The following is a 131631-nucleotide window of genomic DNA, read 5'->3' as shown; positions in this document are numbered from 1 at the left end:
GTGAAGGTGTTGATCCTGGAGTTACAGACAGTTGTGAACTGCCATGTGAGTGCTGGGAATTGAACCCAGGTCCTTTGGAAGAGCAGTCAGTGCTCTTAACTACTGAGGCATCTTTCCAGGACCAAGGCTGGGTCTTTTCATCCTATTTTCTACAGTGGCACTTGTTGGAGGCTGCAAGGACACGGAGGGGTGGAGGTAGAGGGTGACATGGCTAGGCATCAGCTAAGTAAATGACACTCATGGTCACTTCAAAGAGAAGTCAGTGGCAAGCCTGTGCATTGCAGTGTGCTTGGCTGGAATGTTCAGGGCTGGGGTGTGGCTGGGGATGTGGTTTGAAGATAGACAGGTGTGGTAAGGGCTGAAGGATGATGGCAGGCTGGGCATTCTGAGCTTGTACCATCAACTCAGAGTCCAGAAAGTAGCAGAACTGATGGTGTGAGGCTGGCTAGAAGCCAGCAGACATTCGGGAGAAGCTGTGGACTGGAACTGGGGAGAAGCTGTGGACTGGAACTAGGGGAGAAGCTGTGGACTGGAACTGGGGGAAAGGGCAGAAGGAATCCGTGCTGATGTGCAACAGCCCTGGGATGGACTCGAGGGCTCCTGAGTGTGATCTGTTTTTGACTGTCCCTCCAAAGCAGACACACTGGGCCCCAGCAGCACACACACATACTCCCAGTATCTGGGAAGCAGAAACCAGAGAGGTTAAGGTTTTGAAATCATTCTCAGCTACACAGGGAGTTGTAGGCCAGCTTGGGTTACAGGAGACCCATCTCAAAAACCCATCATTTGACTCTGAGATAGCTCAGTACCTAGAGGCACTTGCCACCAACCCTGACCTGAGTTTGGTCCCCAGGTCCACATTGTGGAAGGAGAGACCCTCCACTCCTGTGGCATGGGACATGTGGTGCACCTATGCACACACCATAGTACATGTTATTTTTTTAAAAGTTAGGCCAGGCAGTGGTGGCCCACACCTTTAATCCCAGCACTCAGGAAGCAGAGGCAGGTGGATCTCTGTGAGTTCGAGGCCAGCCTGGTCTACAAAGTGAGTTCCAGGACAGGCTCCAAAGCTACACAGAGAAACCTTGTCTTGAAAAACTAAATAAAAAAAAAAAAAATAGAAAGGATGAAATATAAATCAAACACACACATAGCACATGCACGGGTTTACGCCCACACTTGCCCAGTTTGCCTGGAAATGTTCGTTTCCACCCTGTTACCGCAGGTGCCCCTGTTCCCCTTCTCCCATCCCCCCATCCCCACTGACTCTACTTACTGGTGGAGGAAGAGGCATTGGTGCTGCCTTGGTCTCCACAGCTTCACTTCTAAACAGAGAAGAACACCCCCCGGGGGGTGGGAGCAGGGTTTCAGGTCAGGGCTTGCCCCTTACACTGACCCCCAACCCTCAGCACACTCACCCCTCTGTCTTCACCTCAGTGTCCTCTCATTGTCTTACCTGAGCGCAGACAGACCCCCAGATCAAAGAGGGGGAACACTGAGGCCTATCAGCATGTGACTTAACCACCGTGTTTCAGTGGACCAGAAACATGAAAAACCACCACACTGTTTTATACTTGTAGTTTTTTAAAATTACATTTGTTTGGGGCCAGAGAGATGGCGCAGTGGTTAAGAGCACTGGCTGCTCTTCCAGAGGATCGGGGTTCAATTCCCAACAACTATATGGCAGCTCACAGCAGTCTGTAACTCTAGTTCCAGGGGACCCAACACCCTCACACAGACAAATGTGCAAATAAAATTAAAAGAAAGCCAGGTGGTGGTGGTGCATGCCCTCAACCCCAGCATTCAGCTGGGGTGAGGGGGCAGAGGCAGGCAGATCTCTGAGTAATTACATTTGTTTATTCATCTTATGTTAGCACAAATGTGGAAATCAGGACAATCCACGGGAATCTGTCTGTGGGGTATCAAATTCAGGTCACCAGGGTTAGTAGCAAGCACCTTTACCTGCTGAGCCATCTCACTGACCCAGTTATTTGTTATTGTGTGTATGTGAGTGTGTGTGTATGTGCATTCCACAGCACAAGTGTGGAGGTCAGAGGACAACAGAGTCCCTGGGGATTGAACTTAAGTCTTCAGGTTAGCAGCAAGCACTTTACCCACTGAACCATCCCCTCAGCCTCCATGTTGTTTTGAGACATGGTCTCTCATTGGCCTAGACCTGGCTAGGCTAGCTGGTCAGTCATGGTCCCAGGATCCACGTGTCACCATCTCTTTAGAGTTGGGATTACAAGCATGTGCCTCTGTGCCCAGTTTTTTTTACTGGGAAATCTATCTCAGGTCCTCATGCTTGCAGACTCTTTACCAACTGAGCTGGCTCCCTGGCCCCATCTCCAGTGTTCCTTAGCTGAAGAGCCACCCATAGGTAGATGGAGCAGCGAGCAGGGCAGAGGTGGTCCCAGGTGATGACTTACCCCTCTTTGTGTGTTCGAGGTCCTGGTGCAGATCGCAAGATGAGAGGGGCCTTCTTTTCTTCTGCAGTCGCCATGGGTTTGGGGGGCACTGCCTCCTGGGAGTTGTTCTTGCATGTCCCTGAGCTGGGTGTTGGCATGGGCTCCTGCAACCTGACCTCTGAGAGGCCTGCTTCACTGAGGGGGTCATCCTCCTGTGGCTGACTCCTGCTGTCTGAGGTACATGGCCTTTCCAGATGATGATCTGTGTTGTCCTGAGTGGGGAGATTCAGAGCCTAAGAAATTAAGAAGATGGCCTTAGAAGAGCTACTTCTGACTTCCTAAGGGGAGTTTCAAAGGACAGAACTCCACACACTTCTTCTATTATTATATAGTATATATTTTTTTCTAAAGATTTTTGAGGGGAGGTGGTTCGAGACAGTGTAACCCTGACTGTCCTGGAACTTGCTCTGTAGACCAGGCTGGCCTCAAACTCACAGAGATCCTCCTGCCTCTGCCTCCTAAGTGCTGGGATTAAAGGTGTGCTCCACCACCACCTGGCCTAAAGATTTATTTTTATTTATGTGTATATGCCTGTGTGAATGTATGTATGTGTACTTGGAGGCCAGAAGATGACACCTAGAGTTACAGGTGATTATGAGTCATCTGGAAGAGCAGCTAGTGCTCCTCCTCCTCCTCCTCCTCCTCCTCCTCTTCTTCTTCTTCTTCTTCTTCTTCTTCTTCTTCTTCTTCTTCTTCTTCTCCTTCTTCTTCTTCTTCTTCTTCTTCTTCTTTTGAGACAGGGTTTCTCTGTGTAGCTTTGTGCCTTTCCTGGAATTCATTCTGTATACCAGGCTGGCCTTGAACTCACAGAGATCCTCCTGCCTCTGCCTCCTGAGTGCTGGGATTACAGGCATGTGTTCATGGTTTTTCTTCATGTTGAAGCCTAGCCCCAATCCCAAGTCACCATCATCTTTCTTCTTCTTCTTCTTCTTCTTCTTCTTCTTCTTCTTCTTCTTCTTCTTCTTCTTCTTCTTCTTCTTCTTCTTCTTCTTTTCTTCTTCTTCTTCTTCTTCTTCTTCTTCTTCTTCTTTTCTTCTTCTTCTTCTTCTTCTTCTTTTCTTCTTCCTTCTTCTTCTTCTTCTTCTTCTTCTTCTTCTTCTTCTTCTTCTTCTTCTTCTTCTTCTTCTTCTTCTTCTTCTTCTTTTTTAAAGATAGGGTCCAACCGGGTGGCGGCGGCACACACCTTCAATCCCAGCACTTGGGAGGTAGAGACGGGGATCTCTGAGTTTGAGGCTAAATTGATCTACATGGTGAGTTCTAGGATAGCCAGGGTTACATAGAGAGACTATAGAAGTGAGAAAAATAAATAAAATGAAAAATCTGTTGCAGTAAAAATTTTGGAAAAGCCAGTACATCTTGCAAAGGTTCAGTGACCATGGGGTGGGAGGTGTTACAGCAATCTCTGAAACTCAGCACCTCCCATCATCTGTCACACAATCCTCATTGTCTCCCATACTGTCTCCAAGACACCCAGAGGGCCTCTCTGTAAAGACCTGAAGAAACACTTTGATATCAACTCCTAGAACTACCAGTGACCCACAGAGACTAAGTGACTGCCAGCTCCTATAAACAGCCTCTACCAAGACAGCCACATTTGTGTTGGGAGCACAGGGGACCCCTTTGCCCACCCCCCACCCCCCGCTGCCACATGGTGCCTGTGCCCTTCTTCCCGATCTCGCAGGGTTACCTGGCAGCTCTCAGTGGGATGAATCTCTTTGGCCTCGGTGCTCTGCCATCTCTCCTGCTGGTCCTTGGTTTGCATGGTTGGCTGTGGCTGCTCTTCAGAGGTCACACACTCCCCGTCAGGCTGGGCTTGTTCCTGGCCAGCTTGCAGATCCCTCAGCCCTTCCTTGGTTGCCCAAGATGACTGATTCCTTGTGGAAAGAATAAACAACAGACACTTCATTCCAACCTGGGTGCTGCTCTCCTAGGACACCTATCCAGGACTAGGCATCTTAAGGGTGCATACTTATTGCCTGGGAGAATAAATGAAGGACTGGTACACACCCCAAGTCCCAGACACCTTGACGTGAATTTTGAAATGGTTAGAGTCTAACCCGTTAGTGCTGATTGTTTTTCCAGAAAGAGAAGGGGGTGCTGGTGGTGCACACCTGTAACCCCAGTACTAAGGAGGTGCAGAGGGAAGTGTCAGGAGTTGAAGATCAGTCTCAGCCGCACAGTAAGTTTAAAACCTAGTCTGGGCTGCATGGGACCCTGTGTTGGCTTTCTCACTACCAACGAGAGAGGGAGGGAAAGGACTTTATGTTGGGCTGGGGATCTAGTTCATTGGTATAATACTTGCTGGCACACACAAGGCCCTGGGTTCAATTGCTAGTAACACACACCACCACCACCACAACCACAACAATCAGAAAGAACTGGGATTCAGAAAGGTTGAGAGACTTGAGCCCAGAGTCATAAAGCTAAAGGTATTGTCAGGATTGGAATCTGTCTCTAGACTCTTTAATCTGAGTTTCTCTTCTTCACCCCCCTTTCTTCTCCTTTCTTCCTTCCCTTCCTTACACAGGGTTTTGCTCTGTCACCTAGGCCGGCTTCAAACCGATAGGCCCCCTGCCTTACCCCACTCTGCTGGGGTCACAGGTGCGTGCCACTGCTTGGGGCTTTCTTGAGGCTTTTTCTTATGGATGACCCCCTGTCACATGACTTCATATCCTACATATTCATGGTGCATAATTAACATGCTAAAAAGCCTTCATATGCATACTTTCCTTATGTTTCCATTAGTGTATGTTTGTTATAATGGGTTTCATTATGATATTTATACATGGATATAAAATATTTTGATGATCTAGCCAGGCATTGGTGGTGCACACCTTTAGTCCCAGCACTCAGGAGGCAGAGGCAGGCAGATCTCAGTGAGTTCAAGACCAGTCTGGTCTACAAAGTGAGTTCCAAGATAGCCAGGGCTTTACACAGAGAAACCCTGTCTCAAAAAAAAAAATTATGTGTATGAGTGTTTGGGCTGCATGTATGTATATGCAAACATGTATGTGCAGAGCTCAAAGAGGCCTGAAGGGGGTGTTGAACCCCTGGAGATGGAGCTATATGTGATTGTGATCTGCCATATGGATGCTGGGATCATCTTTAACAAAATTTTGTAGGACCGTGAAGATGACTCAGCAGCTGAAGGTGCTTCCTACTGACTTTGACATCCTCAGCCTAAGTTCAAACCCTAGGCCTTCCTCCTGTTAGCTGACCTCTGATTGCCATAGGAGCATGACATATATAAATAAATATAACTTTTTTTTTTTTTTTTTTGAGACAAGGTTTCTCTGTGTAGCTCTGGCTGTCCTGGAACTTGCTCTGTAGACCAGGCTGGCCTCAAATTTGCAGAGATCCACCTGCCTCTGCCTCCTGAGTGTTGGAACTTAAAGGTGTGTACACTACCACCTGGTGAATGTAACACTTTTTAAAATTAACATTTATTTATTTTGTGTGGGGAGGGTGGTAGGTTCATAAGCCACAGTGCACATTAGAGGTTAGAGGACAACTTTTAGAGATTGGGTCTCTCTGTCTATCCTGGGGATCAAACCTTTACCCACTGGCACATCTCACTGGTCCAATGGTTTAAGTTTTGTCTATGTTATTTTATTTATTTATTGAGGCATTGTCTTGTGTGGTCGAAGCTGAGGCTAGGCTTGGATTACCAGTCCTCTGTCTCTACCTGCCTAGTGGAGGGATTATAGGAGGCATATGCCTCTAAGCCCAGCCCATTGATTTCCCCCCCTTCGTTCCTTCTTCTGTTGATTTAGTAAATCAGTGTTTATTGAGCATCTACTATCCATGTGCCCCGGCTGGTACTAGGAGGCAGGATCTGGAGCTGAGCAACAGTCATAAACTCCCTTTGAGTAAGTCGTGTAGAAAAAGGCTGTGGCCTAGTAGGAGCGAGTAGACAAAGGGTGAATAGAAATAATTTAGAGGCAGGCGGTGGTGGCTCACGCCTTTGATCCCAGCACTCGGGAGGCAGAGGCAGGCAGATCTCTGTGAGTTCAAAGTCATCCTGGTCTACAGAGTAAGTTCCAGGACAGCCAGGGCTACACAGAGAAATCCTGTCTCAGAAAACAAACAAACAAACCTGCAGAAAAGAATTTAGTCTGATTGGTGCGCTAAACTGAGTGGAGGGGACACTTACCAAGTTAGCATCTGCAAGGTTCTGGGTTTGACCCTCAGCAGGGGGTGGGAGGGGGAGAGGGGGAGAAGTAGGAAGCAGGGGAGGAGCATGGTGTGCTTCAGTCCCTAGATCTGCCTTAGCCTGGAAGTTCTCTGTTCTCTCCAGACTCCCTTTTCTGGGAAGTCCCCCACAACTCACTCTGGTCTTGCTGAGGGCCTCTGCTCCTGGGTTTCAAGTTCCCCTGGCTCCTCTTGGGATGATCCTGTGTGTTGGAGCTCCCTCTTTGGTTCTCTGGGAGCTACAGGCTGTGTTTTGTTGTCCTTTTCCTCGGCATCCGCAAGCCCAGCCTGAAATAGAGGTGTGTCTGAACTGGCTCAAAGGCCAACCTAGAGCCAGGTGCTGGGGCCCTTCTCTGGCTCCTCCTTGCCCATCTTCCCATGTTTGCCTGTGTCGGTGTGTGTGTGTGTATGTGTGTGTGTGTGTGTGTGTGTGTGTGTGTGTGTGTGTGTATGCGAGAGCACTGGAGAGAGGCGAAAAGAAAGAGCAAGCGGTGGCCTGGAGATAGGTGGTGGGCCTGGCCCTGCTGCTTAGCATTATAAATTCTGGCATAAGACTGGAGATCAACCAGAATATGAGCCAATTATGTTGAGGACTGCCTGGGCGATCACTTTTCTCCTGACCCTTCTCCTTAAGCAGATATCAAAATATCTTTAATAACTTTTCAACTTGGCTTCAATATACCAGCTGGTCCTGAAACTCCTTCCCGTGTTGAAGTTACAAATCCTGATTTGGGCTGAGCTGAGGTCCCTAAAAGATTAGGGGAACTCCTAGGAGAGCAGAGGGTGACAGTATGGAGCTTCATTTCTGTCCCCTCTCAACTGCTGACAAGGATGTTGAGAACATGCAGCCATCCTCTTGCCTCTGCGTCCCCCTCCTGGGATTACAGGTATGCTCTACCACGTCCAACTGGGACTTTTAAAAAAATTTACTTATTATGTATACCATATTCTCCAGAAGAGGGCGCCAGATCTCATTATAGATAGCTGTGAGCCACCATGTGGTTCCTGGGAACTGAACTCCGGTCCTCTGGAAGAGCAGCCAGTGCTCTTAACCTTTGAGCCATCTCTCCAGCCCCTGGGACTTCTTTTAAATGACTCATTTTTTACTAAACTTCACTTTGTCTTATCCTCGATCAGAATAAGAGATTGCTTTGGAGCCAAATATGAGTGACCATGACCCAGGAACACAGATTCATGTTACCCAAATACATGAAAATTTTATGGTGACTGTCTTTTTTTATTTTGTTTTGTTTTTCAAGACAAGGTTTATGTAGCCCTGGCTGTCCATGAACTCACTATGTAGACCAGGCCGCCCTTGAACTCAGTAGTCTGCCTGCCTCTACCTCCTGAGTGCTGGGATGTTGTGGAATATTACTTTAACTAGGCAAAGATGTGTTCCATTTGTTTTGTTGCAGAATATATGTTAACTATGTAACGGTGTGGTACATTTGTTTATGTTGCATTTGTTTAATTATGTAAAGACGTGTTGCTGTTTTTTATCCCCTGATACCTTCATACAGACATACATGCAGGCAAAACACCAATGCACATGAAATAAAAATAAATAAATTATTTAAAAAAACAGGATGAAAGGTAAAAAGGCCTGAGGCAAAACATAGATGAAAAGAAACAGGTTAAATTAAATTATAAGAGCTAGTGGCTGGGTTGGGGATTTAGCTCAGTGGTAGAGCTCTTGCCTAGCAAGTGCAAGGCCCTGGGTTCGATCCTCAGCTCAAAAAAAAAAAAGAGCTAGTGGCACAAGCATAAGATAAGACTGAGCATTCATGACTAATATTAAGTCTCCATGTCTTTATTTAGGAGCTGGTTGGTGGCCCCAAAGGAAGTATGATACACTGGATTAAGGTGTGCCACGGCCGGGTTTTGGTGACTGTATTAGTCAGTGTTCTATTGCTGTGAAGAGACGCCATGGCCACAGCAACTCTTATAAAGAGAACATTTAGTTGGGGCTTGCTTATTGTTTCAGAGGTTTAGTCTGTTTTGATCAAGGTGGAGTGCATGGTGGCATGCATGCAGACATGGTGCTGGAGAAGTAGTCGAAAGTTACACATCCAGGTCTGCAGGCTGCAGGAAGAGAGAGCCACTTACACTGACTTTGGCTTTTGAAACCCCAGAGCCCATCCCCAGTGACTTACTTCCTCCATCCTCCAACAAGGCCACGCCTCCTGATCCCTGTCAAGTGGTGCCACTCCCTAAAGACCAAGCATCCAAATACAGGAGCCTATGGGGGCCATTCCCATTCAAACCACCACAGTGGTGAAAAAGTAGTTATGAATCAAGGCATTTTTCAAGCCTTTGATGGAGACATCAGGCAGGTCACTGCAAAGCAGGGAAGTGTCAGTTATTGGCCTCAGACACTATCCGATGACTTTCTTAGCCTTTTCATTGGTGGAAGCTAGGGGTTTGCGCATTCCAAAAGGATTTACCTAATAGTCACAAGGATGTTAGGTCACAAGTGGGCAATCAATAGCTATTTAGAGGGTCAAGATAGCTCCAAAGCTCCTAACCTGTAATAATTCAGGTTTTCACAATCCATCAGTATGTACAATGTTTCACACAGGCATGGCTTTTCTCCCAATACGGTGATTTGAATGAGAATACCCGCTAAGGGCTAATAGTCTCCTGGTGATGAACTGTTTGGAAGGATTAGGAGGTGTGTTCTTGTTAGGTAATAGGAAGAGGCTTTGAAGTCCCTCACCTCCTGTGGTCCACCCTCCCCCCTCTCCCCAGATCATGATGTAAAGCTGCTTCTCCACCCCCAAAACTAAACCTTCGAAACTGTAAGCAAGCCCCCAATTAAATGCTTTCTTTTATAAGTTTCCATGGTCACGGCGGCGTCTCTTCACAGCAATAGAGCAGTGACTAAAACACCCAGGAACTTCTAGTTCGCAATTTGATTTCCACTCCTGTTGAGCTGGGGCCTTGGACACACAGCAGGTTATAAAAAGTACAAAGGGTGGTGTTGCGAGGTTTCCCCAGAAGCTTCTGAGAACGTGCACGTACGAGGGCTGGAGGAGGGAGAAGCTGCAGAGAAGGCACAGTTTAGCCTATCAGACCGCCCGGCCCAGGGTACAGGAGTTTGAACCACAACCAGGTTTCCGGGTTAGGCCCTAGTCTGCACCGCTTGCTTTTCCGGGCTGCGGCCGTCAGGGATCCCTCGCCTCTTGTTCTGATCCAAGGCGTCCGGCAGAGGGCACTCCGCAACGAGGAGCGACCAAGGGCCGGGAGCCGCTGCTCTAGACAGCGCGGGTCATAGAGCCACGTCACTTCCGGTCCCAAGGGGGCGGGGAAGAAGCCGGAAGTCGGGTGCGCTCTGGCGGTCGGAGATGGAGGAGAGCGAGTACGAGTCGGTTCTCTGTGTCAAGCCAGAGGTCCATGTCTACCGCATCCCGCCGCGGGCGACCAACCGTGGCTACAGGTGACCGTTCCTGGCTTAACCTTTCCCCGCCTCCCCGGCATGCACTGCGGGGGGTCAAGGACGGGCTGTCGCGTTTAGGGAAGGAAGGAACGGAGCCCAGTGGCTGCTTCCTGTCGGGGCCAGACCCAGGAGGGGTCGCCGGTCGGGAGCTGTCAGCGGGATGCGGGCAACGCGTCACAGCCAGCTCCTGGGGACCCGAGTGGGCTGCGGGGTCTACGGGTCGCTAACCGACAGCCTCGCAGGGATCCTTGGAAGCCCTGCCACTCGCGGAAATCCCCACCGGGAGGGAACCCGACTCCATCTGAGGGACCCGACCCTATCTCGGGGCCCAGTTTCATCCCTGATCACAATAAGCTGCAGCTGGGAGTCCCCCACTGCCCTTGTCACCTGAGGCAAATAAACACAAATGCTTGTAAACCCAGGACTCCGAGAGGAGAACCCAAGTTGGACAGGCATTGTTATATACCTCCCGCACTGTTTGCATATCCCTATCCAAACAAGATGAAAAATACTTTTTAAAAAAGATGTTGCTGATATAAATGATGTGGCCTGTGCCCTGTGATGGGTGGGGTGTGGCTACTTAGGAAGGATAGCTCTTTCGGTTTTTTGAGACAGGGTTTCTCTGTATAGCCCTGTCTGTCCTGGAACTCTGTGTAGACGAGGCTGGCCTTGAAATCGCTGCCGTTGCCTTCTAAATGCTGGAATTAAAGGTGTGCACCACCACTGCCTGGCATGGGTGGCCTTTGAAGACCATGTGTGTCTTAGTTATTTGGAAATAGGAGGTAGTCTGGACCACAAGTGTCTTGGAGTGTTGACTTATCTGCCCTTCGCACTTGTGAAACACAGGCACACAGCAAAGTTTCTGAACGGGTATCTTTCTGAACACTTACTGTGTCGGTGGGATGGTTTTAAAATAGTGTGAAAATAACAAGAACGGAGGTCAGCAAGCAACAACCGTCTGTGCTTTGTGTGTGTGTGTTGGCATGATAGGTATGCCTGTGCGCCTGCCCATGTGCACACGTGCAGAAGCCACAGGATGACCATGAAGTGTCTTACTTTCTCACTGTATTATTCCCTTGAGATGGTCTCTCACTGAACCTAGAATTTGCTGTTTCATCTAGACCAGCTGTTCGGCAGATGCCCAGTGATCCTTCTTTCTCTGCCCTACCCCCACAGAGTGGGGGGTTTACAGGAACCTGCAGCCACACCTGGCTCTTAGATTCTGGAGATCCAAACTCAAGTCCTCAGGTTTGCTCAGCACATGTTCACCCCCACTGAGCCATCTCCCCAGCCAGAACCCTTCTCTTTCTGTCATTAAACTGGAGACCGGCTACCAAAGCAGAGATGGCTGTCTATCCAGATGTGTTGGGTCTTGGTTCAGTAGCTGAGGGTTGGCTCCTCTTGGTCCTCCAGAGGGCAGGGTCACTAAGTATCCAGCCAGGCTGGTTTGATAGAGAAGAAACTGCCGGCCTTCACTTAACCTTTGGGGCTCTCCTTAGCCTGGATCTAAAGCCCGCTGCGCCAGTAAGAGGAACAGAAACTGAGTCTGCTGTGTTGTTAGCTGTAAATCTGCATTTGTGTGGCCCTCAACAGCTGCCATTGAGACTTCTAGAGAGCTGACATTTGCTTAGGCACTTCCCAGAAAAGCCTTCTGGAAAAACCCATGGTGCTTGCTGCTTAGGGGTTTTTCTGTGCTGCTGCTGCAAACTAAAATGTGATGCTATTGTTTTTCTTTGGTTTGTTTTTTTGGCTTTCGAGACAGGGTTTCTCTGTGCAGCCCAGGCTGTCCTGGAACTCACCCTGTAGAACAGGCTGGCCTTGAATTTGAGCTCTGCCTGCCCCTGCCTCCCGAGTGCTGTGTTTAAATGTGTGTGCCACCACCGCCCGGCTACACTACTGCTTTGTGTGTGTGTGTGGTTTTTGAGTCTGGGTTTCTCTGTGTAACAGTCCTGGCTGTCCCGGCATGTGCTCTGTAGACCAGGCTGGCTTCGAACTCACAGGTATCGCCTGCCTTTGCCTCCTAAGTACTGGGATTAAAGGCGTTTGCTGTGCCTGGCTACACTGTTGCTTTTTCTTTTTCTTTTTTCTTTTGGAGCTGAGGATCAAACCCAGGCCTTGCGCTTGCTGGGCAAGCGCTCTACCACTGAGCTGAATCCCCAAACCCACTGTTGCTTTTTAAAGGAGCCAAAGAGGGTATCAGTGAGGGTCCTTGTTTCCTTATGTTTCTTCCTGCCTGGAATACAATTGTGAATGTGTTTCCTAGCCACCCCGTCTCTCCCCTGTATACTCATGTACTTGTCAGCTCTTCCTACCAAAGATGGTACTCCTTTGTACTTCTTCCAACGTGGTCTGAGCGTCCCAACTGGTCAGTTTCGCCAGCTTGGTATCACCGTGTCTTTCCAGAAACAATAGGGCCTAGCTGCTTCCTCTGCAGAAGGAAGCTGGGAAGGAAATCCCACTTGGGAGAAGGTCTGTGGTCTTTAGAATGGGGGCCAGCAAGCTACAGCTGCCTGTGGTTTTGTATGCCCACAAGCTAAGAATATTTTTTACAATTTCAAATGATTTGAGATTTTGAATACTGTTTCATAATGTAAAAATTTTGAGTTTGAGATTTTAGTGTCTGTGTACTTACTGAGATGCAGCCATATTCAGAAGATATTTGCTAAAAATAGCTTTTGTTTTGTTTTGTTTTTTCGAGACAGGATTTCTCTGTGTAGCCCTGGCTGTTTGGAACTCACTCTGTAGACCAGGCTAGTCTCCAACTCAGAGATCTGCCCGCCTTTGCCTCCCGAGTGCTGGGATAAAGGCATGTTCCACCACCCCCTGGCTGCTTTTTAGCTTTTTATATAGCTATTATAGTTTTTATTTTTAAATTTACTTTTTGTATGTTTATGGGTGTTCTGTCTGCATGTATGTGTGGGTACCACATGAGTGACTGGTGCCTGAGGAGGCCAGAAGCAATCCCCTAGGACTCAGGTTATAGACTCTTTGAGCTGCCATGTGGGTGCTAGGAATTGGACTTGGGTCTTCAAGTAGAGTAGCTAGTACTCTTAACCACTGAGCCATCTTTCAAGCCCCTGTAATAAGTTGTTTGGTTTTTGTTTTGTTTTTAAAATTTATTTACTTTTTTATTGTGTGTATGTGTGTGGTCACAGCATGTATGTAGAGGTTCTCTTTATCTACCATGTGGGTCTGTGATGGCACACACCTACAATCCCAGCACTCAGGAAGCAGAGGCAAGCAGATCTCTGAGTTTAAGGCCAGCCTGGTCTACAAAGGGAGTTCCGGACAGCCAGGGCTACGCATTGAGACCCCCCATCTCAGAAAATAGTGTTTTAATCCCATTTATTCGTGTGTCTCTGACTGTGCACATATGTTGTTATACAAAGTGGCAATCAAAGGAGTTGGTTCTCTCATGCCATGGGGAGTCCCAGGGGTCACAAGCAGGTTGTCAGGGTTAACAGTGGTTGCCTTTACCTGCTGAGCCATCTCAGCATCCCTGGTGTGTGACACAGCATCAGCTTGCACATACATTGTTTGGCTGTTTCCCACTACATCATCAGAATAGTCCAGTTGCCCAGGAGAAGTTGTGTGACCTTTGAAGACATTAGTTACCATCCTGGCCAGCTGTGTTCTTGAACAAGCAGCCCTTCCCATTCTCTTCTCCATCTCTGGAGGGATGGAGCAAGAGGCTTAGTGGTTTTTTGTCCTCACAGGGCCTCAGAATGGCAGCTGGACCAGCCATCATGGAGTGGCCGGCTGCGGATCACTGCAAAAGGGAAGATGGCCTACATCAAGCTGGAGGACAGGACCTCAGGTAAAGGCACAGGACATGGGTTGGGTTAAGGTGCTGGAGCTTCCAGCTGTGCAAGAGAGAGGCTGCCCTACCATTGCTGCAAGGTAAAGGCCTTTAGGTACATCTACATGCCCAAGTGCTAAAGTAAGTGGATTAAGTTGACAAGAAGCTGCAGGCTGCAGAGCCATCAGTTTTCATCTAGGTCATTGTTGGTGACCCAGCTGTTTCTTTTCTTTTTTTTTTTTTCGAGACAAGGTTTTTCTCTGTGTAGCTTTGCGCCTTTCCTGGAACTCGCTTTGTAGGCCAGGCTGGCCTCAAACTCACAGAGATCTGCCTGGCTCTGCTTCCTGAGTGCTGGGATTAAAGGTGTGCTGTAGTAGGTAGCTGTTCCAGCTTTGACCTGGAAGTACCATCCCCTTTGAGGCTTCGGTTACTGTCATGCCTACAAGGCGGAGCCGAGAGGATCCCTGAAGACCTGGGATCTGGATGGGGGAGCTCTCTTGGTTCCTGGACCCTGGATACTGGAGGTAGACCAAGCAGAGTTCTCTAGAGAACACTGCTGGACTGTGCTACACCTTTCCCAGACCCTGTAACCTATCCCTTCACTTGTAAGTTGCACCACAAAATAAACCTCCCTTTTAACTATGTGGAATTGCCTTAATATTTTAACCAATATCTGGCGCCCAATGTGGGGCACGAACCCACAACCCTGAGATTAAGAGTCTCATGCTCTACCGACAGAGCTAGCTGGGTGCCACCACTGCCTGACCCAGCTGTTTCTAATGCACTGGACTTAGCCAATGTAATCCCAGAACACAGGAGATCCTTCTTGGACAACAAAACAAGGGACTGTTTGATCAGACACTGAGGGCATCTTTGAGCCTGGAGCTCAACATAAAGGCTCCTGGATTTGTGGTCTTTGCTGCAGCTGCGGGAGCCCGGCGTTCACAAGGGAACACTACATAAGGATGCCTTTTCTTTCTCCTTGAGACAATCTCATGTAGCCCAGGCTAGTAAGGAACTCACTGTGTAGCAAAGGATGACCTTGAACTTCTGATCCTCATACCTCTATCTCCAGGGTATAGAGATTACAGGCATACCCTGCCATGCCTGCTTTATGCCCTGCTGGAAACAAACCCATGCATGCTAATGGAGCACTTACACTGAGCTATATAGATCCAGCCAGGAGTGCAGTTTAAGGCCTGCCATCCCTTTGCCTAGTCTCTGAGACTGAACTGAGTTGGTGTGTTTTAGACTCTTCTGTGGGATCATAACTTCCCTGATGCCTGCAGGGCTCGCTGGCTTCTCTTACAGTCCTTCCTTTCTGAGGTATGACACACCTGCACTGGGCCCATCACTTTGAGCCTTTACGAAGGCCATACAAGTAGAATAAGCTGCTAGGCTGGGTGATAGCAGCCCCATCTTGGAGGTACTGTGTGGGGAGAACTTCTAATCTTTAAGAAAAGTCAAGGCCAGGCACGGTGTACATGCCTTTAAGCCCCTCTGGAGGCAAAAGCAGGTAAATCTCTGAGTTTGAGGTCAGCTTGGTCTATGTAAGTGAGTTCTGGGACAGCCAGAGCTACACAGTGAGACCCTATCTTCCCCCCACTACCTCCAGGCCCCAGAAATGGGGGATAGTTTAAAGCAGTCTGAATTTGAAATGCTTGTCACTGAAGTAAAAACCATTGACACTCTGGGCATTGACACTCTGGGCAGATATGACCAGTGAGCCACTTGTAATTCTGCTTTTCTCTTAATTTCATGGTGACATTGTCCCTTCAGCAAGAATGGATTTGATTGAATCCCGGAGTGTGCCATCTGTCCAGCTCTCCTGGTGTGGCTCGAAACAGGAAAGCCCAAATAATGCATAGCAACCCCAGGCTAGAGGGCCCCCAGGCTCATCTCCTTCACCCTGTCCTTACAGGGGAGCTCTTTGCACAGGCCCCAGTGGACCAGTTTCCCGGCACGGCTGTGGAGAGCGTAACTGACTCCAGCAGGTACTTCGTTGTCCGAATTGAAGATGGGAACGGTATGTATGGGTCTGGGGGGCTCTTCTGAGCTTCAGAAGCCTTGCCTCCAGAAACACGAGATTAATGGCTTCTCCCCCTCCCCCAGGGCGACATGCTTTTATTGGGATTGGCTTTGGGGACCGAGGGGACGCCTTTGACTTCAACGTGGCATTACAAGACCATTTCAAGTGAGTACCTCTTGGGACAGTCTCCTCCTCCTTCTCCCTTCTTTCCGGGACAGAACTGTTCTTCCTGGTTACAGAGTGGGGCGACTGCTTTGTCTGTTAGCAGCCTGGCAGTCCTCCTCCAGGTTGCCTTCTGTGCTCTGCTGGTCCCCAAGGCTGTGTGCCCGTGTCAGCTGGCCTGTCCTTTTCAGTGTCCCAACTCTTCCTCAGCAGCCCCTGAGCTGCCAGAGTCCTTGTCAGGCTCCTGTGGCTCTCAGGGTCTGCTCCTTTATAATGCCGTAAGTGAGACTAACATCTCCAGGTCACCTCAAAGATGCTGTGGTGTCCTTTGTGAAAGGACGGGGCATCCTCAGGGCTCTCCCTCTGACTGATGGTAGCTGGGTAGTGCCTGGCCATTTGTGTGGACTCCCGTCCCAGGTGGCTGCTAGTAGCATTGTAGGAGGGTACGCAGCATTGTGCTGCCCTTTGCTTTTAGGCGTCTGTCCTGTCTCAGAATATAGAAGTGTCCAGGTGGAGCCAGAGCCACAGAGGGAAAGTGCAGGTTCTCACTCCTCCTGGGTACCGTGTGTGAACAGTTTATTCAGTTCTCAGAGCAGTGGTAAGACCTTAGAGTCTAAACCAGTGGTTTTCAACCTTCCTAATGCTGCAACTGCAACCCTTTAATACAGTTCCTCATGTTGTGGTGACCACAACCATAAAATTACTTTTGTTGCTACTTCATAACTAAATTGGCTACTGTTATGATCATTATATAAATATCTGCTGGGTGGTGGTGGCACACGCCTTTAATCCCAGCACTCGGGAGGCAGAGCCAGGAGGATCTCTGAATTCTAGGCCAGCCTGGTCTACAGAGCGAGATCCAGGAAAGGCACCAAAACTGCACAGAGAAACCCTGTCTTGAAAAAAAAAAAAAAAACCAAACCAACCAACCAAACAAACAAAGAAATAAGTATCTGCTATGCAGCATACCTGGTATGTGACCCCTGTGAAAGGGTCATTCAACATTGAGAACCACTAGTCTAAACCATCGTGCTGATCAGGGAGCTGATAGCTGTGCAGCTGCTTAAGAGTTCCAGATTTGGGACTTGAACTACTGGTTGGGAAGTTGGCCACAGCATGGGCCTCCTAAACTGAAGGCATTGTGGATGAATGCAGGGCAGCTGCTGCTCCAGCCTCACCACTCTTTTCCTGGTCCTCCCCAGGTGGGTGAAACAGCAGTGTGAGTTTGCAAAACAAGCCCAGAACCCAGACGAAGGCCCCCGATTGGACCTGGGCTTCAAGGAGGGACAGACCATCAAGATCAACATCGCAGTGAGTCCCACCTCACTTGACTTTGTGGGCCATGGTTTTGTGACTCTTGAAGCCACCCAGCCCAAAGCTCCCCAACCTAAACCGGTTACAGTTCAGTTCCATCCTGGTAGCCATAGTTGATCCAGCAGCTTGGCCTTGTGCCAGGTTCACCCCAGGGTACCAGCCTCTGCTTCTATGGCATTCTAAGTTGAGCTGACCATGTGCAGATGTGACTGCACAATGGCAGGAGAGACTCTAGGACTGGAACAGCCCTGGAGGGCTTCTGGAGGAAAAATACAAGGCCCATAACACTGGAAGCCATGGAAGGCTTCCTGGAAAGAGCGGCCTGTGGGTGGGCAGGAGGGATGGATCAGAGGGTAGCTACTCAACACCAGTGCTGGTGTGTCTGTCCGCCTGTTAGAGTGGATCAGGAGGTTCAGTGTGCTTATCTCAAGCTGTATCTTGGCCTCATGCCTGAGTGAGGAAGGTTTGGGAGCAGCACCCTGGGCTGGAAGGCATTGAGGAGGGTGCTGGAATCATGGGCAGCTTCTGCTGGTGGTACTGTCCTGGCTCCTCCAGTCTTCTTGCTGTGTGGCTTTGCGTCCAGCATCCCCTGCCAGCTCTTGTTGAATAGAAACAAGTCATGGTATACTGGGTGCCCAGGCATGGGCTCTCCCTGGCTGCTGGAGTGGAGGGGTGATGGATTTGGGAGGCATTTGGGGGAACCAAGGACCAAATGGGTCTGTGTAGAGAAAGCGTGTGACTCTGAAATAATGCTTTTCCTCTTTACTTACCATTTCTTTCTCTTTCCTGCTTCATGCTGGTGATGCTTTGGGACCTTGAAGTTGGCCAGCTGGCCCTTGAGAGGAAATGCAGGTCCAATCCAGTGGACTGGTGGCACTGGGATTCTTTCTCTTGCTTGGAAGAACTAACATTTAATGAGCGTCAGCTGTGGGCCAGGTAGTGTTTTCAGGCGTTTCCCATATGACTTCAGGACCTCCCTCTGTAAAAGATAGAAGGTTAAGGCACAGAGACAGGGGCTGGGGGTGGGGGGCTTAGCCAGGATAGGAGAACTAGAAACAGCTGGCCCAACTGGGTGCATGGGGAGGATGCTGGGCCTTCTATCTCTGCTGCTGCTGTGCTAACACAGAGACTGCTTCTTTATCAATGTGGCTTGTGCTGGTTTCTGGCTCACACTTGGTGCTCACTGCTATTATGTTGTACTGAAGTGTTGCATATAGAAAAGTGCCTGGATTATAAATGTGCAACAGAGTGAGTTTTTGAAACCATACAAGGGCTGAGAAGACAGATGACTTGATAGAGTGCTTGCCTTGCAAGCATGAGAACCTGAATTCAAGACCCAAGACCAACAACAACAACAAAAATGCTGGGTGTGGGTAGCACATGCTTGTAACCCAGAGAGAGCTAGGCAGACAGGAGGATCCCTGGTGCTCACTGGCCAGCCAGCCTCATCTAAGTGTTGAGTTCCAGGTCAGTAAGGGATCTGAACTCAAGGAGGTGGGTGGTGTTTCTGAAGATGGCACTCAGGATTGACCTCTGGCCTGCATACTCAAATGCACGCTCAGTCACATGTATGAACACACACACACACACACACACACACACACACTTAAGCATGGGACTGCCCTAGGTCAAGAAGTAGAAGACTGAGCCCTTTGGGAGCCCTAGTCCTGCCCACTTATAATAGCTTCCCGCCCTGACTTCAAATACCCTGGATTGGGTCTGTGCTTTGCTGTTGTGAGTTGTGTGGGAGACCTCTCTCTTTCAGTATGCTCCCCTCATTCAGTGTCCTGTTGTAAGAGTTACTCATATTGTCACTTGTGGTTGGTTGTCCTCTGAGATGGCACATGCCATTGTGCGTGTGCTTCTCCTAGCTCATCTGTTTCAGAGGATGGACACTGGGGTTCCATCTGGGTTAGCTCCACATGGTGCTGCTCTGAATGTCCAAGCTCATGTCTTTGTTGCGCACACGTGTCTAAGGATGGGACTGCAGAATCCTGTGATGCGCTTAGTGGATGGATGCCTTTGGATGCTTTGGCAGATCATTCTGACCGGCTTCCCTTGCCTCACTGTGCATGAATGTTCTGGCTGCTCTGTGCTCATCACTACACTGCAGTCAGTGTTCAGGCTGTTTCTTTGGGGCAGCATGGTGTATGGCTGTGACTGGTGTGTACTGTCCTGATGCGAAGTGAGATTAGGTGCTGGGTTTTAACATTGACTGCATTGATGCTAGATGGAGATGGCTTGGCTCTAGCTCATGCTGCTGCTGGAGGGGACTGTTGTTTGCTGTACAGATGTTGAGGACTAGAGCTCTCCATGGGGTTTTCCAGTACACGATGGCTCTGGCATGATGGCTGACTTTCATTCTTCTCTTCTCTTGAGAACATGAGAAAGAAGGAAGGAGCAGCTGGGACGTCAAGAACCAGGCCTGCCAGCACAGGAGGCCTGAGCCTGCTTCCTCCCCCTCCAGGGGGCAAGACCTCCACCCTCATCCCTCCCTCTGGGGAGCAGTTGTCTGTCAGGGGCTCTCCAGTCCAGCCAGCAGTTGTTTCTGGTTCAGGTGAGTGCTGGGGTGACTGTTGTATCCCAACCTGGCAGCTTTGCCCTCAGAAGGGATCCTGTCGCTCCCCTTCTCACACTCACTCTGTGGCTGTGTGTGGCTAGACGGTGGCACCAGAGTGTCTTGCTTGAGGTTCTTCATTCCCTGGCCTTTCTTGTAACCCTTCAGGGTACCTGTCCTGTCCTGGTAGGCAGTGACTGAAGTCATCACTATGCAGGTGGCTGGGCCTCAGTTGTTGTCAAGTGGTCTGTGCTCAGATGTCGTGGGAGAGGTGAACCACAGGTGCACAGGCCAAATGTATCGGGCCCACGTCACTAGGGTCAGCAACATACCTCTTGGGGGAACTTTCCAGAGGAGCCTGGGCTACGAAGGAAGGCCACTGGGGCAGGAGTTGGCATTCTAGGTAGAAACGCAAGACCAAGGCCGAGATTTTGAAAAGCGCTGTTCTCAGAGAGGTGGATACAGCTGTAGTGTGCTGCTGTGAGCAGGAGATACCACGGGGGCATGGTGGGGTGTGTGTGTGTGGTGTGGGCTCCTTGGTGCACGTCAGAAGCTGGGAAGCTGAGAGGCTGCTCTCCCTCCATCTCCCCTCCAGGCTGGGATTGTCACCAGCCCTTTGCCACAGTGCTGTCAGCAGGTTTGGAGTGATGCACCTAGGAAGGGAGCCTTCCTGTGCTCCTGGTTCTTAGTCTCTGACATTGGCTCCTCTGGAGGTCAGGCTCCAACCCAACAGTTTGAGGTTGGTCAGGAGAGTGCCATAGGTGAAACCAGCTTCTGCCTAGCATCAGGAAATCGTTCTTCTGACATTATGTTTAGAGTGTGCTCACAGGAGACTGGCTGTGGCATCGCCAGGGACAGGAGCAGCAGTCTGAATGCTTAGGACATTCTTGTGTATGTCTTGGCCTTCCCTGGTTTCTGGGCCCTGTCTGAGTGCATGTGGAGGATTAGGTCCTTGACTTGGGATGGATGGAGTAACATTCTGATAAACAGGTAGAAATGCATTTAACACCTTCCTAAACCATAATAAAGCTGAAAAACCAAATCCAGCACCATTAAGTTGGGACCCTTTGAACAGTATGGTGTCTGCTCTCTGTGGCTTCCATCCTAGTGCTCACAGCCTGCAGTAAGCATGTTCACACAAGATGGTGTCAGACAGTAGGCCAGCTGCCAGCTGCTGATGCTGTCTGCTCTGGAGCCACTGTGACAGAATTTAGACCAGTTTTTGAGCTCCTAGTGGCCTGCATCTCTGTGCCTCTGCTTTCCTGTCTGTAGAATGAGGTAGTGATGGTGCCTATAGTGAAGACCACCTGAGCTAAGCCATGTGCCACATGGAGTAGTATGCTGACCACCGTGAGCTCTCACTGGGTGCCAGCCTGGGTTTACTCATTGGCATTTTAGCGACACTGTGCTGGGCCTGTACTGAGCATGCCAGATCTGTGCACTCACTCTGCCCTGTGAAATTATCCTGTCAGCTGAATGAGAGATGAGAGAACTGAAACTCAGATGTCCTGCACGGTTAGACGGCTAATCCTGGCCTGACCTCCTCTAAGCGTGCGGATAATGCATGCTTAGCACTCAGTGACCTGCAAAGTGCCCCACTCTGGGCCTTGGTGTTATCTGCTCTTCCAGCCCAGGGCAGATGAGAAACGGCAGTGTGGCTGTCGGCAGCACAGGAAAGGTGCCAGGGAACCAGGAGTAGACCTGCCCCGAGGAGAGGTGCAGGCCAGCGGCCAGCTTCTGTGCGGCCTCCACTGGAAGGCCCCCTGGCAGTGTTTGACCTGAGGTTCTAGCCAGTTGATGCACACAGCACCGCAGGCTTTCTGGAAGGTGCTCTGGGTTTGTGAGGCGTTCCCGCTCCAGAAGCCAGGACAGGACAGGTGTGACTCCTGGTCCCTGGCACTGTTCCTTCCACCTTGTGTGTGGCTCCTGCTTTCTCTGTAGGGACCACCAAGGATCCATGAAAAGGTGGTGGAAATGTGACTCTCTGGAGTCGTTTGTCTCCCTGTGTCTTAGCTGCCTGGGGTCATGAGACTGGCCACCAGATTTCAAAATTTAGTAACTGAAACCACCAGAAAGAGATCTCTGACTTCCCTGTCTCTCTTCTCCCTCACTGGCCTTGGGGACATCACTAGGAGGTGCAACAGAACCCTGGCCACAGTCTAAACCTGCTGCCGCTGCCACTGCTGACATCTGGGGCGACTTCACCAAATCCACAGGGTAAGGCAGGTAGCTTTCTGGGCTGGGTGGGGCCAGAGCTGTCCTCTGAGGTCCCTGGAATTGCTGGTTCGACCTGCTCTGGTTACATTTTCATGGTAAACATGGGTCAGAGCCCCTAGCTTGGGTGACATACTGCCCTCCTTACCTCTATAAAGGTTTTTCACTGTTCCCTACTGTCTGAAACCTCCTTCTGCAAACTAGTCACCAAGTGCTGCCCTGGGTCAGGAGTCAAGACCCAAATTTTAGGCCTGGACCATCTTTACAGGACCTCTGAGGCATCTCCTGAGCTTTATGGCCTGCCCTTGGGATCAGTGTGGAAAGATGCCAGATTGCTGCATCAGGGTATATGGGAGGCTCTGGAGCTCTCAGTACAGGTCTGTCTCTGTAAACGAACGGACAGCTAAAACCCACACATGGGCCAGATGTGCTGCCTGCTGCTCTAGGCCCTTTGGGGATTGCCTGCTCAGAGCTCCTTCTGCCCAAAAAGATGCCCACCGTGGCTGCTCTCCAACAGCTTGATAATGCCACCCTCCCTGTCTTCCCTTCACAGGCCGCCGTCCAGCCAGTCTCAGCCAGGCACCGGCTGGGTCCAGTTTTGATGCACAACTTTTTCTTCATGACTTCTGGGAAGGAGCTGCCTCATCCAGGCCCACAGAAGGAGGCAAAGCACTCTCTAGCTGGCCTCTGGAACATCACTGTCCTCTCCTTGCCCGGCTCTCTCACAGCCTGAGCACAAGAAGCAGTAAATGGGCATCGTGCCACAGTTGCTAGGGTTCAGGGGCTGCATAGCCAGAAGACAGGAGCAAACACTCCAGGGTCCCCCGCCCATCCTTCTTCCTCATGGGAGGAACCCAGACCTGCCCTCTTCTGTGAAGTGATCCTTATTAAACACAGCCCCTAAAGCACAGAATGGGTTGAGTTTGTGGCCTGGTTCAGCTCTGCCCTTCGAGTTGGCAGGTGTCCCAGATTCACTGTTGGGCTGGGAACTCTGCACTCTGTCCATAGTAGCCATGGTCGGGTACCTTCCCGAGGAGACCATCCTGGTTGCTAGCAAGTCTTTGAGCTGTAGCTTGAGTGGTCTGCCAGGGGACACTGGAAGGATTAAGTAGCTTTTTGAAAATGTTAAAACATTGCTCTGCTAATATGCTGACCAGCACTAACGTGCCCTTGCAAGGGAGCCGCCATGGCGAGGGCCTTTCACACCCTTCTCCCTGCCCTGAGCCCCAGAGGCAGCAGTGGGAGGCAGCCTGCATACCTGCTTTCCCTGTCTTCAGCCAGTCCCCCCTCAGCTGGGGCAGGCTCTGGAATCCTGCTGGGTAATGTGGGGAAGTTGCGGCATCACAGACTGGGCCAGCCTGCCTGTCTTCTGGTTCTGCTCTGGGCTCAGAGGTTCATGGTATAGCTGGTCCTTCCCTGGTGGCTTTTGGAGGGAATGTCTGTAGATAGCCTCTTTTTTCCCTTCAGAGACTGTGACAGAAGGAGGCCTGTTCGCTGGAAATCCGGGCCATCAGTAGTGATTTGTAAGAAATCATTGTCTCCTCATTGCATCTCTAAAGTTTCTTTACAGACTTAACCTTCAGTTGAAACGTTTCTCATTTGAAAGGTCAAGAACATGAACTGAAAGAGGTTTTGACCTTGTGGGACCAGAGTTTTAAAGATGGGAAATAAATGTTTTTACTTCTGTAGTTTATGTCGGATGGGTGTGTTTTTGGCAGCATGGCTGCTCAGCTCTCAGGTTCCAGGTCTCCTGTCATCCAGAAGAGAACTTGATCTTTTACTCTGAGGATAGCACATCCCTTAACATGTCTCGAGGAGTCTTTTCTCATCATGTGGCAGTTGGAGACTGCTTATGTCATAGACCTTCAGTGGACAAAGCTGTGGAGAACCCACTACACAAGCCTAAGTGTGAAAGGGTGCATGTACACAGAGGCCAGGCAGAAAAAAGTTAAAAAATCCCGCCCACTGAAAACAGAAGAGGGCTGTGTCAAAAGGGCCTCACTTCTGCATCATATTGCTGCCCACTAAGTGAATGCCCTTTGTGTACATGGAGGCTGAACATCGGACTGCGTAGACCTGTAGGGTTCCCTTAAAGTCTTCCAGGTGTGATGGTACCTACCTGTAGTTCCAGTACTCAGAAGTGGAGGTGGGAAGATGGTGAATTACAAGCCAGCCCTGGCTACATAGTGAGACTTGGTATCACAAATATTATAGGAGGTAGAGAGAGAGCTCAGCATTTAAGTGTGTGTACTGCTCTTGCAAAAGACCCAAGTTTGGTTTTATTGCTGTGAAAAGACACTATGACCATGGCAACTCTTATATAAAGAAAACCATGCCTCTTTCCACCATGCCCCTTTCCGCAAACCATCACCATGTTGTGTAAGAATGTCCTGGCTGATGCCCTCAAGAGCATCAACAAATGCTGAGAAGAAAGGCAAACGCCAGGTTCTCATTAGGCCTGCTCCAGAGTCATTGTTTGGTTCCTAACTGTGATGATGAAGCATGGTTACATTGGTGAGTTTGAAATCACTGATGACCACAGAGCTGAGAAAATCATCGTGACCTTACAAGCAGATTGAACAAGTGTGGAGTGGTAAGCCCTAGGTTTGATGTGCAACTCAAAGACCTAGAAAAATGGCAGCAGAATCTGCTCCCATCATGTTGGTTTGGCTTCATTGTACTGACAACCTCAACTGGCATCATGGGACCATGAAGAAGCAAGATGAAAACACACAGGAGGGAAAATCCTGGGATTCTTTTCCTAGAGAAGTGAAACACATAAATAAAAAGCCTCCATGGACCAAAAAGAAAAAAGAAAAAAAGGTTTATTTAACTGGGGCTGGCTTACAGTTTCAGCGGTTTTGTCCATTATTGTCATGGCAGGAAGTATGGCGGTGTGCAGGCAGACATAGTATTGGAGAAGGAGCTAAGAGTTCTACATCTTGATCCTCAGGCAGCAGAGAGAGACCATGTGTTACACTAGGCATAGCCTTTCTCCACCACTGGGAGCTTTGCCTCGAGTCAGACTCGTCCCTTCGCTACGCCACGCCCCTTTGGCAGGGAGCCTTTCCCCACCGGTAAGCGCATGCTCTGTCTGAGCCTCGCCCCTGTTTCACCAAGCAGCGTCTTTCTCCACCAGGAGGCGCTCACTCCGCCTCGGCCCCGCCCCCGCCTGTGGGGCCACCCCCTAAGACCCCGCCTCTTCCTCCACTCCGCGCCTCGAAGGCCTTTCTCTTTGGTCGGTCCCTCCCGCCGTTCTAGCCCCACCCCTACGTCGCCACGCCTTCTCCACGCCCCCGAAGCGCACGCCCCGCCCCTCGGCTGTGTCCGCTCGGCCTCGGCGGCGGCCCGCGAAGGTAGGAGCCCGCGCCGCGCGTGCGCGGGGCGGGGACGGGGCGGGTGCGCCGGGCTAAGGAGGCGGGCTGGAGCAGTGTGGGTGTCCTGGGGTCTCTAAGCACCCCGGGCGACCCCGCCGGGCTGGACGGGAACGCACGGGTGGTGCGTACCCACTGGAGTCTTCCCGCCAGGGGCCCGGGGCCTGAGGCCCAGCAGGCTCTCACGGGATGCTCTCACTCTGCTGGGCGCAGCCGTCGAGGACGACGGTCACCCAAAGCCGCATGTCGCTGCTCACGGCCTCCCGAGTGCCAGGCCGGGCCCCACGTCCCTCACTGGGAGCTCTTTCTCTTTCCTTTAGCCGATCTCGGGGGGGGGGGAGGCTCTCCACAGTGCACACGAGCAAACTGGGGGGCCCAGTGCGGTCACCAAGCGGTCTAGCATCGTGAGGACGCAGAAATCTGTGCGGAGAGATTTGGGTTTCCAACCCAAAGGTTCTCAGGGTGGGTCCAGCCAGTAGCTCTGGAACTGGCATTTGGAGAGACCTTGCAAACCCAAGCCTGAAGGAATGTCTGTTCCCCCACTCCACAACTGCCCAACCCCCTGGGGACGGGACTTGCCTGGAGAGTTAGGACCCTTTGGGAGGGACCTTGGAAATAACCACTGTCTACTTCAGATTTCCTGTTTTCCTGTTGAGCTCACAAATAACTCCAAGAGGCTATGGTTCCCAAACGCGCGTTCTCTTCATTTGCCCCCCACCTACCAGGCGCAAGTCCTGCGGATTGAGTGGGTCTTCGGACTATAGGGACTCTTAACCCTTCTAGGGGCACTGTCTGGCCTGGACTCCTGGTGCTAGTGTCTTGTGGTCCCTGGCTGTGTGGCATGGCTGAGATTTATGCAACCCCCACCCAAAGTTAAGGGGATTATTCACCCCACCCCCCATTTAATTTCCTGTTCAGGTTAAATATCCCCCAAATCCGTCATTAAAAAATTTATTTTGTTTGTTTTGTTTTTCGAGACTGTAGCTTTGGAGCCTGTCCTGGACCTCACTCTGTAGCCCAGGCTGGACTTGAACTCACAGAGATCCCCCTGCCTCTGCCTCCCGACTGCTGGGATTAAAGGTGTGTACCACTACTGCCTGGTCCATTTAAAACAATTTTTTAGAGCCAGGTGGTGGTGGCACACGCCTTTAATCCCAGCACTCGGGAGGCAGAGGCAGGTGGATCTCTGTGAGTTCGAGGCCAGCCTGGGCAACAGAGTGAGTTCCAGGATAGCTAAGTCTACACAGGGAAACTCTGTCTCAAAATCCAAAAAACAAAACAAATAAATCAAAAACCAAGTTTTCAGATATTTACATATACATAAAAAGATTTGGGGGAACAGGACCCAAATCAAAACAAATGCACTCGTGCTTCCTACTTCAATATGCATATAGTCTGCGGTAATTTTACACGTATTTGGTGTACTGTGGTTAGTACTGAAGTTAGTCACTGAAGGTTAGTCATACCTGAAGTTAGGTATGGACCACTTGCGGCATTGACTCAGAAGTTTCAGGTTTTCAGATTAGAGATGCTCAGCCTGTTTAGTTGCTTATCTAGGTGTTCATTCATTCATTCCTTTAAACAACTGTTTGTAGAGCTTTGGGTCCTGGGCACTGTGGAAGTGCTCATGCACGATGCTCTGTGTAGAGATGGCAATGTAAGCAGTGAATCACTACCAGCAAGGACCACTTTAGCTGGGGGGGTCCAAGCTAGCTCTCTCAGAAGCTGACGCTGCTGAGCCGAGATCTGATCTCCCAGCAGCACTTACTTCACCCTGTACAAAGGAGGAGGAAGAGACTTTCAGACAGAGGATGGCAAGAGCAAAGGCTTGAGGTGGGAGCATGGCTTGTGTGCATAAAGAATCAAGAAGAGGAGGGAGGGCTGGAGAGATGGCTCAGAGGTTAAGAGCACTGACTGCTCATCTAGAGGCCCTGAGTTCAATTCCCAGCAACCACATGGTGGCTCACAACCATCTGTAATGAGATCTGGTGCCCTCTTCTGGCCTGTAGCTATATATGCTGTATGCAATATATCTTAAAAAAAAAAAATATCGAGAAGAGGGGTTGGGGATTTAGCTCAGTGGTAGAGTGCTTGCCTAGCAAGTGCAAGGCCCTGGGTTCGAACCCCAGCTCTGGGGAAAAAAAAGAAAAGAATGGAGAAGGTGAGGGTGACTGAGTAGTGGGGAAAGAGGAGGAGTTGAAGGGGACAGGTAGGCTGGGGCCAGACTCAGTAGGCCTCTAAGGCTAGGATAAGACTCTGAACTTGATTTGAGCTGAAAAGGATGGGATCACACTGTATGGAGCGAAGTTGGGAGACCAGAGACAGAGACCAGAAGCAGACGACCCTGGAGAGCCACCTTAGCAGTTCACCTGAAGCAGTGGCTTGGATAATATACGTCAGAGGCCAGGATGTGCCTGGCACATAGCAAGGACTACATAATGGTAGCTGTTGCTGTTCCTGTTTAAAACTTTGAAATAGCAGGGGATGTGGCTCAGTTGGTAGCGTGCTTGCCTGACGTGCACAAAGCCCTGGGTTGGATCCCCAGCACTGAATAAACTGGGTGGTGTACGCCTGTGTCCCAGCACTGGGAAGGCAGAGGTAGTAGGATGGTCAGAAGCTCAGGCATCCTACATAGTGAATTGACAGCCAGCCTGGGATACTTAAGACCCTGTCTTGAAAATCCAAACTAAAACAAAAGCTGTGGCTTCAACTCCTCGTAGCCGGTGAGTTTGAACAAATTATTTGCCTTCACTGAGTCATAGGTCACCATCTGTGAGGTGGGTAGAATGGTACCTCCTAATGGGGCATTTGGGGCACAGTGCCTGGATCACGGTTGGTTCAATATTTTTGTTATAATTTCTAGTCAGCGACCAGAGAAACTGAGGGGTAAGTGGTAGGAAAAGCTGGTATGTGTTGGCACTCCTGAGTAATTGTTGAGGAGCTTTGTGGCAAGGTGTGGCCAAAATAGGTTTGGAGCTTGAGCAAGTGTGGGTAAGGGATGAGTGCAAAGGTTCTGCTTATCCTCTGGGCAGCGGCTGAGGGTCAGGAAGTAAGGCACAAAGACTAGCTGGCACCGGGGAGGACCAGTGACCACGGAGAAGAACGAGACGGATGGTACAACAGCAGCCAGACTAGGGGCCACCTGTCCCTGCTTAGCTGCAGCAGTGATGAAGGTTACACTAGCTCAGGGAATCATCTGACCCTGACGCCTCAGAAGCTAACTCAAGAGAGGTCTACAAATGATGCCCTGCTCAGTGTTTGGCAGGTGGCTTTCTGTGGAGTGAGCGAAGGACCCAAAGCTTTCCATCTGTGGTTCTGGCATCCTCTGGGACCCTGGAGTTATTTCCTCCCAGTTGGCAGACAGGGAAGGAGAGAAGCAGTTCCTCAGGGAAGATTTTACAGGTCACTTCAAAGTGATGCATTCTCTATGTCTTAATTCGGTTGGGTAGAACTAGACCATATGGCCAAATCTGGCCCGGTTTCTGGCATATGTATCCAGGTACACAGCCTATTTCACCCTCCTGGTAGAAACAAGCACCATTAGCAACCCATTCTGCAGAAAAGAAAACAGACTCAGGATGAAGAGGGGTGATGTCACTGGTACAAGGTGACCAAACCTATGAGGAGGCCTGGCCAAGATTAGCGTTAAGGTAGTCACTTGCTGTCAGAGTTCATTTCTGTTGCTATATAGAAATCACAAGACTGCATAGTTTTTTTTTTCTTTTTAAGTTTATTTGTATTTTATGTGTATGAGAGTTTGCCTGCATTTATGTATGTGTACTTTGTGTGTGCCTGGTGACCACAGAATCCAGAAAAGGGTGTCAGATCCCCTGGAACTAGAGTTACAGACAGAGCTACCACATGGGTGCTGGAAACAGAGCCCAGGTTCCCTTCAAGAGCAGCAAGTGCTCTTAACTACTGAGCCACATCCCCAGCCCTAAGACTAGGTAATTTATAAATGAAAAAGCTCATTAATTCATGCTGAAGGATAGGAGTTCCATGGGTGTCATATCTGACAAGGAACTCATGCTAACAACGGGGTGGGAAGACAGAATTTGGGGGCAAAGGGGGGCAGAAGGGAGGTGCTGAGCTCATCCTACAACAGCTTTATAATATAAAAAATTTACGGGCTGGAGAGATGGCTCAGCTGTTGAAGGCTAGGCTCACAAAAATATAAGAGTTTAGTTTCCAGCACCCACAGCTGTTTCTCCAGACACACACACACACACACACACACACACACACACACACACATTTACATATATGTGTGCCTCTGCAGTGCATATATGTGTGCATGTATATTCATATATGTGTGGGTGCACCAGAATTTGGTGTCAGATGCCTTTCCCAGTCACTTTTCACTTAATATAATTGAGGCAGGGTCTCCTGTTGAAGCAAAGCTCAGAGATTTGGCTGGTCTAGCTATCCAGCTTGGTCTGAGGATTCCCTGTCTCTGCCTCCTGAGTGCTTGGATTAGAGGTGGGCACACAAACTCACTGTCTTAGTTGGAGTTGTTATTGCTGTGATGATACACCATGACCAAAGCAGCTTGGGGAAGGAAGGGTTTATTTGGCTTACACTTCCACATCCACAGTCCATCACTGAAGGAAGCCAGGACAGGAACTCAAACAGGACGGGAACCTGCAGGCAGGAGCTGGTGCCGAGGCCACAGAGGGGTGCTGCTTACTAGCTTGCTCAACCTGCTTTCCTATAGAACCCAGGACCACCAGGCCAGCGATAGCCCCACCCACAGTGGGCTGGGCTCTCCCCCATCAATCACTAATAGAGAAGATGCCCTATAGATCTTATGGGTATTTTCTCAATTGAGGTTCTCTTCTTTCAGATAACTCTAGCTTGTGTCAAGTTGCCATAAAACTAGTCAGTACAACCACCATGTATTTATAGAGGTGCCAGGGGGCAGAAGTCATGCTTTTGTGGTGGGTGCTTTGCCTACTGAAGCACTCCCCCTTCAGATTTTTTAAATTTTATTTCATGTGTATGAGCGTTTTGTTTGCATGCATGCCTGCATACCATATGCATACCATATGCATACCTGGTGCCTGCAGAGACCAGAAGGCATCAGAGTACTCTGGAACTGTAGTTAGGTGGGTTCTGGGAATTGAACCTAGATCCTCTGGAAGATCAGTCAGTGTTCTTAACCACTGCACCATCTCTTAATGTAGCCCAATTTGGGTCAAACACAAGATTCTTTTGCCTTTACTTCCAAAGTGCTGGGATGACAGACCTGAACCACCACACCTGGCTTTAACCCACACTTGTGATATAAGTAAACTACAGTGTTGAGAAAGATATTAATCCCTCTGACCTAATCCCCCTCTGACCTAATCCCCCCTTAAAGGTCCCATCACCTTTCAACTCTTATTTTGGGGACCAGATTTCACCATGAGTTTGGGAAGGGACAAACCACATTAGAAACCCAGCAGGTGATACTGTAGCAATCAGATTCCTGTGATAAATTTGGCCGGCCTTCCTTCCTTCCTTCCCTTCCATTTTCCTCCCTCCCTTCCTCCCTCCCTCCCTTCCTTCCTTCCCTCTCTCCCTCCCTCCCTCCCTCCCTTCCTCCCTCCCTCCCTCCCTTCCTTCCCTCTCTCCCTCCCTCCCTCCCTCCCTCCTCCCCGCTCCCTGCATCCCTTCCCTTCATCCCTCCCTCCCTTCCCTACCTACCTACCTGAGACTTGGAAGGAAGCTGCAGATAGCGGGGCAGTGCACACCCACAGTTTTTCAATGCTGTCTCAGGATCCATGGGGAGAATTTTTGGTAGAGCCAAGGGTTGGTATTACCCAGTGTCCAGGGTCTAGCATCCTGCCCCTTTCAATATCTTAGGACACTGTGGGAGACACAGAATAATTCTGTTCCATTCTTGAAGCACATCTATGATCTCATCCGTGCTGAATTGAGCATCCTGGCCCAGGGTGATAGAGGTTCTCCTTGGCCAGGTTATGGGTATTGCAGCCTGGAGGAGTTCTGTGGAGGCTCTTTGGAAGCAGGGCAGGGCTGAGTGGCAGCTCTCTGCTCATGGGTTTAGTTTTGCTGAAATTTGGATATTTGCCATAGCAGCTTGGTGGCACTTACCTTCTTGGTGTGGTGTACCTTGTTTCCTGCATTTCCGTTTGCAGGACAGATTCCTTATTGGGAAGGAGAGATCAGTCTGGATTGATGACATTTATGTAACAACTGCTGCATGCCTGGGTCTGACCTGGATACAGCCTTGCCCTTCAGGCATTTTGGGAGGCTGCATGGTTAAGTGGGGTGAGCTTCAGACTCACACTTCTGCACAGCGGGCCACCTTGAATAGGTGAGACCTCCCACCCCACCCCTCTGAGCCTTGTTTTGCTCATCTGGAACTGAGCTGATGTGAGGATTTGATGAGTTCAAGTGGACCTGTCCTAGAACTGAGGGACCTGGAGAGCAGGAGATGGCAGGTCGTGTTCATGTGAGCTGAGGGCTCTCCTTCCTTGCTTTGTGTGTTCTGAAGCGCTCCCTGCTTTGAGAGCTCTTTAATCCCTACAGCGCCCCCTTCCTGTTTATAGAGGAGGAAACAGTCTAGAAGAGGTGATTTGTCCAGGGCCATACTGCTAACCTGTGGCGCCAGCGACTCGAGGCTCTAACTGGTGTGCCACACAGCCTCCTTCCTGTGGGGGAGGGAAACTGTCTCGGACTTAGGCCCAGGGACTGTGCGTGTTGAATTTTCCAATGGGTGAAAACAGTGTTTACCCAATTTACCAGTGTTAATGGTGTGAACTGGCGCCCTGCTGTGTGCTGCTGGTGGGCAGACTTTCTGCTCCAGACAGCTCAAGAGGCGAGCACCAATAGTATCAACTGTTACCCAGGAGGATGCTGGGACACAGCGGGGGGGGGGGGGGCGCGGGGGGGGGACTCAGTTCCTAGTGTTGTCTGAGCCCCTGGTCTCTTTGCTTCTAGCCTGTAGTGCACAAACATCTGCCCAGCAGGCTGTGAATGTGTTCCGGGTCACGGGAGATGCTCTATAGACTGGGGACTCTGGCCTTTCCCGCCTCTAGCAGCTGGTCTTGGAAGGCTCCAGGACCACAGCCTGGGGAGGGTGGAGGGTGTGGGGAATGCTGCTCCCTCTCTTCCCATCTCCAGTTCACGTTTCCCTCTTTACGCTCCTCCTTTGCCTCTTCTTGCGTCTGTGCTGGCTGGTCCCAGGGCTGCTTCTGCCTACTTCTCAGGTATCTCTGCTTCCCTCTGCCCTTCCTCCTCCTATCCCATCTGAGCACCTCCCCACCCTCTGCATGGTCACGTGAGGGCACCGCCGGATTTAAGCTTAATCTGCTGGGCTCTCAGCCCAGCAGCCTGGCGTTGTTAGTGTGTTAGCGTGTTGGTGCGTGTAGCTGATCTGATCTTGGTACTTTGGGGAGGGGGGCTGTGGGATGCCCACAGACCCCCCTCCATGAACCTAGGGCTGGCAGAATCCTTGCAGCCCCAGCTGGCTTTGGAGATTGTGATTCAGGTGGGTCCTGTGAGGGCTGTGTCTACCCTGTCCAGGGCAGGGCAGAGAATAACCTACTTAATAGGAGCTGTGAGGTCGGGGAGCGGAGGGAGGTGTGGGGCTGGCATACAGGAGCTGCAACTTGCAGCTCTTGGGGCCACACTGGCCAACTGCTAGGACTCCCTAATTCCAGTAGTGGGGGAAGGGCCTCTCGTGGACTTTAGGGATTACTGGCTTCTGGCACAGCAAAATCCTCCTTACCTACATTGGGAGCTGGACTGGAGCCCCCACAGCCCATGCTGCCTCCAGTGTGGTGCCTGAGTTTCCGTGGGCTTGGTTTCTTTCTCTAGCCTTCAGGTCCTGTCTGTAGCACAGACCTAGAGAGACTCCTAGGGAGTCTTTGTACTTTACCCTTCAGGCATCAGCTTCATCTCCTGAGTTCTCTAGACTCCGGGCCTCAGGACTTGCCCAACCCTCAGGCCCAGGAAGCCAGGGGCCTAGGGTCCCTGAAAAGCTCTCCTTCCACAGACACTGGAGAGCTGTGTCCTGAGACCAGACCAAGAGAAGAGCCTGAGTGTGCAGAGCCCAGCCCAGGACTCCCAGGGTGCCAGCCTGCCAGTTTGTATCAGGGAGGTCATCACCCGCAACCTCTCTCAGTCTGAGAGCTCAGGTGCCACCTCCCATCCTGCCAAGAGTCCTTTCTCCTCACTAGCAATAGATACAGATAATGGTGTGTGTGTGTGTGTGTGTGTGTGAGAGAGAGAGAGAGAGAGAGCGCTATACACATGTGTGCAGATGTGTGTCCTGTGAGCACAAGGACATAAAGGAGGACAAGGGGTCCTGCAATATTGTTGTCCACCAATTCCATTACAGCAGGGCCTCTCACTCACTCATCCTTGAGCTGGGCTGGCAGCCAGCAAGTCCTGCTGATCCTCCTGTCTCTTCCCTGAATAACTCGTGGGTTACACGTACCTGAGGGGCTATGCCCAGCTTTGTACATGGGTGCTGGGATTTGAACTTAGATGCTCAATCTTGTGTAGCAAGTGCTCTTATGCACTGAGCCGGATCCCCAGCCCCACCTCTATTTCTTGAATACACATAAGGAGACAGGCACAGCTCTGTGATGCGTGGGTCTACTTCACGGAGGAGGAAATGGAGGCTGAGATCCAAGTTGCCCAAACTTACTTTATTTATTCCCCGTGTGGCACAGCCAGAGCAAGCCCTCTCTGCTCCCTGCTTCCGATTTGAGCACCAAATACGGCATTTCCTCCCAGGGGTGGTGTGAGCTGTCTGAGACTGAGATTACCTGGGGAGGTTGAGACCAGGCTCCTACAAAGGCCTGATGGCCGCAGTGCCTCCTGGTAGGTGGCATGCATGACCAGGTTATGCAGCCTGCCTGAGTGCCTGGTCATGAGGTCAGCTGGTTAGTTGGTGGTGTGGGGTGCTGGCAGCCGTTCTGCCGGTGTTTTTTGAATCGCTGCTACAACCTGGTTCAGTTTCCAGATCAGGGCTGGGCGGTCTCTGGGTGGACCATGGATGCTGGGACTCTGCAGAGTCGGGGAGACTTTACGAACCCCCTCTCCAAGGCTAGAAGCCTGCAGTGTGTGTCCATGTTTTTCAAGGTCAGAGTAGAGCCCACAGGGGAGGGGGAGGGGTTTCTCCTCTGGCCTTTCCTCTCCTCTCCTTCCTCTTCCCAAGCTAACCTCTGCTATCTTAAGCCCTGGTTATGAGAGAACTGGTCATGATGGTGCTTGTCTAAAATCTCAGCACTAGAGGGGCAGAGGGAGAGGATCATGGGTTCTGTGCCAGCCTAGGCTACCTTACCTCACAGAAAACAAGGGAACAAAGCAAAGTTATGAGAAGCCTGATTTTGAGTAAGGCTTGATCGCTTTCCTGGCATGGTCTGATTACTGTTCCATCCATTTAACAGATGAGTAAAATTGAGGCCCGAAGGAGACTAGTCCTCAGAAAAGGAGGGAGTAAGAATTCAGAGCTTCAGGCTGGAGAGATGGCTTAGAGGTTAAGAGCACTGACTGCTCTTCCAGAGGCCCTGAGTTCAATTCCCAGCAATCACATGGTGGCTCACAACCATCTGTAATGAGATTTGGTGCCCTCTTCTGACCTGTAGTCATACATGCTGTATGCAAAATAAACAAATCTTCAAAAAAAAAAAAGAATTCAGAGCTTCATGTCCGCGGGGTGGGTGGGTACAGAAAGATGTTCTCTTGACTCCTAGCTAGAGCCTTCCCCCTGCATGTTCTGGGGATGTGGCCACACTGGCTGTAGTTGTTTCTACACAACTCTAGTTCTTGGCCTCTTTTGCCAGCCCTCTTGTTCCTCGGCTCTCTCGGCCCTCAGGTGCTGCAGCCACACACACCCAGGGTCCTCCCAGGGCCCCGGCTCATCATCTTGTCCCAGGAACGAGTAGGACACCTGTTTGGGTTGGTGCCCTTCTGCACTAGCCAGAAATCAACCTCAGCTCCTTGTCCCTTGTCAGCCCCTCCCCAGGCCCCAGAGATGGCTTCGCTGCTGTCACTGAAGGAGGAGAACAAGCTGCTACAGCAGGAGCTGTCCCGTGTGGAGGACCTGCTGGCCCAGAGCCGTGCCGAGCGCGATGAGCTTGCCATCAAGTACAATGCCGTCAGGGAGAGGGTGGGTGCTGCTGGGGCCCGGCTTGGGTTGGTTAGGGAGAGGTCCTGACCAGGCCCACTGACTGTGTGAGGATGGGCACCTGGTTCAGACTGCAGCTCTGCCAGCTGGAATGCCCTTGAGCTCGTGTGACCTTGGGGAGTTGCTGGTGGTGGAAGATTGGGAAGAGTTGGTGAAGATGGAGTGTGTACGCAGATAATGATTATAATAGTAGCTACTATTGGCCGAGCGTGGTGGTGCACGCTTTTAGTCCCAGCACTCGGGAGGCAGAGATCTCTGTGAGTTTGAGGCCAGCCTGGTCTAGTAGAGCAAGTTCCAGGACAGCCAGGGCTACACAGAGAAACCCTTTCTTGAAAAACAAAAAGCAAAAAGGCAGCTACCATTTATGAAATGCATATTACATGCCAGAAGTATCCTGAGTCGTTTCTATTTACTGTACCAAAGTCTGTACCCATTTAACCAAGGGGAAAATAGAGGCTCAGAGAGAGAAAGCACCATGCCTTGTGTCACACAGCCAGTTAAGACAAGACTCCTGGTGTCCTGGCTCCCAGGCCAGGACTATCTATTGCCTTTGTTTTGGGGGTGTGCAGAGAGCCTGCTGGCTCCCATAGCGTCCACTGTGTGCTAATGGGAGGCCCTGTGTGTGTGGAGCCCTGTGTATTGTCTTGTGTGTGTTTCTTATACCCTCTGGTTGTGCAGCATGTCCTGGTACTGCCTGCTCAGACAAGCCCCTGACTTGTTGGGGCTTGCCAAGGAGCAGAGCGGGGACCCCCTAGTAGTTCCCTAGCTTTGAGGACACTAAAGAATTCATTTCTCCCAAGATGCAGGGGTGCAGAGACAGGGTGGCAGGAGTCCTGGGTTGGTACTGTTGATGGGCCAGAATCAGCCTCCTGCTGGTTAGACCCTTCTTGGCCCAGAGCACAGTGCCAGTCCCCTGGGGCCTACTTCTTAGGTGCCAACTTTAGCAACTGAAGCTCACACTGCCCCTGACTGACAAGGAAGGGAAAGAGAGGTGTGGGGTGGCAGGTCCCTTCTCTTCTGGGACATGGCTGCTGGGGGGGTCTGCAGTGAGGGCTGAGGGGCTGTTCCCATCTAGACCTTCCCCTCATATATTGGCATAAATTGCCTGGGCTTTTAATTGTTCTGTGTCTGAGAGAGTTTGGGTGAGACCCCACATGGAGGCAGAAATTGGATGAAAATGACCTTGAAGGCCTTTCCTGGAGGGGGAGGGTCCACAGAGAGCATAAGAACCCAGTGATCACCTTACTACAGATGGAGAAACTGAGGTATACAGAAAAGCATGCTGGGCCCACGGTCAGTGGTGAAGCTGGACAGGGACCACTGGTCCAGGGCTGTGGTTGTATTGATACATTGGCTGATACTCTCTTTGACCTGTGCCTGCCGGTGACAGGTGCCCTGTGGCCACACTGTCATGGTGGACTAGGTCGGGGCAGCTAGTGAAGTTGTTCTCATCCTTCAAATCCCACATCCCCCTGAAATAGGGAGTGGGACAAGAGTTAGGATTCATGCTCTGCTCATTGAATGTCCTGTGGAGAAACTGAGGCAGGTCTTCCAGAGGCCACCTCCCAAGTAATAGTGTACCTCAGTATCCCCAAGGAACAGGGATAGGGTGAGGTAGGTGGGCAAGAGGCAGTGGTATTATTATTCCTTGGCTCTAGGGAACAGATTCCCTGGGTCCCCCCAGTGTCCATGGCAACCTGGGCTTAGAGAGTTTAATGGGGCAGCAGAGCAGCAGCAGTTGCTGAGGAGACAACAAACTACTTCCATCCATTCTGTGGCAGCCTCCTTTCCATTGGAATTGCAAGTCACATTGAAAGGCTCTTCTTTTGTAAAGGGCAGAGTCTGTGGAGAGAAGTGAGGTACGGCCTGCAGTAACCTGGCACTGAGCACCAGGGAAACGGGTGGAGTCCCTAGTAACTGGCCCAAACCCTTCCCCACCTCAGAAGCCAGTAGCACTGGGGTCACACGGATGTGCAAAGCACACAGAGTGCAGGCCACAAATAGACCTCACCTAGAACACAACACAGAAACAAACCCACCCTGTGGATGCACTCAGACTCACAGACTGCATGTAGCCAGACACCACACAGCCCTGCCCTGGCTCAGAGCAACACTCTGGTGAACAGTCACAGTACTCTGCATACAGTAACCCACTGCACAGTGCACTATATGCATCTCCTGGCTGGACACAGACAGCAGAAGGACAGAAGCCAGCAGGAGCCATCATCTGTCAGCCCACAGAGGCGCTCACACATGCACAGTGCAGTCATTACTGTTAACCGTGACCCAAGGAGCCCAGACTCTCTTCCCCAGACCCCCAGTTTACATCATGCCACACCTCCCTGGCATACACACACAAGCACATGTCCTGGTACATACATATGGACATAACGTCTGCACCACCCCTATTGTCCATATCCACCTCATCCTGGATCATGAGAAGGCCGGGACACCAAATGTCAGCATGCACCCAGTGCGTCCAAGGCATGCAGGGTCCCATGTGGAGACATGGCTAACCAGCCCCCACTCTCTGAGGCACACTCACTGATGCACGATGCACACGTATCTCAGGGCTGTGTGGCAGATGTGGACCTTGTCCACTTCTCTACTTGCTTGGGCTCTATGTGGACACTTGCCACAGACTCAGAAAGTTCCTCTTGCCACCCCCTTAGCAGCCTGTGCTGTGTTCTTCAACCCTCCTTGTCGGTGTCATCCCAATCAGCACAGGTCACCCTACCCACCAGCACTGCTGAGGGAGGTTCTCAGAGCGTCTACCAGGTACACTGGGCTAGCACAGGCCTGGAGAGCCGCTGACCTGGCCTGAACCCTAGGTTAGTGTGGGTAAGGAAAGCCTCCCCTCCCGTTGGCTTCCTTGTGACTGGTGGTCCTACAGTTGTGTGTATGTTTGAGGGTCCTGGTAGTCAGCCTGGGTGCTTGGGAGATGGATAGTAAGTGTGGGTTGCTATCAGTCAGCTAGGCTGGGCATCATCCATTGTCTGTCCTCAGTCCCCTGTGTGTGCTCATGACCCCAAATCTGTTCATCTTCAGTCCTTTCTCCCTCAACCCCTTCCCTGACAGCCAGAAGCTGAGGGGAGAGTACCCAGGAAGAGTAGCCAGGACTATCCAGCACCTGAACAGGGGGGTTGAGAGGGCTGTGGAAGGCCTCCTCTGTGTGCCCATGGGGTCTGAGGGTGGCACACTGCACAATACTTGGAGTAGAGGAAGCTGGACAGGGTCCTGTGAGGTGAGGGAGAGGTGGGGGAGGGGGGCAAAGCAGTGCTAGATGCAGTGCATACATATCTTAAGGTGTGTTTATTGGGAGCTCATGTGTCACCCTGGGACATTGGAGATTGCCTTTGTGCATTATCTGTGCTCTCTGTGAGCTCAGATCTTATGCATACTGACACCTCTGTTCTGAGTCGATTCACTATGCACTCACGTTAGTTCACTGGTCTCAAATATTCCCTGAGTATGAACCAGGGCACCCCACTGCCAGTGTCCTAGGTGTTCAAATCCAAGGGGAACACAAATCCAGCCTTTCCAGAGCTTGCCTTGGGGAAGAAAGAGGGGTGGGGAGACACGGCAGCAGACTGAGGCATAAACCATAGTGGGGTGGACTCTGTGTTCTGAAGGAGTGGCAGAGAATGCATGCAGCAGACTGGTACTTCTGCAGTCTGCCTCCAGGGCATGCGTTTGCAGACATGTGGTGGAGGCTTACCTGCACATGCCTGGCTCTTCTGTGTGCCCATACCTGCTCTATCTGCATGCCCATGCCCACCCCACATATATTCCCATGTTTGCATTGTGTGCCTGTGCCTGTCCTGTGTGTCCAAGCATGTCCCATCTGTGTGCCCATGCCTTTCCTGTGTGTTCAAGCATGTCCCATTTGTGCCCACACCAGCCCATGCCTGCCTTGTGTGCCCAAGCATGTCCTATCTGAGTGCCCATGCCCACCCCACATGTATTCCCAGGCATTGTGTGCCTGTGCCTGTCCCGTGTGTCCAAGAATGTCCCATCTGTGTGCCCACACCAGCCCATACCTGTCCTATATGTCCAAGCATGTCCTATCTGTGTGCCATGCTCTGTATGCCTGTGCATTGCCCTGTCTGTGTGTCCATGCCTGCTCCATCTATATGCTCATGTATCATACACATGTGCATTGCATCCTGGGCCTACCTGCCTGTGACTGCTCCTTGGAGTGCTGTCAGCTTGCAAGGCATTGTGGGTCTGAGCCCAGGCTGATGTCTCCTGAAGAGGCCTGGGCCTGCTTGAAGCACAGGACTCTCCCTGCAGCTGGAGCAGGCTGTGCGGCTGGAGACTGGGGAGCTGGAGGCGCTGGAGCCCAAGGGGCTGGTGCGGCAGAGCGTGGAGCTGCGGAGGCAGCTGCAGGAGGAGCAGGCTTCCTACCGACGCAAGCTGCAGGCCTACCAGGAGGGCCAGCAGCGGCAAGCCCAGCTAGTGCAGCGGCTGCAGGCCAAGGTCAGGGCTGCCCACCCCACCCCTGCCTCACTCTGCTTCATTCGGCCCTCACTCCTGGGCTCACACCACTCCCTGCACATTGCCAGATTCTGCAGTACAAGAAACAGTGCTCAGAGCTGGAGCAGCAGCTGCTGGAGAAGTCCACTGAGCTGGAGCAGCAGCGCCTGAGGGTGGGTGCCAAGGTGGGGCAGGCACAGGCCTCCCTCCTCCTGCCTGTCCTGACTCCCCTCTTCCTCGCCTAGGACACAGAACACAGCCAGGACCTGGACAGCGCCCTTCTGCGTCTAGAGGAGGAGCAGCAGAGGTGAGGGTGGGGAACAGCCAGTGGGTGGCCTCCTGGACAAGTGAACAAGTGCTCACCCACCCCCATCTGGCTCTCCCAGAAGTGCCAGCCTGGCCCAGGTGAATGCCATGCTGAGAGAGCAGCTGGACCAGGCAAGCTCAGCCAACCAGACTCTGAGCGAGGACATTCGCAAGGTGACCAGTGACTGGACCCGCAGCTGCAAGGAGCTGGAACAGAGGGAGGCAGCATGGAGGCGGGAGGAAGAGGTAAGCGGGGTGCCAGTGGGTAGCATGACAGTGGGGGGACCCTGCAGAGGGTTGGATCAAAGCTGGCAAGGGATAGGGAACCTGACCATGTGAGCACAGTGGTCACGGTCATCAAGAGAGAACTGGCCTTGGATACGTAAGCCCTGGGCCAGGTTCTCAGTTTCTTCTATTCCTCATGACGAGGTGCTGACATTGTGTCCTGTAGACAGTTAAGTGACCAGTCCATGGTCATGGTCACACCCTGCTGGCTGGGAGGACAACCAGGTCCATTGGGGAAACACAGACCCTTCCGTAGGTCAGCTGGCGGGGCACTGGGGCGGGAAAGCAGCCGTGTCCCCAGAGCCCTGTGTGTCTCTCTCCACAGTCCTTCAACACCTACTTCAGCAAAGAGCACAGCCGTCTGCTCCTCCTCTGGCGGCAGGTCATGGGGCTCCGACGGCTGGTCGGTGAGGTGAAGATGGGCACGGAGAGGTGAGGCCTGGCTGCCGGGGGTCATGGGGTGCACCCTTCCATGGGCTGCCTCTGGGGATGGGGAGGCAGCTTGCAGGAAGAGAGGCAGTCAGCTTTGCTGGGGCTCAGCTGGACTGTGCTCCTCCTACAATATTTAATCTAGCATTCAGTGCCCCTCTGAGGCATCAAAGATCAGAGAGGCAGAGTGAGCGTCTCAGATCACACAGCAGAGAGCGGTCTGTGTAGTTGGACTTTCCTCTGCCTGCCAGCTCACAAATAATGACACAAGACTTACTATTAATTATGAAAGTGCGGCCTTAGCTTAGGCTTGTCCCACTAGCTCTCTTAATTTAACCTGTTTCTTCTAATCTACATTCTGCTAAGTGGCTCAGGTGCCTCTCCTCTATACTGTATATCCAACTTCTTCAGTGTCTAGCTGGTGCCTTTCTCGCGCCTAGATTCATCCCGAGCTCCTTTCTGCCCTTTTCTCTCCTGCCTAGCTATTGGCCATTCAGCTGTTTACTAAACCAACTACAGCGATACATCTTCACACAGTGTAAACAAATATTCTGCAACATAGCTGAGTTTGGGTTTGAAGCCTGACTCCCTTTTTGTCTTTACAGTTTGTTTGAATCAGGAGCTGTAGGTATTCATAAAATGTGATTAAAATTTTTTTTGAGACAGCATCTCACTCTGTAGCTCTGGCTAGTCTCCAGTTCAGAGATCCACCTGTTCTGCTTCCTGAATGCTGGGATTAAAGGTGTGCATTACCATGCTCAGCAGATTTTTAAAGTTTTGAATCTTTTTTCTTTCTTGGAGTCGTTTGTGTTCCAGGCTGTCCTGGAACTCACTGTACAGGATGATGGCTTTGAATTTTGTCCTGTTTCCATTGGTGTGCTGGAGTTATAGGCGTGTAACTCCCCATGCCAAGTTTATGTGTTGCTGGGGACTGAACCTAGGACTTGGCATTTGTTAGGCAAGCCCTCAATCTACAGAGCGATGGTCCCAGCCCAGGACTTGGATCTTTTCTTCCAAGTGCTGGGAATATGGGTCTGCGTCACACACCACACCTGTCAACATCTTTCTTCCCTTAAGCCTCTTACCTGTCCAGGGAACAGCCAGCTGTCCTGGGGATTCCTGAAGTCTAGCCTTTGCTGCCTCCTGCCTGTGTGCATGAGCCTGCACAGATCCACGGCTAGAGCTGCAGATTGCTTTTTCCTTGGCAAGACTCGGACCCCAGCAGTGCAGTGTTCCCCCACAGGAGGCCTCTGGGCCTGGGGCAGGTATCTGCAGCCTGTGATGGTGTTTCTGGCTCAATGCCAGGCTGAAAACTACATCGGAAGTGTTTGATAGTATGCTTGACCTACTGTGTGTTATCTAGAATCTATGAGGCACTCCCCTGCCTCCTGCTGTTGGAAGCTCAGCACTGCACTTCAGAGTGAGTGAGCGTACATTGGGGTTTTAAAGTGGGCCTTGTTTTTAATTTGAGAAAGGATCTCATTGTATAGCCTTGTGTCACCTTGAGCTTGAACTGTAGACTAGGCTCGTCTCACACTCACAGAGAATCCTTCTGCCTCCACCTCCCAAATTCTGTGATTAAAGGCATGTACCACTGGCCGAGTGGTGGTGGTGGTGTGGTGGGGGGGGCGCGGTAGCGGCGGCAGCACAGACCTTTAGTCTCAGGAGGCAGAGTCTTTTGGCATATACTCTTGTGTATAAATCTTATCTTTGCTTCTTCTTCATTTTGCTTTTACAGTGTGTGTGTGTGTGTGTGTGTGTGTGTGTGTGTGTGTGTGTGTGTGTGTGTGTATGTACATGTGTGGTAGCCAAGAACAACTTTTGGGGAGTCAGCTCTCTCCTTCCACCATGTAGGTCATCAAGATCAAACCCAGGTCATCAGGCTTTGCAGCAGGCACCTTTATCCCTAAGCCATTTCAGTCCCTAATACCTGTTTTTGGAGATGAGATCTCAGCCTGGATACTATCTTACTTTGGTCTCCTGAGAACTTTGTACTTCCATCTGACTCAACTTTGCTGTTTTTTGTTGTTGTTGTTTTTGTTATTGCTGTTCAAGACAGGGTTTCTCTGTACATCCCTGTCTTTCATGGAACTCACTCTGTAAACCAGGCTGGTCTTGAACTCACAGAGATCTGCCTGCCTTGATCTCCTGGGTGCTGGGATTAAAGGTGTGCACCACCACTGCTCAGCTAACTTTGCTGTTCTTGAAGAATCCTTCCTCATGTGATCATTTTCCTGGGAGGTGCACACATCAGGAGTAGCTTCCCCATTGGTTTTTCTTGGCTGTAGGATCCACTGACTGGACCATTTATTTCCTTTTCATGGATGTTTTGGTATCTCCAGGATTGCCACACATGCTATGCTACCGTTGTCATCTGTGACCGCCTTGTGCTGAGCCTATCTGAAGATGCATTCTTAGATGCAAAGGGCCCAGGTGTTCATACCTTTCAGGGATTTTCCTAATTGCCCTCCCCTGTGGCTCTGCCCACTTGTCCTTCATCAGCGGTATAGGGGACAGCCAGTTTCTCCACAGCCTCACCCATGTTGGGCATAATGTGATTTTATTTCCATAATCTGATAGTGACAGATAATGTTACAGTGTAGTTTTGATTTTTACTTAGGGAGTACCCCTATACCCCCGTATTCTGCTTTCTCTCAGAGACCTACTGCAGCTGGGAGGGGAGCTAGTCCAGACATCCCGGGCTGTCCAGGAGGTGGGCCTGGAACTGAGTGCCAGCCTGCAGCGGGCTGAGAGCCGGGCTGAGGCGGCTCTGGAGAAGCAAACACTGCTGCAGGCCCAGCTAGAGGAGCAGCTACGGGCCAAGCTGCTCCGGGAGAAGGACCTGGCCCAGCTGCAGGTGCAGAGTGACCTGGACAAGGCTGACCTTAGTGCCAGGTGGGTGGCAGCAGGCCCATCTGTGGCCAACTCCCCTGCAGAGGGGTCACCTGGGGACTCAGAGGGGAGTGTGTACACCAGGGCTGGGCCCTTCCCCAGGCACCGGGTTTGAGGTTCAGAGGACTGGGGTCTAGACGTACTGCAGGCAGTTCAACCTCTAATGACATGTATGACCTCAACTCCTGCCTCCCGGGTGAGCCCCCACTGCTCTGTCATGAGACTCAGCCAGCAGTAACCTCACTCCCATTTTGCAGCTGAGAAATCAGAGGCCCTCAGGTGATGAGTGACTTACTCCAGGTCCCATACCTGGGGAGGTGGATCCTAGGGTCCTTGTTCAGTTTTGGGAAACACAGAGGACATATGCTGGATTGAGAAGTGGAGGCAGCCCCCCATTCACCTCTTTGCTCCTTCCTTCAGAGTGACAGAGCTGGCCCTGTCCGTGGAGCACCTTCAGAACCAGAACACAGAGAAGGATCAGGTCAACAGGACCCTTTCTGACAAGTTGGAGGCCCTGGTGAGATGTGGCAACATGATGTGGCACCGGCCAAATCCATGGCTACTGGCTGAGGGCCAGGCTGCCTGGGCTGTGTTGAATGTGCCACCCAGGGTGGGTGCTGTCCTCACAGTGCATGTCAGGCTTTCCACAGTGACATTCACCTCCTCTGTGCCCTCCCACCCCCCTGCAGCAGGCCATTACACGGCTGAGGAAACCAAAGCCCAGGGTCTCCAATCCAGTATGGGGAGTCAGGACTTGGACCCCCTCTTGAGCTCCCAGGGGACCGCCACTGCCTCCCCCCAGATACATACCTCCAGGGCACTGCCTGGGCTCTACACCTCCTTTTGGGGCAGGGCTTGGGTTCTTCTTCACTAGGTCATGTGACTGGAACAGGGCACTGTACTTTTCTGGGCTTCATGTGTTCGGTGAGGGCAGCTGGCCTGTGGGTATAGCCATAAATGCCACTGCAGAGGGAAGGAAGAAGTGACTTCATACTTTGGCAGGACTGTGACCAACCTTTCTTGTCACTAGGAGTCTCTGCGGCTCCAGGAGCAGGCAGCTCTGGACTCTGAGGATGGAGAGGGGCTGCAGCAGATGCTGAGGGACCTAGCACAGGTATGGTTACAGCCCACACAGGGCTGGCCAAACAGTTCTGAGCCTCTGCCACACCCTTGGGAGCCTTGGGATGAACTAGAAGTGGGTGGGGCCTATGCACTGTGGCTGCTGTCTGCTGTCTGCTGTGAACCTCTGCTGGCTCACCCAGCCTTGCCCCATGGAACCCCTATGAGGCTGCGAGGACAGTGAAGGACAGTGAATGGTAGGCCTTTCCTGGAGGCCTACATTCTGCCAGAGATGGACTCAGGAAGGCTTCTTGGGAGAAGGGGCATGTGGGAAGTGTCAAGTTGCCTCGCTTATGCCTGTGACCAGCTAACCCCGACTCCCCTTTTCTCCTTCCCCCCAAGGCTGCCCTATCGGACACAGAGAGTGGTGTCCAGCTCAGCAGCTCCGGGCGCACTGGGGACACCTCTGATGGCAGCCTGCGGGGCCTCTCTGGGCCGCGGACCCCGACCCCACCACGGCACTCCTCTCCGGGTCGAGGTCGTTCTCCGCGCCGAGGCCTGTCCCCAGCCTGCTCCGACTCCTCCACGCTCACGCTGATCCACTCCGCCCTGCACAAGCGCCAGCTGCAGGTCCAGGTATTAACGGTCCTAAGCATCCCGCAACCAGGGACCCTGGGGGCGGGACTGGGGCCCTGAAAAAAAAACGGCTGCTGATCGAGAGTTACAGATAGAATCTGAGCCCGGAGTGCCTGGATGGTTGGGAGCGCCTCAGAAAAGGGACTGGAGCCCTCAGAAAAGGAGATAAAGCTTGGGGCCAGGACCCTAACACAAGTCTGGGAGGAAGAATCTGAGCCTAGGACAAAGGGAGCTTGGGAACCAGGGTTGCTGGGAGGGAGCGAGGGGGCGGGGCCTGGGCTCTCGGTGGGTGGAGTCAGCATCTAGGGGCCGGTGTTCCTGGGCGGTTTTCCATACCGGACCCTGGGGGCGCTAGTTGGAGTTGCCGGGTTGGCAGGGAGGTGAGGACACAGGAGTGGAGGGGTGCCCTCCGCTGCCTTAGGCATGTCCAATGCTATGGAGTTGTTGGGAGAGAGTGAGTGGGCTCTTCCAGACCCCGTCACCCCCATACTCCAGGACATGCGTGGGCGCTACGAAGCCAGCCAAGACCTGCTGGGCACTGTGCGCAAGCAGCTCAGTGACAGCGAGAGTGAGCGGCGCGGCCTAGAGGAGCAGCTGCAGCGCCTGCAGGACCAGACAGCGGTCACAGCCCGGGCCCAAGAGGATGCGCTGCGTGAGGCCCAGCGCCTGCGCAGTGCCAACGAGCTCCTGAGCAGGTGCGAGGCCTACGGGTCAGCAGGAGGCCTTGGGCCTAGCCAGCCAGGCCTTTCAGCCGGAGGGTCCCTACCATCCAGGTGAAAAAAATTGACAGTTTTCAAGGAAGTAAAAACAGTTCTTGTTACCGTAGCCACATTGCAAGTGCCTTCATTGCCAAATGTGACTATGGAACATTCTAGAATTTCGCTGTCAAGTGCTGTTCTGAACTGTTTCCTGTTGGTTGGTTGCTTCCTGCTGGGAATTGAACCGAAGCCTGGTGCATGCCAGGGAAGTACTCTATCACTGAGCTACATCCCAGCCAAACTAGAGACAGCTTTTTGTTTGTTACTATTTGTCTGAGTTTTATTATTTTTTTTGAGACAGAGCCTTGCTTTGTAGCCCTGGCTGGCTTAGAACTGCTATATAACCTGGGCTGACCTCAAACTGGGGGCAGTCCTCTTAAGTGCTGGATTTCGGATGTGAGCTACTAGTTCCTTCTTTTCTTAGGGACTTATTTGTTTTTGAGACAGGGTCTCACTATGTAGCCCTGGCTGGCCTGGAACTCCCTATATAGACCAGGTTGGGCTTGCACTGCCGGAGATCCGCCTGCCTCTGCCTCCCTAATGCTGGGACTAAAGGTGTGCACCACTATGCCCAGCCCTGGTAGAGACAGTTTAAAAGAAGAAGAAGAAGGTGATGATGATGATGATGATGTGGATATGTGCACTCCTAGAAGCAGAGCTGTCAGCTAGATCCCTGTGGATCTGAGGTTTGAGGTGACTGTGAGCCACCCTGGGTGGATGCTGAGAGATGAGCTAGTCCTACAAGAGCAGCTTGTGCTCAAGAGGAGTGTTATCCTTGATTTTCACTCATATGCCATCACACACACAGAGAGAGAGAGAGAGAAAGAACAAAAAACAAACAAACAAAAACCCTGGTGGAGTTCTGGTTTTGCCTTCCATAGACCTGGCAGTATGGAAGCACAGTAGGTGTGCATGTGTGCATTTGTATACCCACTGTGTTCCAGGCTGTGTGGCACTGCTGTGCCCATGTTATCTCAGGTTTATGTGACTCTGTCAGAGCTGTCATCAGCTGGAAAAAGACACCCCAGATTCACGCTCTGAGTGTGGATGAAGTGGCAGTGTGGCTCAGCTGGGACCAAGCCTTTGATTTCCTTGTGTGGGAGGGAACTGGGTCTTTTAAAGGTTGTGTCCTTGGTGAGAAACCCATTTTGCATTCTGCTGTCTTAATATCATGCCACAAGCTGTTTTTCACCTTGGTATTTAGTATATTTGGAGGTGGCCACCCTGTAATAAAGAGGTGGGCAGCCCTTAGCCTGATCTCCAAACCCTGGCTGACAAGGGAGCCCCAGCCTCTGCACTGGACCACTGGAGCTGGGGAAGGTGGCAACTCCCTGGCACACTGGCACATGCTGCTGCTCTGTGCTGTGTGAAGCTCTGGGATCCAGACAGAGCCAGCTCTGTCCAGCTTGCCAGGATTGAGGGTGATAGATGACGCTGGCCATACAGCTTAGAACTGGCATCCAAGATGCCTGTGTGTCCTAGGAGCCTGGCTCTGGCCTGTCCCCCTGCTGGGGTACTTGCAGGCGACACCAGTATCTTCTCCAATTCCTCTGGGTCTATAGGGATGCAAACTTGGGAGGAAAGCCATTCTCAGTGCCAGGTGATGTGAGTGAGATGAGTTAGCTGTGAGAAGCACCAGGGAAGGCTTCCTGGAGGCAGTGTCCTGGAGGACAGAGGATGTGGTCAGAGGAGTCAGTCCAACCACCTTCCCTGGTGGAGAGCAGCCTCAGAAAAGCCCTCCTTTCTCCTTGCTTGTCCCATAGGGAGAAGGGCAGCCTGGCCCACAGCCTGCAGGTGACCCAGCAGCAGGCTGAGGAGCTGCGCCAGGAGCTGGAAAAGCTGCAGGCTGCCCAGGAGGAGCTGAGGCGTCAGCACACACAGTTGGAGGATGAGCAAGAGGACTCGGTGCAGGAGGGCGCCCGGGCCCGAAGAGAACTGGAGCGCAGGTGGGTCCCTGCTTACCTAGGCTCTTTCCATTGCACCTCTTGGGACTGTGGGCATCATATTCTCTAGACTGCTTCCTGTTGTCTGGGGGCAACAACATCTTTAGGGGACCCTGAGAAAACCAAGATAATGGTCAATCCTGAGAGAGTTAGCTGTTGTCCGGTTTTGGTGTGATGGGAAAATGTAGGGCTTATCTGTAGTTGTGGCTGGAGTAGTCTCTGAGACTGGACCATCTCAGTCAGCAGCCTTGAAGTTGTTCTGGATGTAGAATTCTGAGGAAACTGCAACAGAGGTGCTCTGAGAGGCTGGAATCACCTGAGCCACCCATTTTCACTGGTGTCTGGTCCCCTTGCTCTGAAAATACATGAACTTTCAAAGGAAACATACATATCTTTATTAACACAACTATGACTGGGCATTGTATACAAAAGATGACTTTTTTTATTTTATGTTTGAGCAGATAAAATGTATGTCATCCCGGGGTTGGGGATTTAGCTCAGTGGTACAGCGCTTGCCTAGCAAGCACAAGGCCCTGGGTTCGGTCCTCAGCTCCGGGGGGTGGGGGTGGGGGGGGGGGGGGGGTGGAATATATGTCATCTGTTTTGTAGTTTTTCTAGGTTTCTTTCTTTATGTCTATAGCCAGGATTTTCAGGGGGTCTTCCCTGATCAAACCTGACTGTGCCTCTTTAACCATGAGGAAACAAAAACATAACCTCTTCCCCAAAGCAATACATTTTCTGGCTTCCTTTTTAAAGTTAAGGCATTCCTAAAGTATCTCAGCTGGTTTAATTCAGCAGTCCTTTCCATAATCCAGTGCCTCTCAGCTGCTGTCATTCTCTGTTCATCAGCATTCAAAAAATTCAAAATTACAAAGCACCATATAAAGTCCAAACCCCCTGTGTTATAATATTTCCATCCTTATGTGTCTTATTTTTTATGTTATTATTTTCATTTATTTATTTATTTATTTATTTATTTATTTATTTATTTATTTTTTTTTTTTTTTGCCAGAGCTAAGGACTGAACCCAGGGCCTTGCGCTTTGCTAGGCAAGCACTCTACCACTGAGCTAAATCCCCAACCCCATTACTCTTTTTAAAGACTTTATTAATTATAAACTATTTTTTTCTATGACTGTCTATACCCATTTTCTTTTCTTTCTTCAGCAACTAAGCACATTTTAAAACACATTATATCTTTTTAGAGGTTTTCTGTGTCTGGACCTGGCCTTACTAAGCATCTGCAGTGTTTTCTGATGGTGTAAGATAAATCTTAAACTGCTGTGTCAGTCACCAGCTTAGCTTATCGCGTGGTGCTGGCGCTGGTGCATGGCACTAGAGGCTGGCTCCAGCCCTCAGGCAGTTTCTATACACTGAGCCTACCCAAGCGATTTTGGTCACCAGGAAGCTACACCAGGAACCACATTTGACTCAGTTTTCCAAACTTTTTTTTTAGGTTTCTCAGGCCTTATGTGGATATATGAGGCTAGATGTTGGGTGCCATATGTAGACAGACTTTTCTTTTTGGGTCACCAGCTCATGGAGGGGCTAGAGAGAAGGCTCAGCAGTTAGCTGTTCTTCCAGAGGACCTGGGTTCAATTCCCAGCACCAACATGGCAGCTCAAAACTGTCTGTAACTCTACTTCCAGGGATTCTGACACCCTCATACAGACATACATGTAGGCAAAACACCAATACACATAAAATCATTTTAAAAAATGACACAGAGACTTAATATTAATTATGAAGGCTCGGCCTTAGCTTAGGCTTGTTTCTAACTAGCTCTTATAACTTAAATTGATCCATTTTTTAAATCTACATTCTTCCACACGCTTATTACCTCATCTCCATTATGCCCATCCTGGTTTTTCTGCACCTGATTGCCAACTCTGCCTTTCTTCTTCCCAGAGCTCTCTCTGTCCAGAAGTCCCTGCTATACCTCCTGCCTAGCTATTGGCCATTTAGCTTCTTATTAAACCAATCACAGTGTAAAGGAATATGCCACAACAGCCCTCTGTCCCACAGCCACAGGCAGCTGGAGCAGTTGGAAGTGAAGCGCTCAGGACTGGCTAAGGAGCTGGTGGAGGTGCGAGAGGCACTGAGCTGTGCCATACTTCAGAGGGATGTGCTACAGGCAGAGAAGGCAGAGGTGGCCGAGGCACTGACCAAGGTGAGTCCTGTCAGCTGCACAACTCATGGCTCTTCCACTGGCTACAGGCTGACCGTACTCGGGCTACTGTCTGAGCATGTCACTGCCCTCTTCCTCTGGATACAAACTGACTTTTTACTTTATTGTCTATTTATTTATTTTTAATTTTTTTGGTTTTTTTAAGACAGGGTTTCTCTGTGTTGCCCTGGCTATCCTGGAACTCTCTTTGTAGACCAGGTTGGCCTTGAACTCACAGAGATCCACCTGCCTCTGCCTCCCAAGTGCTGGAATTAAAGGCGTGCGTGCACCACCACCACCCAGCTCACTTTTTATTTTTATTTATTTTTTTATTTGTTAAATAAAACCCCAGTCCCTCATGTGTGTGTGTGTGTGTGTGTGTATGTGTGTGTGTGTGTGTGTGTTGGAGCACAAGTGTGTGCTTTGACAATTGTCTGGAGGACAAGACAGCCTTGATGTCCATCCATGCCTTCCACCGTATTTATGGTCCATCATTGTTTCCTGCTGTGTATACTACACTAGCTGGATCTTGACCTTCGGAGGACTCTTCTGTCTGTCCCCCATTTGCTGTAGGAATGCTGGGATTTTACTTGTTAACTTCTGCATACAGCTTGTACATGGATTCTGGGGATTTGAACTCATGATCTTATATACTTGAGCAGCAAGAATTTTACCCACTGAGCCATCTCCTAGCCCCACAGGCTGACTTTTGACCCAGTCCACAGATCCCTGCTTCTTCAGGAGCTCCTTGGACTAGAGCTTGAAGCTCAGGGTCCCTTGGTCCTTTGTGTGGAGATGGGTCCTGGGACTGAGGAAGTTGGGGCCATTGTCTTGAGAGTCCTCTGAAGGTGCTTGTCCCACTTCTGGCGACCTAGGCTCTACATGATGGCCTTCTAAGCTGCGTTTGGAGACTTCTCTGACCCCTGGCTCTGCCTCTTAGTCCTTTCTTTCAGATAGCCTCCCAGTCTGTGGCCATCTTTGATGGGATTGCCTGACTCCCATCAACCCTTTTTCTTTGGCCCCGACCCTGCTTCCCTGTCCCCACTGCAGACCGAGGCTGGCCGTGCGCAGCTAGAGCTCTCCCTGACCAAGCTGAGGGTAGAGGAGGCTTCCCTTCGAGACTCCCTGTCCAAAATGAGTGCCCTCAATGAGAGTCTCGCCCAGGACAAGCTGGAGTTAAACCGCCTCATGGCCCAGGTATACTCTGCACCAGCCACATGTCCCCTCCACCAGGGAGATACCACAGAGGCATGCTGGGGCTTCCACACCCTACCCTGTCTGTCCTGCTGTCCACCTCTCATCCAGTCTGTCTTTCTTTGCCTCTGTTTTGTACATTATAGAAGGATGCCCAGGTGGCCCTGCTCTATTTTGATCCTTTGTTCTCCGCACCATGGACATTCTTCCTTCAACTTAGGGAGCCTCCCCTGGACTGGCTGTGACCATTGGTGGGATTGGAGGGGGCATCCCTGGTCCTGGGAGGGTCCCCTTGCTTCCCCAGACCTTTATCCATATCCTGCAGCTAGAGGAAGAAAAAGCGGCACTCCTGGACCGACAGCAGCAGGCAGAGCATGCCACTACATTTGCTCTGGAGGAGCAGGAACGGCTGGAGCAGCTGAGGCTGGAGCAGGAGGTGGAGCGCCAGGGTCTGGAGGGCTCCTTGTGTGCAGCTGAGCAGGCCCGGGAGGCACTGGAGCAGCAGCTCCTTGCATTACGCAGTGAACGGAGTCATCTGCAGGAGCAGTTGGCCCAGGTGGGCTGAGCTCCCGTGCAGCTGTGTGGGTAGGGGCTCCTGGCCACTCACATGCTAGTCCAGGATAAGCCCCAGGCTCAGGCGCTTGCCTCTGCGTTCATATGCACTTCACCTCTTCTAGCTGAGGGCCTTGAACAAACTGCCCTACCCTGCATGCTTCTGCCATCCCGTCTGTCACTTAGAGGATGTGCTGGCTCTGAGCTAGCCTTGATGACGATTTATCATGTGAAGAAAGCAGAGATCCGGGGAACTGAAGCCGCACCGCTGGAAGGCAGCTTAGGGTTCCAGGGCTCCAGGGTCTGTGATGCAGCCTGTGTCCTGGGGTCCAGGGTTCCTGTGAAGAAGGTGCAGCTCCGGCTCCTCCCTGCAGCCTGCATAGCTGTGTTCAGCTTCTCAGAAAGTTTTGGGTGCAGGGCGCAGTGGGTGACTCGGGCCTGTGTTTTTTCATATGTGTGCATTTGCAGGTGTAGAAAAGGCTAGGGTTTGCCTGGGCACATACAGCACACCAGTATAGAGCTTTAACTCTTAGCCTCTTGCTGCCAGGCCAGGGCTGGACTAGACCCCCACATTAAAGTACTGCATAGTGAAGCAGCCAGGGCTTCTGCTCACAATCCCTGGGTTGGCCAGCTCTCCCGGCAGCTGAATGGACGGGACCAGGAGCTGGAGCAGGCCCTGCGGGACTCACAGCGGCAGGTGGAGGCACTGGAGCGCACAGCCCGGGAGAAGGAGGCACTGGCCAAGGAGCGGGCTGGCCTGGCTGTACAGCTAGCAGCAGCAGAGCGTGAGGGCCGGACCCTGTCGGAGGAGGCCATTCGCCTACGGTAAGGGCTTTGCCCAACTCCTGGCAGGGAGCATCCCTGGGGCCACCTCCTGACCAGCCACGCCCTGGGGTTAACCCAGAGGAGCAGTTAGTTACTTAGGAGCCACGCTTACCAACTCAGTCTAGCTCAGGTACAGTTTTCCTCGGGGAACTTGGTTCTAGCTGGACAGGTAGGCTGGCATTTGGCCCACACTGGCCACACCCTGAGTGAGACCCACAGTCCTAGGGCGGGGAGAGGCTGAGTCCCAAGGCCTCAGGGACTGTGTGTTACAGCTTGGAGAAGGAAACCCTGGAGAGCAGCTTGTTTGACGTGCAGAGGCAGCTAGCTCAGCTCGAGGCCCGCCGGGAGCAGTTAGAAGCTGACAGTCAAGCCCTGCTGCTGGCCAAAGAAACCCTGACTGGTATGAGGATCTGGGGAACACCCGGGCTCCATACTAGACTTCAGCTGTGGGTACTGGAGTCTCGAAGAGGTTAGGAGTTCCAGGTGAGGTGTGTGGCAGACCTGGCTTTCTGTCCTGAGCTGTTACCAGGATGAGGTGAAGGAGCTCGTGAAGGCCTTGGCAAAGTGCCTGACTCAGCCAACTGTGGCTGCTGTTTCTTCGTCATCAGGGAGGCTGGAGAGTTCTAAGGTCCCTCTAGAACCATCAGCTGCTTCTATGAATCAGCCTCAAGGTCCCAGCCCAAGGTCCCCACATGCTCCCCACTCTCAATCCTTCCAGCTCAGCAAAGGTAAAGCTCAGCCAGCTAAGCTCCTGCTTGGCTCATGGAAATTGACTTTCCTGAGTCAGACAGGCCCAGGGAGGGCAGTGCTGCTGGGCTTCCCACCTGGGCAGTGCCCTTCCTGATCAGGTGGGACACACCTCCCTCTTTGCATTCAGTGAGGGCTGCTGTTGTCACTGATGGAGACACTCCTTTGAGTGCTGCTGGTGCTGGAGCCTCCTCTCTGACAGGATGAGGTTAAACTAACAGGGCACATCATTTGTGACGTGCAGGGATGGATGGAGTGCTCACAGCTGCTTGACCCATGGGTGTCACTGCACTTTTGATACCCTTCCCCTCCATCTAGCACTGCTCATCAGGCATTTTATCCCTTGTACATGCGGGGAACAGAGCCGGTGAGCCCATGTGGGAAACTGGCATCCAGAGGGGGTGAGCCACTTGTCTAAGAAACTCAGTGTAGGTGCCAGGCAAGCTCTCTTCCCTCAGATTTTGCCCACGTGGCTCCTCTGGCCCAGGTCTGTTGTCCCAGAGGGAGATTGTGACTTAGCCCTGTCTTCCTGCCATCCCTCTTGTGCAGGGGAGCTGGCAGGCCTGCGGCAGCAGGTCACAGCCGCCGAAGAGAAAGCAGCCTTGGACAAGGAGCTGATGACCCAGAAGCTGGTGCAGGCTGAGCGGGAGGCACAGGCTTCTCTGCGGGAGCAACAGGCAGCCCATGAGGAAGACCTTCAGAGACTCCAGCGTGAGAAGGTTTGGTCAGCTGGGGAGGAGTAGGCCGGGCTCTGAGCTCACTGTCTCTGCTCTGGGGAGGCATCTTTCTTGCTCTGCCTCACTTTCTACATCTGTCAAACAGGACTTCATGTCTGCCATAGAGGCCCTGGGGACAGCTGGGAAGATCTGTGGGAGTGAGTTGTCCTTATCAGATGGGTAGAGTTCCAGGCTCCAAATTAGGTCCAATCCTAGTGAGCCTGATGGAGACCCATAGCCATACCTGAGCAAGACCAGTATAACATTTAGCAGAAAGCAGGCTGGGCGTGGTGGTGCACACCTTTAGTCCTATCACTCAGAAGGCAGGGATAGGCAGATCTCTGAGAGTTTGAGGCCAGCCTGGTCTACATAGTTCCAGAACAACCAAGGCTACATGGTGAGATCTTGTCTCAAAACAAAACAAACAAACATACAGTAAAAGGCTACATTCATTTACTAAGGTTCAAGAATGACAAGGTGAGACATACCAGGGAAATCATTTGAACACTGATTCTATGCTTATGTTTCCTGAGTCTGTGTCTGATCTTGGCCTCACTCCACTGATGCTATATAAGGTTTTTGTTCCTTCATTTTCCCACCCGCAGAAATCGGGTAGATTGCTATGGGGTCTTGAGTGTGAAGGGGTTAGTGTAGCAACAGCACTTAGTAAATTTCCTGTCAGTTCCTGTTCTTGGGGTGCTCTCCAGAGTGGTCTGCCGGACAAGGACCTTTAGAAACCCAGCCTGGTCAGGGCTGCCTCCAACAGTTTCATGTTCTCACTGCAGGACTCCTATAAAGTGGTGTGAGAGATGCCCCAGCCTCCATGAATTAAGGTGGAAATTATCACATGTGGCCAGTAGGTGGCAGGGTAGCACCTGAAGGCCTCACCCACCACCCTTGAGAAAGTTGTAGGGTACAGGCAGTGTGCCCTCGCCACAAGAAAGCCGTTCTTTGTCATGGCCTGTGCCATGCTCCTCGGGAGCCACATTCTGATCCCTGGCCTGTCTGTCTGGGCCTCATCAGGTGCTCCCAAGTCTGTATTCTCTTCAGCTTCCCTGCCAGTCTGGTCCTCAGAGCTCTGGCACTCCTGGAGACCAGCCCTACTCGGCTTTATGCAACCCTCTAGCTGCCTGCACAGAGCTGGCAAGATGACTTACTGGTTAAGAGCACTTGTTGCTCTTCTCAGAGGACCTGGGTTAAGCTCCCAGCAGCCACATGGCATCCATACTTCTCCATAACTTCAGTTCCAGGGAATCCAACTCCATCTTCTAACCTTCAGAGGCATCAGGCTTGCAAATGGTGCATAGACATACATGCAGACAAAACACCCATGCACATAAAATAAAGAAATCTAGGGTTGGGGATTTAGCTCAGTGGTAGAGCGCTTGCCTAGCAAGCACAAGGCCCTGGGTTCGATCCTCAGCTCAAAAAAAAAAAAAAAAAGAAAGAAAGAAAAGAAAAGAAAAAAGAAATCTAAAAGAAAGTTTAAAAAATACAATTCAGATTGTCTTTGTCCCCTTGGCTTGAGTAGCCCTCAATCCCACAGCTCGCCTGGTCTGGCCCATGGTCACCATGTCCCTGAGGATTCCTGAGGTTCCAGCCTGTTCTTCCCTCAAGGCCTCCAGGCTACACTCCTGGCCTAGTTCTCTTCTGCCTGGACGGCTCCACCCTCCCCAGGGAGCATTCTTGTCCCCAGCCCAGGCTGCTGTGCCTCCTTGCTGCATTCACAGACCTGATGTGACCTGTCACCCGTCCTGTCTCTTAGCTGTGGGTTACTCTGGCCTTTTGCTGACCTGAAGTACTCAAGGGACTTTCTGGGCCCTCCTGGTGGGTCACACAGCCTGGTTCTGGCCCTCAGGAGGCTGCATGGCGGGATCTGCAGGCAGAGCGGGCCCAGCTGCAGGCCCAGCTGCAGCAGGAGCGAGAGGAGCTGCTGGCACGGATGGAGGCCGAGAAGGAGGAGCTGAGCGAGCAGCTGGCTGCGCTGCAGCAGGAGCGGGATGAGGGCCTGCTCCTGGCCGAGAGCGACAAGCAGCAGGTCTGGGAGCCTGGGTGGCCACTGTGGCTCTCCCAGCTCTGCCCAGCAAGTCCCCCACCGCCCAGCAGCTGGAGCCCAGGAACCACCAGTTTCCTCCTGGGCCTCAGTTTTTCCCCGGCAGGGTAGGAGAGATGGAGGTCTAGCACACAGTGGCAGTGACAGGTGACACAAGGCAAGCTGTCTCACATTCTCCTGTCTCTTTGCTAGTCAGGCTGGATACCTCTGGGCTGTGCCCACAGGTGCTTGCTGACCCTCCCTCATAGTTAATTCTTGACTTCTATAAGGTAATGGAGCAGGGCAGACTGCAGCCATCTCCTGCTGTGTCGCCCTGACAAATGACATTCTCCCGAGCCATCGCTTTCTCTTCTGTAACACGGGGTCACAGAAGCCCTCGCCATGGGGTAGTTGAGGTATTAGTTAAGTCTGTAGATCATGTCCGCATCCAGGCTCCTGCTGCTGCTCCTGAACCCTATCGGAGGGCTACAGAGAGTGAACACTGTTCACTCCGCCCTGGGTCCACCCTGGGTGGACCAGTGCTGCTCCTGAGCACCGTGGGAGGCTAAGAGAAAGAACTGGCCACCCACTAAGCCCTGTCCTCCTTGCCTCTGCCTAGGCCTTGTCCCTGAAGGAGTCTGAGAAGACGGCACTGTCTGAGAAGTTGATGGGAACCCGACACAGTCTGGCTGCCATCTCTCTGGAGATGGAACGGCAGAAGCGAGATGCCCAGAGCCGGCAGGAACAGGACCGGGTAGGTAGGAAGCCAGGCCTCTATCCAAGGGGAAAGCAGCACGAGAGAAGCAGCTTCAAGGCCAGCCCCCACCCCTCACAGATGAAGAATGACTGAGGTGTAGCAGGCCTCTGGGAGGGGCTGTATTTCAGCCAGAGGGGTAGGACAGTGCAGTGGCCAGTGTTGGGGGGCCACATCCAGACTAAGAATGAGCATCCTGACTGCCTCCAGAACAGAGTGAATGCCCTGACATCCGAGCTTCGAGACCTCCGGGCCCAGCTGGAGGAGACCACGGCGGCCCATGCCCAGCAGGTCAAAGAACTCCAGGAGCAGGCTGCGGCCCTGGGCAGGCAGCGAGAGTCCTGCATGCGTGAGGTGAGCTGATGCTGCTCTGTCCTGTCAGCATGTGGGGTGCTGCCCCATGTGTGCTGGGGCTGATCCTGTGAGTGCTCCTGCAGTGAGGACAGTCAGTGACTAACCCACAGAGGAGGCCCTCAACATTTATTAAGCACCTGAGGTTTGCAAGGGGGTTTAGGGGACTCATTCACTGGACAGTCCTGATGGGGGTTGTTTGAGGCTCATGTGCTGCTACTGAGTCCAGTGTTCCTTGTCCCATACCGTAACTGAGGTCAGCCAACCAGATTAACGGGAAGTGTTGGGACCGTGGTGTCCCCTAGCCAGCCAGGGAAGTGGCGTACAAGCCATTCCTGCTATGGCCTTAGCCTGAGCGTCCTGACCCCATTCTGGACCCACAGGCAGAAGAGCTGAGGACTCAGCTGCGCCTGTTGGAGGACACGCGGGATGGGCTGCGGCGGGAGCTGTTGGAGGCTCAGCGCAAGGTTCGGGACAGCCAGGAGGGCTGTGAGGCGCATCGCCAGGAGGCCGGTGAGCTGCGGCGCAGTCTGAGTGAAGGCACCAAGGAGCGCGAGGCCCTGCGGCGTTCCAACGAGGAGCTGAGGACTGCTGTGAAGAAGGCTGAGAGCGAGCGCATCAGGTGAGAGCTGCAGAGGACTGCCTGGCCAACCAAACCCCATCCCCCAGCAGTTAAGAGTCTAACTGAGCCAGGCGGTGGTGGCGCATGCCTGTAATCCCAGCACTCGGGAGGCAGAGGCAGGTGGATCTCTGTGAGTTCGAGGCCAGCCTGGGCTACAGAGCTCCAGGACAGGCTCCAAAGCTACAGAGAAACCCTGTCTTGGAAAAAAGTCTAACGGAACCATGGTTTAGGGAACCCTATAGCTGGAGAGCCCTGGTCTGTAGGCCCAGCCTTGCAGGGAGGGCAGTTCAGTGGACAGGTGGCAGCAGGGAGGGTCGGGTCACTCTCGGGCCTCACCTGAGTCCCTTCCTGGACTCCCTCATGTGCTTCTCTGTGCCAAGGGCTTTTGGGTCAGTACAAGGGCAGCCATGTGGGCAGGCAGCACTTGGCCCACCTCGGGGCAAGATGGGCCGAGTGGGGCCAGACCCGCCAGGAGCCAGGGGAGAGCCTTGTGCACCAAGATGCTGTCCCGGACTTGGCCTCTGCCTTCTGTTCTCTCCAGCCTGAAGCTTGCCAATGAAGACAAGGAGCAGAAGCTGGCTCTCCTGGAGGAGGCTCGAATGTCCGTGGGCAAGGAGGCTGGTGAGCTGCGGGCCTCCCTGCAGGAAGTGGAGCGGTCCAGGCTGGAGGCCCGGCGGGAGCTGCAGGAACTTAGGCGGCAGGTGCGGCCCTGGCTCCTGCCCTTCCACACAGCACCCTCTCAGAGTGCCAATCCAAACCTGAGCTCAGCACGCCTTTTATCTAAGCTTGACATCCATGGGCGGGGTTTGGTGAGAGACTTTTTCTGGGGAGACACCACACACACACACACACACACACACACACACACACACACACACACCACATACCCCTACTTACCCCAGAAGGGAACCCACAGCAGACCAAAGTAATGGTTGCCCCAAAAGTCCAACTTGATGAACCAGTGGGTTTTTATAGTAATCACAGGAGCCGAAAGGATTCAAAATTGGCTGTGTCACAGAAACACCCACCCTGACGTGGGCAACAACTCCCAAAGGCTGCAGACCAGGCACTCTCTGTACAGCTTCCCTGCTAGACAGGGAGTCCCCTCCCCCATGGGTTGTTTACTCATCTGTGAGGCTGGGGAGGGGCTTTGGAGAATTTTCCAGCTTTCCATTCCCTCATGAAAGGCAGTGTTTACCTCCCCTCCCTCCTGGAGAGTGTTCAGTTCAGAGGAAACTGTGTAGAGCAGATGGGCTTTCAGGGGCTCTCTGCCCATGAACTGTGTAGATGCTATGTACCTGTGTCACATTCAGACTTGGGTGTCCCCACAGGGAGGCCCAGCAGCATCTTGTCTAGTTCTAAAGAAACCTGAGCAATAAGGGAGTGGCCCCTGGGAACCAGGTCAGGCTAGCAAACTGTGCCTCCACTTTTACAGGCCACAAGGCTCTGTCTCCACCCTTCCCTACCTTACTGTGGTAAGAAAGCAGCCATAACCTGGGCATGGTGGTGCAGGCCTGTAATCCCAGCTACTGTGGAGACTGAGGCCAGAGGGTCACAGGTTCAAGGCCTGCCTGGGCTGCAAGGCCTGTTCAAGAGCAGTCTTGACTTACTGAGACCCTGTTCAAAATAAAAAGTAAAACCAGTGAGATTATAAGTCATTAACTAAGTGAGAATGCTCACCAAAGGCATGCAGCCCTGCATCCACTGCCCAGTCCTGCCAGGAAATAAAAGTAGGTGCTGGAGAGATGGCTCAGCAGTTAAGAACACTGGCTGTTCTTCCAGAAGACCTGGGTTCGATTCCCATCACCTACATGGCAGCTCATAACTGTAATTCTAGTCCCAGGGTATCCAATACCCTCTTCTGGGCTCCACAAGGTCTGTGCACAGACATACAGATATACAGGGCAAAGTACTCACACACATAAAAAAAATAAATAAATAAGTAAAAAAATTTTTTTCCAAGACAGGATTTCTCTGTGTAACAGCCTTGGCTGCCCTGGAGCTTGCTTTGTAGACCAGGCTGTCGTTGAACTCACAGAGATCTTCTTGTCTCTGCCTCCCGAGTGCTGGGATTAAAGGTGTGCATCACCACCACACCTGGCGCATAAATTGTTTAGAAAGGAAAGTATTTATAAGAGGTTGGGTTGTAGCTCATGGGCAGGATGCTTGCCCAACATGCCAAAGCCTGTGTAAGCTCCAGCAGAAGATGGGAGATGCGCACGCACCTTAGTAGAAGCCGGAGATGGCTGAATTCTCAGCAGATCTCTGACTAGACTGCCACCCCATCACCAGCTAGCACTGATCGAGCACCAGCTCCATCCTGGGCACTGCCCACACATTGGCAACTTAAGGCTTCCCCACTCTAAAAGGCCCCGGGAACAGGAAACAGCCTATGGTCGCAATGGAGACAGCGGGTGATAGCCAGGACAGATGCTCTGAGATGGGTGGCATTCCTGAAAATACTGTCTTCTCACTTCACTCCCTCCCCAGGCCCCTCAACTCAGCAGCCAAGACTCTGCTGGGAAGCATGGTGATGGGTTCAGATCTGTCAGCCCTGTCACAGTCCTGTGGGGTGGGTGGTCCTTACCCTACCTGCTCCTGGGAGGAAGCAGGCTTAGAATATTCCCCTTGCCTGGGATCATACCCCAGCCTGCTGCTTGTGGGCTGTGTAGTAGGCAAGTCATTCAATGCTCTGGCCTGTTTTCTCTTCCATTAAATCAGGGTTAAACACACAGGGACATATGACGGTTAATTCAGTTGGTGTAAGTGCTTGTACCAGCTGGGCACACCAGAGGCACTCTGTAGCTTCCTGTGTAGAGGTGAACAGAGACCTTGGGTGCTGTGATCCCAGCTGTAGTTGCTAGGTTGGTTGGCTGTCACCTTGACCTCTTCCCTGCTGTCACCCCCACTCCCCATTAAGTGGCATACGCGCCATTGGAGCCGGGTGCTTGGAGTTTAGTGAGTTCACCAGGACAGGCTCCCCATGGACTTGGAGTGTTAAGTTGATGCCTGCATCCTAGGTCAGTCCATCCTGAGAGCCTCCTGGCCCAGGACTGGGCAGAACTGTAGGGCCAGCTGACCTCCCTGCCTGCTCTGGTTCACAGATGAAGATGCTGGCCAGTGACAATGCCAGGCTGGGCCGGGAGCTGGCAGACCTGCAGGGCCGACTGACCCAGGGCGAGCGGGCAGAGAAGGAGAGCCGGCGAGAGTTGCTGGGCCTGCGGCAGAAGCTGCTAAAAGGGGAGAGCAGCCTGGAGGCCTTGAAGCAGGAGGTACCTGGGCGGTGGGTGGGGTGGGCTGCTGTATGCCTGTGTCTTCCTTCCAGAGGACAGTGCTGAACCCGCCACCTTTGGCACTCTCCCTCAGTTGTACTAATACTAACAAGCATGAGAAACTGTAGGCCTGATGTGTGCAGACACCGAAAGGTCATGGCGAGGCTCTGAAGACGGCCCTCTTTAATTTCCCCACAGCCTGCCCGTGAGGTAGGTAATGGAAACCCCATTTTAATAGGAGAACCAGGCAGGCTCAGGAAGGCCAAGGCACCTGCTCAATGTCACACAGCCACCAGGTACACTGTGTGACTTTGACTTAGACTCTCTCTCTGTGCTTCAGAGGGCTCATCTACACTCAGGGAAGATGGGGTGAGCGGAGGGAGATGGGGCCAGTCCTGGTGTCCTGTGAGCGGAGGGAGATTGGGACAGTGTAGAAACTCACAGAGGTATCCTAATGAGAACTTAATCAGAGTCTGAGAATCTAAGCCAGCTTTACCCAGCAGGGCTGCATAAGGGGATGATTTGACCATGGGCGTGGTTACCAGGTGTGTGGAAGGGTCTACACTCGGCTCTTCGGTGTGCTTTGATCTAGGAAGGGGAGGTCTTTCGCCCCGCCCCTTGGCATTGTTATAAAAAGCCCTTTTGAAGAGCCGGAAGGGTTCGTTGGATTTTGATCCCGGTCTTCTCAAAGCTGTCCTGGGTTTCCGTCTCTCTCCTCTCTGCTACCTTTCTATCTAAGTTTCTTATTCCTTTCTGCTCTTCATAGGAACCTTGGAAAAGGTGGGAGCTGGCCTCCCACAGGGCAGGTCCTGGTGTTCTGTGAGAGGAGGGGCTGGGGCCGCCCTGGTGTCCTGGTGCTCCGTGGAGGGGCTTTCCTGTGGCACTAATGACTGAGAGATGGCCCCTTCTCTTCACCAGAGGGCAGCTTTCTGTGTGTTGCAAGTCTGTAATGGATGGCCTCTCCCTGTGGCCTTGGAGAAACCACTTAACTCTGCATGCTGTCTCATCGTGTCATCGTTAGAGAAAGGACTGTGACTCCTAAGAGTAGTTTTGGGTTCTTTGGGGAAGTATTTACTGCCTGGCACTATGTGAATGGCATTGTCATGACTAACTGCACACTACACATAAACAGCAGGGTCAAACAAGCAAATTCAAAATACCCCTCCCTCTACGGATGTTCCTACCCCTCCTCCCAGAGTGGAGACCGCTAAAGGCCCAGGTCCCTGGAGTGGCGGGCACCAGGTGGGGCCCGGCGCGGCCTCGTGACTCGGTGTCTTGGCTTCACCTCCTCCCCAGCTCCAGGGATCCCAGAGGAAGCTGCAGGAGCAAGAGGCCGAGTTCCGGGCGCGGGAGCGAGGCCTGCTGGGCTCCCTGGAGGAGGCGCGTGGCACTGAGAAGAAGCAGCTGGACGTGGCCCGCGGTCTGGAGCTGAGGCTGGAGACAGTGCGGGCCGAGACCGCGGAGCTGGGGTTGCGGCTAAGTGCGGCCGAGGGCCGGGCGCAGGGCCTGGAGGCCGAGCTTGCCCGCGTGGAGGCGCAGCGGCGGGTAGCCGAGGCCCAGCTGGGTGGCCTGCGCTCCGCCCTGCGCCGCGGCCTGGGCCTGGGCCGAGTGTCCAGCTCCCCAACTCGGGAAGCACCCGCGGGAGGTGAGTGCAGCCCAGGGCGGTGGACGCCTCTCTGAAGCCACGCCCCTTGGAGGGCCATGCGCCTTGGCGGTCTTAGACTTCTGGGTAGCTTTGTTAAGGAGGGATTCTTAGGGTCCCTTTGCCTTTTCTGAATCCTGGAACCCCATCTTCTTTGTTTTATTTTATGTTTTTGTGAGAGTACCTGAATATATGTATGTGCATCACATGCATGCCTGGTGCTGGAAGAGGCCAGAAGAGGGCATTAGATCCCCTGAAATTGGAGTTACAGATGGTTGTGAACTGCCATGTGGGTGGGAATCAAACCCGGTCCTCTGCAAGAGTAGCCAGTGCTCTTCTTAATTACTGAGCCCTCTCTCCAACCTGGAACCCCCATCTTCTGAATGGGTCTCCAGACTGTTATCTCAGCTCCACATCCCTCTACTCCAGGCCTGGGATCCTAAAATCTCCCTCATGGTAGGCACAGCCAGGCCTGACCTTCCAGGGTAGCATTGATCCATTCACATACTCAGTACTTACTAAGTACCTAGTGTGCTCAGCACACACCTGAAATAGGGCAGGAAACAGGTTGATAGGTCTCTTAGGAAGCTTAGAGTCTAGCTGTAGGAAGAGCTGTGTGAAGGGAATGGAGGACATATTGGCCTGTGGCCTAGGTACAGTAGGCAAGCAAAAATAAAGGAAGAGGCTGCTGATCAGTGCAGCTGCTGTGGGAAATAGCTTGATAGTTCCTCAAAAAGTTGAAAATAGAATTGTTAATGAGAGATGACCCAGCATTCTACTCGCTATACAGCTAAAAGAACTGAAAACAGGCCTATGGTAGGCACTCATATAACAACGCCAGTTGCAGAATTGTTCACAACAGCCAAATGGCAGTGACATCCCAAATATCCATCAACGTGAATAGATAGCAAAAATGTGGTGTATCTATCCTGTGGGGTAGCACTCAGCCGTTCAAAGGAATGGCACTCTTACACATGCCACAGGGCAGGTCAGCCCTGACACATTGCTGTTACTGAGTAAGGCAGTCCTGGGAAGACAAACATCTGTGAGTTCCAGCACAGACAAGTCCACAGACTCGGCAAGCAGATTCAAGGGTGCCTGGATCGAGGGAGGAGGCAGAGAGATCTGCTGCTTCAAAACTAAGTTTCTGTCTGGTCATCTTAGTTAGCCAGGACTGCTCTATGAAGGAACTGTAACCGGCCCTTCAGTAGCCATGGGAGAATGCAGACTCTCTGTCTCCCCACATCTAAGAGTGTCTGTGGCTCCCTTGTGAGATTCAGTGTTTGTGTAAGCTGCACACATCTACCTGGATTACTGTCTGTCTCTGCAGCACTGTGCCAGCTAATGCACATACAAACCGTGGGAGCCATTCTCCTTGGAGAATATTGACGGGGAAAGTTTGCATGCACTCAGTACAGGTTCCTTCAGTGTTCACATTGTTTTCACTCAGTTTTTAGACAGGGTCTCACTTTAGGCTATCCTGGAACTCATTGTGTCGCCTAAGCTGGCCTTGTATTCAGGGGAATCCTCCTGTCTCAGCTTCCCAAATGCTAGGCGTACAGGCATGTGCCACCACGCCTGGCAGTTTTGCAATATTTCATGTGTATTTGATACATTTGGTAGATTCCTTAGGGACAGTGGGCCAGTTCACATACTTGGCAGCTTACCAAGCAGAAATATGTGTTTGACTGTCTCAAAGGCTAGAAATGGGAGGGCCACAGCCCTCTGAAGGTACCGAGAGGGGTGTGTACATGGCAGCACAAGTCTAGTGGTCACATGGCATCTGGACCTCCCCTTTTAATAAGGATAGCAATAGTGGGTGGGGTTGGGATCCACCATTCCAGTGTGACCCTGTCTGCAGCCACTTGTTTCCAGGTCAAGTCATGTTCAACATGGGGAATTTGGGGAGATAGAGGACTGATGAAAAAGATTTGAGATGACCAGTGTTCAATAGCATGACTGTAATTCACGCCCCCAGATTGTGTCCTGAAAAATGGCTAAAGTAGGTGGGAACTAGTTAAGCTCAGTTGGTACAGCGCTTGCCTGTATGTTCAGAGGCCTGGGTTTGATCCTCAGCACTCCATAAAATTGGACATGGTAGTGCATACCTACAATCCTTGCACTCAGGAGACTGAGGCAGGAAGATTGTGAGTCAGGTCCAGCTTGTGCTACATAGTGAGCCCCACCCTTGTCTAAAAAAAGGAGGGGTTTGTGGATCTCAGTGGCGGGATGCTTACCTAGCATGCCCGAGGCCCTGGGCTCATCCACAGTACCTCCAGAGCAGAAAGTAAACAGAGTAAAGTGGCATGTTTCAAATAATGCATGCTTAGTCAAAAACAACCAAAGCAAAACATAAATGCAAAGGAGGCAGAGCCTGACGCCGGGGACCAGAGAGCATCACAGAGGTATAGGAAAGCAGGGAGGGAAAGGTGTTGCAGAGGGCCTGAATTCAGTTTCCACACTCACATGGCAGCTCACAACTGTCCTTAACTCCAGTTCCAGAGGTCTAACGCCTTCTTCCGGCTCCATGAGCACAGACACACTTGTGGTGCACACACGTACATGCAGGCAAAACATCCATATACATAAAATACAAATAAGTCAGGTGTGGTGACACATGCCTTTAATCCAAGCAGTGGGGAGGCAGATCTCTGTGAGTTTGAGGTCAGCTTGGTTTACATAGTGAATTCTAGGATAGCCAGAACTATATAATAGAGAGAACTACTTTATTTAAAAAATAAAGAAGTTGGGCTTGATTGAGGAACGTGAGTAGATCTGGCAAAGGGTTTTAGGCAGGAAGATAACCTGGCTTACTTTGTATGTTAATGTAGGAGGTACCTTGAGAGCCTACCTCCACCACCCAGTGGCTGCCATGTCCCTAACTATACCTTCCCTTCCAGGAAGTGGGGATGGTCTTAGCAGCCCCAGTCCTTTGGAATATAGCCCTCGGTCCCAGCCACCATCTCCAGGGCTCGTTGCCTCCCCAACACCTCCAGATTTGGATCCAGAGGCGGTGCGTGATGCCCTCCGAGACTTTCTTCAAGAGCTACGGAGTACTCAGCGGGAACGGGTGAGGCTGGTGGAGATGGCTGGGAGGGGACCCCAGGGCCTAGGAGAAAGGAGTTATGGTGGTCAGAGCAGGGATCTCCCCTTTCCTCTGTTGGGGCTACAGGATGAACTTAAGGTCCAGACCAGCACCCTCAGTCAGCAGCTGGCTGAGATGGAAGCGGAGAGAGACCGTGCAACCTCAAGGGCCAGGCAGCTGCAGAAGGCGGTAGCTGAGAGCGAAGAAGGTGAGGCCCCCTGCCCTTTATGCCCTCAGCAGCTGAGGTGGGAGGCTAGCGAGTTGGTGTCAGTGGCTCTTATGTCCAGTTTTGGCCTACCTGACTCAGGACTGGTTCCCCCAGGAGAGACCTTCCCTGGGCAGCCCAAGGGGCCCATACCTACAGACCCTCTTTGGTCCAGGCAGGGCTTGGAGAGGGTGGGATACAGGTCGGACCTTCATGGCCTGGTTCTGGGGCTGGGTTTGGCATGAGACTGATAGGCCTGGGTGGCGGCCACAGCCTGGCGCAGTGCAGACAGGCGTCTGAGTGGGGCCCAGGCAGAGCTGGCACTGCAGGAAGAGAATGTGCGACGTAGCAAGCGGGAGTGCAGAGCCACACTGGACCAGATGGCAGTGCTGGAGAGGAGCCTACAGGCCACCGCGAGCGAGCTCCGAGCCAGCCAGGTGGGCAGGCAGGAGGGGAGGGCCATGGGAGCAGGCCCCAGGGTTCTCTGTAGTCCTCTGCCCAAGTCACAGCCTGTAGGGATGGCCTGTGGCTCTTTCCATTGAGGCAATTGTAGTCCACTGTTGAGTGTCATATGCTTCAGGAAGGGCTTGGACCTGAGTCAGACAGAGGGGTTCAGGTTTGGTCTGGAACAGCCTGCTGTCCAACTGTTACCCTTCGGGTTGGGTCACTGTAATTGCTACACAGAGGCAGTACCCCTAAGCTTTTGGCTGGGGCCTCAATCTCTGAATATCTGTGTGAATGGCAGTGCAGTGTTTGATGTGTTGGTTTCTATGTGTCTGTGTGTCTGGGGCAGGAAGCCCAGGCCTTGAGTGATGACAGTCCAGCCTCTTAGCTGAAGCCCCCTGCCCTCTCTCCAGCTGCTCCCGCCCCCTCTGGCTGGGACCACGCTGGCGCTGGATTGTTGTGTCTACAGCTTCAGCTCTGGCTTTGGGCCCAGCAGCCCCTGGGGCCTGGGAGGAGGCCAGGAACAAAGCTGGATGGGAGCCAGAGTGGAGGCCCCCTCTTCCCCACAGGCCAGACAGGGCAGGGAGGAGTTTGAAGAAGCATGAAGCAGAGAGGCTTTAGTGACACCCAGGACCCACTGACTCTGGGGTGCCTGTGTGGATCGAATGAGCCCAAGTTCTTCCTGCCCTGTGTCCGCTCTGCAAACCCCTTCATTGTCTGAGTCCTGAGCAGGGGAGGGAGTTCAGCCGTCAGAACTATGAGCGATGCCCTGATCCTCAGCAGCAGCTGCCAGGTTCAGCTCGGGTTTCATTGGTGCTTCCAGCCAGTTCTGGAAAGCCCTTTTGCAGAGCACGGAAGGGTCCAGTGTCTACATTCTGCAGCCCCCTCCCCAGGGATCTGATGAGTCCCCAGGTAATGGCACCTCTGGACCAGTCCTTCCGATACAGACATGAAACAGCCAGCATTGGGAAAGTGCGTCCTAGCTCACATAACATGTTAGACTCAGCTCTGGGATCCTCATATCTGCTCAGTCTGTGACATATGGGGATACTGAGGCCCCGGCAGTCACAGGCTGGTCCTGTGTCACACAGTCCTTGAGAATGACCCTACTTTGTATCAGTGGTGCAGGGGAGTGTGGGGAGGGGTGGGCAGGCATTGGGGCTGATCCTTGCTACCCACAGGAGAAAGTCAGCAAGATGAAGGCCACTGAGGTGAAGCTAGAGAGTGACAAGCGACGCCTGAAGGAGGTGCTGGATGCCTCTGAGAGTCGCTCCATCAAGCTTGAGCTGCAGCGGTGTGCTCTTGAAGGGGAGCTGCAGCGCAGCCGCCTGGGTCTGGGGGACCGTGAGGCCCACGCTCAGGCCCTCCAGGATCGGGTTGACTCCCTGCAGAGACAGGTGGGCCCCTCTCCCTCCCGGTCACACCTGTATGCCCCGTGCCAGGCTCTGTCCAGGCACTGTGCAGCTGCCGATTCTGAGGCAAGTCTTCACCATCAGGTGTCCAAGGTGGACAGGTGGAGGCTAAGAGTGGCGATGTCCTTGCCTGTCACCTGGCTAGGTTGACAGGGCTCTGGACAGGGTGGTTAACTCACAGTGGGGTGAGGCCAGACTACAGTAGGCTCAGGCAGTAAGAGAACAAGCCAACAGGGATGTGGATGAGGGCCAGAGGTGAGAGGAGCAGGGGTTAGCACCCCTGGTGGAGATCCCAATGTGGGGAGCCCGTGACCGTCCTCTGCCTTCCTGCCAGGTGGCAGACAGTGAGGTGAAGGCAGGGACCTTGCAGCTAACAGTGGAACGGCTGAATGGGGCACTGGCCAAGGTGGAAGAGAGTGAGGGGAGCCTGCGGAGCAAGGTGCAGAGCCTGACAGATGCCCTGGCCCAGAGCAGTGCCAGCCTCACCAGCACCCAGGACAAGAATCTGCACCTGCAGAAGACCTTGAGTACCTGTGAACATGACCGCCAAGTGCTCCAGGTCTGGGGGAAGGGCTCCAGGGTCTGTGGTCTATCTCTCTTCTTTCAGGAAAGAGCTGAGTGAGAGAGTTAGCCAATAAGAGCAGGTGTGGAGGAGCTGATAGCCAGTGGGGCTGTCAGTCAGGGATTCTGGGGAGCCAGTGAGAACAGGCCTTGAGGCAGGAGTGGGTCAACAGAACTAGCCAATCACGACGCTGAGAAGGGGATGCTCGCTGCCCGGTGAGAGAAGAAACTTGCTAGTTTGGGACCTAGGTGCAGTTTGGGATAGGAGTGACTGTCACGGTCAGCACAGGTCAGTGGACAGGACTGGCCGCAGGCTGGACCAGTTAGGTGTTTCACCCAAAGGGAAGCCGTTTGCTCAGGCTGGCAGTCTGGCTTGGCCTCTGTCTCCCAGGAACGGCTGGATGCAGCCAGACAGGCCTTGTCTGAAGCACGGCGGCAAAGCAGCTCCCTGGGTGAGCAGGTGCAGACTTTGCAGGGCGAGCTCGCCAACCTGGAGCTGCAGCGGGGTGATGCTGAAGGCCAGCTGCAACGGCTGCAGCAGGTGAGGCCTGGAGGGCCTTGACATGGGGTGGGGGCCATCTCAATTCACTCCAAACCTTGACCTACCACACCCCATTATACCCCAGAGAGAACCATCGGCCTCAGTGGTTTCCTCATGGTTGTGGCTGCTTACTGCATGAGTAGGCACAGTGGGCCAGCACCTTTGTCCCCAAGTTTCAGATGGGCATCCTGAGGTGCAGTGGTAAGAGGAACTGCTGGCTTGTCCTGCAGATGCTGAGACAGCGGCAGGAAGGCGAGGCCGCAGCTCTGCGCTCTGTCCAGAAACTACAGGAAGAGCGGCGGCTGTTGCAGGAGCGCCTGGGCAGTCTGCAGCGAGCCCTGGCCCAGCTGGAAGCTGAGAAACGGGAGGTGGAACGGTCAGCGCTGCGGCTTGACAAGGACCGTGTGGCACTCAGGAAGACGCTGGATAAGGTGACCTGCTTGTGGAGGGCCTCCCTTGGTTTCCTGCATCTCTTCAGTGTACTGCTCCTGCTGATGTCAGATTATCCTCCATCACCTCCATATCTACCCAGGTGGAGCGGGAGAAGCTTCGAAGCCATGAGGACACACTTAGGTTGAATGCAGAGAAGGGCCGCCTGGACCGCACACTCACAGGGGCAGAACTGGACCTGGCTGAGGCCCAACAGCAGATCCAGCAGTTAGAGGTCAGCTCTGCCCTTCCCCTGGCCTGGTCCCCAATGCCATTCCCATACTGAGCCCACGAAGTCCTGGGGGTGCCTATGGCTGAGCCAGCACAGGAGCCCAGAGCCTTTGGGAGGGTGTCCTCATTGGACTGTAGAGCGGGGCTCTCCCCGTGGTGGAGAGAAACACTGAGGCTCATTGGTATTCAAGCCTGTGATTCCTGTGTGCTGTGGATCTATGGAAGTCTGAGTGTCTATGGGAGCTTGCTCACGGGCACAGCATGAACCTCATGTGGCCCGAGTCCACATAAATGTTTTCACACGTGCAGATGTTAGGTTACTGTGCCTTTGTGCCCATGTGTGCTTCTGTACAAACATGCTCACTTTTGTTCCTGTGAGTATGTAGGTCAGCACTGTTGGGTATTTTTGTGTGTGCATGCCTGTCTGAGTGGGCTTCTCTTGGGACCCTGACCCAGGATTGGAATACACTGTCAGGGCCAGTGAGATAAGGGATAAGCCCATGCACTGTGTGCACATTGGGTTAGAACCCTGATTGGCAGCCCCCGTCTGTAGGCACAGGTGGTAGCCCTGGAGCAGAACCACAATCCTGTCCAGCAGGAGGCAGATGAGCAGCAACTGGAGCTACAACAGGAGGTTGAGCGCCTGCGCAGTGCCCAGGTGCAGACAGAGCGCACACTGGAGGCACGGGAGCGGGCCCACCGCCAGCGAGTGTCAGGACTGGAGGAACAGGTAGGTAGAAGGGCCTCCCCTGGGAGAAGATGGAGCTGGGATGGAAGTGTGAGGCTGGAGGAGAGGACTGGTTATGACCTCTCTAAACTGGAATAGGGTCAAGTAGATCAATGGGGGTACCAGCCATGGGTGGGGTGATACTGCCTGGCCTTGGTGTCTCTGGGCCTAGGGCTCACTCTCTGCCTCAAGCCATCAGACCCTCCCCCTACATGGAACAGTTCCCTTAGCAGCTCCAGCCATAGGCTCTCCCAGCAACCTGGGATCCCAGTGAAGGGGCTCTTTCCCCGGAGTACTAGTAAGAGCCCAACAAGGGGCTCTTCCTGGTCAGTGAGGTCACTTATGTCCCTTCTGGCTGTCCTAGAGCAGAGCTTAGCTGCTTAGAGAGGCCCAGCCTGGTCACACACACACTCCTGCTAGAGTCAGGCCCAGCCAAGTCTTCTGGGCCTCTCTCTGGCCCTCCTTGGGCTCAGACAGTGCCAGGGCAGGGCTGGGAAGCAGAGCTGTTTCACATGGCTGAGCCTCTGAAGGAATGAGGATACTAAGCATACAGACACCTGCCACAAGGGGCAAAGTGAGAAGTGAGGTTCTCCCACCCCCTCAGCAGCTCCCGTTCTCTGAAGGCAGCTGTGGCCTGGGCTGCTGGGCCCTTCTCTTCTCCAGGTGTCCATGCTGAAGGCACAGCTGCAGAAGGAGCTCCACAGGAGCTCAGCACCCGTCTCCCCACCCTCCAGCACCCCAGAGCAGTGAGTCCCTCTGGCCAGCATCCTGAGCACAGTCACCTGGGCTGGAGAGGGGCCTTAGTAACAGACTGCCCAGGGCCTGGGCATCAGTGTGGTGGGAGGGAGCTGGGGTGACAGATGAGGGTGGTACTGTGGCTGTGGTCACATCCACGTGGCTTCTCAAAGTGGCTGCATCACCTGTAACGCTCCAGGCCCCTCTTCTAGAAGATCCTCTGACAGCCAAGACTCTTCTTCCAGGCTGAGCCAGCCAGAGGTCAGGGAGAGCGCCCGTCTCCACCAACAACAGAGCAGAGCTTCCCCAGGAAGGAATGCCAGGGAGCCCTCCCTGGGCTCCCCGTGTCAGGAAGCTCCTTGGTGAGCTCAGAGCCCTTGTATTTTTGTACTGTTTTTATGCTGTTAACTGTGAAGAACTGTTGATTTTTGTAACATGACCTGTTTTCTAGACTCGTCTGTAGACACTTTCTTCCTCTACCTGGGGGTTACTGGGGAGAGCCGGGGCACAGGCTTGTTAGCTGGGCTCCGCCACCTCACAGGGCACGGTGGACCTTCCTCTCCATCTAGCTGCCAGCAGATGGTGCTGTGCCCACCACACAAACTCAGGCCCCTCTCTGGATAGTGCCAGGGCAGGTCAGGAGAGGGATGGTGTTGCCTTGGCTCTGTTGAGTGATGCTGGCTGACGCTTCCTGTGGCAGAGTGTGTGCGTGCTCTTGTGTGAAGTGGGAACATACGTCATGGTGTGACAGTGAGGCTCACAGAGCGCTCAGCATCTCCAAGACAGCTCTCCACATTCCCTCTCTCAAGGTCCCACAGCCAGGCCTGCTCTTGGCACCCTCTGCTGTGGGCCTCTGGGTGGTCACTTAGCGCTATCATTTGAGGACAGTGATGTTACCTGCTGTGTAGACCTGTCAGGAGAACTAACCAGGACAGCATGGGGAGCAGTGCACAGCTCTCCATGCTGCTCCCTCAGAAGAACCAAAATGACCTGTCTGTGTCTGCATGCACACGAAGAGTTGCATCTTGGGAGGGAGTGTCAGGGTCCCTTCCTCTGAGTGGGTCGCAGCTGAAGTTAGGGCTGGAGTAGGTAGAGGAGGGGATACAGAAATAGGGCCATCTGACACTCCTAAGGAGCTGAGTAGCCTTGGTTGGGAACCAGCAATATTGGTGGCACTTAAGTTATCCCCAGCCCCAAAAGTGACTCTGGGTCTTTTGTAAAAAGTTTATTATTTTGTATAAAACAAAGGTGGTCCATACCTGGGGGCATAGGAAATCCAAGTAGACCAGCTGGGTGAGGGGCACAGCCTACCTGAGGAGACTGAAGAGGGAGGAATGCCCCCAAGGCACTGAGAAGGCACACTGAGAGCCCCAGACCCCAGAAGGAGGCCTTGGATGAACCCCATCTAGGGGGTGGAGACTAGATGGCCACAGGCTGGGGAGGGGTCCAAGGCAGCTATGACCACACTTCCCAGGGCAGCGGCCCTCGGATGTCCAGGATGAAAGGGAGGGCAGGATGGGAGAAAGCACCAGGTCAGGTGGGGCCTGAGGTGGATCCGAGCTGGGTCTGGGGCTCGGATCCCACACCAGCTCCACCCTAGCAGCCCCCACAGCTCCTGGCACAGGAGGCAGCCACAGATTGGCACAGGCCACTGACAGCCATCACGCCACACTTGGAGAACTTGTCCAGGCATAGGTCAGCTGTTGGAGGGAGGGAAGTCAGGTGGGAACCCGCCAGCCCATACTAGTGAGGGTGGAGGGAGGGGAGTCAGGTGGGAACCCGCCAGCCCATACTAGTGAGGATGGATGGAGAGGAGTCAGGTGGGACCCCACCAGCCCATACTAGTGTGGATGGAGGGAGGGGCTTGCGGCATCCTACAAGTGGGCCTGGACACATATCCCACGCTAACCCTTGCAGGTGGGACATGGCCAGGTCGGGGGTGGATGCTGCCAGGACAAAGGATGGAAGTTTTCCTACCTCGGAGGAGTTCCTCATGGGCACAGACTGTGCGGACACATATTTCCTTGTTGACTACATACACCCGGCGAAGGCTAGGGGATGGGCCAAGGATGCTCTCAGCCACACCCTCACCTACTCCCATTGGGAGAGCCCAGGAGTCCAGGCCCAGGCCCACCCTCGTCAGTGCCTGTCCCAAACTCCCACCTTCCCTGGGGGAAGCTGCCCCTAGAGTCCCTCCCTCATAGCCCTCACCTGTAGAAGCAGACCTCGTTGAGACACTGTTTACAAGGCTTGTGGATAGAGTAGAGGCGGGTGCATGGGTACTGTTCCTCGCGGCAGTCTAGGGACAGGTGGGGTCAGACTGGAGGCTCAGAGCTCAAGTGGCAAGCTCACAAAGTCTGAGCCGCTAAGCACCCTCAGGCTCTGGCCAGGTACCCACCCAAACCCAGCACCCAGGTAGCACAGGACTGCCCAACTTTATACCACACACAAAATCCCAACCCCACCCCATTTGGAAACCTAAATTGGAACACAAATTCACAGCTACCCCACTTGGTCACCATGACAGCACGCTAGCGCTCACAAGCTGCTCTATGACCCACTATGTAGCCAACTCAACACACAGGCTGGGCTTCTCCAGGCCCCTCCTCTCAGGCTCTCAGCTAGGTAGGACTCAGCTGGACTTGCTGGCCCCTCTTCGCCTGGCCATGGCACCACCCAGTGCTGGCTCCTCCCTAGGCTCTGGCCAGATGCGAGTGGGGCTGCAGGGTGAGATATCCCACAGCTGCCCAGGCACATGTCTGTCAGCTCCCTCCCCTAGCCTCCCACCATTGCCAAACCCTGCAAACCCCACCGAAAGGCTCTGTCTGAAGCCATGCCTGCTTTCTCCAGCTTTCAGGAGGCTCTTACCAAGAGGCCCGGGCTCCGTAGGCTCAGTCTCCAGGTCCCCTGCAGCTGGTGGTTCTGGTGTGGGAAGACAGCCAAGGGTCACCTGTCTCGGCCTACCCAGACTCCCATCCTGGAGCACACAAGGAGCTGGGCCAAGGAGACAGCATTACCTGGGGTAGGAGCTGGGATCACTTCCTGTGGGACTTGTTGCTGAGACTGGAACTGTTCCTCAGGAGGTCGAGGGCTCCCTTCTGCGGCAGGGGGTGGGAGACAAGGCATGTGCTCACTTTCCTGACAGGTGCTCACCAGGTTGCTGGCCCCGCCCATCCTAGCCCAGACTTTTACCTTGGTAGTCATAGTAGTTGTCTACATTGTCTGAAAGTGAAAAGGAAACAGAATGGGTTGGGTCAGGCTAGCTCCAGGTCCCAGGAGAGTGGGGCAAAGAGGTCACAAATGAACCAGGGACCTGCCCCTGGGATCCCTACCGCCCCACTGAAATGGGTGCCTGGCTGAGCCATGAATATGGGCTGGGCAGCACTGGGGCAATGGAGGGCTGTCTTACCAATCTGGTCGCCATAGTGGTTGTATTGGACATGGTCCGGGAATGGGGGAAGAGGATCCAGGTCATATTGGCCCTGAGCCAGCAGGCCTGCTGAGGAGGAGAGGTCACGTGTGGGCACCCCACAGAGGAAGGACAGAGAGAAAGCAGGTGATATTCCTAAGCCAGGGACCTACAACCAGGCTCAGACTCCACAAAACCCAAACTGGGTCCTGAGTCAGCTTCCTGCCCCTGCCCTGGCCTAGGCCTTCTGCCCTGGGTGGCCTGCTGACTGCTCCAGGAATTCTCACGCTCCTGCCTTCCTAGAAGCCTTTCCAGAGGACTCTCCCCAGGCCTTCCCCCGGTCTCAACTAACATGTCAGCTCTGCTGGGGCTATCCCTGACCCACCTGCCCCGCTGTCATAGCACTCAATGCAATCTAAAATTTACCAGGTCTGCTTGTCCAGGATTTGCCTCTTCCCCAGCCTGGCCACATGTGTCTGCCTAATTCACAGCTGTATCTCCAGCACTTAGCTTACTGTAGATGTGGCCTAGACATGATCGGTGAGTGGATGAGTGACTCCTAGGTCTGGCAGGACCTTTGCAGTCCCCACTGATACCTCCTCATGCGATAAGTACCCCTCAAAGGCCAAGACTGCACAGAACGGCAGAGCCCTACATAGATCTAGCCCAGTGCCTGGACTCCCTGCCTTCAGGCTCCTCCCCTGTGTGGTTCAGGCCTGAAGCAGGGCTAGGAGCTGGGCAGCGGAGTTCTGGTCATGAGCTAAGTCACACACGGGAGCCCCCACCCCAGCAGCCGCTTACCAGGCAGAAACAGCAGGAAGAGGCAGGCGGCTCTCATGGCCATGGAGTGAGGAGGCTGTGGTGGCGCTGAGGACAGCTAGAGGGGAGGGAAGGAGAGCTAGCTGCGTGCCAGCCAGCTAGCCCAGGATGGCAGAACACATTTCTGTCCCTGAGCTCAGTCTGCAGGGGACAGACAGAGCCAGGCATCTGGAGGTGGGAAGGGACATCTGCAGTCCCTGGTTAGGCAAGGTTCCACGACTGACTTGGGTCTTTTAAAGACGGGTCTCGTGTAGCCCAGGTTAGCTTCAACTTACTATGCAGAGGAAGAAGTCCTTAACAAGCTGACAGACACTGCCTTGTCCTGCTCACTAAGGAGACATCTCACAGCCATTCACCCAATCCTGACTATACCCACCTCTGGCCCATCATCTCCCTCAGTTTCTGATGTGAATTCCAGTGACTTCAGGGACATCCTTAGGGTACCAGCCCTACCCAGCCAACACCACAGTCAGCCACTAGCTCAGCAGCATTTGCCAGGCTTGCCACCTGCTCCCAATTAGCCCCTGGGCCCTGAGCATGTTGCTCAGCAGGAAAACCACATGCATACAGGCCCCAGGAGCCCCCAGAGTGGCCAGGGCTGGGCAGGACTCCCAGCTCCAAGAAGACGTCTGCCAGCTCCAGGCCTCCCAAGACCTGGCTGTCTTCATTACAGACGCACACACGAGACTGAGGCCTGTTTGTCTGCGGCACAGGAAACACGGGGAGGGGACACGGGGAGGGGGAGGAAAGCTAAGAGGTGAGGGTGCCTCTGGCTCCCGGCATGCTAACTGCACGGTGAGGCGAAGTCGCTTGGCCCCGAGATTCAGAACCCTCGAAGTGACCCTGGATGACAAGAGTGTAGTCTTGGCGAGGGTACTGGTCCAGGGCTTGCACAAAGTTCCTAATACCCAGGAACTCCAGGGTGAGTCCAGGATTCATTGCTGGCCACAGAGTCAGCTGGCTGTTCCCTGTCTTAGTCAGTGGACGGTGACTTCTAGATGCTGCCCACAGGCTCGTCTATCCAAAAGCTCCCTACCCCACCATGGGAATTTCCTCTACATAGCTTGAACCCCAACTCTGACCCTCTGGGGAGAGAGCAAGGGAAAGGCAGAAGCAGGGTATCTAACCTCAGTTTCCCCAACTGTGAGGTTTCTTGATACCTTGCCCATCTTGACATCTCACTCAAGCATCCCCTGGTGGGGGCCAGAGGCCCTTGCTAGTTTACATCCATAGGGACCACTACTCTAGGCTCCTCACAATCCCACTCTTAAGTTCTGGGCAGCCTTGTGGCAGGGGGCCACCAGCTCGATAGAGTGATGACTGCCCCGAGTCCCTGTGCATTAGGAGGCATGGAGTGGCTGCCAATGTGTATCAGAGCCTTCCACACTCACACCCAGGCCCAGGCTTACGGCAGGGAACGGGACTCATTGGCTAGCCCCAGCAAGAAGGAGAGAATAGTGATTGTTCCCAGGGGACCCAGGCAAGCTCTTCAAAACTTGAGTTTGGGAGTTGTTAGCGAGGCCAGGAGCTGTCCGGATGGCTGATCCACCCCCACCTCTGGCCCTTTCCACAACTTCAGCCTCCCCCAACCCCTCGGCAACTCCGTGGTTCTGGGGGGCGAGGACTGGGAGCCCCCTCGCTGGCTCGGACCCGAAGGGGGCCCCACCAGATGCTGCAGCACCGCTGTACAGCTGGGAACAATCAGCCGGCGGAAACTCGCTGGCTCTCCACCTCGGTCTCTCTTTGTCTCTGTGTCCGACCCCTGCCCCGCCCTCTACATCCCAAACGCTGGGGGACAGCAGCCCTGTCCCCCAGCACCCCCATCTCGATGACCCCTAAGTTCCAGCTCCCTGCTTATCCTATCTTGCGTCCCACCACTTGCCAGGCGCCCCCTTAGCATCCGCTCCATACCCCAGGGCCAGGGTCTCCGCAATCCCCCACCACCACCCGGAACGAAGTGTGGAGCATGGTGCTCCCGACGCCCCTGGGCGCGCCCAGCCCGCGCCTACCTGTCGGGGCCCCTGTGCCGTGCTCTAGTGCAGCTGAGAGTGCCCGCCGCAGCCAGAGCCCCCCTATGGCCCCCAAGGCCCACGCCCGCCCCTAGCTCGGAGTCGCTGGGTCCTAGAGAGCGCCGCCGCCACGCCGCACCCTCCCCACGCCCCTCCCCACCGCCGCTGGGCCTGGGCCTGGTACTAGTCAAGTGAGCAGGCCGGTCACCCCCTTTCACAGAGGGGACCCAGCCTCTCCACCCAGAGTCCAGAGGTCACTGGGCTAGAAATGAAGCCTTGCCATCTCTCTCTTCCTTTCCTCCCGTCTCTCTCCTTTCCTCCTGGCATGGCCGATGACCTCGGCAGATCAAATTCAAGGAATACCCAAGTCCAATTTCACAACCCCAGGAGCTGACCTCCATCCAGGGAAGTCCCAGCTTTCTTCCCTTAGCCTCCCTCTGTTTTCAGTGCCCCATTCCCGGCACGGAAATTATTATTTTATGTCCTTTGGTGTTTTCCCTGCATGTTATGTCTAAGTGAGGGCGCCAGATTCCCTGGAACTGTAATTACAGATAGTCGGGAGCCACCATATGGATGCTGGGAATTGAACCAGGTCTTCTGGAAGAGCATTCAATGCTCCCAACCACTGAGCCATCTTTCCAGCCCCTGGCACTAATTCTTATCCTGGGGGTTCAAGTTCAGTTCCCACGGGACGAAGTCTGCACTGTGTATTTCTTGTCCCTGGTCCACAGAGTGAGCTGCACTGCCTTGCTCTGTGTGTCTATTGCAATGGAAGCAGGGAGCCCTGGGATCAGCCAGCTGTCCTTTGCTGTCAGGTCTAATCCCACTCAGGCAGGAGGGGACCCAGCTGGCAGAAATGCTGCCTCTATACTTGACAAAAGGGGGAAACTGAGGCCCTACAGCCAGCAACCCCAAGGTTCTGGCCAGGATCTGTGGCTGCTCCTGCCTACTCCGCTGGCCCTGAGGATCCAGGCAGAGAAGCACCTGTCCGAGGAGGGGTGAGGGTGTCTGTGACCTTTGTTCATGGATGATTCCCCACACCCTACCAGCCTCACCCAGAGTTAGGAGCTGCAGGAGGACAAGGCTCACTTCACTTTCTCTGCTTTAGCCCTTAGGCCTGGCATATGCCTGCCCAACCAGTGTTAACAAAGTCTATCCAACCTTGCCATCCTGACAGTTGTGGTCTGAATGGAAATGCCCCCATAGGCCCAAAGGGGGTGGCACTATTAGGAGGCATGGCCTTGCTGGAGGAAGTGTGCCACTGGGGGTGGGCTGTGGGGTTTCAGAAGCTCAGGCCAGGCCACTGCCATTCTTCCTGCTGCCGGCCATGGATCCAGATGTGGGACTCCCGCTCCTTCTCCATCACCAAGTCTGGCTGCATCTTCCTGCCATGATAATGGACTGAATCTCTGAACCTGTAAGCCAGCCCCAATTTGCCAAGGTCATGATGTCTTCACAGCACAGAACTAACACACTGGCCTTGTCCACTGTCATTGCACTCAGTCAGCCGCATCTAGAGCCAGTATATGTGGATCGATCCCTTTTCACCGCAGCCTGACCCAACATTCCCTGAGCTTCGAGTGGCCTGTGGAGCCATGAGGCTCCCGGTAACAAAGCTGGAGGAGGCCTAGGAAGAGGAACCAGCCCTTCTTTCTTGTCCTCCCTGCCCAGGAAGAGCCAAGCCAACTTGCATCTCCAGAGCAGAGGAGCCTGGCCAGCAGCCCACTGGTGGGGTGAGGTCAGATGCATCCACCCTTCCCGGGGGACAGGCTTGGGGTTCTGGCTGGGAGACCTGGGCTCAGAGCCTGGCTCTATCTGAGGAACCAGACCACAAACACATCTGAGGATGTGGGAGGGGCAGGCGGGGAAGACAGATCCAGTGAGATGACTCTCAGGCACAGGCTCTACCAAGCCACAGCTCGAGGGCAAGCCCACGGCTCCTCGCTCCTGCTGGGGTAGGAGGGCTAGAAACAGTGAACCTGAGATCAGGCACAGTGCAGCTCCAGCCTCAGTTTAGCCCTCACCATCTATAACATGGGTGCAGGTGCAGGGCACGAGACGGCATGAATGAGAGACTAAGCTGTATGTATGTATGTATCAGGTGTCCCACCTACACTGGGAAGCACACTGTCTGTCAGATGAAACGGACACTCAGAGGTGTCCAGTGGGACCAGGAAGGGCGAGCATGGGACTTGGACAGTGAGACACATCACAGTGCCCAGATCCAAGATCAGTGTTGCCAAGGCAGGAAAATCCCTTTATTTGCTCCACGGACAGCAGCGCTGGCTGGAGTTGGTAGCTGCTACCTCTACACAGGATGGTCTAAGGTGGGGGATAACAATCAGCACTTCCCCAGGCGGGTTCAGGGAAGGCTGGGCCAGGCAGTGTCTGGGCAGGAATGTGACAACAGCCAACTTGGGAGCTGTGGGAGGTGATGGGTGCTGTCTCTAGAAATGGGTCCAGTTACAGCTCAGGGGTGGGGGGATCCAGTGTCCAGCATGCCCTCCAGGCCTACACTACCTCACAGAGCTGCTGGGCAGTGTGGGCCAGGGCTGTTCAGCAAGCTCCCGTTCTAGCCGCTTGAATTGCTTCTTGGAGGCCCGTTTAGGCCGGAACCACCGCAGGCAAGGTGGGAGGCACTGGTCCAGCACACTCTGCAGCGGGCAAGTGGGAAGGGTATGGAGGGACGGCTGGGCCTGGGTCCACCATGTCCCTCCCTAGCACCCCTCAGTGTGGACCCTACCTCCAGCATGAAGGCTCCCACAAAGTTGCAGCCGACCAGGCCCAGCAGCAGCAACTTGAAGGAGCTGTCTGCAATGTTCCTCAGTCCTAGTGGCCCCTGCAGGAGGCCGGGGACCAGGATGAGGCCCACCAGGACAGAGCCCAAGAGCGCCAGGGCCACCAGGAAGGGCACTGGGGGTGGGGGAGTCTGTCAGCAATGGCGCTGCGCCCTGGGACGCATGCACACATGCACACACGCACACAACCACGCACAAATGCACACTCTACTCAGGGCCCCTTCTCCATTCCAGCTGCCACCCCTCTGCCCAACACCCCCACCCCACCACGCAGCAGCACCGTTGGTGTAGAGTGGCTGGCGGAAGGGCGCCCCCTTAGACATGGCTGCAGCCAGGATGAGGTACTGGAAGCTAGATAAAGAGAAGACCACTGTGTTCTCGTAGTTGGGCAGGTTGTCGGGCGCGGGCACTGTTCTGTTCAGAGGCACAAACCTAGGAACCAGGGTGGTAGGGTTAGGTAGAGTGAGGGGTGTCAGAGGCGGGGGCAGAACTGGTGCAAGGGATTCTGCTACTTACCAGGGCTGGGCTATGACCAAAAAGTAGCCCCCCAGCTGGATGCCAGCCACCATGGCCACCTGCAACAGCAAACTGCCAAGCACAGGCACGCTCAGCAGTGCCCCTGGTGGCCGCGCTCGCACTAACTTCTGTGCCGGGCCTGTGCGGCTCATGAGCACGGCAATGGTGGTGGTGATGACAAGGTCGATGGCCAAGAATTGTAGGTCTCCTAGGTTGGTGTTGATCTGTGGCAGGCAAGAGGGCAGAGGAGAAGCTGAGGACCAGCTCCTGCAGAGCCCCAGGGTGTCCCCTGTCCTCACGGAGCCAGAAGACTCCTTCTTGCCCATTGTCTGACCCAGCATCCTCAGCTGACACTGGTGGACCTCAAGCCCGATGAAAGACATTCCCAACGATCTACAGCGTAGTCTGATACATGACATGCTGTCCTGTGTGTCCCCCCCCTGCCCCCCCGCTCTGACGCTAGGGTCTAAAGTTCATATAGCAAAACCCCAGCCTGACAGAGCAGAGGGCTGCCTGGTGGGGCCACACTCTCTACTCTAGAGAAACTCGGAGGCAGACCTGGATCTGGCCCACGGCATCTCTGTAGTGGTGGTGGTGGGGGTGCAAACAGGGCATGCTCTGAGCAGGGGAAGGCTCTGCCACTCCTGCCTGGCTCTGCCTTATTCTCCCCTGCAGACTAGGAGCGTCAGGAGTTACAGACAGCTATTAGCATACACCAGTAGCCCCACTTCTAGCCCACATAAGTTTTACTGCCTGAGCCACGGCAGGCACATGACAGTCACAGTTCCCTGGTGGGACCCCGGTGGAGTGCAGGCCTGGGGTCTGATGCTCACTGTATAGAGAATCAGGACTGAGATGAACTGGGTCAGGCTGTATAGGGCCATGTACTTGAAGACGCTGAATGAAGTGTCCAGAGAACAGCGGCCCTCCCTAGGAGGCAAAGGAGGACATCAGGGGCTCAGGCTGCTGACAGGCCCCGCCTCACCCACACCCACCAGCCCTGCATGCCTTACCTGATGACAGTGGGCACACACTCAATACTGGCCATGCTGGAGGTGAAGGGAGAGACCACTGAAGCCTCTGCTTGGGACAGCGAGATGCCCACATCAGCTGCCTTCAGGGCCCCACAGTCATTGGCTCCATCCCCACACATGCCCACACAGTACCTGACAGAAAGATGGGTGAGTAGGTGTGGCCTGTGAAACAACTCCATGCCCCAGGGAGAGTCCAGCCTAATGACCAGCTGGGGCTTGGTAAATAGATGTAATTATTTTTGGTATGACAAAGGAGCCTGCTTGGGTACCATTTTTACTGTGCTTGGGACAGATTCCAGTATGTCTTAAACACTAGATAAGCACTCTACCACACTTCCTGCCCAACCTAAGTGTTTTTTACTATTTACTTGTTTATTATTGAGACAGAGCCTTACTGGGTACCCGTGGCTGGCCTGGAACTCACTAAGCTACATCAGCCCTGCTTTTTTTACTTGCTTGTTTGAGACAATCTCCCTACATAGTTCACATTGGTCTTGAACTAGCAGCAATCCTCCTGCCTCTGCTTTCCAAATGCTGGGATTACAGCACATGCCAGCATGCCCGGATGCTGGGTGCTTCTCAAAGGTGAAGGGTCACTAATGCCCGAGGAGGGGACTGGGACAGATGGACAAGTTCATTCCCGCCGGCCCTCTGGCACCCATACACAGCACTCACTGAAGCTTCTGCAGCTCACACACTAGCTCTGTCTTCTGCTCCGGGGCCATGCGTGCAAAGACGGTGGCCTGCACCAGGACCTGGGGCGTGAGAGGGGAGGACTGGAGCATCGCCTGGCATGCAGAGTCGGGCAACACACAGCCCCTCCCTGGGCAGCTCTACCTTGGGCAGCAGCTTGGGGAAGTGTTTCTGAAGGACAGCAAACGTGGGCCCGCTGAGGGCCAAGTGACGGGACCGGGGTTCCAGCTCTATGGGATAGCCTGTGGCCTGGACAGGATCCTAGGGATCAGGAAACTCAACTTAGTAACCCGGTCAGGTGACATGGAATGGGGTCACAGGGGACAGTGCAGCCAGAGTTGGTAGTCTGCCTCACCTTAGCCCTGTTCGTGACTGCTGAGGACTCAGAGAGCAGGAACTCAAGGGAGGCAGGCTGGCCCTGCTCAGGGTGGGTGGCATGGATGATAACCAGGTGCTCCTGCGTGCCCACCATGCCACAGCCTCGGGCCACAGTGACTGCTGTCTGCAGGTTGTCCCCTAGGAATGTGAGGCAGGGTCAGAGTCGACCACTGTCCAGGGGCCTGTGGCCCATCCACAAGCGCTATGTCCAGCATGGCTGAGCTGGGCAGTCTAGCCATGTCCCTAGACCCCTTTCTTCATGTATGTCAGAGGAGCAACTGGGCTGGGCCCCGGTCTGCACTTTGCATGCTGCTGCATGACCAAGGCATGACACGTGTATGTGAGTGAGTGCAGGGCTGGGGTGAGAAAGACAGCCATGGTCCTTTTACTCCAGTGGGAATCTTTCCTGCTTTATGAGGTTGTCACAGTCTTCTAGCCTGACACCATTATTCCACATGGAGAAGGGACCTGGAACCCGGGTGGTGACCTCCTGGTGACCCAGCAGATGAAGAGCTGGGCTGTAACCCAGGCTGACACTCCACCTGGCTCTCAGGAACTCATCTGTCCTCATCTGTCAAACAATGACACGTTACGGATACTGTGAAAAGATGGGGAAGGGCCTGGCTCCAAAAGATGCTGCAGCGGGGGATGCTGGGAAGCTGCCTTTTTGCCCTCAACAGGGCAGGCTGTGCCCTTCTCACAGGTCCCCTGGGCCATAATACCTGTCACCATAATGGTGCGGATGCCCGTCTTCCTCAGAGTCTGGATAACTGGGGTTGTCTGTGGCTTCAGCAGGTTCCGCATGACCAGCAGCCCCAGGAGGCTCAGCTCCTGCTCCACAGTGTCCCTAGAGAGTTAGCATCCCCGGGTCAGAGGTCAGGCAGGAATCCATGCCCCTTTCCCAGTGTCCAGATGGGGCGCCTGCCTCTGTACACTCTGGGGATGGGCTCACCTGGTCAGCTGCTGAGCGGCCTCAAGGCTGGGCGCAATGGACAGTGGCTTGCCAGCCAGGGCCACAACTCTGTAGCCGGCAGCTGTGTAGCTCTGCAGCACCTGGGTAAAGTCGCCCGGCACTGTGGGGACAGGGCGTGTCATCAGGGCCCCCACTCTATGCTCACACCCAATAGCGGACTCTGGGCCTGCCCCTTCACCTGTCTCAGGGCTGCAGAGGCTAGCCACGAGCTCTGGGGAGCCTTTGATGTAGGCCTCAGGCTGGGTGGCCCCTGGCCATGTCACCACCACGTCCATACGCTGCAGGGCAGAGGAGAAAGGGAAGCGGCAGAGGATGCTGACTGGATCCAGCGGCGGCAGCGGCTCTTCCTGTGGGTGGGGGAAGAGCTGAGGGGCTGGCGGTAGGGCCCAGTCCTGAGGCCCCAGGCCCCAGTCATCCTGCAGCTTACCGTTCCCTGTTGCTGGGGCCCCCTGGGTGGGGGTCTCATTACCGCCAAGACCTGGGTCCCAGGTGCTGAGTCTGCAGCTGGACCCTCCTCCAGAACCTGGTTGGGGCGCAAACAAAGGAGGTTGGGAACCAGGGCCTTGACGTACAGAGGGGCAGCAGGACTAGACTCATGGAAGACTTCATGACTGGAGGGGACAAGTTAACATGGACTTTGGATCTGTGCAGACTCAAATCCACACTCTGGCTGTTCCACTGGAAATCTTGGGCAAGTTATTAAAATCTCCAGGAAGCACATGGAGATGCGAGGGCCACAGTGGTCGTGAATGTGGAAAGGTGGACACAATGGGGTGCCAGGACATAGCAGACACTCAGCACAAGGCTCTCCCATGACTGACAGTGACTACAGGTGTGACAGAGACCACTAGGGAGTACCAGGTATCATTCCTTAGGCCCAGCTGCCCTGAGGCAGGGGCCTGGCCTGCTCAGCCTCCTCACCCAGCCTGTAGACTCCACCATCTTGAGATCCAAAGGGTCGCCCACTGGGGTGTCACGTAGCTGGCTGAGGGCATGGCAGGTGGCCAGTGCTCGGAGAAGGGGCCCCAGGGGCAAGTGGCGGGGCTCTGTGACCAGTGGTAGCAACATCTGTCCCTTTAGGGGCACCACCCCCATTACGTCCAAGCCGTCCTCCGTGAGGGTGCCTGTCTGCAGGGGGACAGTGCCAAGTCCTCTGTTGAGTCAGGCCATGCTGAGCTGGTCCCCACACCCAGGCCAGGTGATTCCCACCGGAACCAGAGCAAGGGCCACAGGAGGAGGCCTGTTCTAGACCCTGTGTCCCTGCTGGAGTCAACCTCTGCACCCGTTTAGGTCTCTGACCATCTTCCCTTTCCTCACTTTATGGCCGTGATGGGTCAACATGAGGCCTCTGCTCACCACCTGCCCACCTGGTCCCTCTTTGCTGTCCCCACTGCTCAGTGTGTCCCAGGTTCACTGTGTCCTTAAGGAACCACAGACCCTTGTGCCTCCCCACCTGGTCTGCCCACCCTCATCATGGGAGTGCTCAGAGGGAGAAACTGGTCATGCCCCATCAAGGTAGGTCTTCCTAATACCCACTGTCCACACAGTGTACTGCTGGTGTGTGGGGACACACACACACACACCAGCGCTGGTCGTTACTGAACTCCAGCGCTGTGTTCTTGCCCAGCACAGTAGGCCCCAAATGGTTCTTGAACAATTAAATACATGATTGTAGGCATTTTAACTGCCAGGCATGAGATGGGATGGGTAGGAGATGGTTGTGGAGGGTAGCCCTGAATGTTCCCACGTGTGAATCGGGTCCAGGACCAGCAGGCTGTCTGTTGAAGTGCCCAGTCCCCCAAATCTTGCCAGCCAGGCCCCCACCTTGTCAAAGCACACGAGCTGCAGCTTGCCCCCCAAGTTGATGCGCAGTGGGTGGATGCAGAAGATGCCCTGTGTGCGCAGCCGACTCTGGGCATAGAGTGTGCACACGGTCATGGCAGCTGGCAGGGCAGGTGGTACCACCACTGTCACCAAGTCCAGAGCTCGGATCACGATCTCGTTCACAGGCACCTGGCAGGAGGCACTGTGAACACAGAGCCCGGCTGGATGGGCCCTGCAAGATGGCGGCCCCACTCGGCCTCTGGCTTACCCGGTTGCGGTAGAGAATGAAGATACTGTAGACTGTGCCAAGCAGGGCTGGGGAGAAAGCAAGGGGTGAGCGGGACTCCGGACCCAGGCTGAGGCTGTCAGCAGAGTGAGGTGTGCAGCCCACTCACCCAGGACAGACAGCGCTGCCACAAACTTCATGCTGTGTTTGTAGAACTTGAAGCTGATGGGCCTCGGGTGTAGGATGGAGCTCACCAAGCTGCCTTTGGCGGTGCAGAACCCTGGGGGTAGGAAGCCAGGGAAGGAAGGAGGGGTTAGGGCAAGCTCCTCCCACCCCCGGCTTCACAGGGCCAGCCGTCTTCTGGACTGGGGTCACAGATGGCGACTCACAAGGTCGCCCCACCCCCACAGTTTTTTGTTCAGTTTTTCCTTTCTGTGGCTCTGGGGATTGAACCTTCACCCAGCAAGGCGAGTGCTGAGTACTTTACTTTTCCACAGCCTCCTTTTTACTTTCCTTCTGACTGAGGGTCCCACTAAATTGCCCAGGCTGGACCTCAACTTGTTATCCTTTGGCCTCTACCTCCCCAGTAGCTGGGATTTTAAGTGCACGGCCTCTGTAGGGTTTTATTTCAGAAAGATCTCACTACTTAGCCCCAGCTGACCTGGAAATTGCTCAGTAGACCAGGCTGCCCTCAAACTCACAGAGATCCACCTGCCTCTGCCATTCCAGTGCTGGGGTAAAGGCGTGTGTGCGCCACCAGGTCCTCCACAGGGATTTTAGAAATGGAATTAGAGGCCAGCCTCCCAAGGTTTCATTTACAGCACAGAGGACTAAGTCCCTGGCCCTCCCACAGGAGGACCCCTGCTGTCTCCTACAAACACCGCAAAGCTTGATTACAGTCTATTCCAACTTCTGGTAAGGACTGAGGGCTGGAGGATGGCTCAGTGGTTAAGAACACTTGCTGATCTTCCAAAGGACCCAAGTTTATTTCCCAGTATCACATGTCAATTCACAAATATCTGTAAGAGCCAGGCGGATCTCTGTGAGTTTGAGGCCAGCCTGGGCTACCAAATGAGTTCCAGGAAAAGGCGCAAAGCTACACAGAGAAACCCTGTCTCAAAAAACCAAAAACAAACAAAAAAAAACCAACTATCTGTAACTCCAGTTCTAAGGGATCCAACATCCTCTTCCGGCCTCTGCAGGCACCAGGCATGCATATGCACAGACAAACATACAGCAAAACACCACACACATAAAATTAAAAAAATGAAAAAGGGACATAAGGGCCCAACTGGGTGGGACTGGCCAGAATCCCAGCGGCAGAGGCGGTGGTGGGGCCCAGGGCTCCAGGCCCTGTCCTGTCCTGCGTCACTGCTCCTATGTGTGCTGAGCTCAGCACTCCTCCCCACCTCCAGATATGTACCTGTCCGGGTCACCACTGCTAGGACACGGGGTCCCAGGTAGGCCCGGGCCTGCAGAATGAGGGTCCCACAGAAGAGTGTGTGCCGCCGATGGGTCTCTGGGCAGTAGGGCTTGGGCCCCTCTGGCAGGGCTGTCTTCAGCACTGGGATGCTTTCCCCTGAGAGGGACATGGTATGAGGTCCATGAGGGGCCCTCAGGGTACCCCTCCCACCGTCAGAGCTAAGAGCTGCCCACAACTATTCCAAAGCCACACTTAACTCTGTAACTGGGTGTGTGCGAGAGGGAAGGAGGACTTGAGACCGTGAGGCAATCCTGAGGGGAGGCAGCCAGTTAGCGGGAACCTGCTTCGGGTAGTTGGGCCAGTCAGTGCCAGCCTGTGTACATACTGGTGGCCAGGGTTTGGGAAGCCCTTCTCCTACTGGATTAGTTTACCACGTTATCATTTTTGTGGATTTTTATACAGATCTTGCTATGTAACAAGGCTGGCCTCTAACTTGTGATCTCCTGACTTAGCTTTTAGAGTTCTGGGAGTTACTGGTGCGAGCCACCCTATGGGTCGCCTCTTACTCTGTGTTGCTTTGATTTGAGACAAGATCTCACCACATAGACCAGGCTGGCCTCGAACTCATAGAGATCCACCTGCCGCTGCTTCCTGAATGCTGGGATTAAAGATGTGCGCCATCATGCCCAGTTCACATCTAACTAATAATTGGGTATCTACAACATGCATATTTCTAGGGGCACTCAAGAGCAGCCCAGGCTCTGTCTGTGTCCCTAAGATGAGGCAGGTGTGGGATAGCCCATGGAGGGCCAGACTTTTCTCATGTAGCCCAGGCTAGCCTCAAACTTACTATGTAGTCAATGACCTTGAACTCCTGATTCCCCACTTTAACTTCCTGAGTGCTGCCAGTCCTTTTTCTTTTGAGACAGGGTCTCTCTGTGTAGCCCTGGCTGTCCTACAACTCCTTCTGTAGACCAGGCTAGCCTCTGCCTCCCCAGTGCTGGGATTAAAGGCGTGCCCAACCACCACCTGGCACCTTTTACTCCTTTTTGTTTTTTGAGGGTTCTGTAGTTGTTGTTACTGTTTTGAAATGGAGTCTTACTGTGTAGCCCAGGCTGGACTCTAACTTGGGGTAACCCTGCTTCTGCATCCTGGGATTACAACTGTGTTTGCTTTCATTAGCTTATCATACAGGTAAAATCACAAAGCTGGGTGTAGGGGTGCAGTGCTGTGATCCTACCTCTTCAGGGGGCTGAGGCAGGAGGATTATAAGTTTGAAGTCTGCTAGGACTACAGAGTGAATTTGAAGTCAGCCTGGGTACCTTGGCACTCTGACTCAAAAACAAAGTGGATATAAAGGAGTGGGGCATGTAGCTTAGTGGTAGATGACAGCCTAACCTGGTGTGGTGGTCTGAATGAGAACAGCCTCCATTAGGCTCATGTTTGAATGCTTGATATCCAGTAGGTAGAACTGTTTGGGAAGGATTAGGAGGTGTGGCTTCATTGGAGGAGGTGTGTCACTGGAGGTGGGCTTTGAGGCTTCAAAAGCCTCCAGCCATTCCCAGTTAGCTCTCTCTCTCTGCCTCCTACTTGTTGATCAAGATATGAGCTCTTGGGCTGGAGAGACAGCTCAGAGGTTAAGAGCACTGGCTGTTTTTCCAGAGGTCCTGAGTTCAATTCCCAGCAACCACATGGTAGCTCACAACCATCTAAATGGGATCTGGTGCGCAGACATACATGCGGGCACAACACTGTACATATAATAAATAAATCTTTAAAAAAAAGATGTGAGTGCTCTTCTGTTCTTGCCGCCATGCACTGTTTCATCATCAAGGACTCTAACCCTCTGGAACTGTAAGCTCAACTGAACACTTCCTTTTACAAGGTTCAGCTGGCTTGGTCACAGTGTTCTGTCACAGTATTAGAAAAGAAACTGAAGGAGTCAGGTGAAGTAGCAGACGCCTTTAGTCCCAGCACTCGGGAGGCAGAGGCAGGCAGATCTCCAAGTTGGAGGCCAGCCTGGTCTACAGAGCGAGTTCTAGACAGCCAAGGCCACACAAAGAAACCCTGTCTCAAAGTAAAAAAACAAAAAATAAAAACAAAGGAAAGTAACTAAGATTAAGATACAGGGCAAAGTAAGGTCCCGGACTCAACAGCTAGCACCATATACACAAACACACACAGAAACAACGGGAAAAAACCCAGGCTAGAACTTTTCTTAGAAACAACCATCCACTCTCATCATACTTTTAACTGCGGCTGGCCTGGACCTAGTCATCCTCCTGCCTCAACCTCCAAGTGCTGGGATCCCAGGTGTGAACCCAGTGACAGACTCTTGCACAAATCTCATAAATGCTGAGAGAAACCCAGCTAAGGCTGCGCGTGGCTGGAGACCCGGGAGGACATCAGTCCCCATCCACTTGCACCACGGCTTCCTAGGCAGTATGTGGAGCGCTACATGCATGTGGACAAGCATCTAGGGCCACGGAACAAAACTAGAGAGGATCGTGAACCCATGCATGTAGCTGGAAGTGCTGTAGTGGCGGTGTGAGCTTGGGGAAGAGACATGGGGCACAAGCAGGGACCCTGGCTCATAGGCCACAGTCGCTGCACGGCTTAGAGTCTAAGCCATCTGCAGATGCTGACATGGGAGCTTAGGCACATCCTATCTATCCCACAATCACTGGCAACCACATTTTCCAGGTGGGGAAACTGAGGCACTGAGTATTTAAAGGCATATGGTTAGCAAGTACTGAAGCCAGGACTGTCGCTTGAAAGAAAAGGAAAAATTCAACTGCAGCTTCTGGTGGGAGGCAGAGGGTTGGACGGCAAGGAAGGGCTCTGGGCCTTGAGCAAGCTGGGCTCACCTGTCAAGGAGCTCTCATTGACCACACACTCTCCAGCCACCAGGGCAGCATCGCATGGCATCACCCCACCCTCCTGGGGCAGCACCAGGCAATCTCCGGGCACCAGCTCGCTGGAGTCCACCCACTCCTCCTCTGTGGGCAGATGGGGTTCAGTGAGGGTCAGCTGCCCTGCTGCTTCCTACGCCCAGCCTCCCTCCTCCTGCCTGTTCCTCACCTCCTCCAGGCCGGCACACCTGCACCCGCACAGACAGCTTGACCATGTCCCTCAGAGTCACGCTTTGCTGTGGGACAGAGGGATGAAAAGAGTTGAGTGGGTGGTGGCCCCTTGGGGATACTCTGCTTAGCCCCGCTGGGCCACCCACGCTTACCTTTCTGGTCTTGTAGAGAGCCAGGCAGATGGAGATGGCTGAGATAAGGAAGATACAGAGGGCATACCAGTAGTAGTGGTCGGCCAGCCACAGTGCGATGCTGAAGGCTTGGAATCCATAGTAGGGGTTCAGTGCCTGTAGGAGCAGGGAGAGACAGAAACACTGCATCCCTGGACAGCCCGGAGACTGCTGCCCAGAGCAAAGCCAAGCCAGTCTCCTCTGCCTAGGCCCACTCCCAGCTCCTTCTGACATCCCCCAAGCTGCAGCGAGGAGGACACAGACATTTGTCCCCAGACATGTCAGACCCCGGCCACGCTTTCTAAGTGCCACACAATGGTGAGGACAATCCCACAAGGTGGAACTATCACTGGAAGCAGAGACTGAGACACCAGAGGGGTAAGGCCTAAAACCAAACAGTGAATGGGTGTCCCCTTTGGCTATGCATGACCGTGTCCATGTTCTGTCCTGCCCTGAGTTCCTCCTGGAACTTTATTCACAGGGCTGACAGGAAGCAAGAGGACAGAGCAGGACTGGGCTCTGGGGCAGGACCGGCTCTAATGGTGACCTCCTTGCTCGAGGCTGAGCCTCTGTGGCTCTGCCGTGGCCCTCCACAAGCTACACTCTGCATCGACCCTCCCCGTCTTTAACCTGGGCTCTCAGGCTGGAGACCAGAGTCTGGGACTGTCTGTCACTGACCCCACTTGGAGAGGATAAGCTAGACCCCAGGGTCCTTTACCTCATCCACCAGTAGCTGCAGGTAGGACTTGACAGGAATGCTGATCACATTGGAGCCGTAAACGGTTTTCCTGTCAAAAGAGAGGCCACCGAGCTGGCCCAGGGTGTCAGAAACCCCACTTCCCACTGGGGAAACCAAGGCCCCGAGAAGGTCCAATTGGAAGACGGGATTGTGGGAAGGAGGAAGAGGTGGGGCCCCAGGGGCCAGAGCAGCATGTACCTCACAGCTTGGTCCTGGAGGCTGAGGCCGGAGCGGGAGCAGTGGATGTCATCACAGGTGCGGCCATGGTCCAGCAGGCTGGGGAGGGGGGGGGGGGGGTGGGGTTGTGGGGAGGGACACTGTATGGATGACAGGGCCTGAGCTCTGCACCTCATCCTCTGTAGGCTGAGAACTTGGGGCTCCAGGGCTGTCAGGCCCCCTCAGTCACACTAAACCCTGAGGAGACAACTCAGCTTACCCACTCCTGTGACTAGGCCGCAAACTTTACCTCACTAAGGAAGGATAGCAATGGGGATGGGGATGCTATGGTCAGTTACAAAACATTTTTTATACCGACTGATACCTTAAGCAAGTCACTTAATCTTTCTATGCCGCTATTTCCTCATCTACAAAATGGGGCCAGTAGACACACCCACCTCGCTGAGCTGGGTAGTTGCGATGATGTCAATGCTTAGTGACAAGCCTGCCAGTGAACTTTGTTCCTGTCACTGCCTTGCAGCAGAGGCTGGGGGAGCCTATCTTCCCCTCCAAACACCCAAGTTTACCCAAGGACTGTCCTGGCTGTGTGACACAGGAGTATGACAGGCAAAAGCACCCAAGTACGGCTGGATCCACCTTCCTTGGAGCAGCTCACAACCCTTCACAGCTGGGAGCTGAAGGTTGTCTCTGCCATCCTTGAGGTACATGGTCCACACTGCTCAAGGGTACCCCTGGTATTCTTGGTGGTACAAAGGTCTGGCACCCTCTACTGGCCCTTCCCCAGGACTGTCCGGGGTCACCTTCTAGCCCAATGTCTCCTTCACCCTCATCTGGAACTCTGCTTCTAAGCGTTCAACCTCAGCACACCATGGGAGTCAGAGCCTGGGGTGTGGTGCCTGGCAGATGTCCCTTCAAAACGACCCTATGGGATGAGACGTACCCTCACCCCCCATTTACAGGAAGCAGCTGCCAGCTGAGAGAGGCTAAGCGAACTGCCAAAGATTTCAGGGCAGCTGAGAGTAGCCCAGGCTAGGCCAGCCCCATCATGGCCTGGTACCCAAACCCACCCTGCTGGAGATGGTGTGTAATGCCTAGGGCCTCTACCTGACTTGGCAGAAGGCTTGCTGGGTCTCTATCCAGACATAGCGTTGGCCTTGGAGGAGGTAATAGCGCAGCACCTGTTTCTGGGTGGGAGGGGAGAGGCCAGTGGGAGGTAGCCCGGCATCAAGGAGCATCCACATGCAGACGGTGGGGAGGGATACAGGGACAGCATCACAGGAAAGAGAAATGTGGAAGTCTGACAGCATCCCAGACCTTTAGGACCACAGAGAGCCAGAGGGACACAGAGAACCCTGAGCCTAGTCCTCCCACAGAGAGTGTGATCCAGACGCCCAGAGATGGACAAGGCCAGGTCAAGCCCAGCTGGCCACTCACTGCCTCTTTCTGCTTGTGGAGCTGGGTGGTGTCGTCCCACGAGTCCTCTGGTACCACTCCCACAGCTGCCTGACTCCGGCCATCCTCTGCCTGGGCCTGTCGGGGCAGCTCCAGGCTGGAGAAGGTTGGGAGTTACTCTGCAGCTCCAGGGGCTGCCCAAATCTCCCGTCCCTCCCTGGGACAGGACACCCGCTGTCTCACCTGCCCTCACCAACAGCCTCCGTCTGCACCTGGACTGTGAAGAGCTGCCTGGAGCTACCCTGGAATACAGAGGTATGACTTCAGCCTCGAGAAAGCACCCTCATCCTTCCAGGGCAGTCCCATAGCCAGGTGGCCTTGTGGAAAGCTGAAGTCAATGATACAGAGCTCTCCATTTAGACAGACGTTACAGTATATCCAATGGTCTTTACACACGTGAGCATGGTGTACATGCACATGTGTGTGGCAGTGCAGCGGTGTGCACACAGACTCCAGAGTAGGACATCAGGTACCTTGCTCTATTGCTCTCTGCCTCTCGTCCTTGAGACAGGGTCACTCCTGGACCCTGAAGGTAGGCTGGAGGGCAGCAAGCCCCAGAGATCTTGCTGTCTTTGCTCCCTCACCCCGGCGACCATACCCAGCTTTTTATATGGGGACTAGAGATTCGACTTAGGTCCTCAAGCTTGTGCAACAAGTGCCCTTACCACTGTTCCTGTTACTTCTCTGTCACCTTGACACAAACTAGTAATTTGAGACGTGGGAACCTCAGTTGGGAAAAATGCTCCCATTAGATTGGCTTGTGGGCAAACCTATGATACATTTCCTTTCTTTCTTTCTTTCTTTCTTTCTTTCTTTCTTTCTTTCTTTCTTTTTCTTCCTTCCTTCCTTCCTTCCTTTCCTTCCTTCCTCTTCTCTTCTCTCTCTCTCTTTTTGTTTTTTTTTTGAGACAGTGTTTCTCTGTGTAGTTTTGGTGCCTGTCCTAGATCTCACTCTGTAGCCCAGGCTGGCCTCGAACTCACAGAGACCTGCCTGGCTCTGCCTCCCAAGTGCTGGGATTAAAGGTGTGCGCCACCACTGCCCGGCAATGTTTTCTTGATTAATGGATTAATGACTGTGTGGGAGGGCCCAGCCCACTAGGGGAAGGGTCACCCTGGGCCTGTGGTCCTTGATAGTATAAGAGAGCAGACTGAGCTGAGCTGGACAAGTCATGTGGTACAAGCTAACAAGCAAGGTCCTCCACGGCTCCTGCCTCAGTTCCTGCCCTGACTTCCTTGGATGATGGACTGTGATGTGGAAGCAGAAGGTGAGATGAACCTTGTTCTTCCCAAGTTGCTTTTTGGTCATGGTGTTTATCAGGGCAGTAGGAACCCTAACCGAAGCTCCCATTCAGAGCCATCTCCAGCTCTAGGTAAGGTCTTGTATTTGTGGGTTTGATTATGGGAACTAGTGAAGTATTTTCTAAGGGAAGAAAAAGCTCCAGGGTTATAAGGGAGCCCAGCCAGCCACACCTGGACTGTCTCTGTCCACCGCCTACCCTGGGCTGTGGAGGTACAAACAGGAAGATGGAGGCTTGCCTCCCCCGCCCCCTCCTCCAAGGGCTAGTGATTGGACTGAGCAGCCCAGCATCCCACTACTCTTTCTCAGTCCCACTCACCTCTTTGTCTCTTATTTCTATAACGAGTGTTTCGGCGTGGGCCAGGCTGCATGGCCTCAGGCGCAGGCGCACGCCCCACAAGGGCTTCCAGCGGAATAGCAGCCAAGGGATCCCGGCCAGCATCCAGACCGCGGCGTGATAGCCGATGGCCCTCCATGGACTGCCACAGTAGCCGCTGAGCCTCTGTGGATGCAGGTGACAGGACCGATGTGGGGGGGCAGGGACAGAACAGAAGCCAGGGCACTGGGGACAGGCTGGAGGGCCACTCCATCCACCACCACTACCTACCACGGATGAAACTGAGGAGCTGAGGGGATCGATTGATGTCCCTGTCATCAGGGTCCCATAGCTGGGGGGCGTGCTGCCCATGAGCGGGCTGCTGTCTGTGGAGAGAAAGGAGGAAGGTCACAGAAGGGAGGGCGCTTTTCTTTTCCTGGTTTCAGTGCTGGGGATGGAACCAGGAGGCCCCTGCAATGCTAGGCCAGCCACTCCAGCAGCACCAGGCCACCCTCAGGCCTCCTCTTCCTTCCGAAGTCTGGCAAGCCTGGTCACTCTGTACCCAGGCCTTCTGGGCCTGTGAACTAACTGGCCTATTGGTTCTTAAGAGTGTCTTGCTTCCTCGTGCGTGGGGTAGGAGCTGAAGAGAGGCACATAATTACCCTGGATGCCTGTGTCTTGCTGCTACTTTCATGGGGAACAGCGTTTCATCCACGTTCCCCCGGGGCTGTTCTTACTCAGTTCTGGTGCCCAGCTCAGGCATAGTGTCCAAAGCCCCCATCACGTCAGGTCCACACCGACCTTGTCAGGAGCAGGGACTGGCTCTGGCTGCTGGGGCGGAACCCCCTTCCCTCCCACCTCCCCATCTCCAGGAGTCTTTCTAGATGTTTCCACCCAACCAGAACAAACTTTCCCCTCACAACTGTTTCTTTCACAGCATTCCTAATCTCTTGGCTGCTCAGTCCCTGTAGGCTGAGACTTCTGCAGTTTCTCCCAGACCATTAAAGAATCCTGACCTGTCAGGCTGGGTTTGTGGTTCAGAGGCTTCCCATGCTTGAGGCTTGGTGGCTAGTCATGTGTGGGCCTCTGTTCCCAGCCCTTTTCACATGGCTATCATAATAATTCTGTCAGTTACATCTCCATTTTATTTTTCATTATTTGTGTGTAGGTGTGTCTTGTGTGTGCACATGCAGGCTCAGGTGTATTCTCATACACACACACACACACACACACACACACACACACACACACACACACGCTCCAGACGTTGGCACTGGGGATCTTACTCTATTATTCTCCTTCTTACTTCATTTGAGACAGGGTCTCTCCCTGAACTTAGAGCTCACCGATTAGTCTAGGCTCGCTGGCCAGAGAGTGCCTCCAGGATCCACCTGTCTGTGTCCCCACAGCACTGGAATTTCCGATGTGTGTTACTGTGCCAGCTTTTACGTTGGTGCAGGGGATGAGAACTCTTGATTCTCATGCTTATATAGCAAGCATTTCACCTACTGAGCCATCTTCCCAGACTCCCCTCTCCATTTTAAAGGAAAGGGAGAGGTTAAGTAACTCTCCCAAGATCACACAGTGTGGATCTGGAGCACCAGGAGGCATGCCCGGGCAGGCTGGTTTCAGACTGGACTTGTTTGTTTTTGTAATTAAACAATGGATTTATTGGTCATATACAAAGACAAATCTGGGAGGGACAACCAGGACTGAAGAGTTCACTTCCCACGTGCCAAAGCTGTTCGTAATCCTCCTAGGATGGATGCCCACTCAGGCACATAGGGAACTGGGGTTAGGGCACAAAGGCCCGTAGTCCTGGGCTTTCACCTACAAGGAACAGCCAGGAACTGATCTGTGCTGCACCACCTGAGGCCTCTTTAAATTGAGAACCCAGAGAAAACAGCTGAACCAGTGGCCCTCTCCCACCTTCCACAGAAAACGAATGACTGGTGACGTGGTATGCTCTAGAAAGGGGCTGACCTCAGGAATGGACAGATGGACAGACAGACCCTGGCGTGAGGGTGGAGCCAGTCAGGAAGAACATCATTTCTGTCCCTTGGCCCTAAGGAGCAGCCTGGCTCTCACAGAGGGGACCAAACTCAGGACAGGAGGTCCAGTAGGAGGTCCTCAGGTCCTCAGCCACAGTAGCTGTAGCCTGCTAGAGCCTGTCATCTGCCTACAGTGCCAGGACTGGGGGCTCACCCACCCTCAGGTGACTGGGAAACATACCTCAGGGTCTCAAAGGGCCGATCAAGGCTACACAATCCCCTGCTTATTCCTCCACACAACCCTAGCAAACAGCACAGCTTTCGTCTCCATCCTATAGCTGGGAAACAGGTGTGGGGAGGCATGCTGCCCAAGAGCCATATTTAATGTCTCCATCATCAACTGCACTCTCTGCCAAGCTGTGATTCATAAAGCAGATGACCCAGCCTCTCTGGCTGTGCATTTCCAATCTCTAAAGTGATAGTGTGTGTAGTGATGCACTCTGCAGCTGGCCACAGAGAAAGAGAGAGGAGTGAGCCTCAGCCACAGAAGGCGTCTGAAGTCTTTGAGGCTGGTACAGGCAAGCAGCTTCCCACCAGGGCACGGACGCTCCTTTGACCCATTTCCCAGGCTGGCCTCTCCTTTCTCATCACCAAGCCAGAAACCTAGCCTCCAGACCTGAACGTCAGCTCCCTCCTGTGACTTGAGGACCTTGGGCACCAGCTGGATGGGGCTCAGACTGATAAAGAAGTCACAGAGCCAACACAGAGTGGATCATCTGACCTGAATCCACCTACCAAGTGTTGAGGGATGGCCTCTGACTGTGGTTCACAAATGGAAGTACTGAGCCTCCCACAGCCGTTCTGTCAAAGGCTTGTCGGGAGACTGGAGATGGGCCTGTCTTCCTCAGAGTCCCCATGGTCACTCCCCCTCATCGATTTCTGTACTACTCACAGCACCTGCTACCGCAGCCAGCACTGAATGAATGAATGAATGAATGGACTCACACCCACATACTGCAGAGCACAGGATAGGTCAGTCCCCTTGTGCCATCCCCACCCCCCAAGTCTCTAGCCTTTTCCTTAAAGAGCCCTTACCATCAGCCCCCAGGATCTAATCTGGAAAGTTCTATCACACACCCATGATTTCACAAGGATGCTCACAACCAGCCAGGGAAGGAGGGAAGGCAGCTTGCCAAAGGAGGAAGTCACATCTGAGGAAACCTCCAGCGTGCCCAAAAGGACCACGCCCAGTGCACTGTCTGGCAGGAACACAGGACATCTTCAAAGCACTTGGCTTGGAAGCTTCAAGGGAAGGTGTCCCAGAGCTCACCAGTCAGGCAGCCTCAAGCTGGCTTGCACAGGCTGTGGGCTCTGGGAGTTGTCCCTACTCTCCTGAGTTAGCCAAGGTGGCCTGAGGGCCTTCACACAGCAGTGACAACATTGTAGTTCACCTCAGCCTTCTGAGGGAGGGACTGCTGAAATGTTCCCCTCAAAGATGGGGAAACTGAGGAACAGAGCTGTTAAGATTCAGGCCCAGAATCATATGGCCTCAAACGGGGAAGCTGGAATGATTGGCTGTGATGAACAGGGCCTTTAATTCACCCTCACAGCAAGCTGCCTCAGGAAAAGCATAGATAAGAATTCTCACTGAAAGTGGGGGAGGGGTGGTGGTGGGGGCAACGGTTCAGCAGGTAAAGGCGCTGGCTACACAAGACGGATGACCTGAATTCCATCCTCTGACCACACACACAGGCTGTGGCACATGGGAGTGAATGCACACACAAAGTAACAATACAATTTATAACATACTTAAAATGAGAGCTAAGTTTAGTGGCCCATGGCTGTAACCCCAGCGCTGATCGGGGCAGAAGGATTAGGAATTCAAGGTCATCCTCGACTACATATTGCACTTAGGCTAGTCTAGGATACATGAGACCCCCCAATCTCAAAAAATAAAACTAATAGGGGCTGGAGAGATGGTCAGCAATTAAGAGCATACACAGTCTGCTCTTCCAGAGGGCTGGAGTGTGCTTCTCAGCACTAACATCAATCAGGTGGCTCACAACCTCCTGTAACCACCACTCCCCTACACTATTAGAATCTTTAAAATTAATCTTTTTTTTTTTTTTTTTTCCAGAGCTGAGGACTGAACCCAGGGCCTTGCGCTTGCTAGGCAAGTGCTCTACCACTGAGCTAATCCCCAACCCCTAAAATTAATCTTTAAAAAAAAAATTAAAAAAAAAAACAAATAAAATAAGACCCAAAGATGACAATATAGCTCACGGGCAGAGCACAAGGCCTGGGTTTGATACCCAGCATCATAAATACAAAGCCGGAGAAAGGCAGGCCAAGAAAGACAGCATACACAAAGTCACACAGCAGTGAACGCCAGAGACAGGGCTGGGGCGAGGCCACAGCCCTGGGGCAGCCGCACCAGCACAGTAAGTAGAGCAGAGGGGCCAGAGTCAAAGCCATTTGGGAACCTCTTACTTCCTGCGGAAGACTCGGCTTCCTGCTGCGGATCTGCCAGCGACCCAGGGCACCAGCATCTACTATGGTGGCTGCCCCATGGCTAGGAGCTCCTGGCCTCCATCAGACTGGGAGTGTGCACCTGGGAGGTCTTTAGCAAGATTCTAGAATTTAGAGACTTTGGTCGGGTGCAGGCCCAGGGTCTGCTGCATGATGGCCAAGCAGTTCTTATCATAAGCTGTCCCCTCGCCCCTTCCCCCTATTCTTTTCCCTCCCTCACCTAAGGCACTGACTGTAGGATAGGGGCTGTGGACTGGGCCAGAGCTGTGCTGGGAGAAACAGAGACTGGGGGTTGGGCACCCTAGCAAGCACCTAGCGGGCAGCCGAGGTCTAGAAGCCTTAACTGCATCTGGTAGGATTTCGGTTCCAGCCTAAGACACTCAGCCTGGCACAGGGGCCATGCAGGGTGTGGTCCTTGGACCTAGCCACCGACAAGCTTTCTCTGTGGGCCTGAGGTTGGGAGTTAGGAGTGCATCTTGCCTCAGGTCTCCCATCCAGGCCCGGCAGAGAGATGGCTTCCTTAACGCTGTTCATGCAGCACACATGGGTGACTGCTCAGAGGCCCCGGGCGGTGCACCGCGTCCCTCACCTGAGCCTGTCACTAGGATCGAACGCATTCAGAGAGGGTGGGGAGGGCAGACCCCCTGGCCCCAGAGACCCTCTGGCCTAGGGTGTGCGCAGCGGCATCCTAAATCTTGCTCTCTGGGGGTCTGGGGATGAGCACCGAAGGGAGGGCCGGGCCGCGGCTCACCTGCGCTCATTTCGGCTCCTCGCGCTCATCGCCGGCCGCTACGGCCCGCGGCCTGGGCTCGGCGTGCGAGGCCCCGGGGCACGGTCGGGGGCGCCTGCTGCTGCGGGCTGAGGAGGGGCCGGGCTGGGCAGCACCTGCACGACGCGACGGAGGCTCGAACCGTGCCGCAGTCAGTCTGCGGCCGTCAAGCCCCGCCCCGCGCGGCGCCCACGTCCGCCACAGCCGCGCGGGCTGCCGGGACTTGTAGTTCCCAGCGTGGCATCCGCCCGGAGCTCGCCTGAGATCCTGATTCTGGGGATAGCATGGGTGGAGGCGGGGCGGGGGGGGGGCGGGGGGGGGGGGGCGGGGAGGGGAGAGGGGGGAAGGGCGGGGGATGGGGGAACGCAGTCCCCAGACACAACAGAGGAAGCAGGTAGACATCCAGGGGTTGGGGGGGGATGCTGGGAGACAGGTGGGACAATACCCAGACAGAACAGACAAACAGAAAAACCACTATTCTGGGAAATACAATTGACAAAAATACAGGCAGGCAGAAGGGCATGCTGGGAGACACAGGTGGAACAGACCTGAGGCAAAGCAGATGAATGGAAAATGAACAAGCAGAAAAACGAGTAGACAAAAGGGAAACTGTCCACACACACAGCCCCTGGTGCACACCGCAGTAGTTAACGCATGCAGACTCAAGCTTGCCTCCATGTTTTCCAGGCTGTGAGACTGTGCACTGATCAGTTAACCTCCCTGGGTCTCTCTTTCTTTTCTTAAAAACAAAACATTTATTGATGTGTATTTTGCGTGCGTGTGCAAGCGGGTGGGGCCTGTGTGAAAATGAGAGAACAAGGTTTCCTTCTTCTGCCCGGTAGTCTTGGGGATTGAACTCAAGTCCTCTGGCTTGGCAGCCAGTGCCTTTACCCCCTGAGCCATCTCACTGGGCATGGACCTCTTCTTCTGACCTGTAAAATGACAAATAGCGGCAATGCTTGCTTGTTTTAAGTACTGCGTGAGGACACTCATCCGAAACCCTTCGGACAGAACTTGATACTATGGGATAAATGTCAGCAAAGACACACTTGCCTTGGACTCCTGTGGTCAGGTATGGCCATAAATGTGTCCGTGCACAGATTGGCTGTGATGATACTCAGTAGGCCTTAGGAAGGCTGAAGAGACTGTAGGGCCCAGCCTAGAAGCCTGGAAACATGACCTGCATGCACCCCTGCACAGGTGGGACAAATGAAGATCTCGAAAGCCTAAGAGACTTGTCTACAGCATTTACCACACTGTTCCATAGTGACAGAGACAATTAGGTGTCCCCTGGTCCTGAGGTCAATGACTTCAGAACAGGAGTTACAGAGGTAAAGGGTGTGTCAGAGGGGTAAGCCAGGGAAAGTTGGGGGCAGAAGAGTCCTGGGCCTGCAGCATCAGCCACTTGTCCCTGTGAACTCATGGAGAGCCAAGGAGAGTTCAGGAGCTGGAGTAGCCCCCATCCACCTAGGACTACTGGAAATGAACACAAGGGCAGCCAAGCAAAACAGCTGACTGCAGAAAGTGCTGAAGAGCAGAGCGCAGAGCTGTGATGGGCCGGGGCTCCTTTTGTGGGACAGGAGGGAGCTAGGACAGTGAACACTGGCTGTGGGGGCAGGACTTGTTGACCAGATTTGTGGGTATGGAAATGTGAGACTCAGACATGCCCAGAGGTATGGCTTGAGCAGCTGGGGGACAGTGGAGCCACTTACTGAGCTGGGGCAGGATGCTGGTGGAGCAGGTTGGGGGGCATTCCTGTTGGCCATGTGGGGCATAGGACTGGCTTCACTAGGTCAGGTGAGACTTTATTAGCAGATGACATTGCCAGCAGGGACCAGCAGTGTGATCTCTCAGAGCCTCTGTGTTCTCCCACCCCCACCTCCTGATGCCCGGCAGGTGACATTTCCAGGGAACCTGGATGCCTGGGTAGCCTGGGTGATGGTGGTGGTTTAGGTGTGGACCTGGCTGGCACAGATGCCCTTGCAGAGAGAGACCCTGTAATAAAAAAGATCTGGTGCATCAGTTGCTGACTAGCTGTTCGAACATTCCTTGATTTATTTATTGAGACAAGGGCTAGCTATGTAGCCTTGACTGGCCTTGGACTCCTAGAGATCCGTCTGCCCCTGTCTTCCCAAGTGCTGGGATAAAAGTAATTTTCCCTCTCTGAACCTCTCCTCGGAGTCCAGATACACTCATGAGACCCTCAAGCTGGGTTAGAAGCCTTGAAGGGTTAGGGGCTGTGGGGACAGACCACCTTTGCAGGGTGCCTGCCACAGACCATGAGAAGCCACATGACACTACACAGGCTTCATTCCAAGCTTTCTGGGAAAAAGTCAAGCTCCTTGATAGGGCAAGTGCCAGGGAATGAATTCTTGTAAACCACAGAGGATGTGGCAGTTCCTGCTTACCTGGCAGTGTCACCTGTTGGGAAGTGGCTTTAACTGTGTGGCCTCACTGGCAGCCTGTGGGCAGGGCTCTCCTCCTAGATAACCGCAGCTGAAGTTTCCAGTCACCTGGGCCAGGCCTGATTCAACAGCTTCTATCTGGGGCCCTCATGGGGGATGTCCCATGCCTGGTTCACATTGCAGAAGTCTGAGAAACCATTGACACTGACCAGTTTACCCCAGAGCACAGCCTCACTTTTTGATTTCTTTAGTTTCAATGGATTTTTTTTTCTGCAACAAAGGGGTGTTTTCTCAGCTAGTGACACCCCTGAAGTGAGACGATGGCTGTCTAACATCCAGTGAAGTGACCTTTTTGCAGCTGGTCTTATTGGGAAGGACCTGAAGGGACTCTGAACAAAGGAGTCCCTGGGACCCTCAGCAGCCAGTGAAGGGGGAGAAAGGAGGGCATGCTTAGCTTTGCAAACAAAGACAGAAATTTGAAGTCAGGCCATGGTGCCTCAGTCACTGGCAATTCTAGCACTCAGGAGGCGGAGGTGGGAGAATTGAGTCCAGCCTGGGCTACATATCGAGACCCTGTTGCAAAACAAACAAACACAAACAAACAAACAAAAACAAACAAACTGATGTAGCTCAGTGGGTACAGTGCTTGCTTAGCATGCATAAGCGGGTAGTTTGATCTTTAGCATGGCTGAAACCAGATGTGGTGGTACACGCCTGCCACTTGCAAAATAGGCAAGAGGATCAGGAGTTGAAAGTCATTCTCAGCTGTGTTAAGTGAGTTTGAAGCCAGCTTGGGATATGAGTCTATCTCAAAGAAAACAAAAAGCAAAACTAGAGACAAAACTCTGAGGTGATTAATCCCACGAGAAGTGTGGCTGATTGTCCATCATGGACTAGGGTTTACATGTCTTGACGGAATTGACAGAGTTCCATATATGGTTCCGACTGGATATTTCAGACCAGTCAGCTACACTGAGTATGACGTATCTGTGCTACTGTAAAGCAAGATGCCTTGGTGTTTATTCTTAGACCCCAGTCACATTCTCAATACCATCCATTCCCATTTTACAGATACCAAAAGAGAGGCACAGTCAACAACTGCCCAAAGATAGCTGAGAAGAGATGGGTGGCCTAGTCCCAAGGAAACTGGAAACTTTCCATAGTATTGCTTTGTAAGTTTCATAAATACACACAAGATAAAATCCTGCTTGGGACTTAGTTTAATTAGAAGTCTTGCTGGGCAGGGGTGGTGGTGGTGGTGGTGGTGGCGGCACACACCTTTAGTTCCAGCACTCAGGAGGCAGAGGCAGGTGGAGCTCTGCCTGGTCTGCCTGCCTGGTCTGGCTGGTGCTGCCTGGCCTGCCAGCCTGGTCTACAAAGCAAGTTCCAAGACAGCCAAAGCTGTTACACTGAGAAACCCTGCCTCAAAAAACCAAACAACAACAACAACAACAAACAAACAATCTTTGTGGCTGGGCATAATCACAACTCTTGGAAACTTGAAGCTAGTGTATTGTTCATTCAATGCCAGCCTGAGCTACACAGCCAGACTCATCTCAAAATATCAGCAATTTGCTGGCCTTGCAGAATGCTGAAGTTTGGTTCTCAGCACCTGCATTGGGCTGCACACCACCTCTAGTAACTGTAGTTCCGGGGGATCTAGCTAATTTCTGACCTCCCCAGGCACTGTGCATGCATGTACACAGAAAGACAGACAGACAGGCACAAGCGCGCGCATGCACACACACACACACACACTATATATATATATCAAAGAAAAGTATCACTTGGCATGGTAGTGTATACTTGTAATCAATCCCATGACTGGGGAGGCAAAAGCAGGAGGCTGCAGAGTGGGTTCCATATCAGCTTGAGCTGCATAGCCTCAGACCCTGTCTAAAACCATGACCATTGCTGCCGCCACCACCGCCACCATCACCACAACCACAACTACCACTACCACCCCACCATCACCAAAGCTACCACAGCCACTACCACCACCACCACCCACCATCACCACTACCACCACAGCCACCACAGCCACCACCACAGCCACCACCACAGCCACCACCACAACCCTACCATCATCAATCACAACCACCGCCACCACAGCCAACACCACCATCACAGCCACCACAGCCACCGCAGCCCCACCACCACAGCCAAGCATCTTTCTTTACCGTTTGAGCCACCTCACCCTTAAAATCCAATTCTTAGCAGCAGCCAGGCTGCATAGCTCATCCTTATGTTCCACTTAGCTATTCATGGGAACAACTCACCTTTCCCTGCAGATCCAGATAGCTGAAGCAAAGTCCGATTACCCATGAACCTCAGGAATATGATCTTCCGGGCTCTGAGAGAGGCTGAACTGATGTCTGTCCAGACAGGGCAAGTAGGTTTATCCTCCCACCTCTCGGGAGGCCTTGGGGTGGCCTCCCATTTCAGCTGTCACTTGGGATGGGTGCTAAGTGTTATGGTGAGAGGGAAAACTCTCTTCTCTAAATTTGTTTTTTATTTTTTGTAGCGCTAGGGATCAGACCATGGCTTTGCACATGCTCCAAGTGTCTAATAATCAATGGTTCTCTTTAATTTGTGGCCTTGGCTTATGGGTAGCCAGAAACAAATGTGCACTTTACCTTACCTCCCACATACCTGGTGATGCTAATGCTTGCTGAATACAAAAGCCCTCTCTCCCTTCCTCTTATTTATTATTATTTGATTTTTTAATTTTTTTTTATTTTTTTATTTTTTGAGACAGGGTTCCTCTGTGTAGCTTTGGTTGTACTGGAACTCGCTCTGTAGACTAGGCTGACCATGAAGTCACAAAGATATGCCTGCCCCTGTCTCCAGAGTGCTGGGATTAAAGGCATATGCTACCACCACCACCAGGCTCTCCCTTTCTCCTAAAGACAGGGTCTCATTGTGTAGCTGGAGCTGACCTTGAACTAAGTAACCCAGGCTGGCCTTGAACTCTTCCCTCAGCCCCCTCCTCCCATTATGCCACTAAGCCCAGTTAACACTGTTACTCTCCCCCACTCCCATTTCATAAATACCTTTTGTTTTTTTTGAGAAAAGGTCTCTCTTACAGAGCCCAGGGTGGCCTGGGACTCAATTCTATCCCCCATGTGCTGGTGTTACAAGTGTGTGCTACACAATCAGCACTTTCATAAAGCAGGGTCTCTGGTTGCTCAGGCTGTCCTAGAGTTATGCAGGCCAGGCTAGTATAGAACTCATAATCCTCTAGACTCTGTCTCTAATGGCTAGGATTACAGATGAGTGCTCCACACCCAGCTCAGAAACGCTCTAAGGCTCATTCTCTGGGGTGTCAGACATTTTCTTAGCTAACCTGCCTCATGATATAAAAAACTCTGTTTCAGAGATGCTGAGAGTCTCCAGCTCCAGCTTAAAGTGTAGCCATGGAATATCCTTTCCAAAAGTAGTGTTAAGGTGGGACCCAAAGCCTGGACAAGCTAGGCAACTGTACCACTACTGAGCTGTACTCCAGTCCTTTATTTTGATTTGGTGTCAGGGTTGGCCTAGACCTCAAGGTCATCCTGCTTCTCCCTCCTATGTGAGGGGCTGGCAGGCACAGGCCGCTATGTCTGGTGGCTTGTAGATTCTAAAATCGAGTGATGCCTCATTTCATAAACAGGGTAACTGCACCAGCAGGCCAAGCAGTAGTTCCTTTTGGAGTTAACACCTCTCCTCTTTGGATCAGTCAGGGTCACTGTTCTTGTAAGACTGGACCAGGAGACAGAGCAATGAAAAGTGGCTGCCTGGAGAACACCGGCTGATCACTACTTTCAGGATTACCAATGATGGTGTCAAGTGAAACTGGTCTCTCTGGGAAAACTAAACACTTTCTCTCTGGCCTAGTCAGGTCAGAGAGACATCTGGTAGGTGTTCTGAAACTCTGACAGGAGGGACTCCATTTTGATTTCTAGTCTGGTCTGTTGGGGCTCAGTGCAGAAACTTAGTTAAAAACTAATGGCACCCTGTAACTTTTAACACAGGAATGGTTAGATCTGTTACTCAGTGGTTGCAAATGCTGGGGTGGAATGCCACACACATGTGCTCATCTACACACACTGGGTAGAATTACCATTACCATCACCTATCATGGAGTAGGAAAGCTAACACCACTGCCTTAGGGGAGTTTTAGATAGGTTGCACATTTAGGAAACAAACTCAGCGGAATGCAAGACAAGAGGAATTTGAAGGACTTTCACTTTCCCTTCCTATTTTTCTCCCTAGACCTGATCTCACTATGCAGCTCAGGCTGGCCTAGAACTTGCTCCTGCCTCTGTTGATGTACTTCCCATCTATTTTGTATTGTTTGCCCAGCCTAGTTAAGACTTGTGTGGTAAGCAGGAGGGCCAGGGCAGCTGCTGTGGGGAACTCAGGTTTGCAGTTCGAGGTCTCTCAAGGTAATTTGTGGAGCCAATCAGCCTGCAGCTGGTCAGGGCCACTGCTGGGTGCTGGAAGAACCTCAAGCTTTGCTTCCATGGCGTGGAGAGACTGACCAGTATGTAGTCATGAAGACTGCACATGGGTGCTGTACATGGCTGCTAGCTAACACTACTGAGACTGGGAATACCAGGCAGGTGAGGCAGGTGAGGCAGGTGAGGCAGGTGAGGCAGGTGAGGCAGGTGAGGCAGGTGAGGCAGGTGAGGCAGGTGAGGCAGGTGAGGCAGGTGAGGTTTACTAGTCCTGTTTTACAGAAGGGCAAGGTGAGTGCAATGCTGGGTAAATGCCCCAGCTCTGGTTCCCCTCGATCCTCACCAGAGCTCAGGTCTGGAGCCCTGCTCACCTCTACAAGGATAGAGTTCCCCTGGCACCTTCCCAGTCCTCAGCAGCAAGGCAAAAGAACAGGACTGCTTTTGCTAATAATGTAGAGTAACACCCACTTATTTCATAAAATGTTTATTATACATGCTGCTTTCCTGGAGAATCCGGTGTTCAAAGGGATTCAAGTCGGAGCTGACAAAACACATCCAACACGCAGAGGGTTAAGCCAGGGCCCTCTTCTCCTTGTAGGTGGCCATCATCTTCTTGATCTCAGCAATGGCTTTCCCTGGATTCAGACCCTAGAGGAAAAAGAGCATCAGTACCAGGTGTGATGGAGGGAACAGAGCTGGCCAAGCCCCTTCCCAGGAGGGGTGGTGGAGATCCAGCCCTCAAAAGCCAGCAAGCCAGGGAAGGGCAGCCCTGCCCCAGGGTTCTGACACTTCCAGGAGTCTGTTGCACTGACTCTTGGCATAGTTCACACCAGCAGGCAAACATGCCATGGCAGTTAACTCCTCTAGGACAACAGGCTATGGTCAGTGTTCACCAGACACCATTACTGCTGTCAGTAAGTCAGCCACTGCAGACGACACATACTCTCAAAAGCACTGTAAGAAACTACCCCACAAACACCTGTATCTTGAGTCTGGCCAATACCAGCATCCTTGGCTGCAGCAGGACTCATCAGTAACCTAGTAAGTGCCAGTTTTGCAAAATCTGGGAGGAAAATGGTAGGTCCATGGCAAGATTAGACTCATCTGAGTTTGGGAAGGGCCTCTCACATTAGAAGAATAGCCCAGAAACTAAAACATGGACTGACCGGTACTAGCTGGAGCTCACTGACTCTGGAATGACAGCCTGGGAACCTGCACAGAACCAAACCTGACCCACTGAATGTGGGTGACAGCTGTGTGGCTTGATCTGTTTGTGGGGTTTCTGGCAGCAGGACCAGGATTATCCCAGGTGCATGAACTGACTTTTTGGAGCCCATTCCCTGTAGTGAGATACCTTGCTCAGCCTTGATACAATGGGGAGGGGCTAGGCTCTCCTTCAACTGGGTATGCCAGACTTTGTTGTACCAAGGGAGGCCTTACCCACTCTGAGGAGTGGATGGGGGCAGAGTGGGAGGGAGGTGAGGAGGCGGGAGAAGGGGAGGGAGGGGGAACTGGGGTTGGTATGTAAAATGAAAAAAAAAATTAATAAATAAATATATTAAAAACAAAAACAAAAAAAAAAAAAAACATGGAGGAAAGAAAAGGGAAAAAAGGTGAAAATAACCCAAGACAGGATAGGCTCTTCACACAGCAATACAGAGCAGTGTCCCAAGTGCACAGGTTAGAAGGGCACCGACGGTGTGGCAAAGAAAGGCAGGACGGACACGTGTGAACACTGCACAGCTGAAGTCAACGTCAGGCTCACAGGACAGAGCCACGCTCTCCTGAGCAGCCACAGCCTGTCCTGTGCAGGACTTAAGAACTTGCTGAGAGGTTGGGCCCTTGGAGTCCAATGCGACTCCATGCTGGAATTAACTTTAAACAGTTAAACGGCTACCCTACAGCTTTCTATCTTGCTGCCCAGTCCCTGCTTGAAAAGCAGTCAGGGTCACACCTCATAGGTCCACGACTGGACCAGATTAGAAGGCAGCCAACCCTTGGAACGATCAGAAGTGGCCATACCCACTGTAGTGGGTTGTGAGTCAGAGCCGGACCAAGAATTCCCTCTCAGGAATGAGAGCCAAGGGTGGTGGCACAGGCCTTTAGTCCCGGCACTTGGAAGGCAGAGGCAAGCGGACCTCTGTGAGTTCGAGGCCAGCCAGGGCTACACAGAGAAACCCTGTCTCAAACAAGTTAGACAAAACAACAATAAAAGCAATGTGAGACCCGGAGGTGGTGTGGTCTAAGCAGGGGAGGCTGAAAGCACGGCATATATGAGGAGAAGGAGACCAGGGAGTCTGGAGCTGAGTCCTATGACAGCTCTACAGAACAGAGACCTGCCACACTGGCTAAAGCAGGTCAGTGGCTCCCATGGCCACTTGTTTCCCGCAGCACTGGCTTCTGGCACAGGTTCCTACCTGTGGATTCTGGTGGCATTCTTGCCCCTACATCCCTGTGTCATCTACAAGTAAGGCCTGCTGCCCTCTTGGGCCTGGTAGAGTCTGTGATGAAGAGCCATTCCAAGCCCCAATGAGAAAAAGAAGGTCCGTCCCTCTCCATCTGCCCATACCTTAGGGCATGTCTGTGTGCAGTTCATGATGGTGTGGCAGCGGTAGACAGAGAAGGGGTCCTGCAGCTTGGCCAGGCGCTCCTCTGTGAACTCATCTCTGGAGTCGATCATCCAGCGGTAGGCCTGGGAAAGCAGGGAGGTCAGCCGAGCCATGGCCTGGACAGGTTTGCCATTGTCCTACAGTTCTTGCCCATCTTGCAGGAAAGCTCCTGGCTCTTTCTAACTCTGTGTCCGTGAGTCTTTGATCTACCCTGTGCTTGGTACCTCGGTGCTTAATGATATGGTATTGGACATGGCTCATTTCTGTTGTTCCAGGTTCTAATTAGTGAGGGTGGGCTGTGCTAGAACCTGCCACTAAACAAATGGATGCTTAGTTTGGGACAAGGTCTCACTGTACAGCCCTAGCTGGCCTGGAACTCAGAGATCCACCTGCTTCTGCCTCCTGAGTGCTAGATTTACAGGGATGCACCACCACACCTGGCTTGTTTGTTATTTTAAGACTCCCAGCCTGGCCTTGAACTCATAATCTTCCTACCTCAAACTCTCAAGGGCTGAGGATTACAGGCATAATGAGCTATCATACACATCATGGACAGTTGGTTTTCTGTCAATCAACACATGCCCTGAGATGGGCAAATCACAATGGTGTACCACAGGACCCTGGAGCTCTTCCAGCTGTGTGACTGAGACCTGTGTGGTTTCCAACAACTCAGATCCCAGGGAACAAGCGGCACAGTGCACGTAACTCACATGGCAAGGTCAACACTACTCTGTGGTCATAGCCTTCAACTTCCTTTTTAATGGGAAAATGAGAAACACGAAGTTGTCTTTCGACTTGCTTCACAGTCTCAGAAAAGCACTGACCACAAATCTGAAAAGCAGGCTTCCTTCCTGCCCTCCAATGAGCAGCTGTCCCTCAAGACGCTTCTCCCTGACATACAGCCCGCAGCCCAGGGATCCACTTCACACAGGCTGTACAGTGGGTCCCTCCCTTTGGGGTGGTCCTCCTTGCTACAAAGGTGCAGCGAGATGAGACCTCAGGTTTGCTAAGAGCCATTCCAGCAAAGCATGGGATATACTGCACGTCACTGGACATCATCCCTCTGCACTTCTGGCTGCTTGAGTTAGGGAGCACCGCACCTGCATGAGAACTGCAGGCCCCAGGTACTTGTCTCCATTCCACCAGTAGCTGGGGCAGCTGGTGCTGCAGCAGGCGCACAGGATGCATTCATACAATCCATCCTGTGTGGAGAGAAAGGAACTCAGAGACCAGGTACCAGCACACGTGCTTTCTGGGTGAAATCCAAGGGTGGTTTGTGGCTGTGTAATAGATTCATAAAAAAAGACCTTGTAATGAAATGCAAACCTCTGCTGGATCAGAGCCCAGGGTCCTTAAGTCCAACAACAGTGCATATAGATTTGATAATCAATAAGCTCCCACTGACCTAAAAGAGCCATGAACAAGTTCAAGTTTCCAACCAGCATGCAGTCTGCAGCATAGAGGTCACTGAGATTCCTTGGCAGGCTGCCCCAATGTCTGTCCAGCAGGGCAGTCTACAAGTTTCCAATAGGGCCTCAGTAGCATCCTAAGCTGCCCTCCACATTTCACACACAGACCCTTGAACTCCAGGGAGGGTAAGAGGGGGTTAACTAGAGCACCTGAACCTCAAGTGCATCCTGGTTATTTTGTATGTTTTTTTTTTTCAAGGCAAGGCTTCTCTGTGTAGCCCTGGCTGTCCTGGAACTTGCTCTGTAGACAAGGCTGGCCTCAAACTCAGAGATCTGCTGCCTCCAGAGTGCTGGGATTAAGGGCGTGCACCATTACTGCCTGGCTTGGCATCCTGTTCTTATACATGCCACACAGCCTCAAGCTGCTCTCCGTGCCTAGCAAGTCGACTTTCTAATTCTGGTAATAAGCAGCAAACCAGAGAGGCCTGTTTGCACAGGGGCAGCAGGGGCAGCTGGTCACCCAAACACTGTGAGCCCAACCCAAGCAGACAGCTGGCTGCCTAGACTGGGTTTGTGGTAAGAAGTCCCATACACTGTCATTATTCGAGAGCAGAGGGATGTACTCAGGGTCCTATACAGCACATGTGTAGAACCCTGATGGAGTAGAAACAGTAGAAGTGGCTCAGCAGCAAACTCACACTCTGCATGTGTGAAGTCTGAGATTCACCTCCTGCATCACCCACCCCCAACCCCAAATAAATGCGAAAATTAAAAGTAGTTCATTGTATTTTCAATTATTTTTTAAACAGCATATTAATTTAAGGAACCAACAAATGCTACATAAATGTTTATTATGTTTTGTGTGGTGCTGGAGTTAGAATTCTGGGCCTGTGTAAACTAGGCAAGACCCTTACCACCGAGTTATTGCCCTGGCTTCATGCTGGTATGTGCATATATGTGTGTAAATATTCATTTTTGAGACTGTAGCCTGGGCTGGCCTGGAACTTACTATGTAGCCCAGGCTGGCCTCGAACTCCTGAGAATCTTCCTGGCTCAACCTCCCAAGTGCTAGGAATACAGGCATGAATCACCATGCCTGCTCCATGTAGGTATTTAAATAAGGACACCTTTATTTTGGGAATGTATGTATGTTCAGAGGCCTTCACTTCCTAGTAAAGCTACCTCAAGGCAAGGCTCCTTGGCTGTGAGGCAAGCATGCCCAGTCTGGACTGGGATGTGCAAGACTATGTGGGAAGCAGAGATGGCGACAAGCAGAGCGCTATCCCCATGAACACTCTCAGCTGTAGGACTTGTAGCATCACGGACTATTTCCATCATGGACCAGCATGCTCTGTGACTTCAGTGTTTTATGTGTAAGAGGAATAGAATTCATTTAGGCACCCACACACTGACACTGGTAAAATGTCCAGCATGAGAGAGTCTGGGGGCCCAGAAAGGAAGGAGGCAATAACAGTGTTCTTGGTCCTCTAGACAGAGTCTGTGTGTCAATCAGAGAGGACTTCTCAGAGAGGGGAGGAGATGGAAAGCTTTGATGCTGAATCCTCCACTTAAGGGTTTGTAGCCCAGGACTGGGTTGGGGCTCAGTTGGCAGTGTTTGTTCCACAAGCACAACGCCCTGGGATGGAGCTCTAGCAGTGCATGTGGGAGGTGGAGGCAGGCCGATCAGCCTGTGATATAGCCCTGTCTCAAAAGAAAAAAAAATCTGTAGCCTGGACTCAAGAACAGCAACTCCAGGAGGTCAGTACCAACCACACCAATCAAACACAACACAGTTAGGAACAGACAGCAAGGCCCCACTTCAACCCTGCCCCTGCTACTGCACTGCCACAGACAAACCCCAAGCCTTCTACCCACTATGTGAAGTAGTGGTGGTGAGACTGAATGGCCAGCATGCATGCATGTTATTAACCCCCCATCCCTGTGAGAGCAGCTCAGTTTTAGCCACCAGCTTTTACAGACCAGGCATCCTAAATACCGGTCTCTTCAGGCAGCAGGATAATCACTTGCCCTGAAGGTAGGCAGCACTCAGCTGTGCCAGCTCCTTGGCCTGCTTTGGGCCTTCACAGGCATACGCTGACTAGCTGGTTCCAAGTGGAGAGTTTCCAACCCTTGGGTCAGCTGCTCTTTTTCCCTTTCCTCTCCAGCACTGGGGATGGATTTCAGGACCCTGAGCACACTAGATAAGCACTCTGCCACTGAGCTCCACCCACACAGCCTGGTAACTTTTTTTTCCTGGGTCAGATATTCCCCAGTTTCTTTCAGAACATGAAATGTTCTGCATCACCCTACGGCTCTCCCAACTTCCCGAAAGCACCCTCGCCAACCATGACAGTAGTTTAAATAATGACCAGCTTCTCCCGGTCCTCGATGGACTGCAGGTACTGCTGCTTGCCCTCCTGGGACTCATCCTTCTTCTTCAGATAGGGCTCAATGGATTTGTACTGTGCGTAGAAGTTATTCAGATCCTGAGGGAAAGGAGAGGGCAATAGGAGAGGGTCAGCTTCTACCAGGGCTTCAGCTTCAGCTTCCTATTAGTTCACAGACACTGCACACTTTCCCTCCCCACGACAACCGGAAACCAAACTCTCAAAGGCAACTGCAGTCCTTTCTCCTGCTGCTCCAAGTCAGGGAGGCCAGCAGAGGGAGGAGAGCTCAGCAAGGTCACACTCCTGCTGCTTTCCCACTCACGTTCCACACAGACTATCCGGAGGTGAGGCCAAACCCTTCATTTCCAGCTATCCCAATCTGGAATTCCAAACCCCTATCTCCAAACAAACCCCACCACCTGAGCTTCAGAAGGATTGCTTTCCAGGCACTGGCTTGGCCTTGGAAAGGGGGTCTCCTAATGTCTCTGGGGATACTGTAGAATTCTCCTTGCCATGAACACAGCAAGTGTCTGATTGATAATGTCTACCATAGTAGCCGTGGACACCCGGACCTAGGCTGCTCTGGAGAACAGGGCAGGGCACAGGGGCACGCTTACACCACCCCTGCAGGACAAACTTGCACCACCCCCTTCAATAGGTGGGAGAGCCACAGACACTCACAGGGACTAGATCCTTGATCACATACATATGTGGAAGAGGGTAAATTTTTGAGACTTTGCTGAGGTTCGTGTCGATCCTGCGAGTGCACGCCAGAGTGTTGCCTCCGTTGATGTTCATGGCACAAGAGCCACAGATCCCTGAGAGAGACACCAGGTGACCTCAGGCTTCCAATCGTTTCTTCTGGGCCATGCTGACCACCATCAGTAGTTGCGCTAATAGGATATGTCTTTTCTCTCTTTCCTGCCCAGACTTCAAATTTGGACCAGGCAAGCACTCTATCCATCAAGCTAAACCCTCAGTCCCTTGAAACCCTGAGCTGGCTATCCCAGGTCCCCGAGGCTAGTGATCAGCTAGCACAGACATGGAGACTACCCCTGCAGCTGACTTCTGGTTTCCAGCTCACTCCAGGTCCTTTCAGAGTCCCTTAACTACATGGGCCCATTTCCCCTGCTGCATATTAAGTCCATGTAGTCACCTACCCACCCTACATGAAGACACAACAGTCCTGGCTCACAGATGGGCTTCACAGCCACAAGGGCCAGCCAGGCTTCAAGGCACCATGTAATTTTTGCCTTTTGAGTTTTTTTTTAATTATTATTAAATTTTTACTTAAGATCATATTTTAAACATTTTTACTTTTGTTGCAATTGCTAGCAATTACTCCTCCCACCCCCCAAGATAAGGTTTCTCTATGTAGCTTTAGTTTTGGCTGTCCTAGGACTCACTCTGTAGACCAGGCTGGTCTGGAACTCACAGAGATTCATCTGCCTCTGCTTCCAGAGTGCTGGGATTAAAAACATAAGCCACCACTGTCCGGCTTTTCTCTCTCTTTTTTTTAAGATAGTGTCTCACTATGTAGCCTTGGCTGGCCCTGAACTGGACATGTAGACAGGGCTGGCCTTAAGACTCAGAGATTTTCCTGCCTCTGCCACCCTCGGCTCTGTAGTTTCAGAGACACAGAGTAAATACAAAGCTGTTAGACTAGGAAGTTGTCTTTTCACTGTCTCGACAGCTCAGCACCAGCACGTGAGCCTGTGACAGTGTGGGTCTGGATAGGCCTCAGCAAGAAACTCCTACCTCTTTTTTTTTTTTCCCCCCTGAGACAGGGTTTCTCTGTGTAGCTTTGCGCCTTTTCTGGGACTCACTCTGTAGACCAGACTGGCCTCGAACTCACAGAGATCCGCCTGCCTCTGCCTCCCGAGTGCTGGGATTAAAGGCATGTGCCACCGCCGCCCGGCAAAACTCCTACCTCTTGCCACACAAAACTCAGACTGCAAATGCCAGCTAGCCCGTCTTCACTGGTGCCAGCAAGCTCAGGGCAGCTAACCGGAACCACGAGACAGGAACCTCGAGCAAAGCACCCAGGGGAAATCAGAACTTGCATCACAGTTCAACCTTTGGAAGCCGTTTCCCAAAAAGAAGAAGGTGATGTACAGCTTTGCTCAGAGTATCTGCATCTGCCCTTTATTCCCTTGTTGTCCAGTCTCAGCAGCAAGGTCATCCGGCAGTGCTGGAACTGCCCTCCAGGGTGTCCCCATCAGTGGCAGCCAAGCTCTCTGAGGTCAGAACCCCGCTGAGGACTAGTAACAATGAAAGCCACACTCACCTTCTCTGCATGACCTTCGGAAGGTCAAAGTGGAGTCAATTTCATTCTTAATCTTGATTAAAGCATCCAACACCATAGGTCCACATCTGATAGAGAAAGGACTCAGCTGCATTCACGAAGGTCAGCATCCTTGCTTCACTACTGTACAATGATCAGGACACCTGGATGCATGGTCCATCTAGCCTCACATCAGCACCAGATTTTTTTTTCCCCTATGGTTTTATTTTTTTACTTGCTTAAAAGTTTAACTACAGCCGGGCAGTGGTGGCGCACTCCTTTAATCCCAGCACTTGGGAGGCAGAGCCAGGCAGATCTCTGTGAGTTTGAGGCCAGCCTGTTCTACAGAGCGAGATCCAGGACAGGCACCAAAACTACACAGAAAAACCCTGTCTTGAAAAACAACAACAACAACAAAAAAAGTTTAACTACTGCATAGTTATTTGTTCATTCTTGTGTGTGTGCAGTGTATGCATATATGAACACGTATACATGAAGCTGCACACATACTTACAGGCATGCACGTCTTTTTCTGAGCCTGCAGCTGCTGCTTTTCAGCTAGGTTGATAGTGAGCATGCCCAGATCTGGATCCGCCTGTGTCTGCTCCCCACCCCAGTGCTATGAGTGCAGGAAAACACTGCCTGGCTTTTTTCATGGGCGCTGGAACCCACACTCATGCACGCACAGCTAACACTTTTACCCACTCAGCCATTTCCTCAGCCTGCTTTTTTCTCCTTCTGGTTTTTGAGATGGTGTCTCACTGTGTAACCCAGGCTAGCTTTGAACTCAAGATCCTAATTTGGCAGTTAAAAATAACACATAACCACCACAGGAAATATGGTAAAGATGATAAAAGAAAGGAAGTCAGGCTAGAGAGATGGTTGAATAGTTAAGAGCACATGCTGTTCTTGCAGATGACCCGAGTTCAGTTCCCAGCACCCATGTTGGATTGCTCATAATTGCCTGTAACTCAGCTCCAGGGGATCTAACATCCCTGGCTCTGCATGCATACACACAAACACACCCACCCACACATAATTAAAAAGAAATCTTAAAAAGAAAGCCAATCACTCATATAGCACAAGGTGTCCTAGTCCAGATTCAGTGAGTATTCTTATGGAGGCAGCGCGTCTTATAGGAGTCAAGCTGAGTTGTAGTTTTCAAGGATCTAGCTTACTTCATCAAAATTGTTGAACATCTGAGCATAACCATTAACAATCATCTAACATTTACAAGATCTGGAGTGACAGCCCATGCTTGGTACAGGGATTTTGTATCTTTTATTTATATGTATGTATGTGTGTATGTCTGTGTGTGAAGTGCCTGCAGAGGCCAGAAGAAGTATCAGATCCCCTGAAGGTGAAGCTGCAGGCTGTTGTGAGCTGCCTGGCATGGGGGTGGGGAACTGAACTATAACTCCCTATACCCCTATACTCTTACCTCCAGCCCTCTTAAAAATTTCTGTGTGTGTATGTTCAGGTGTATGTATGTGCACATGGATGTGAGGTCAATGTCAGGTACTGATCCTCAAGCGAATCCAAAACTTTGTTTTGATGAGACAGGGCCTCCCACTGGGACTACAGATCATCAAAGACCAGGCTGGCTGGCCAGGCACAGATCTTCCTGCCTCTGTTTCCCCGGTGCTGGAAGAGCAGGTGCATGTTAACCATGCCCCACTTTTTATATGTGTTCTGGAGGACCAAAGTTAGATGTTCACGTGAGCACAAAAGTACTTTATCGGCTGAGCTGTTTCCTCAGCCCCTAAATCTGTTTGTTCATTTGTTTGAGACAAGGTCTTATATAGTACTGGCTGGCCTTGAATTTGCAATGTAGCTGAGGACAACCTTGGAGGTCCTGGTCCTGCCTCTACTGGCCAAATGATGGGGTTATGGGTTTGGGTTACTATACCTAGCCAGTCTGCTTCCTCCTCTGTTTCCTTGTATAATTAATAATCCCTGATCCCACCAGATTTTACTGAGGAGTGTGAATTAATGTTTTATTGTTTTAGCAGGTGATCAACATGGCAGAGTCAAGCACTGGAATGAGGTTGTGGACAGAAGTTGGGACTTCTCCTCACTTCTTTACAGAGTCCCCACACTTTCTATGTCCTCTGCTTTCTCTAGTGTTAGTCTTTCTGCTGCTATGCGGACCGAGGCCTGACCTCATGGAGAACTATGTAGCACACTCATGGAGTCTCCAGTCTCCCAAATGTCGGTCACTTTCCAGTGCCTTCAGGTCATTCCTCTTTGCTCCCTGGGGTCAGTCTAACGAAAGCCTATTCTATCATTACTGGAAGGAAACTCAGTAATTACTTACTTTTTAAAAATTCTATATTTTTAGCCACATGTTATGGAGGTAGGGCTTTTTAAAATTTGTTTTGTTGTCTGTCTTGTCTGTCTGTCTGTCTATATCTATCTACCTACCTACCTACCTACCTACCTACTTGAGACAGGGTCCCACTATGCAGCACTGGCTGTCCTGTGGCTCATGTAGACCAGGCTGGCCTCGAACTCACAGATCTACTGCCTCTGTCTTTTGAGTTTTAGGATTAAAGGTGTGCACCACCACGCCTGGCTTACTGAGTTTTGATTTGCAAAACTTACCTTCTAATTATCTGGCAATATTTTTATTTATTTTTTCCTTATTAAAACAGTAACCTACGAGTGTAATTTGGGGTTAAGGATATAGCTCAGTTGGCAGAGTGCTTCTATAGCATGCATGAAGCTATGGGTTCAATCTCCAGCACCTCACACCTATAGTCCCAGAATTTGGGAGGTATAGGGAAGGAAGATCAGACATTCAAGGTCTTCCTCAGCTATACAGTGAGTTCAAGACCAGCCTGGGCTACAAGATTGTCTCAAAAGGAAAAAAAAAAAAAGGAAAAAGAAATTGGGGGAGAACACAAGGAAGGAATTTTTCAGAGAATCAGGCTTTTTAAGACCTGAAAACTATCCCCTCATCAAATTATGAGCTCTCCTTTAGAGAGGGGGCAGAGCTCAGCGGTCAAGAGTATGCTCAACAAGCATGAGGCCCTGGGTTCAGTCCCTAGCAGCACAAAGCAGAAGTAACCATGAACCAAGCATGTCTGCTCAGCCCTCTCCATACCAAGTACCTGGCTGGCAGACACTTACTTATTCAGATCAACTTCGTAAGTTTGCATTCGAGGTTTATCTCCAGTCTTGTCCGGGTCCCATCGGTAAATGGCAAATTTTTTGATTCGGGGAGCTGCAGCAGCAGCTGTCTGTGCCCCTCGGCAGGCCTGAAACTTGAAAAGGAAAAAGAAAGACATTAAAAAATGTAAGATACTTCTTTCCACTTAGCTGGCATGATAAATGTGTTACTGGGTAGAACAAGCTGATGTACAGCTTCCTTGGAAGGTGCAGTCACCAACACCAACAGATATCAATAACCCACGATACACCAGCTATGGTCCGAGGACATAGCTACACAGCTCCCAGTAAAACACACCTTTGTTTTCACAGAATTTATTTTGTGGCAACAGACAGTGACAGAGAAAATATGCATGAAAAAGTACACAGAGGACCCTGAGGAGGTGAAGCCAGCATCTGGAAAAGGTAAGTGGTCATAGGATGCTGACTGGGGTTGAAGCTGAGCCTTAGGAGACTGAGGGAACAACACATGTGAGGGTGTGCAGGGGATAGAGCATCTCTGAGGCACAGTCTGATAGGCTGCAGGAGGAGGCTAGAGCAAGGACGAGACATGGCTGCTGTGAGGACCTGTGCTGTGGAATATTCCTTTTACACTGTGTGTAGATGTGCCACTGTGATTGGTTTAATAAAAAACTAAATTGTCAATTCCTGGGCAGGAGGTATAGAAGGGACTTTTGGACAGAGAGAGCTCTGGGAAGAAGAAAGGCAGAGTTACCAGCCAGACTGAGAGGAAGCAGCATGGACAGTACAGAGTAAAGGAAATAAAGCCAGGAGACAAAAAGTATATTAAGTGTTGGGGATTTAGCTCAGTGGTAGAGCGCTTGCCTAGCAAGCGCAAGGCCCTGGGTTCGATCCTCAGCTCAAAGGAAAAAAAAAGTATGTTGATAAAAATGGGCTAATCTAAGTTGTAAGAACTAGTTAGTAACAAGTCTAAGCTATTAGCCAATTTTTTATAATTAATAGTAAGTCTCCATGTCATTATTTGAGCTAGTGGTCCAAAGAAAAATTGCCTACAGACCTGATCACAACACTTAGGTGGGTTCATTTAATCTGAGAACATGGGATGCAGTGAAACTACATGAGACATGCAGTCCAAGCCGGATTCAAACTTTTCAATCTTCCTGCCTCAGCCTTCTAAAGGCGGGGATTATAGGTGTGTGCCACAACCACTAGCCAACACAACTTGGAAATCATGGTGGTGATATAATATTGTGTGGTACATGTAGGTAGGTAACAGTTAAAAGGGAGACTTATTATGAGATCTGAAGAAACCAGTCAGAAAGCTATTCAGTTACCAAAACAAGATGCTATAGCCAGTGAGAAGGCTCAAGAGGGTCCAAGTGCAAGCTCAAAAGCTTGTGTTCCATCCCCGGGAGCATGATAATGACTGCGACATTATCCCTCAACTCCATATCCACACTGTGGCATGTGCCACCATCATGCCCAGCTTTTACTTGGGTTCTGGGGAGCTGAACTCAGGTCATGAGGTTTATAAAGAAAGTGTTCTTACCTGGTGAGCCACCTCTCTGACCCCTTTAGTTTTAGAGACAGGTTTTCATGTGGCCTTGAACACACTATATAGTCAAAGATGACCTTGAACTTCTGAGACAAGGCTTCACATAGCCCGTAGGGCCTCAAATTTACTATGTAGCCAAGAATGACCTTAAACCCCTGATCTTCCAGCTTCTACCTTCCAAGTGTGCCAACCCATAGCTAGGAATCAGCTAGAATCCTGTTGTGAGACAGGCTCTCACATGTAGACCTGGCTGTCCTGGAACTTGCTAGTAGACCAGGCTAGCTTTGAATTCACAGAGATCTGACCAACGCTGCCTTCTGAGTGCTGAGATTAAAGGTGTGCACCACCATGCTAGTCTATTTTATTTTTATTCATGTGTATGCAGCGTGTGTCTGAGTATATGCCACATGTGTGCAGGTGCCAGAAGAGGGCATTGGACCTGCCAAAGCTAGAATTACAGGTGGCTTTGCATGACAAAACATGCATGCTAGGAACTCTGCAAATGTTTTTGAGAGCTAAGCCATCCCTCTAGTCCTGGAGTTGTGGTTTTCAGAAAGACAGGATAAATTACACATGCTTGTGTGTTGAGCATAATGATGTTGACAGAGAAGAAACCAACTATGGACCAGTGAGGGGAGGATTATCAGAGGGTCTTGGTGGACAAAAGAGAAAGAACAGGATGGACATTAGCACATGTGCTGTGCTGGCCAGAGGTGTCTTGCTAGCCCCACCCTGAACCCCCAGTAATAGTTAGGAGAATTTGGATGACTCTCTTGATAAGCCTGTGTCCACTCAAGGGTGCTTGCTTTTTAAAGCCTTTTACTCCCCTAATGTTTGTGCCTAAATTTGTATTAAAACTTAAAAAAACCCAAAACCCTTTTATTTATTATGATTGTGTACATGATGTCGGTGGTGAGGTTGCACTCTTGTGTGGCGGTCAGGAATGCTCTATGCAGTAAGTTCCCTCTTTCCGCCTTCACGTGAGTTCTGGGGAAGGACTCAGGTCAGCAGGCCTGAGCAACAAGCATTTTTACCCAGCAAATCATCTCCTCGGCTCTTAGAGCTTTCCCTAATAAACTCCACCTTTACTTTTAAAGAAGACTGTACAGACAGGGAGGTGGGCCAAAGCAACCTATGCTACAAGTCTGCCATGGGAGAGGACTGTGGACACATCTGGACCTCAACCTATGCCTCTAGTGAGTGTGCAACGCAGGAAGAATGTTTCTACACAACCTTGGAGGAGATGAACTTCATGGCCATGACTACGGCAAGGTAATGAGTGACTGGACAGACATAGGAGAGAAGGGAGAATTCCAGCACATTCCAGAAGGGCTGTTGTTATTCCTCTAGCATACTTAGAGCAGGCCTGAAACTAGACAAATTACACAGCCACAGGAGGGAAGGTGGGCCAAGGCAGGAGGGCCATGAGGCCTGCATGAAGTCAAACCTGAACACACGCTGAAGGTGAGGCTTGTATCTAAAATCTATCCATGGGGTTGTTTCAGACCCAAGCCCTGTCACCTTCATGCTGGGCGTTCTTCAGAGAATTAGTTAGCCAATCTGATCCCACTTCCTCTTTTGCAAAGGGGAGGGTGGGATTGACACCTCTTTCACAAGGAGCAAGCCAAACTCCTGGCAAAGTTCAGGAAATGATCTCTGCCTTTCAACACCGGCACCATTTTCAGGCCTCAGATGATTCTGACTGGCAGATGGGTGTGCTAAGCCTTGCCAGTCCCAGGAGCAGAGAGGCACAGCTGTAAAAGGCAGCTTTGCCCGTCTGGAGTCCACAGTCCAGATGAAGAAATAAGGTGTACTATTAACAGTTAACCTATCACAATTAAATATTCTTAGGCGGAACTGCAGTCCACGGGTGCAGACCACGCACAGGAGGTTCAGAACCTGAACCTACAGCTCACAGCAACACAGCAAGCTCATTCCGGGGTCCTCAGGAATACAAATACACCTTCCCACAGGGAGGATGCCTCTCTCACTCTTACTGCCCTGGGGAAGGTGGGCAAAGATCTCTCCTGAAACCTTAACATGACCCTTTCTACAGTTCATTCTAGAAAGCCCAGTGTGGGCCTTAGAACTCACTCCTAGTGGTGGGGCTCTTACAACTTAACTGCTGCTTCAGCAACATGGAAAGAGGCCGATTAACAGGGTCACTGAGAATCATTAACTGGGAAACCTATCAGGAAGCACCTTCCTCGAGAAAACGGATGCACCTCTTCTCATCAGCCATGGATTGCCTATAGCTCTTCAACTAGAGGTGGGGCCTTATGAAATTTCCCCCATTCATGTTGGCATGTGAACTGGTGCTACGTTATGCATCCAATTCCATGATGCCAACACTAAACACATGTATGTATAAGCAGCACTAAATGGACTCAAGAGATTATGTATGTGTATATGTATATACTTAGCAATGATAACTAAAGACATGAATTTGAGAGGGAGAGGGGGGACGTGGGAGGAGAGGGAGGGGTGGAAATGATGTAAATAGAGTATTCATGTATGAAACTCCGAACAACAAAAATAGAATCATTAACTGAATACTCAGGACATCAGCCCAAGGCTCTCGCAGCACTTTTTTTTACTGTTCTTTGAGACAGGGTCCGAATTGGTTGGCCTTGCATATACAGCTGAGGATGTCCTTAAACTCCTGATCTCGCTGCCTCAGCCTCCTGAGTGCTGGGATGACAGATGTCAGTGCACCTGACGCTGTACCCTTCCTATTCAGAAAGAGATACATAGGCAGGCAGTGGGGGTGTATCCCTTTAATCCCATCACTTGACAGGCAGAGGCAGGCAGATCTCTGAGTTCAAGGCCAGCCTGGGCTATGGAGTTCCAGGAGACTGGCTGTCTCAAACAAACAAACAAGGAAGAGAGAGAAATGCAGAGTGAATGCTTTGCTAGGTTCATATCTGGCAGGTTAGAGAGAGCTGGATTAAAAGATGGTTGAGTATGTACTGTGTCCTGCAGCCACTTGAGATGAGAGAGATCAAGTCAAGAAAAGGAACTAACATTTCTATGTATCTACTACATGCCAGGATCTGTTGCAGGGCCAGGTGTGGTGGCACACACCTTTAATCCCAGTATGTGGGAGGCTGAGGCAGGGGGATCATTGAGTTCCAGGAGCTGCAGGGCAGCCAGGGCTGCTTAGGGAACCCTGTCCAAAAACAAAACAAAACAAAAACAAGGCTGGAGACATGTCTTAGCAGTTTGGAGAGGAGCAAGGTTCAGTTCCCAGCACTCACATGAAGTCTCATAACCACCTGTAAACTCCAGTTCCAGGGGATATAGTGTCCTCTTCTGATCTCCCTGGACACCAGATAGAGACATGGTGCCCCTACATACATGCAAGCAAGCACTCATACACATAAATAAATTAAAAAAAAAACACCTTAGGGGAAAAAAAACTGCCCAATATAAGTTTTTTTTTTTTTTAAATGGGGTCTGATGGAGAGACAAAGTTTTCAAATCTCTAAGGAGGTCAGAGTTCCTGCTGTCCAGCTTTAAAGACCTGTCCAGTAGCCCAGAAGAGCCAACAGACTGAACAGGATTTGCAATCTTTAGTCCCTTAAGTAAGCAGAGGACGTTTCTCTTGCCTTTCTAATGCTCCCATTGAGAAAGCACACCTGCAGTGCGCAGCTCCCGAGGCCGCAGGGTGTGCGGGGAGCCGTGTGACAGCTACTACGGTAGTATAACCAGAAGCAGCTCCAGGCTGTGCCTGTGTCATCCCATGCCAACGGGTGAGATCAGTGCCGCTACACACCCTTACACCCTTGAAGAAACACGCTTCAGGGAACCGGGTCTTGCCTGCAGCCTTCCACGGGCCGAGGTCCGCATCTTCCACCTCGCCTTCCCCGGAGGGTCAGGGGCATTGCTTCCCGACTTTAGCGACCCACATCAGCTTCCCCTGGAGGTGGCGACCTGGCCTCCGGGTCCCACCCCAGGCATCCCGCCGGCCCTTTCACACAGGGCTGAATATCTGGATTTGCAGCTTGTCCTGTGACCTTGAACAATTCGCCTGCCCTCCTGACCTCTGTCTTCCGCTGATCTTTTCCAACCTCCGCCCGGCCGCGACTCTCCGGCTGTGGCGAGGCGCGGGACCGCTAGCGGACAGGATGCTCCGGGCCAGGGCGCAGGTGAGACGTCCTCCCCTGAGGCCTGGACCCGGGCTCCCTCCGCCTCTCCGCGGCCTCTCCACTCCAGCAGCCTCGGTGACCGGCACGGCTTCCCACTGAACCACGGCCCCGGGGCTCACCTGCAGGCCGACTCTGACGAGAGCGGTAGCCGGGAAGCCGCGCTTCAAGGAGACCCCGACCGCCGCCGCCGCCATCTTGGCTCCTGACATCAGCCCCACCCCTTACCCTCCGGCATCCCGTCGAACACCGCGGTGGAAGCCCGCAGCTCACTTGGAGGTCCGCTAGCCACCTCAGAGCCAACGAATGGGAGCCGGCTTCCGGTTTCCCGAGCGAGCCGACGGAAAGTGCGCGTGCGCAGTAGCGGCCAGGAGGGCGCATGTCCGCTGGGCCTCTTATGTTCCCAGGGTGACCTCTGGAGTCTGAGGGGCGGGAGGGAGGATGGCCTGGAGGGGCGGAGCAAGGGCCAGGAGGGGCGGGGCCTTCCCATTTTGCTCCCGGCGGTGATTTTAACCCGTCTCCACTGGCAAGGGTGTCTGTCAATCATCCTCTGACTCTTGTCTGATCATTTTGTTTTGCTGAATCTAGAGACCTCTTCATCCCCTAACTGATTGGGACAGTTGGTGAGTGAGTGAGGCGTTCACAAAGATGACTGACAAAGGTGTCACTCATCCATTTATCCATAAATAAGTAAATAACCCGCTTGACGGAGATCCTAGCAAATAGCAAGTGGAGGCAGGAGGAACATCAAGGTCATCTTTGGCTACTTAGTGAGGTGGAGGCCAGCCTGGGATGCATGAGATCGAGCCTCAAAACACAAATCCTGAACTAAAGCAATCAGAAAGTAAGGGGCACCGGCTATGTGGCTGGGGCCAGGCTCTGGGGTGCCTGGTGAGTGAGCCAGACCCTCACCTGATTCCTCTATAACAGCGGAGACGGACGAGTGGGGGAAATGACAGCAGGAAAGATGGGTGATGTAGCCTCTGGGGTCCACTAAGGAGAATGAACCTGAACTTCAGATCGTCCTGCAGTTAAAGAACTACTGAGAGTTGGCGTTACAGATGTGTGCCACCATGCCTGTTGTGCCAGCTAGCACTCTACGGGTTGAGCTGTATCCCTAGAATTTGTTCTTTGCGTTTCCTTTGGTCATGGGAACTGTTTTCTCTAGCACCTTTTATGGAATCTTTCAGAGTCTCTCTGACTCGGGATTTGACTACCCTGGGCAGGTCTGATCTTGGTGTCCCAGATCACTTGATCTCTTCAGGCACCCAGTGACTTTGCTGGTCCCCTGTTTCCAGGAGGAATGATTTCATGTCTCTCCGCTCCCTTTTGGCAGAGGAAGAGCACCGTTTATAGTCTTTGGTTTCCTCACTCCGGCTCATTTAGATGCCACTGGAGAAGTTAAAATGACAGAAGGAATGGCAGACGGGGCCAAGTTTCTGAGACCTTTACCTGAACCTGGCTTCTCTGCCAGGTGGCCTCGTTAAAGAGGGTGTTTGAGGTCTGAGCCCCAAGAGGTTACCTTAGCTGCTCCCCTTAAGGGCATGTGACCTTGAACAAGTCCTCCACCTCTGACTTAAAGTGTCCTGGCCTGAATCAGTAAGGGATTGGACCAGCTGATTTAAGATTCCATGATTGACATGCTGTCTTGTGCAACAGTTGACAAGGTGGAGGTCACCTTGACTTTCCAGGGAGCTGGCTCAGCACTGGGAAAGGCCCTTCCGATCTGCCCCAGCGGACCTTTGGGCCACCTAAATTGGCTGAGGTCGTAGGAAGACGGTCATTTTCTTTGCAACTCCTCTAGAGCGTCAATGGCAGTATTTCTAGAGAACTGGCCCCCTTTGTCATTTTCAGGCTTTATGTCAAAGACAGACACCACCCCTACATGAGTGGCTACCCTTTAACTTGGCCTAGGTCACTTTGGAAAAAGCAGTCTGCGGCCAGCAAAAGTGAGATCTTGATTTATGGAGGGGCTCTTGGTGCCAGTGTGCCCACACACTCTGCAGTCACATCATTCCTGGGCTTCATGGGGATTTGGGAAGCTCAATGTTATGGAGGGATAATAAATTCCTGGGCGGCTCTACCTCCGCCCTGAGGTTTGGGCTTCCGGAAAGGCACAGATGCCATAGGACTTAAAGGTCTTCGTGGTCTACTCCTGGCTTATGTTCCCAAGGTGTCCTTGCCATAAGACCGTAGGGTTTGGGGTTGGTTGGTTGCCATCCATTTGGAGAGTGATATATTGCTTTTCATCAGACATCCTGATGGGCATCCTGTGCTTATACAGAACCTCACCTCATCGCTTGCAAATGTATTTATATCAACAGTCTCCTCCGGTTCTCCTGACAACCAGTTGGGTGGGAATGACTGCCCCAAATACAGACAGTCTTTGAATACTAGGGAATCCAGGCAGCATAGGGTGGGACTTCTGATTGAGGGGCTCTTTCCTCCTCCAGGGCAAGAAATCGAGTCCAGAAGCAAAAATGAATACCAAGCTGAGGTTGATAGATCAAGATTGCATTCTAAGCACTCAAGAGGCAGGGGCAGAAGGATTGCTAGTTCCAGGTTAGCCTGGGCTACACAGTGAGAACCTGTCCCACGACCCTCCAAAAAGAAAAAGAGAGCCAGGAGGTGATGCCACATGCTTTTAATCCCAGCAGTCCAGAGGGGGAGGCAAGTGGATCTCTGAGTTTGAGGCTAGCCTGGTCCACAGAGAGAGAGAGTTCTAGGACAGCCAGGACGACACAGAGAAACCCTGTCTTGAAAAAACTAAAGAAGGAAAGAAAGGAAGAAAGAGGGGCCCCCACTCCCTTTAAACTTATCCTCATATGGTTCCTCCCACCTGTCTCCTGAGATGTTCACATTCCCACTCTCATCAGCACCACCACCCATCAACATCCATACCAGAAAGATGGCATCATCCTTGATCCCGTTTTTCCTTTCACATTCCAGCTATCACCCATGCCACCACAGCCTCCAGGCGCCTGTGACTCCTCTAGTCATATCTGTCCACCCCTCCTCTGTATTCACCTCTGTTTCTCTGTGAAGTTCTGTATCTTGGATCTGGAATGTTCTATTTCCTTGACCTATTTATCTATTGACAAGGTCTCATTATTAACCCAGGCTGGCCCAGAATTCTCAAGCCTCCTAAGTTCTGGGGTTACAGGTGTGAGCCATCTGTCTGCTCCTTCCTCCTTCACAGCCATTGGTAAAAATTCAGATCCAACTCTCTCCTTTCTTAGAAAATAAATCCTTTGACCACTCCCAACAAAAGATCCTCTACACAGGACCATCAGTACAACTTACACCTGCTTTGATAGTGACCCACGTCCATATCTGTATGCACAACTGGGGACGTTTTAAAGGCCTGGCCTCTTCACTCTGTTTTAGTTTCTTTATCAAATTTGTTGCTGTCTCCAAGTCTGTTTTGAGTTTGTTTCTTCTTTTTGGTTTTGTCTGGGGACAGGGTCTGGCTGTAGAATCTGGCCTCAAACTCGTGATCTCCTGCTTCGTTAGCAGAGGAGCATATAATCTGTTCTGGATTCTCTTTGGCTTTTGAATTCTTTATGACTATGTTGATTGCAAGAAGCTTCCAGGCCAAAGAGAGGATGTGTCTGTCTTCAATTCCGAAGTGCCTAGCTTGGGATGCAGCACACAGTAGGGATGAAGTCAAGTGAGTTGGCTGAATGAAGGAATGAGGAGTAGGAGAGGTGAGTTGTTTCCTTCTAGCAGTGGAAGAAGAGACTGAGGAGCAGGTGGGTGTTTAGGAGAGCAGGGGGCCATGTGGAGACTAGAGCACCACAGTTTTCAGTGCCATGACCAGGGTGAGGACCAGGGTAAATAATGTTTTTTTTTAAAAATGTTTTTCAAAAGTTCATTATAGCCAGGTGGTGGTGGCACACGCCTTTAATCCCAGTACTCAGGAGGCAGAGGCAGGCAGATCTCTGTGAGTTCAAGGCCAGCCTGATGTACAGAGTGAGTTCCAGAGACAGCCAGAGCTACACAGAGAAACCTGTCTCAAACAGAACAAAACACTCGTTATGAAGGGGTTAGACCAACACAGCTCAGCAGTTAAGAACACTTGTTGTTTTTTGAGGACCTATGTCTAGTCCTAGCACCTACTTGGTGGCTCACAATCATCTATAATTCCAGATCCAGGAGATATGATGCCTTCTTCTGACCTCCAAGGGAACCAGGCACACACTCGGAGCACATACATATATGCAAGCACAACATTCGCACACATAAAAATAAAGTAAATAAGTCTAAACAATTTTCTTTAAACATTCATGGTAAATAAAATAGGAATGTTTTAAGGTGAGACGCTATTCTCTAGAACTACTGGAAGCTGAACACAGGGATCTGTGGCAGGCCAGGGCTCTACCAGTGAGCCACATCCCCACGCCTCTCCCTTGACTCTTTTGCATCTTAGCCTCTTAGCCCTTGTTGGCTTCCCTGTAGTCAACATGAGGAATTTCATGGTACATCAGGGCCTTGGGTGCCTCTTCTGAAAACAGAATAGAAGGAAAGAGAGTCTGGATGGTCAGGGATGGAAAAAACACAAGTCTGTGTGATCAGCCAGCCAGTATTCAGGCTTCCATCTGATTCAATGCATGCCCCACTCCCCGACCCCATGAAGCAGGGTACTTGCTGTGGAATGGTCTTTCTGTATGCTGTGAATATATGTTGCTACTGTTGGTTAGTAAAGAAGCTGCTTTGGCCTATCACGAGACAGGTAATAGCCAGGTCGGAAATCCAAGCAATGATACAGAAAGAAGAGAGGTGGAGTCGGAGGAGACACTGAGAGCCACCGTCTGAGAAGCAAGATGTAATGGATCTCAGGTAAAACCACAAGACATGTGATGACACATAGATTAGTAGAAATGGGTTAATTTAAGATGAGTGAGCTAGTTAGTAATAAGCCTGGGCCGTAGACCAAACAGCTTGTATGTAATGTAAGCCTCTGTGTGTTTATTTGGGACCGAATGGCTGCGGGACACAGGAAAACTCCTGTCTACAGGTATCCCTTATTGAGAGGTTGGACCTGAGTCCCCTCAGCCCTGTAGTCTCCCTCTGGCTACTGCAGGAGGAGCCTTTCCTAAGGCTCAATTATCCCTGCAGGCCTGTGGCTTCTGAGCTGGGCAAGAGGCCGACTCTTTCAGGAATATCTCTGCTCCCTAGATGGGCTATTTTTCTTCCGGGTCCACTCATTACATATCATGGGGCTCTTGAGAGAAGCTGAGGTGAAAGCTGGTGATTCCAGAATCAGAGCTGACACAGCAGAGCAAATGTCACCCACACAAGCTCCTGTCCCTATCCTTTCTCAACTTTGCCTGGCTCTCAGAGAAGCCCTTTCCCTTCTCCTCGTCACTGAGTGGTGTCCCTGCCAGGCTGATGCTGTGAGGCTGCGTCTGCTGACAGCATCCACACTGGTAGGATTTCCTGGGTGCTGAGCTCTAAGCAAACCCTTTGGCTACATTTGCTCCATAATCATTACAGGTGAGAGTTATGGGTCTTCATTTGTTGTTGAGCTTACTGAGCCTCAAAAATGGTCAACTACTCACCCAGGTAACACAGCTTCTGTGGCTCTATGCCTGGACTGTGGGCTCAGTATCCATCAAGGAAAAGAGGTGGCTGCAGTCACTCTGGTCCACCTCCAGGGGGCACCCACGGCCCACAGCACTGCCCAACACTCTTAACAGCTGTTGCCAACTTGCCCTCAGAAAAGGCTTATCTAAACCCCTTTCTTTCATCCCGTACAAACCCCACCATATAATTAGACTTCTCAAAATATGCTCTTCAAGTGGGAGTGAGGCAATAGGGCGACAGCCTTCTTCCATTTCACAAGCAATCTCTATGGAATTAACTCCCAGAGCAAAGAGTCACGAGTCACTCCTGCCCCAGCTGGACCTGCGTTTCACACCGCTTAGGTCAGCTCAGCTGCTGGGACTTAGCAAGTAGCCCAGGGGGGACTATCACCCCTCCCCAAGCACCAAGCGGACACATACATTTAGAACCCATCCACCCAGTCTGCCCCTTTCACATTCCCACCTGCCTGCTGCTGCTCCTGCATACTCCCAGATTAGCAATTCCATTGATCTTCCAGGTAAATGCAGACATTTGCCTTGTGGACACCGTGCATTGCACTCCATCCACCTCCTTCCATCTGAACCTGAAGTTTTGAATGTTCTTAAAAATCAGAGACAGACCCTGCAAGTGAAATGTAAACATGAACACAGGTGAATAGTCTCACGGTGGCCAGATGTCAGAAACAAAACAAGCCAGTGAGATGCGGTAAGTCAAGGGCAAGGCTGCCTTTTAGGGAGACTAAGTGTAGGTTTGGGGGTTCGAGCTGACTTTGTGCCCTCGAGTAAGTCACATTCCCCCTGTGTGTGTTAGTAAAATGAATGGAGAGAAACAGTCTCCCGCTGTGGAGGAGGATTAAACTCCTAAAGGAATTCTCCTTTTGAAGTGGTGATGGGGAAAGCCAGTTGAGGGGAGGGAAAGAGAGCCACATATCACTAAAAGAAATGGATTATGATAATAGACTTGGAGATTGGAATGGAAATAATGTGCACAGAATTCAGCCAGTTTTAGCAATCATTAAAAAGTACATATAGCAGGCTGGGGGGATGGTCAGTGAGTAATGTGCACACGCATAAGGACTTGAGTTTGGATCCCCAATATTCACATAGAAACAAGGCCTGGTTGTGCTCACTCACCTGGAACCCCAGCACGGGATGGGGGTGGACTGAGGCAGGCAGATCTTGGGGTACTGGGCAGCCAGTCTGGCAGAAGCAGCCCCCACTGGGTCAGTGAGAGACTGTCTCAAAAGTAAATTGGAAAATCAACAAGCTGGTTCAGAGTCTAAAGGTGTTTGCTGCCAAGTCTGAAGAAGACCTGTCTTCAATGGAGGTTATCCTCTGACCCTCA

At 52.4% G+C, this 131631-nt stretch overlaps 6 protein-coding genes and 1 pseudogene across 26 annotated transcripts in view; 3 read left to right on the top strand and 4 right to left on the bottom strand.

Moving 5' to 3' along the window:
• Positions 1 to 7039, bottom strand: part of Spata21 (spermatogenesis associated 21) — a 27837-nt gene extending 20798 nt beyond the window's left edge. Inside the window, exons 1-6 of the mRNA XM_036178628.1 lie at positions 7028 to 7039; positions 6799 to 6947; positions 4381 to 4390; positions 4156 to 4317; positions 2430 to 2680; positions 1277 to 1325 (exon numbers count right to left, since the gene is read on the bottom strand). Of these exons, the coding sequence (XP_036034521.1) occupies positions 1277 to 1325; positions 2430 to 2680; positions 4156 to 4317; positions 4381 to 4390; positions 6799 to 6947; positions 7028 to 7039 (633 nt within the window). The remainder of the gene's footprint in view (positions 1 to 1276; positions 1326 to 2429; positions 2681 to 4155; positions 4318 to 4380; positions 4391 to 6798; positions 6948 to 7027) is intronic.
• Positions 7040 to 9954: 2915 nt separating this feature from the next.
• Positions 9955 to 23863, top strand: Necap2 (NECAP endocytosis associated 2). The gene is made up of 8 exons (XM_036179528.1): positions 9955 to 10095; positions 13812 to 13912; positions 15816 to 15920; positions 16007 to 16088; positions 17288 to 17396; positions 19779 to 19956; positions 22089 to 22173; positions 22724 to 23863. Exons 1-8 carry the CDS (start codon positions 10004 to 10006, stop codon positions 22770 to 22772), a joined length of 801 nt encoding a protein of 266 aa, XP_036035421.1. The 5' UTR covers positions 9955 to 10003; the 3' UTR covers positions 22773 to 23863.
• Positions 23864 to 24542: 679 nt separating this feature from the next.
• Positions 24543 to 24935, top strand: LOC118578017 (annotated as a pseudogene).
• A 535-nt stretch (positions 24936 to 25470) lies between these two features.
• On the top strand, positions 25471 to 72164 carry Crocc (ciliary rootlet coiled-coil, rootletin). 10 transcript variants are annotated; one of them, XM_036177610.1, is made up of 38 exons: positions 25507 to 25526; positions 33544 to 33685; positions 35513 to 35667; positions 39979 to 40164; positions 40251 to 40334; positions 40407 to 40468; positions 40548 to 40713; positions 41078 to 41184; positions 43840 to 44076; positions 44494 to 44590; positions 45104 to 45187; positions 45535 to 45768; positions 46264 to 46463; positions 48290 to 48472; positions 50494 to 50638; positions 51686 to 51832; positions 52155 to 52385; positions 53013 to 53206; positions 53479 to 53606; positions 54503 to 54672; positions 56528 to 56707; positions 57321 to 57455; positions 57666 to 57809; positions 58190 to 58428; positions 58970 to 59129; positions 61533 to 61700; positions 62997 to 63345; positions 66243 to 66412; positions 66515 to 66635; positions 66906 to 67069; positions 68258 to 68473; positions 68823 to 69047; positions 69441 to 69590; positions 69821 to 70021; positions 70123 to 70254; positions 70804 to 70980; positions 71641 to 71723; positions 71958 to 72164. In XM_036177610.1, the coding sequence occupies exons 3-38, from the start codon at positions 35533 to 35535 to the stop codon at positions 72076 to 72078; spliced, it is 5925 nt and encodes a 1974-aa protein (XP_036033503.1). In that variant the 5' UTR covers positions 25507 to 25526; positions 33544 to 33685; positions 35513 to 35532; the 3' UTR covers positions 72079 to 72164. The 10 variants fall into 10 exon arrangements, with proteins under 10 accessions (XP_036033500.1, XP_036033503.1, XP_036033495.1 ...); XM_036177602.1 differs by lacking the exon at positions 25507 to 25526 and adding an exon at positions 32866 to 33036 and having other exon boundaries at positions 70849 to 70980; XM_036177601.1 differs by lacking the exon at positions 25507 to 25526 and adding an exon at positions 32866 to 33036.
• Positions 72165 to 72923: 759 nt separating this feature from the next.
• Positions 72924 to 78013, bottom strand: Mfap2 (microfibril associated protein 2). Of its 6 annotated transcripts, none has more exons than XM_036178769.1 (9): positions 77950 to 78013; positions 75923 to 75998; positions 75122 to 75208; positions 74905 to 74934; positions 74730 to 74810; positions 74581 to 74634; positions 73924 to 74011; positions 73690 to 73763; positions 72924 to 73412 (listed from the first exon to the last, which is right to left on the bottom strand). In XM_036178769.1, the coding sequence occupies exons 2-9, from the start codon at positions 75963 to 75965 to the stop codon at positions 73309 to 73311; spliced, it is 561 nt and encodes a 186-aa protein (XP_036034662.1). In that variant the 5' UTR covers positions 75966 to 75998; positions 77950 to 78013; the 3' UTR covers positions 72924 to 73308. The 6 variants fall into 6 exon arrangements, with proteins under 6 accessions (XP_036034662.1, XP_036034661.1, XP_036034663.1 ...); XM_036178768.1 differs by having other exon boundaries at positions 72946 to 73412; positions 75122 to 75211; XM_036178765.1 differs by having other exon boundaries at positions 73349 to 73763; positions 75122 to 75211.
• Positions 78014 to 80179: 2166 nt separating this feature from the next.
• On the bottom strand, positions 80180 to 100521 carry Atp13a2 (ATPase cation transporting 13A2). Of its 7 annotated transcripts, none has more exons than XM_036178058.1 (29): positions 100319 to 100521; positions 95339 to 95433; positions 95051 to 95233; positions 93619 to 93677; positions 93418 to 93532; positions 93088 to 93167; positions 92005 to 92082; positions 91786 to 91855; positions 91050 to 91184; positions 90896 to 90962; positions 90682 to 90813; positions 87815 to 87970; positions 86561 to 86671; positions 86434 to 86480; positions 86166 to 86354; positions 85263 to 85469; positions 84769 to 84864; positions 84520 to 84706; positions 84321 to 84441; positions 84091 to 84215; positions 83346 to 83506; positions 83135 to 83251; positions 82973 to 83052; positions 82277 to 82429; positions 82097 to 82193; positions 81264 to 81487; positions 81028 to 81179; positions 80693 to 80862; positions 80180 to 80603 (listed from the first exon to the last, which is right to left on the bottom strand). In XM_036178058.1, exons 1-29 carry the CDS (start codon positions 100326 to 100328, stop codon positions 80466 to 80468), a joined length of 3555 nt encoding a protein of 1184 aa, XP_036033951.1. In that variant the 5' UTR covers positions 100329 to 100521; the 3' UTR covers positions 80180 to 80465. The 7 variants fall into 7 exon arrangements, with proteins under 7 accessions (XP_036033951.1, XP_036033952.1, XP_036033953.1 ...); XM_036178059.1 differs by having other exon boundaries at positions 84520 to 84688; XM_036178060.1 differs by having other exon boundaries at positions 84520 to 84619.
• Positions 100522 to 107648: 7127 nt separating this feature from the next.
• Positions 107649 to 125024, bottom strand: Sdhb (succinate dehydrogenase complex iron sulfur subunit B). Its single transcript, XM_036179617.1, has 8 exons — positions 124824 to 125024; positions 119002 to 119135; positions 115873 to 115958; positions 114267 to 114403; positions 113568 to 113684; positions 110890 to 110991; positions 109750 to 109872; positions 107649 to 107828 (listed from the first exon to the last, which is right to left on the bottom strand). Exons 1-8 carry the CDS (start codon positions 124911 to 124913, stop codon positions 107751 to 107753), a joined length of 867 nt encoding a protein of 288 aa, XP_036035510.1. The 5' UTR covers positions 124914 to 125024; the 3' UTR covers positions 107649 to 107750.
• Positions 125025 to 131631: the final 6607 nt, after the last annotated feature.

The sequence above is a fragment of the Onychomys torridus genome, chromosome 2, assembly GCF_903995425.1.
Source record: "Onychomys torridus chromosome 2, mOncTor1.1, whole genome shotgun sequence".
In the NCBI taxonomy this organism is placed as follows: domain Eukaryota; kingdom Metazoa; phylum Chordata; class Mammalia; order Rodentia; family Cricetidae; genus Onychomys; species Onychomys torridus.
Note: the sequence above shows the minus strand (reverse complement) of the source record. Positions and strands in the feature narration are given on the sequence as shown.

Bases quoted from the DNA above. Each gene is read 5' to 3' on its own strand.
- Necap2 (XM_036179528.1), top strand. From the start codon at position 10,004: ATGGAGGAGAGCGAGTACGAGTCGGTTCTCTGTGTCAAGCCAGAGGTC. The intron at 13,913-15,815 runs GTAAAGGCACAG...CTGTCCTTACAG, and splicing joins GCTGGAGGACAGGACCTCAG to GGGAGCTCTTTGCACAGGCC. The intron at 22,174-22,723 runs GTAAGGCAGGTA...TTCCCTTCACAG, and splicing joins GACTTCACCAAATCCACAGG to GCCGCCGTCCAGCCAGTCTC.
- Crocc (XM_036177601.1), top strand. From the start codon at position 32,977: ATGAACCTAGGGCTGGCAGAATCCTTGCAGCCCCAGCTGGCTTTGGAG. The intron at 51,833-52,154 runs GTATACTCTGCA...CATATCCTGCAG, and splicing joins TAAACCGCCTCATGGCCCAG to CTAGAGGAAGAAAAAGCGGC. The intron at 67,070-68,257 runs GTGGGCAGGCAG...TGCTACCCACAG, and splicing joins GCGAGCTCCGAGCCAGCCAG to GAGAAAGTCAGCAAGATGAA.
- Mfap2 (XM_036178765.1), bottom strand. From the start codon at position 75,965: ATGGCCATGAGAGCCGCCTGCCTCTTCCTGCTGTTTCTGCCTG. The intron at 74,012-74,580 runs GTAAGAGCCTCC...ACCTGTCCCTAG, and splicing joins TACGGAGCCCGGGCCTCTTG to ACTGCCGCGAGGAACAGTAC. The intron at 73,764-73,923 runs GTGAGGGCTATG...CCCATCCCCTAG, and splicing joins AACGAGGTCTGCTTCTACAG to CCTTCGCCGGGTGTATGTAG.
- Atp13a2 (XM_036178058.1), bottom strand. The intron at 84,707-84,768 runs GTAAGCTGCAGG...CCAGCCCCTCAG, and splicing joins GGCCCCAGCAACAGGGAACG to CTCTTCCCCCACCCACAGGA. The intron at 84,216-84,320 runs GTGAGCCCATCC...CTAACTCTCTAG, and splicing joins GCCGCTCAGCAGCTGACCAG to GGACACTGTGGAGCAGGAGC.
- Sdhb (XM_036179617.1), bottom strand. From the start codon at position 124,913: ATGTCAGGAGCCAAGATGGCGGCGGCGGCGGTCGGGGTCTCCTTGAAG. The intron at 114,404-115,872 runs GTGAGTGTGGCT...TGTCTCTCTCAG, and splicing joins CCGAAGGTCATGCAGAGAAG to GGATCTGTGGCTCTTGTGCC. The intron at 107,829-109,749 runs GTATGGGCAGAT...TTTTTCCTCTAG, and splicing joins GCACACAGACATGCCCTAAG to GGTCTGAATCCAGGGAAAGC.